We start from the raw sequence: 144,179 nt of genomic DNA, 5'->3' as shown, positions 1-144,179 counted from the left end.
GCCACCAATTGTCTCCCCATGCCGTGGCCTCCTTACCTACCAGCAAGACTTCGGTCTTGCCAGCATTTAGCTGAAGGTAGTTAGCTGTCATCCAGTTGGTTACTGCTGTTAGGCCCTGTTTGAAGTTCTGCGCGTTTAGTCCGGACTCGTCACTCGAGATCACCATTAACAACAGTGAATTAAGGTACCACCTACCATCCAAGTTCTTATCCTTGGACTCTCTTATCTCCTGCCTCCCATTGCAATTCCTCCATTTTCCCATCTTGCGGTTTTGATCTCCCTAGTCCGATCTCTTCCCTCATTGAGGTCTTTTCAACCCTGCAAAGTTGTGTCTGTTTTCAGCGAGAGTACCAGAGAGTAGTATAGATCAAGTTTAGAGCAGTCCAGAATTTTTAACACCCCAAGTTCCTTGGTGCATTGTTGGTCTTTGTAGTCTTTGCTGAAAAAATCAAGACGTTGGCCCGATTGTTTTGTAAAGTCTTTCTCCATGCCTTTGGCACTTTCATAAAGTTTTTTCATCTCCAAGAGATCCCAAAGCTCTCCAACCACCTGACTTCTGGTGGGGCTATATGTTGACCCCCAGGGTGAGAATCATTTGTTTGATGATGAACCGAAGGTGGGAGATGAGGTGTTCCTTTTCCCCCATAAGGGATACATATTCTCTGCTGGATGTCCTAGGAGTATTGCCTTTGAAAATCTACCTAAGTCTTTCCCTGCCATGTTTTAGGTCTCACCTACTCAGCGCGCATGCCCTACATAGGAGGACACCTTTAGGAATTGATTTGCTTTTTCGGACAAAAACGTGCATGCTTTGCATTGCTTTCAATGGCAACGTGTGCACGTTTGGCGATTCCCTTGCAAGAACGAGCTTTGGCGACATCTGTTTGCAATTAACTTTCAAACAGATGGTGCCCCTGCTCGCTCCCGCAAGGGAAATGCTTTGTGAGTCTGTTTTTTTTTTTTGCTCGTTGTGCTTGTCTTTGACCATGATCTACATTAAACAGGGATGGCTAGGAAGAAGACAGTCTCATTTAAGCAAACAAACATTTTATTACAACAGAACAGATGAAACAAGTAAGTTGAACAGATTTCCTAAAGACCAATGGGCTAAGCTGCCAAGTTCATAAACCCACTTGAGATAATTAGTTTAACGTTACTTCGACAGTATTCCCTTTGCAAACTATCATTTTGGAATTGCAAGCAAGGCTCGTAGTCACACTACAGTGGTGGGCAGCGCCTGTTTCCATGTAACCAAAGCATGCACATATGTACCTTTTTCCAGGTCATCTGCTGATCTACTAAACCAGGCAAAATATACAAATTTTAGTCATCGGGTAGTTCACCTTCACACGTATTTACAGTATCATACATGATCACCAAACTGCTGCTAAGATGTTCACACCTGTTACTGCACAAGCCCCTCTGAGAAGGTGGCTCTTTGGTTTCTCTAGGTCCAGGACTGGCTGCGTTGGTATCGAACTGAGCCCAGGGGTCAGCCACACAAGAGCCATCCTCCTTGACCATGCGCTTGATCACCCAGAACGAAACAAAATATCCACTCACACGTGCAAGAACAGGCAGTAAAGCTGTTTACACTTAAAGTTCAATCATAAAATCAAAAAATAAATAAATGACCCAGGTTTATGCCAGCCACGTTCCTGGGGAGGGTAACACGGATTACTTTCATTCATTACAGCTTCCCCCAAGGGCGCTATATAAAACCTTCCAACAGACTACAAATATATTTGCTCGCAAGAAGCTCCTCACAGCCCAGGGATAAAGCACTAGGAAACACCCCTGATAATTAACGCCTTACCTCCTACCTTTCCAAACAAATGAAACAAGCATTGGCATAGCCGATAGGTCGCACCTTTGGGACCTTGTAAGTAAAAGAAAAACTGAAATTTAAGACTTCACGTTTACATTTACTGCATCCTAAATACGAAGCAAATGTAAACATGGAGTCTTATACTTACTTACAAGGTCCCAAAAGCGAGACCTATTGGCTATGCCAATGCTTGTTTGTATTATCATTAGGACAGAGTTAATAAATGATTGTATCTTGGGGCATAACCATACAGTATGCATTGAGCCATCTTCCCCCTCACTCCCACCAAACAATGTGAATTCCCCCTTCACCTCAATCGAGCCAGTTGTACTGTGGTATAGCACTACCTATACAGTATTTTATGCATATTTTCCTCCCCCCTCCGTGTGTGAGGAAAAATTATTCACAGAAAGCATGATATCTTCCCACTGGTTTGCATCAAGAGTGATTTGCTGCTCTTTATCCCAAGCACGCTGTAAAGCAAACATTTCATCCTTATGTCTGAGGCCGAGCAAGTTGCAATTTCTCGAGGTACAATGGCTATCTCCAGGGCTTTAAGTGGGCTGGGTCCCTCTGTGTCTGAGACCCATTAGTGTCCCTATTGGGCAGTATATTCATGTTTTTAACAAGACTGGCAAATAGCGATATCTGAAAAACATGTAAAACACGTTAAGGTAAATCATATCAGTGATTTATTTCCTGTTTATATTTCACATTTCACTTAATCTTGCACCAAAATACTGGTCGGGTGGAACATTATAGAGATTTATGGAATCACAGAAATTTAGTTTACATGCCCTTAAATACATAGGCTACTCCCATTTTAGAGAGACCCACACCCACTCCCGTTTTGCATTCCTTTTAATGTCCTGGCTATCTCCACTGCATGTTAAAGATTGTTTTCAAATGGCACGAGGGCTATAGTGGCTCTATATTTGACCTCAGGATTAAGGACCCAGTGACGTAACTGCAGGTATCAAAAACTCTCGGTTTCTGGAAGCACATATTCCATTATTAATTGCTCTAATGATTTGCTGGTACGGTCCTCAAACACATGCCTACGCATCTTGTATCGCCCTCCTTTCTATGTAAAGAGCATTTAGAACTCTACCTAGGCCAGGTGTGAAGTCTATGTTTTCCCACATTGTAGTGAGCAGCGGGGGAAAAGGCATGAGCCCCTTACATGTCGCGAATCAGTCCCAGATCTCTAGCGTAGCCCTTCTCATGGGGGACTTATACAATGTGTTAGCTCTTTGCGCCTCACACCTCCATGGTTTCTACTAGAGAGGGCCTGCTACCATAGTATGAGCTATCATACACCACCCTTTCTCAGTCTTGCATCTGGCCCAGTGAATTAGAAAGAGTAGATGTGTCACTGCATGGTAGTAGGTCAGGAATTTCCAGAACTCCACTCGAGGGTTTGAGGGAGTATTGGTGTTGGGCTGTTCATCCTGCCTTGCCTTGCCAAATATACGAGTAAGTAGAAAGATTGAAGGTCTGTCATTAGTCTCAAAGATTGAAGTATACAGGATTTGGGGAAGAATGGTCATTTTATATGCTGCTATTCTGCCCAGGAGAAACAGTGTTTTTTGTTTCCAGCTGTTAAGTTCAGTTTTCACTGTTCTCCTGAGCAGTTAGTGGTTGATGTCTTTAATTTTGGCTAGGGTGGGAGCTAGGCCTAGTCCTAGATATTCCATATGGTTTGCTGCCCATCATATTGGAATTAGCTGCTGTAGCTGCAGCACAATGGCTCTAGGGGTAGACATGTTAAGGATATCTGATTTAGTGATATTGGTCTTAAAAATAGATACGCTCTGATAGGCCTTCAATACAGCCATAAGGTTGAGCAGGGAAACCTGTGAACTCACCAGCGAGCATCAGCTACCTTGGAACTCTGCCTGTGAGCGCCAACGACTTGCCGGACCCGCTGCGCGGGTCCCGCTGCGCGGATAGACTCCTCGTGGGGCTTTGAGGGGGAGCCCTTTTCTTATCTGCATTTTCTGGACACCGGCGGGGCTGCGAGCTGCCTAGCAGGGACTCCAGTGACCAGGAGTCCCTGCGTGCAACACCTGTGGCCGCTCTCCCCGCCGGCAACGCCCCCTGTCAAGCGGAAATTTAAGACCAGTGTTTCCCTTGGTCTGCGGGAACCTGTGAACTCACCAGCGAGCATCAGCTACCTTGGAACTCTGCCTGTGAGCGCCAACGACTTGCCGGACCCGCTGCGCGGGTCCCGCTGCGTGGATAGACTCCTCGTGGGGCTTTGTGGGGGAGCCCTTTTCTTATCTGCATTTTCTGGACACCGGCGGGGCTGCGAGCTGCCTAGCAGGGACTCCAGTGACCAGGAGTCCCTGCGTGCAACACCTGTGGCCGCTCTCCCCGCCGGCAACGCCCCCTGTCAAGCGGAAATTTAAGACCAGTGTTTCCCTTGGTCTGCGGGAACCTGTGAACTCACCAGCGAGCATCAGCTACCTTGGAACTCTGCCTGTGAGCGCCAACGACTTGCCGGACCCGCTGCGCGGGTCCCGCTGCGTGGATAGACTCCTCGTGGGGCTTTGAGGGGGAGCCCTTTTCTTATCTGCATTTTCTGGACACCGGCGGGGCTGCGAGCTGCCTAGCAGGGACTCCAGTGACCAGGAGTCCCTGCGTGCAACACCTGTGGCCGCTCTCCCCGCCGGCAACGCCCCCTGCCATCCTCTATTATAGTGGGCGGAGTACCCGCTGCGCGGGAGCGACCGGGGCGAAGACCGGGCAAAGAGCGGGCCGTTTGAGGCCGTTCGAGTACGGCAGAGTCCGGCCTAGACCCACCCCCCATGGTCGAGTGGAAGGCCACAAGGTAGGCGGCGGCTTCCGCACTAACATCTTCTGTTCCTAGGTGTTGTCAACACAGCCTGCCTTTTTGTATAAATCTTGTCGACTGTACCTCCTGCAATGACGTTACGGTCAGGCAAAGAACGATCTGTGCAGATCTACACCTCCAAGGGAGTTGTTTCCGGTCCCCTTGACGCCTTTATAACACGGGCTACTGGAATCCTGGAGAAGGAAATTGCAATGGTAGAGAAGAGACTTTCAATAGATCTCATCAGTGGTAAGCGGTCATCATTGGGGGCCTTGGCTAATTCGACCTCCCCTGTGCCCACTGCCCCACATGCTGCCTTTAACTGCGTCCATACTACTTCTACAGACGCAATCGTCCATTTAGAATACATAGGGGCGAGCCCATTAGCAGATATTTTGAAGGTAGAAAGACACAGCATAGAAGCATCCCAATGCAGCCAGGGGGATGACGACGATGATGAGAATGATTTATTGACTAGTGGGGGGCCTGATTCAAGTCAGCTTTCGGGACATCTCCCCATTAACCACTCTAGTAATTCTAATTCCGCTGAAAACCCCAACCATCTTGTACCCAACCCTGGTCCCAACACTAAAAAGAGAAAGTTGGACTCTAGACTGTCGGGGGAGAGAGATTTAAAAATTCCCAAAGTCAATGAAGCTCAAGATGATGCAAGACAGGAGTCTGAGCTCCTCCGTGATCCTCTAATCCCCTCTGTATTTACCAACATGCTATGCCCTTCCCTTTCGGCCTTGGGCTCCTCAAGTACTTGCCCCATGTGCCTTAATAGTGACGAAGTTTTGTTAGCTAAAATGGAGGCCATGTTTAAAACCTTACTTCTGCCTGTCCTGGAGCGGACAAGGCTCATGACCTCAAAAATAGATAGCATGGAGGCTTTGATTAATTCAAACCATGCAATGCTACAAACATTACTTGGCACAAACCACACGGGTCCTAGCAAAACTCCAACAACGAATAAGGCCCCTGGTAACAATAATATGGCAAGGGGTAAACCATCTTCTAATAAAGCACCAGGGCCGAACATTACCACGCTTAAAGGGGGAGAAAAATCGAACACATCTAATACAACATCTTCTAAACCAGGCACTAGCACCCACTCCCAGACACCTAAGCTGCACTCAAAAATTCTGGCCAAACAAAATACTGGTGGGTGTCAATCTATGGGACCTCCCCCACAACCTCCCTCAAATCTTGCCCCCCCTACCACGCAAAGAGACCAGCGTACTGCCTCCACTAACTACAGGGAGGGAGGACGCAAAAGGCCAACTACCCCTCGTGTTGATCTACCACCTGAATCAGCTCAACACACGATTGTCCTGACTGGTGTAGCACCGCTAAAACCAGGTACCAGGGAGTCTTATGGGGACCTTCGTAACAAGGTCATCTTTTGGCTAAATAAAAATCGCCCGTTACCCCCCTCCACTCCCACGGAGATATTATTCGTGAGGAGAGTAGAATGGGTGGGACACGGGGCCAAAGACTTGGAGGGAGATTGTATCCTAATCTCGTTCAAAGATATGTGGGTGGTAGATGCCATCAGACGAGAACCGAGGTTTGCAAGACAGGGGGATGTACAAACTTTAGCCTTATCGTATTTTTACCCACATAGGCAAATACCCCCCCAATCTTACCCCCCATTTCGCCAGGTCCCAGCAGCAAGACACCCCTTGGCATTGACCCCCCTCGACTGCCAGCGTCCCTTTCTCTTTAATCATTTTGGTCCCCTCTCTGGCCTTGAGGCTATCGATTGACTCAATAGTGAGCCTTCCCCTGTTAAATCAGTAGCCCAAGAGTCCATTGAGTATAGTATGGTGAGTCCATATCAACCCAGTAATCTAGTAGATGAGGTTGGAGGTCCTGCTCCTCTGCTACCTAAATTACTTCCCAACATAGTTGTTCAAGAGATCCCGATCAAGGATAATCCCATAGTTCCAATAGACCATGTTAGGCATATAGAGGTTAAAGATGATAAAGGGCGTTCAAAGGGAGTCCCACAGCCCGTACCTTTGCAACCCCCCTCCATGGTCAACACGAATGATAATTTGAAAACTTTAAAAATTTTGTCCTGGAATATAGCGGGTATTAAGGCCCGCCTTGTCTCTACTGATTGGTCAAACTTTGTGGACAACTATGACATTATTCTGCTGCAGGAAACCTGGGCAACCGAGCCTGTCTACAAGTTGGGTTTTATTAATTTTTTCAAACCTGCAATTAAAGGGGCCAAGGGGCGGGCCTCAGGTGGTCTGACGATCTGGGTGAAACAGTCTCTGGGGTTCCATCCAACCGAACTCCCTGCTGAACATCCGGACCTCCTCCAAATCAAATTAAGCAAAGGGAATCAGCAAAATATGAACATTCTTAATATTTATGCTAGAGGCCTGCCCGGTGGTCGAAGTCCGCCCTTGTTGAACTTAATCGACCATATCACTTCGGAAATGGACAGCGGTAACGTTACTATTCTTGCTGGTGACCTTAATTGCACCATAGAACCATTGTTTGACGTGGAAGACACCTGGAGCATGGCTGAGGACATTGTTTGGGGCATCCCCGACTTAAAAGTGGCAAAGAGGGCAAAAGCAACAGAGGCGGCAGTGTCTTGGATGGCATTCTGCCTACAAAAGGGCTTTCGTGCATGTAATGGCCGCACTATTTCGGACATCAAAGCAAATTGCTCTTTTGATAATGGGCAGAGACAGAGCTGCATTGATTATATTCTGTTGAACATGGAGCATTGGCAGTTACTAATTGACATGGCAGTTCTACAGCGCCCGGAAAGCGACCACAACCCGCTGTCATTGTCTTTAGAGATTCCAGGCCTAAAGAGACAAGAGGAGCCCACCGCCACCTGCACTGGGGATGCCCTACTCACTAACGATAGGAGGAGATTGAAATGGTCCCGGGTTATAGAGGATAAGCGTCTATGGGACAATATTAATACTGTGGCAAAAAATGCGCTTAATGAAATGTCGCAAATTGACTTGTTGGGGGCTGATTCAAGTTTGGGTAAAAATGTGATGGGATTACATATTAAATGTTTTGATCAGTTGAAATCTTTGCTCTCCCTCCCGTGCCGAAATGCTCCTACTAAAATAAATCCCTTGCCCCAGAAATGGTACAATAGGAAATGTAGGGAGGCACATACAGTTCTCATCTCGGCCATTAAAATACGGGATATGGCCGCAGTGAAGACCGCAAGGCTCAATTACAGAAAAACTCTTAGAGAAGCCAAACGGGAGTGGGAAGATAAGTTCTGGTCAGACCTCCTGGAGGCATCTTCCTCTAACAATCAAAAAAGGTTTTGGGACTTAGTTAAATGGGGGAAAAACTCGGACTCTTCTACTCCGGGAAACAATGTGCCCCTTGAGGATTGGGTATCATTTTACTCTGCCCAATTCAGAGCCGATGACCCCGAAGCCATGAATTCCCTTGGCAATACACTTTTGAAGACCCCTCAAGGGGAAAAACTAACATTTACAATTGCTGAGGCTGAGCTGGCCCTGGCCTTGACTCTCAAAGGGAAAGCACCTGGCATGGATCTGATCCCGGCGGACTTATTTAAATCGAATCCCGCCTTGTGGCTCCCGTACATAACTATGATAGCCAACACCCTAGCCTATGGAGCCACAGTCCCGAAATCATGGAAGGGAGCGGAAATAGTCCCGATCTATAAAAAGGGTGATAAGTCCATCCCAGGAAATTACCGCCCTATCAGTTTGATCGATTCGATCCAAAAGATAATAGCACGTATGGTCTTGGGACGGGTCCAGGGATGGATCGAAACTGAGGGTATTCTATCTCCCATGCAGGCGGGCTTCAGATCGGGAATGAGCACCATTGATCAGGTGTTTAGACTCTGCCTGATCTATTGGAAGGTGGTCTGGCTCGGCGGCGGTACCATCTTTGCTGCATTCATTGATCTGAAGTCCGCCTTCGATCTGGTGCCAAGGGACAAATTGTGGGGTGTGTTAAAAAACTTGGGGTGCCCATTAGAACTGCTAGACCTCATTGTTAGACTCCACGAGGACAACTATGAGAGGGTAAGGTGGGGTGGCCAGGGACAGGTAACGGAGACATTCCCCGTAACTCGAGGAGTCCGCCAGGGCTGTGTCCTGGCCCCAACACTCTTCCTCCTTTTTATCGATCAAGTTGTCAAATTTTTCATGGACACCCCCACTGATGCCCCAATGTTGGCGGGGATGAGATTTCCACTTCTCATCTTCGCGGATGACACTTTAATCCTCTCAAAAACACGTAGTGGACTCCAACGGGCCCTGGACCGCTTTGAGGAGTACTGTGCCATCAACAACTTGGTGGTAAATGTGGGGAAAACGAAGTTCATGGTTTTTACTAAAAATCATCCAGTTCGGAGTTCCGTGAGGTTGAATGGGGTGAACCTCAAGCAGGTCGATACCATGACCTACTTAGGGGTTACCCTTGATAGCCGTTTGAGATGGAAGGATCAGGTTAACATTCAACATCTTAAACTGGCAAGGTTGACTGGTTGCCTCATTAAAGAACAAAAGGAATCAACCACAAAGCGGGTCCTACCGGCACTTAAGATCTATGATGTTAAAATCTCCACTGCCATTTTATATGACGCGGATCTTTGGGGCCATATGGACTTGCTAAATTTGTTTAAAACTCAATGTAGATTCCTCCGCAACTTGGCAGGGCTACCTCAGTCGACCCCTTTGATCCCCCTTTGCCTAGACCTTGGTTCCCCTCCGATCAACGAGATGGCTAGGTTTAGGCTGGTGGCCCTATGGAGACGTATTTGGACGTCCCCAGATCTATCGCTATTCGCAAGTGAACTGGCCGAAGTTAGGTCCATTACTGGCTCGGGGAAAATCCCATGGCTTTTTGCTGTTCGAACTATCCTTACTGATATGGGCCTAGAACATCTTTGGTTATCCCCCCAATCCAATGCCTTTCCCTCTAAAGATGAGTTTAACAGCCTGATTCATGAACGGGCCGTTTTGCGAGGTTCAAATAGCGAATCATAAGGAATCGCTATTTGAGACTCGCAAAACGGTATTCATGTAGGAATCGCAATATTAATTGCGATTCCCACTGTTTCCTTATTTGCGATTAGCTAATTGCTAATCGCAAATAAGGAATAACTCCCCATGCATTCCTATGGGCCAAAAGGCCCATAGGAATGCATGGGGAGTCATTCCTCATTTGCGATTAGCAATTAGCTAATCGCAAATGAGATTGCAAGTACAAGGGTGCCAGGGGTGTCCAAAGGACACCCTGTAGCACCCCTGCAATGGAAATTAACACAGGTGTTGCACACACACATGTCCAAAGGACATGTGTGTGTGTAACGTGCAACTCAGAAAAATGCATTTAAATGCATTTTTCTGAGTTTTCGCAATTTACCACGAGGTTTGACCTCGCGGTAAATTGCGGCCCGAAATTGCGATTTCGCAATTGTAAAATGGATGATGAATTACATTTAAGGAATCTCAAATAGAGATTCCTTAAATGTAAATCCTCGCAAATATGCGAATTAGCAAATAGCGATTTTTGCATTTGGGATGTTGAATCCCAAATGCAAACATCGCACTCGCAAAGGGCCAGATTCTCAGAATCTGGCCCTTTGCGAGCCGATTTAGGCTTCTTGAATTAGGCTGTAAATCCCTGTATTGGGCCACTACTCGCCTAAAAAGAGTCCTACTTTCTAATAACAACAGCCTCACAGGCAGGTTCCTAACATTTAAACTGGACCTATCGCGAGAGCCCTACTGGGATATAATAACCAGACCGTTAGATAAAAAACTGTACCATCAGTTTAGAGTGGGTACTTTGCCTTTGAACCCATTCTCAAACAAATGGTCCACAGGGTCATCGCCCCACTGTACATGTTGTCCAGGTCATATTGAATCTGAAGGACATTTTCTTTTCGCTTGCCCTAGATATGCTGCACCTCGGAAAAAATGGCTAAAACCGCTTTTTCAAAAATTACCATTCAAAACATCTATGGAAGCAATTTGGGTGCTTAGGACCAATACCTCCGAACTTTTTGTCGTAAGCCTGGCAAAATATCTGGGTTGGGCTTGGCTCCTAAGGTTGAAAAATAAGAAATAAAACATGCTATGGTTCCCAGGCTAACTAAATATGGCTCGCAATCTGTAAAAACCTGTTTGATTATGTATCAGTTTAACGAGATGTGATTATAATTAGCTTTTTCCATCTGCACTACTTGTAAACTGGTCAAGAAAGGGCCCATTGATAATGAACACGAACAGTAACGTTTCCTTCTAATATATTTTATTGTTTCATAAATTATTCAGGTTTTCCATTACTTGATATTTAATTCTCTTTTACCAACTTGTTTTAAATGCCTTTTTGCGTGTTTGTTTGTTTTTATGTTCCTATTTTCTGTACAGTTTTTCTTTTCTGTTTTTGCTTAAATTTATTGATTTAGTCAAATTTTTTCTGTATTTTAATGTGTCTTTTATGATTTGTTAAAAATCGAAATAAAGACTTGAAACCTGAACCTGAGCAGGGAGTGTACTGAGTCTCTCATTGATACAAACATGTCATCCGCAAACATAGTGCGCTTTATGCCCTGGGTTCCAAATGTAATCCTTTTAATTAGTGGTTTGTTCTTATCCGTTGAAGAAGGTCTCCAGGGTCAGAGCAAACAGGAAGGCGACAGAATGCACCCCTGCCTAGTGCCTCTGGAGATGTTCACCTCCTGGGATAACATTCAACTTAGTTTAATGCAGTCCCTTACTGCTAATGCCTTTTTTGTATCAGGCCGTGCCTGACATTCCTGGATAAAGCCCGATTAGTCAGGTGTGTGAGGTTGCCTATCAGCAACTGTAGTCTCAGATTCGGTATTCTGGTGAAGATTTTAGCGCTGAAGTTAAGAAAGCGAATTGGTCGGTAAGAGCTGCAACTGCAGGGTTCTTTGCCTTGCTTTACTATTGGGTACATTGTACATTCGGTCATCGATGTGGTCCCCCCTCCCTGCTGTATCATTTCTTGATTCAACTTATATAGAAGTTCGAGAAGAGAGGCAGGAAAGCATTTATAAAAAGTGGTTGTGAAACCATCAGGGCCTGGAGCCCACACTGGCTGGAGTTTTGATATGGCCCATAGTATCTCCTCATTGGCTATTGCTTTTTTAGAGTTTCCCCTAACTTTTATACGAAGTATGGGAAGGTCTGCTCAATCGAGACAGTTTGCCCTTGCTTTGAGGTTTGTGAGAATTTTTGCTCATAGTTTGGAATAAAACTTTCCTAAAGCATTCTGCTTTTTCTGATTCCTGAGTTTTGCAGCTAACCATCGAGGCCTTTGACTGCTGTTGTGTTTTTGCTGTGCCAAGCACTCAAGAGATTTCCTAATAGTTGTTCTAACTTATTACGCTAGTAGTACTTATTATCTAGTATAGCTAAAACTAATGCAGCTCTGTTAATCTTTAGAGATTTAGGGCCCGATGTAGGTAAACGCGATTTTCCGATTTCAAAATACCGAGGCGGGCCGAATCGGTATTCTGAAATCGGAAAACGAGATGTAGGGGGAAAAAAGCGAATGAATACCGAATCGGTCGGCATCGGTAATGAGAATCGGTACGTTCCGATTCGGCACGGTCCGAATCGGAAATTACCGAATCGGTTACCACCGAATCGGATAGTCCCGAATCGGCGAATACCGATTCGGTAAAAGCCGAATTGGTAAAATCCGATTCGGCAATCATAGATTCGGAAGCCATGAAAACACACCCATGGCGAAAAAGCCCATAGGAATGCATTGAAGGAACCGAATCGGCTTTTACCGATTCGGATAATACCGATTCGGATTTTACCGATTCGGCTATTACCGAATCGGTAAAATCCGATTCTGCAAAAGCCGATTCAGCCAATGAGGTGGCTCCCCCTCCCCCACCCAAACAGGGAGTGGCAACCCTGGCAGGTGCAGCTAATTAAGAAGTTTCTGGAGAGCCAGCCTGAGCTCAACACTCACAGTTAGCAGCAGTGGGAGTAGGAGGTTGCCAACTGAACTGGAGAACATGGCAGAGCAGTCAGGAAGCCAGAAGTCCTCCCAGAAGAGGAAGCCGAAGTTCACCACCACCGAACTTCAGGTGCTGGTCGAGGAGGTGGTGAGGGTGCACCGCCAGCTGTTTGGCAAGCTGTCCCTCAATGTGCCAGACAGCACAAAGAGGAGGATCTGGGCCGACATCGCCCAGAAGGTGAATGCTGCGGGTGTCACCCCCAGGTCCATAGAAGAACTGAAAAAGAGATTCTATGACATCCGCAGCCTCACGAAGAGGAAGCTGGCTGACATACAGAGGCAGGCCGGACTCACTGGAGGAGGCAACAACCCGGCGCCACCCCTCACCGAGCTGGAGGAGCTGGTCTCCAGCACCATTGAGAGGGAGAGTGTCAGTGGAATCGGGACCCTGGACAGCTCTGCGAGAGCTACAGCTACAGGTAAGAAGCATGCGCATCATGACACACCCTACCAGACACCTCCCCATTAGACACAATGCATAGGCAAACCCCAGCACAGTACTGTCACCAACATACAAGAGACAAGCATCATGGTACATGTAGTCAGCAGAAGTTAGCTAAATATGGCAGTGCAGAATCACAAGACAGGAAACAGTGTGACACAGTGTAAGGAGATGCAAGGACATGTGGAATGCTACAATTGTACTGACTGTAATACATCGGCACTCAGTTTACAAATGCTTCTTTGTACCTAGGGGCCCCATCAGGCGGAACAACAGTGACAGCAGAGGGAGCAGCACCGTCCAACACTGCAGTCGCAGGGCCGAGCACCAGCCAGGCTGGCCAGGAGGAGGAGGAGGAAGGAGACACCACAGGGCTAGGTATGGAGGGAGTCCTGGTCATTGACTACGATGCACTGCACTCCCCAGTAATGGCCAGCACACCCCCCTTGCAGTTCTCCCCAGAGAACTCCCCTACAAGGGACACCATCCCGCCTACACCAGCTCCTGCCACAACCGTGGCCTTGCCACCTGTTCAACCTGTCCTGGGAGCAGGGGCTCAGGGACCGGCCAGCTTCACACCCCCACCAGTGGCACCCCAGCCCACTCAGCAGGCCGGAAGCAGCAGTGCCCGGCGCCGTACCATCACCACCACTGCTGCACCAGCACGGGAGGGCAGTGTATTCCTGGGCCTGGAGGGACAGATGGTTAAAATTCAGAGGCAACAAGCAAGATCCACCATGGCCTGCCAACGCCAGCTCCTGCAGCACAACATGCAGATGGGAGAGTTGGTCAAGGGATTCCAGGCCGTCGTGGAATCCAACAAGGAGGTGGCAGCAGGGTTAGGCAGGCTAACCACTGCCATCACCCACTCATCAAGCAGACAGGAGGAGCATGAGCTGGTGCGCAGGCGGAATGCCCGGGTTTTGAACCGCGCCATGGGCCGCCTTGCAGCGGCGACGGCACAACTGTGCCATCGCAGCGCCAACCAGGAATCTGTCCTTAGTCAGCATACGGCTGAGCTTACTAGGGGGATGGCCCGGATCACCACTGCCATGGAGGCCATGATAATTTCAAACACCGCCTCCAATCCGGCCCTGGACCTGGGTGATGCTGGGGACAGCAGCAGCCGCAGCAGCCCGGCCAGCGCTGCGTCTGAGCCACGGAGGAGCACCAGGCGCTCCGCTGATGCTGCTGGGCATTCAGAGGGGGCTGAGGGACACCCCAGTGGGTCTGGCAAGCGGGCAAAGAAATAGCCTGGCAAGGGCGGGTGAGGCAACCAGTACCTTGGACTTTATTTCATTTACCATACTCCATTTTTTGTTGCACATCAGTGCTGTAACTGTGCTGCAACACTATTAAAATTTGTTTTTTCCAAGCAACATTTAGCTGTCTTTGCATCTGTACTCAGTCAGAAATAGTTCTCAGTGATCTCCTCACGTCTGTATCTGCCATCACTTGGCGTACACACCCCAGCTGGCTGTGTCAGTGGCACAGCTTCGTCGTCGTCATGGTCCTCGTAGTCAGACAACTCCACCTCAGTGCCCTTCTTCACCGCAAGGTTGTGTAACATAGCACATACAGCTATGATCTTGCAGCAGGTGATGGGGGTATACTGCCTTGCACCTCCACTCTTGTGCAGGCATCTGAATCTACTTTTCCAGATGCCAAAGGTCCGTTCGACAACATTCCTTGTGCGTATGTGGGCCCGGTTATACCTCCTTTGGCTGGGTGTGGAGGGGTTGAGGTAGGGGGTGAGTATGAATGAGCGGAGGGCATATGCACTGTCGCCTGGAAGAGAAAGGGGTCACATTAGACACATGCATACATGTATTCCACCTACCTACTATGTGTTATGGGGGTCTGATGATGTGTCTCACCTAGGAGGTATCCTTCTCCAAATTCGCCAGCCATCAGCCGTGCATATATGCCGCTCTGTTGGAAAATATAGGAGTCATGGGTACTCCCTGGAAATTTTGCTACCAGGTCTGTGATGGTGCACTTTGCATTGCAGATCACCTGCACGTTGATGGTGTGTGTAGACTTGCGATTGCGGTATATGTATTCGGTGTCCGCTGGTGGGCAAATCGGAATGTGCGTGCCATCTATGCAACCGATGATTTGGGGAAATTGTGCCATCTGGTAGAAGTCAGCTTTGGTTTGTAGCAGTTCTGCGTGGGTTGCAGGGAAAGAGATGTATTGGTCCATCCTGTGTATCATGGCGTCAAGGAATGTGTGGAAGAACCTTGACAGGCTGCTCTGGCTCACCCCTCCTGCTGCTGCTACACCACTTTGATAGCTGCCAGACGCTAGCAGGTGTAGGCTGCATAGCACCTGGATGTGCGCAGGGATGGCGTGTGCCCTTGGGGTGTGGTGGTCCAAGAATGGCTTGAGATCCCTGATGAGCTCAAGTATGGTGTCAGAGTCCAGCCTGTATCTCTGTAGTATCTCTGCCTCTGTGAGCATGAACAGGGTTATCCTCTGTCTGTAGACCTGTTCATTTCTTAGCCATTCCCTCTGTTCTTCCTGCTGTAGCCGTAGCCACCTCGCAATGACATAGAAAGCTGCCATCCTGCAAGTTGCAATGCATTTTGGGACTGTTTATATGGGTTGGAGTTGGTTACCACCTGATTGCAATCCATGGTAAATACCGAGTGAATTCTACCGATTTTGAGCCGATTTCGGTGTTTCGGTGCCTCCCTACATCTCCCCAACTGTCGGAATCGGGGAATTTACCGATCGGCGATTCCTACGAATCGGCATGTTTTCCGATTCGGCTCATGTCCGAATCGGTCTTTCTACCGAATCGGTACATGGACCGAATCGGCGATTTTCCGAATCGGTGTCACTAACGAATCGGTACATGGACCGAATCGGTGATTTTCCGAATCGGTGTCACTAACGAATCGGTACATGGACCGAATCGGTGATTTTCCGAATCGGTGTCAATAACGAATCGGTACATGGACCGAATCGGTGATTTTCCGAATCGGTGTCAATAACGAATCGGTACATGGTCCGAATCGGTGATTTTCCGATTCGGTGTCACTAACGATTCGGTCAATGGACCGAATCGGTCTTTGCATCCGAATCGGTGTTTTTCCGATTCGTTGCATATCCGATTTTCGGTATGTACGTATCGGATTCTTTCCCATTCGGTACTCATTCCGAATCGGTTTTCACTCCGATTCTTTATGTTTTTCGTTCCCTACATCTCGATGGCTGTTTACCGATCGGTAAGGGCAAAAAATCGGTATTTTCGGCCGTTACCGATCGGTAACGCCCTACCTACATCGGGCCCTTAATCTGTCCCCATGTCATGAGGATTTTACACCATATCTTTGAGTAAAGCCATATGAATGCTCTTTAGTCAGATCGCTTCTACAATTAACTTGCTCCTACGGACCGACCACCTTCAGAGAATCCTACACGAAAGTTGCAGAGATGCCGCCTCTATCATTATGCTTAATGTATTCTGCAATGCTCTTTTTAATATTCCTGGCTGTACCGAATCCTTAAGGAGGGCATCCTGAAGGTGTCCTGTATTCGACAACCCTTGGTGGCCTAACATATGGGCTGGTTAGTTTGCAAGTGTCTTGTGAGAGTATTAGAGGACCACACCGCGCAGATTAATTTGCATTAATATCCATTATGATATTAAATTTGTCATCCAGAATGATTGGGGTTGAGGACCAGGCTGTGAGGGTACAAATCGTTTCATTTAGAAAGAGCTATCGCCCTTGGTTGGGACAGTAAGCGGACACCAATGTCAGTGGGTCACTCTTCAAGGTCCCTTAAAGGGCTATACATCTCCCAACTTTTTCTTTGAGGGTACCTGCCACCACCAGTGGGCATCTATTATATATTAATATCATGAGACCTACTGTCTTTTTCCCACCTGAGGAAAAGTATTGCATTGGGTAGTCTTTACCAAAGTCAAGCTTGATTTCATGAGTGTCTCCTGTCATAATTTGATATCTGCTTGGAGTATGTTGAGTTTGTGCAGAATGTAGCCTCTATTAAGAGGGTTATTGAGCCCTCTGACATGGTGCATAATATTAAGTGAGTTTAAGAGGAGCAAAGTTGGGAATTTTGATAGATTGGTCTGAGTATCAGTGTTTGTGGCAGAGTGTATGTCAGAAGTTAGGCAATGGTAATCCTCCCTTTAAGAACCACAATTTAACAAACCTAGACAGACAAAATACAACAGAAATTGAAAAACTACAAAACCCCAAAAGGAAGGGGCAACAGAAAAATCTGAGTTGTCAGTTGTCCTCCTGGCCAGTAGAAGGTAGAGGAGAGTCACTTAGTAACTATATCTGGGTTAAGACCTCTGTAGATGTGGAAAGTCATCAATACCCAGAAAAGCGGGAGCCCTTTGTTCTTCTTAAGGCTCATCAAAGGCCCCAGATCAGATGGCATTGTGCAATATGGGGGTTAGAGATTGTTTCTGTATCGATCTATGGCCCACAGACATTCCCTTCCGATGTTAAGCTTGGGGCCGAGGGAGTGGGGTGGCTGACGGACCTCTAATATTTTGGACCTGATCGAGTGCAGCTTTATGCGCTGACAGTATTTTTTCTGGTTTAGGGGTTTGTCATCGGGTATTTATGCGCACTGTTTTGAGTCAGGGCCTTTTGTGCATGACAAGTCTGAAAGAGAGTTTGGGATTTTTGGGGGAAATGTTGTGGCCTGCTCCAGGATTTTGCAAGCTTTTTTTAATGATTTGATGGCCCTTTGCTTGCCTTGCCAGTCAAAGTGTAGTTTGAGAGGGTGTCCCCATCTGTATTGAAGATTATGCTCTTTGAGGAATCCTGTAACTGGACCAAATGCTCGCCTATTGGCAAAAGTGATAGCTGACACATTTTGAAAGAATTTGAGATCACATTGATGGATCAAAGGGGACCCTTTAGTTCCGCTGCCTCAAGGATCGCCTCTTTATATTTGTAGTGGTGGAAACATACTAGCATAATTGGGGGGAACTTGGCATCCCTAGAGGGCAGGTCTGCCCTTTGAGCCTGGTCAATGCAGAGTGGGTTGGAGCTATGTTCCTCTAGAATCAATTCAGCCAAATCGTGGACATATCTTTTGATGTTACCTTCCTTCCCAAAGGGGACTCAAAGATTCGACATACATGAATGGTTTTCTAAATCCTCCTGCTTTCTCTGAAGCATTATTACTTGATCTTTTAGTTAATATAAGATGAGACTAATATTATTCAAGTTAGAGGGACTTTCATCTTGCATTGACGTCACTTTATGTCCTGATTAATAAGGTCCCTCTGCGCTTCTGATACGCTCTGTTTGAAATCGGTGCAAGATGTTCGGATCTCCTTCTTGAGGTCTGCAAAAATCTGAGTCCTAAAACATTTTATAAGTTTCTCAATGTCATCAGCAGAGCATGCAGGACTGTCAACCCACTCGTCAGTACTATGCTTGGCCATTTTCATGGTTGTATTTTCACGTTCGGTTCTTGGGGCTTGGAGCATGTCATTGATCATACTTTCTCACCTGGGCCTAGCAGCTGCTATGTCTGTGGGTATCTCACAGAGTGGTGTATATATGGCAGGAGACTTTAATAGCATTTTTAGTATAGTACGTCCAAAGTATGGTGGTTTCCCTCAACTTTATTTAATGATTCAGGAACTCCTGTTCACCAGAATCAGTCCTTTGACATCCCGTCAGCTGAGGAGAGGGCACAGCCAAATTTACCATGGAATGCTGCTTCCCCATCTCTGTTATCTAGCAGGAATGTCCATTATCATGAAGAGCTCACCATAGACTCTTTGAGGGAACCATCAGATGATGCTATGGCAGGTGGTCGTTAATCGAAGTTCAGTCATAGGGGAGGCTCACCAGGACTGAGCTATTGTCAAGCTGATCCATTGCCTTGTACTTTTATGCTTGACAAAGAGGACCACAGTATATCCAGAAGATGGTAATTGCCCAGCACTGTTTCAGGAGCAAGGTGTGCTGTAGGTTGCGTCTGAAGAGCAGATCAGCCTCATGTATGCACCTGTGCTGGGTTGAACAGCGTTGCAAGACTCAGGGTTGCTGTTAGGCACTACGCTTGTTGCAGTGGTTCTCTTTAGTATGGGGTTGATCCACCCTACTGCTCCGAAATCAGGTTGGCCCCTGCATCGGCTCCATGGGACATGCTCCAGCCACCACAACAAGGTTCCCAGTGCCCTACCTACCCAGATTTCTTTCCGAGAGGCTCTGATGTCCCGAAGACTTCTCGAGAAGGGAATGATCTACATGAAACCCCTGGAGGGCCAGGAGGGCCCCACAGTGTGTTTTGTCAATCTTTTCAGCGATCAGACGGGATCTGTTTTAGTCCTTGGGCTCCCCGCATGCTTCCATATCAGCATGGTTCTTTTGCATTTTACCTCCAGGTCTCCACGCTCTGGCTTATCATGGAGCAAGGCATGTTTGTGCTCAGAATGCCACCAGGGTCACACAATCAGGACTAGCCCATTCCCCAGGTTGGGTATGAGTTAGCCCCAGCCTCGCTGTCAGGCAGCACCGCCTTCTCGACAGACCTCTGTTGTGCTACTTGGGACCTTTTCAGCTGTGTCCCCCGTCATGGGGAGGCCAATTGTCTCTGTGTTCTGCAGCACTAAGGACGGCAGATTGGCTGTATGCTAAGGACCCTTTCTGGGCTCCTGCTAGTCACCAGACTTTGCCACCAATGTCACTAGGCCATAAGAGAGTGGGCCAGAGCAATCTTGACCAATGTGCACCAAGACCTGCAGAGGGCTATAAATATGCGAAGACACTCTTGGGCTTCCCATCTTCCTCTGGACACCACATGGGGGACTTCTCAGGTTCATGCACTCCAAGGGTCCCGACTGTGGTGCCGGGGTACTTGGGCTGCTACCAGGACATAAGCTACCAAATCAATTGACTGGCACCATCTTGGGTCTGGCCACGTCATCAGCATTTGTAAGTGTAAAAGAATCCTTAAAGATAGCTGAAGTCACAAGAAAAATAAGGCAATGTTAGCAGAAAAAAATAGCTAGTTCAGTCACGCCCCTGCTGATGTCCATTGATGCCATCAGTGATCACAAAACCACAGGTATCCCTTCTTTGAACTGAAATCAAAGGCTATATAGGAATGATACCAGTATAAGACTTTAGAAGGCAAGAGAGTAAATCAATCCTGGAGTAGATAAGAAAAAAGGTATCACGCATTGGAGTTTTGTAAACGCAATGCATCTTGTACGTTATAGATGGGCATTAAATGGGCAATTGAGGTTCGAGCCTACACCATACTGATGGTAGATCGTCATGTGGAAGAGTTAGGGTGGGTCAGATAAGTCAATATTTTAAATAAACCTCTGAGCACAGCCAGACAAGAAATACATTAAATCAAAATGGATCCTCAGGACATATTAATGAGGCAGGCAATTTGCAGCCCCCATTAGGAATCGCAAACAATGTCTGAGACAATGTTGTAAATTCCAATTTGTGAGTCACAAAACGTCAGACATCTGGCCCAACATGTTTTGAAGAGAAATGTTAAGTTAACATGATTGTGGGCATTACCCTTACCGTTGGGAGTTAATACTAATGTGAAAGTTGTTTTTCTGCATTATTCGTTTCTCTGCAGGTGCAGACCAAACGCATTTGTTAGCTAGTGAAAAACATGCTGTGTTTCGTTGATACGGAGGCGAGGAAGAACTGGCAAGATCAAATGATTTTAATGAAGAACAAAGGGAGTGTTACTAGTTGGGACTATCAGGTGAAGGGAGGAACCAAGGACACTTTAGAAACAGAGACTGGAATATGGGAGTAGTGTTCAAGGGGCCAAGTTATTTTCTGGGAACTCGAAAACATATTATGATGTGTATGGGGTCATGTTTTCTCGAATGTTCTTTGTGCATTTTAAATAGTGAGTCCACCTTGGGTTTAACCAGATTCCCTTTAGACTTGGAGAGGTACAGACCTCTCTTGTTATTTCTGATTATGTGGCTTTATGGAATATATGACTTTTACCTTTTGAACTTCTGCAAAGGTTCTGGTGCTGACACCTTTCTTGCTACCTTGATTTAATATGGTTTCCCTTATCCTTAGGTCATTGTAGGGTTTAGTAGATGATGCAAATCTTTTTCATGTATGGGGAGAAAGATCAAAACCATTTGATGATTCATCAAATCCTTTTTCTTACTTTTTGTATCACTGCCACTGAGATCCTTCTATGTTCTATGCTGCTGAGGACCAGTATTGTGAGACACTTTAGTCTGCCTTTGGTTATTTTATACTGTTATACTTTGTTTTTGAGATTGATTTATATTAATCTGGATTTGAGTTTGTAATACGCCTTTTAAACATCAATTTATCGACTCAGACTTTTATTGCTTGGCCCTAATGGTAACAATGTACCTTAAGATTTAAATTGTTGTTAACCCCTCTTCCTTTCAGGCTACTACAGAGGTCTATTGACCAAAGTTGAATTGAAAGAAACTGCCCGGAGCGGTCACAGAAGCTAGCAGAGGATGGTTAGTACCTCAAGTAGAGGGGTTAGAAAACTGTTTCTTGATGATTATTCTAAAGCCACTTGCAGTCCCTAGTGCCCATGTTTCGACTTGGTAGAATCAGTGTCGATGATGTTCCAGTGGTTCGAGAGTGAGTTGTAACAGTGGAGCAGTGAGTGTCAATAGGGTTGTATGTAAACTGCTTATGCTTAGGTTGCTGTGCTTGTGGCAACTGTGTGGTGTCTCACTGAGATTACGTGGTGATAATGTTTTCAATGAAAAACATTTTTAATTTTATTTATTACGTTTTCAGACAGAGAACACTGACCATCGACATAAGTATCAAGAGAATAAAAAAGAAAAAGATAGAGCAAACAAAAAGAAAATACAGGGACAATAATAATGTCATAATAAGAGTACCAGCACATGCAGCATCAGTGACCAAAGTACAATATATTCAGTAGAGAACATATCCACACACACAGAAAAAGGATAGAGTGGCATCAGTTGCATTTGGAATAACAGGAGGAGATGGAAGGGGAGTCAAAGGGCCCATCTATGCATATACGTAGTACATAATGTCAATATTGCATCCTAACAATAGGAATGTCTATAGAACCCTGAATAGGTGCATGGGGATATACAAGTATGTATATATGTAATCCATTGGGTGCAATCAGGCAATATCCCCAGGGTGAAGCAATAAATAGGCCCATAATGGCTGCCATATATTTTTGGATCATGAAGCATTTGGTTGTAATGTAGTATACATGTCACTAGTAGTGCCCCAATATATTAAGTCCCGAACCTGGGCCCTCACCATTGGAACAGTGGATCCCCTCCAATGTGGAGAGATCTGTCTCAGCGATAAGCAAAGCAATAGCAAAGAATCATCTTACTCCGACCGGTAAAGGCTTGACATAGACTAACAGCCCCAGCAGCGGGGTCGGGTGTAATATAGATTCAATCATCAGGGATAGATGGCGAAAAACCTCCCCCCAGAATGCCAGTATGGGTGCGTAACTCCACACCAGGTGAGGGAAATCGGCATGCCCCATTGTGCACCTATAGCAACTATGTGATTTGGTGAGTTCCATCTTCACTTATAGGTGTGGTGTGATGTAAGCTCTATGTAGATATTTAAAATGTAACAATTTAACCCGATGATTGCTAGAGATGTATCATGTTTGCTCGCAGTAATAAAGCCACGTTTGGTCTGGTAGGTGGCAGCCCAAGTCCCTCTCCCAAGCTGCACGGGCCCCCACCCTAACTATTTGGCAAAGTGATAACAATAAATGTTAAAGTCGTGAAACCAGACGAGCCCCAGTGGTCAATGTGATAACTAATGTAAGTGGGGTCAATTCTGTCTGTTCTGTCAGGAAAAAAGGGAGTGTGGCACATATAGAATTGTACAATCTATGCAGAATAACCCCGTCCATGTAGGACACATCATGTGCCGCTGTTAAATCCGCAACAGTGCTCAGTTGAGTATTGTGAAAAAGGTCACCCAAGATATGTGGTATATGCGGTTCACTTGATGGGTGTTTCTGTGGTCGAAATCAGCCAGGGATTATCCTGCAATGGTATGTGCGGGGAATAGAGGAGGTTAGCATTCAAATATCATCATAACTTAACTCAAGCCCAATATGTGGTTTGTAATGTTTGTATCTCAGACGGCGTCCTGGGCAGACGTCGAGGTATAATAGAGGAAAGTGAACATGGCAGGCCTGTAATCACTCCGGCTTCAAATATTGTAGTGTAGCGGCAGGGTGGTACCAATGGTGCGCATAATGTACTTGCACAACCAGGTAATATAAAAAAAAATCAGGTACGCCAAATCCCGAGCGTTGGTATGGTATGATCAAAGTTTGCCAGCTGATTCGCGGCTGTCTGCCAGCCCAAACCAATCTAATAAGCATACCACGAAGCATATCAAAGTATTTGTTCGTAAGGACCATGGAGATGTTAAGGAACAAGTAGAGAAATCTGGTCAGCGCCATCATTTTAATAATGGCAAGTCTACCAGCAATCGAAGGAGGAAGTTTGATCCAACGGTGAATTTGTGTCGCCAGTCTATTGACTGCGGGTCCGTAGTTTAGACGGATTACCTCTGGAGCACTATGTTGCAAAAAGATGCCCAGGTATTAGAGGGGAACAATGCATCAGCAGAGCAGGAATTCTAAGGTAAAAGGTACAGTGGCATCAGTCAGTGGGAAAATCTATGATTTATTCCAGTTTATGGCAAGTCCCGAGAAAATTCCAAGCACACGATTTTTCAAAGTAAGAGAGGGAGGTTGGTTTTAGGGTACCGAACAAATAACATCACATCATCCGCATAAAACAAAGCCAGCAGTGGTCCACAATGAAATCTTAGCCCACACTGTAAATGTGGCTCCAGCAGATGCTGCACACTGGGGTCCATGGCCATGATAAATAGGAGGGGCGATAGACGACACCCTTGTCTGGTGCAGCGTGATAGTGCAAATTGATCGGTTAGATCGTCATTTTCTCTGAGCCAGGCCAATAGGCACGCGTACAGGAGTAAGATAAGATAAGAGAAGCCTCGAGAGACTCCAAATTTCTGTAATGTGGCGTATAGAAAGGACCATTCCAGTGATTCAAACACTTTTCCTGCGTCTAACAATATTGCTTTGGCGGAAAGTTTAGGATTGATTTGATTAAGAACCGCAAACACTGCGCAGTAATTTACCGAATGTAGATCAATTTGGGACAAAACCAGCTTGGAATGGGCAAATTATCTTATCTACTATTAGGGAAAGGCGAGTGGCAAGTACCTTTGCTAAAATGTTATAGTCTTGCTTCAACAAGGATAGGGGCCTATAGGAGGCACAGCGGTGAGGAGGCTTGTCGTATTTAAGCAAAAGTATAATTACCTGCTCTGGCATTGTAGGGGAGGGATCCTTCCTCTAAAGATTATACATATACTTCCAGCAAACTAGGAACCTATAGGGTCTTGCAGGTTTTATAGAACACACCAGTCAATCCATCTGTGCCTGGGGCACCTGCACCATCTACGTCATTAATGGCCTGGGAGATTTCATCAGTAGTGATAGGTGAGGCTAGGAATTGACGCTGCCCGTCATCAAGACAAACCATAACTACCTTGGTTATTTTATTTATTTATTTAAGTTTTTATATAGCACACTGCTACTCAAGGGCATCTAGGCGGTTTGGTAATCACTAAGGGGGATATTCTCAGGAACCTGCGATAATCATCACCAAAATAGGTCAACGTAATTTTTCATATCGCTGTCTATCATGGGAAAATAATGCCATGTTAACGTCGTATTCATGACACGGCGGTAACATGTGATAGTTTCCTGATAACACGTCAAATGTCCGCTATAAAATTTCCGTGACGGCAATAAAAATCCAAAGCCGAACGTAACAAAAGTGGCGATGGGCCCAACCGCGTTAAAAAAATCAGCGATAAGCTGCACCAGACCTGCAATTCACACACATCAGGTGGGAAAAATCACTATAAAAGCAGAAAAAAACCACAGACGCAACCAAAACAACTGTGAAGCACAATGGAGTTAGCCAGAGCAAGTACAGAGGACTACCAGAACCCCACAGGACTTCGGGGTCAGGGAAGGGCAAGGAAAAGAAGAAGAGGAAGACGCGGTGCAGTCCGCAGGAAAACAGGATCCCGATAACGGAGGTGATAGAACACCATCAACTACTGCTCATCACCTCCACTGTGTCATTGGCAACAAAAAATTTAATATGGCAGTCCATCATGGACAAGGTGAATGCAGTCGGAGTGCTGAGGAGGACAATGGAAGAGGTCAAGAGGCGCTGGAATGATAAGCGCAAAAACAAGCAGAAACTCTGCAACAACCAAAAGGCAGCAATGCAGACTGGAGGTAAGAGTCCAGCGCCACAGGAGGAGCTGGATGAGATGGAGGAAATGGTGTCCACAGTCATCAATGTGGAGACGTTGGCAGTAATTGGGGGACCGGACACTGCTTAACATGACCTGACACAACAGCAACAGGGTGAGTAACGACCAGGGACTGGGGGGCACGGGGAGAGAAAGACACAATGGCACACATGCACAATTAAGAATAGCACAGTGCACACCCACATTGACTCTGGATCATGTGCCTGATCCCCTCGGCACACTGCAGCACACCTAGAAACAGCAAGTAGGCCCCCGTTGACTATGAGCCCAGAGGGGGCCCTTCCCACACATCACCAATCTCACAACCAACCCCTGCACATGTGCCAAACCCAGCAAAGCGGCGTGTCTGTGAGCCACATTGACAATGCAAGTGACACGGCATGACGAATAGCATGGCTGCAGTCAATATATCATGACATGTTACACACCACAACACTGAGGTGGCTGTGTGGGGGCCACGTCCGTAAAGGAGCAGATCACACTCTGGCACATCCACATGCACAAACAACCCCTGACGTCAACAACACATCTGCGGACAAACCATGCCCCATTCTCCCAACTCCCACCAGGAGCCCAATTTACCCAAGTATGCAATATCTCAGCACTGTATAAGCACAGAAGTCAAAGGCACACCGGCTGAAAGGGGTAAGGGGAAGCAAAATAAGAGCTGCAGGGGCGACTCTCCCAAAATGAGGCACACACACATAACATTCAGAGCACATCAACATTGACAACAATGTGGTAGCGAAACTGCAACATTTTCAAAACAAAACAGAGGACACAACTGGTGTATAGAAACTGGACAATCACTTTTGGAATAACAGGGAAATGTGAGATGATAATATAAAAGTACAACACACACGTTATTAAAATTTCCACTGTCCCGAATCAAATAGGCAGCTCCTCCCAAACAGTCACAAAGTACATTGTCATGCAGTCTGTATGTAAACTTGTACAATGCATCAACATACATGTGAACACAATTTTAAACTGCATCATCCCTTCACACTGCAGAGGGAAAATCAACACCTCCTGCAGAGCAGACCGAACATCTCTTCACTGATGGCGAAGAGGACCTACATATCTTCGACCCCGACGCCCTCCAACAGCTCATGGACACCCTCAGCACCCCACCTCCAGGTGTAGGGCAGCCCAGCTGCATCAAAGAGACCCCATCCCCTGCACAGACCACACAGCAGGAAGCACCCACCGCCATGGCTGTCTCCCAGGACGCCCCCCGAAAATAACACATAGCCTTCCAACGCCGTGTGTTGGGGTGCCAGGAGAGGATAGCTGATCAGGTGCGGGTGGAGTTCGACCTCATGGCAGCCAAACTAGATGCCATATGTGGGTGCCTAATTCCCATCAGGGACCACTCACAGTGTCTAACGACACCCTCAGTCTGCTCCATGCTCTCCAACAATCCATTGCTGACATTGCTGCAGTCCTAACTCTGCGACAAGAACAACTGTCTAGTCAGAGTGGTTCCAGCGATGTCATCCAGGAGTTGAGACACAGAGGAGGATCATGGAGAACATGGAGGGGATGCAGGTGGAAAGAATGGCTGCCATGGCTGCACACTAGCGAGTGGTAGCTGGGCTCTTCCATGTCATGCAGACCCTCATCATGGCATTGCTGCCACAAGGCCTGGCGTGGATGAATGCTGCTGCTACTACTCCATCCACATCTCCTCCCCTTGAAGTGTCAGTGACACAAAGTGCTGCAGACAATCCACCTCCGGCCACTGAAGTGTCACTACCATACAGTGATGCAGACAAAACACCGCCACCCACATATTAGGCACATGAAACATCAGAGGATGAAGATGGGGATGATTCTGCCTTAATGGTAAGAAGGAAGCAGTAGCATTCATCTCCACCAATGTTTCAGCTTGGTTCTGACCTCTGCATCATCACCTTCCACTGTCCCCCGAATCACTCTGCAACACTCACCTTGGACCTCGACATGGACTGCCATATTCTGTTTGGTTACCAAGGACACAGCAATCAGACTGCGGAGTGAACTCTTGCTCTACCAATGAACTTGTCAATCACTAAAGGACTCTGGCTGGCCCTCCATGAGGCAACAATGTAAAGTGGCGTTTGCATGGCCCTCTACTGCTCCAGCTTCAACACTCCACCGAATGTGAATAAAACATTCTAATTCACACAGATGTGTCATGTCTATGACCAATCAAATATGAAAGTATGGATGAATGTAGGGGCAGTGATCCCCACTCACGTCCATGTTGCTTATGTTGTGGGACTTGAGTCACAGGGTGCAACTCTCTGCATCATGGTGGTTCATATTTGAGCACAAGTGATGCCCTGTTGTCTTTTCTTGGTCACAAATGACAGCCTTTATGTCATGAATTTGGACACATGTGATACGTTGCTGAGTGGGATTAGTTACTATTTTTGACACGCTGAAATGGCATTTTGAAAACGTGACACCCTAAACAGCCTCTCTGTACAGAGGTGACACACTCACCATCTAATTGCCATTTGTGAGATTGTTAGCACTAAATGTTGCACTTACACTTGTCAGAGTGATGTGCTTATGCAGAGGAGTGACACTGGGAATGTGTGTTGGAATGAATTTATTTGCAAAGGCTGTGCCTGTGGTCATTTTGTCCTGTCCCATGATTGCTGAGGACAATCACAATGTGACGTGCTCATGTGAAGAAATTGTTAATGATTGTGTTCCTTCGGGCTATTCCTGCTGCTGCTGCACTGGGGTGTGGTCCACCTGCCTTATCTTCATCATCGTCCGGTGCATCTAGCACTTGGATCCATGGGGCATTGGTGCCTACACATATGTTGTGCAACACACAACATGCAATGATCATCTTGCACACTATTTCCGGGCTGTACAGGAGTCTTCCACCTGTGATGACCAGGCACCTGAAACATGACTTTAACACGCCAAATGAGCGCTCTAAAATGCCCCATGTGCATTTGTGGGCCGCATTGTACTGCCTCTGGGCCGGGGTGTTCGGGGCTCGGAGGGGTGTCATCATCCACGGGCAGAGTGCATCTCCTTGATCACCTGTGACAGGGGAGAGAGATATGCATTCTGTGTTGGCAGGCTTATTAGTTTAGTGGTGTGTGATGTGTGCAACTTTGGGATTCATGTTTGACATGTATTGCTTGTGGCAAATGAGCGGCATCCATGTGTATTTTGTTGCCTCAGAGCTGCTCCTCACTCCCTCCGAGCCTATTTACTTGTGTGCGCTGCGGGGTTGCATCACTTGCCCTCCTAAGACACACCATTGTCATGACTGCGCATGTCCACAAGTCTGACAACGACACTGTGATATTGGCCGTTGAAGGTGGTCAGCCACGTGTGTGTAGGCCTATGGTCAGGATATGGTGGACACAGAGACACACGCTGTATTTACTTTGTTGGCCATCCCAGACGTGAACCACGCCCAGAGCCCAGGGCTATTTATTCCCACTCCTATGCTGAACTGGCGTACACTGGAACAGCCCACTCCGCTTATGCTTACGGGGGGGGGGCGACATAGGTACATGTCCAAGGTCTTCCCCACTGCCTGATGTAACATGGTTGCGTCCACTGTCCACAACACTACAACGACCAGCAGTATATGTCCACATGGACATGTCTGTGCTCTGCCTACTGAAGTCTGTCCAGCACATCACCGCCACACTTGGCATTGTGTACATTCTTATTCATGGGTCACTTGCCTCCTTAGCACAGACTTTGTTCCCATCTCTCCCCTTGATAGGGTTGGCTGTGAGACTCCTCCGACTCTGGCAGTTGTTGGTTGGAAGGTACCAGAGGCCAACAGGTGCAGCACAGCCAGCAGCTTTGTCTGCGGAGGGATGCTGGTTCTCCGCAGTGTTGGTACTGGCAGCCTGTGGGCAATATGGGTCCGAATGTGGAGGATGGTTGTCTTTTTGAGCCTGTAGTGAGCAATGACATCCTCTAGCCTTAAGTCTGTGAAACTGGTGCGTTTTCGGAAGGTCTGCTGTCTTGTTCTGCGCTGCCTCTGTGGTAGTCCGGGGGGGTCTGGGGCTGGTGGTGGTGGGTGTTGTGGCCCTCTTGGGTCTCCGAGCTGCATGATCAGTAGCTCTATGACATGTGTTGGTCTTCAGATGTGGTTCAGGACTGGGCTCCCTTTTATACTGCAGGTTGTCGTCCTGCTTAACACCAATAGAAGGCAGGTGTTAAATACCTGCTGCTAACGTGCATTATCGCCTGTTTTTGGATTGCATCGCCGATCTGGTTGATAGTTGAAAATATTGCGAAGTGGTGTTTTTGCATGGGAACGCCTACTCTGCATATCATTAGCGTTAGTTGTCGCTCTCATGCGTGGAGATGTTTTTTGCAGCAGCCATAGCTGGAAAACTGGAGATTTCAGCAGTTTCACCAGCTTGGGAATTGGGCGATAAATCTATTGCCACTTTTGCCGCGCTAATGTGCCAATATATCAGTGATAAGTCCTTGAGAATATGCCCCTAAGTGCACTATCCATATGGGGGATTTTAGGTGTGGAACTAATCCTATTTAACACCTTCAATGCAACAGCAATTCATCCCGAATGCTGCACTCCCTTGAATCCCATTGTTCATGACGAGCTGAGCTCGTCATGAGCACATGAGCAGTGTACTGCATGACGAGCTGAGCTCGTCATGAGCATGGAAGGGGTTAAGCAATTATATGCAATGTCCAGCAGTATGTAAAGGAAGGATGCGGTAAGTTTACAAAAGCATGGCACTTTCGAGTCCTTGCTGATCTGGTAAACAAGTTAAAGTTCACAGTGTTGACTTTAATGAAGGGGACTGTCCCGTGGATGAATCAAACTTGGGCCTGAATCTGGATATTGACTCCTTGTCTACTAACAAAATTAAGGAACCTTTATGTCAGGTAACTCTGGGTTCCAAAATAACTCTTAACATGATGTACAACTCAGGTGCATATATTACTATCATATCTGATACTTTATTTTACCAACAGTGGGGGTCTAATGTTATCCTGAACACACCGGACATACATCCAAAAGTTTATTGTGATCAGGATTCGATATGTTTGGGTTCTTCATAGACACTGTCTTTTGTCAGGTTAATGTCAACTACAATGTACATTGCAGTCACGGGTAGAAATATAGTTGGCCGGCAGGACCTTGGAAAACCTGGTCTTATGTTTAAGCCTGGTGTTGATCCATAAGTCAGGGTAGCAAATGTATCTTTTCTCACTACTTATGATTTTTATTCCACTGAAGATATTGTTAAAAGATTTCCTGAATTTATTTCTGGTAAGATCGGGCTTATTCAGAAATATGTGCACATAATTAAGTTGAAGAGGCATGCAATATCTGTTACACAAAAGCCACACCTGCCCCCTCAAGTGTTAGTGCTGAATTGAAAAATCTGTTAGAGAAGTTAGTTGGAGAATTAATTATCAAACCCACTGACTCCTCTGAATGAGTAAGTCCCATTGTGATTGTGTGCAAGAAGTATGGTGAGATTCGCTTGTGCACTGATCTTCGCGGTCTCAACAGGAACATTATGGTTGATTGCAATCCTCTGTCCAAGGTTAAAGACTTAATTGCCAACATTGGAGACTCTAAATTTTCACACTTTTGGAGTTCAAATCAGCTTACCACCAGATCCAATTAGATGAAAGATCCCAAGAGGTAACCACCTTCGTAACTCCTTTTGGACCATTTTAATTTTGCAGACTCCCTTTTGGATTGCCTTCAGCGGTTGGTATTTTTCAGCGCCTCATGGAGAACATATTGGAGGGTGTGAGTGGGGTACAAGAGTTTCAAGATGATGTGCTGATTTTTGCAAAATCGTTACCTGAACATAATCACAATCTTGAAACAGTTTTCACTAAATTTAAAGATTTTGGTATCACTTTTCTCACAGATAAATGCAAATCTGTAGCAGAAAACATTGACTACCTAGGACACTCTATCACTCCCAATAGTGTTTCTCCAATATTTTCATTGATTAAAGCTATTGAAGATGCACATCCACCCAGTGATGGAGAAAAACCTTGCTACTTTTTTGTGCTAAGTGAATTATATTCAAGGTTTGTGCAAGGTTATGCTTTAATAGTGCAGCCCTTGTGGAATTTACTCAAGAAAGGAGTGAAGTATATCAGGGCTGATGATGTTCAAGAAAATTTTCAGAAAGTGAAGAAGCTCATTATTTCAGCCTAAGCTTTAACTCCATTTGTAGCAGACAGAGAGAGCATCATAACTGTTTATGCCAGTCATGTTGGATTTGGGGCTGTGTTTTCGCAGTTGCATCAAGACAAAGAAAACACCATTGCCTTTGCCTCTCGCACTCCCAGTAGTGCGGAAGCCAATTACAACACCATTAAGTGAAAGCCATTGACATGCTGTTGGGCAGTAGAAAGGTTCAAGACATTCATTTGGGGTTCTCATTTTAATCTATTCACAGACCACAAACCATTGCTCCACCTGTTGAGTGGCAATGGTTCAGGGAAAGCATCATCACGATTGGCCAGATTGTTATCAAAGCTGCAAGAATTTAATATTACAGTGAAATACATACATGGTGGGAAAAATGTAAGAAAGGACTGTCTCTCCAGATTACTCTTCATAGGTAAAGAATCCAACACACTTCAAAATAATAAGAATGTGATTGCTTTTGTGGAGGACATGCTGCGGATCAAAGGGATCATCATACACAAACACTGGCTAGAAGCATCCAAATAGGATGCAACATTGCAGTCTGTTTTTCTAATTCATGAAAGAAGGTTCGCCCAAGGAAAGGAAGGCTGAGGCCTCTGTGAGCCCTTTTGTACAGATTTCAGAGGACTTATCAATTGTTGAAGGGGCTCTAGTATATAATGATGTGCATGTGTGCCTTCTGTGATTATCAGAGACATTATTAAGGAGACACACAAGGGTCTTTTAGGGGTCAGTAACACATGCAAATTATAAACACATTTTTCTGGCGGCATGCACTTGAAGCTCAAGTTTCTAAGTTTATTGATAATTGCACCACCTGCTTGTCATCTGATAACCACTGGAAGGTACATGAGTTGCCTGCTCATATGGACCCTCTACCGGAGGAAGCTTGGCAAAAAGTGGTACTTGATTTTTCTAGTCTATTTGAGTTATTGCGTATGAACAAAAGATACATGATGGTTTTAATTGATTATATTGTTCCCAACAGTGATGCTACAATCACATTTTTAAAAATATTTTTTGATGTAGAAGGAGCACCCAAAGAAAATGCTACAGACAACGACACCCGATTCACTTCAGCACATATGATTGACTTAATTGAACGTTTTCACATTACTCATCTCAGAATTGCTCTTTTCTCACCTTCTGCCAATGGTTTGGTTGAACGCATGAATAAGGTCTTAAAAGAGGGTGTGCAAACATCCTAGACAATGGGTCTTGAGGTTGAAATGTTTCTCAGGGAGAAAGTTTGGTGGTCATATCTAGTAACTCTACACAGTAGAACAGGTATGTCCCCATATATGATGTTACGCAAAAGATTTCCAAGGGCTTCACTTTGGCCTGACTGGGTGAGAAAGGTAAGCCAAAACAGCACACCTGAATTGCAGACTATTGCATTTAGAGTTTAAGCGATGCAAAGTCAGGTTAAAGAACGTTTTGACACAACGCACCATGTCAAACAATTAACATTGAAAGCAGGGGATTGTGTTTTGATCAGAAATTGCACTAAGGTCAAAAAGGTTTTACCAAATTTTCAAAACCAGCTTGTGTTGAAAGAGTGTCTAAAGGCTCAATACTTATAAAGGACAAAGCTGGTGGAGTAAGGGAGATCTGGGCAAGGTCACCCAGGTACAGGCAGCAAAGTCCATGCTGTGCAAAGCTATGATGGCAACAATTCCTCTCATGAAAGCACTTGGGAGGAAACAACTCAAGAGCATTTAACTGACAGTCAAGTGCCATTTCACATTGATAATGCAAATGATTTGTTACTTACACAAAGGCAACCTGGTACAGACATTGTTCCTGAACAATCTAATGATTGCATTATGTCCCATAACACCAGAACTGTCTGAAATGCTACTGTGCCTTCTACATTTAAGGATTACTATATGCCTAACACAAAAAATAATAGATGTAGAGTTGTAAATATTGTGTTGTTAAGTTTATTTTAAATAGTTACGTTTTTTAGTTTTTTTTATAAATTATGTTGCTTTATTTTTTAAAAAAAGAGAAGACATTGTACCATAAGACATTGCAGTGATGTATGAAGTGTGAGGTATCTTTAAGAACTTGTTATGAGCAAGCGAGCAAGCTCCTGCTTTGCGTAGCAAGCTCACTATTCAAATGTTAATGCATTCCCATTGCGATGTTTCCTTTTAAGACACTGCTTTATGGCCCACGCAGCTGTCCCACATTGATTGCTCAGTCTTTGTTGGGTGTCTGATGTATGAGGACAGGCTGCATGTGGGCTCCTTATTTATGACCTTGTACTTAATGAAATAAATACTGTATTTCTCTTCGGTTGTCTCCTGAAGTCTCTATGTAATAGGACTGTACAACAATAGTCAAGAAAACAATGTAAAACAAGAAATGCTCCTTTGGTCAATCATTTTTACTTGAAATATCATTCTGAAGATGAAATCAGGTGGACTGCATTAAACCACATAAAAAATTGTTTGGGAAAAACTGAGCCCCTGTTACTCAAACAAGAATCCCACATGATTATGCAATTGAGAACATCAGAAATGGGGCTGTCATCAATGATGTAATTGACCATGATATGAGTGATGTAATATTTGAGGTCATAAACAGTGCATTGCGGGGTGTGAGTTATATTTAGCACGGGTAACTATAACTGCTGAATTTCTCTGGTTTTGTACGAGTGAAATGTCGGCGTAGCTAGAGCTTGTGGCACCCGGGGATTGCCGCCCCTGGGGAGTGGGAGCTGGGGAAAAAAAGACGGCGAGCACTTGAAAGAGGTCCAAGAGACACGTAGTATCGCCGCTAATGGTTACCTTGATCATGCAAGTTACATGCACATACATGACACGGTTCAAGGCTACACAGTTGAATACAACAGTGACTGCCAGTACAAAAGAGAACACACAGACTGCATGATCTATCTGGGGACTCAGAAAAACCACATGTGCATCCATCAGAGAGCTGCGTGAATAATTAACTGGTAATCCCCTCAGCACAATGCAAACATGCACATACATGACACTGTTCAGGGATCCATCATCGGCAGCTGACATTAAATGGCCATTCATCATGGTCCCCCCCCATTAAAGCAGTGCACTTTGTGATCTGCATGGTACATGTTCTTTGCAGCAGGCACATTAACCCTCTGTGTTACCTTTCCAGGAGTCAACACTTCCACTAGACAAAACTCTGATCTCTCTCTAGGAAGAACATTATTCACCGAAGTTATCATGACATTTTTATTGTTTCTGAAAAATGCTGGAGGCCAGGAAGGAGGCAGCAAGTTTTTTTTAAACCATAATATACTTGCAAACACTACGCACCCACCCGAAATAGGTACCCAGTGCGGTCACACCGGTCGCACCACCCTAACCTGCTCAAGGTTCATGTGACCTCAGTGACAGAGTCACAGTGACTGGATCACTGTTGCTCTAGGGTGTGCTGCTTCGTAGACTGGAGATGAACTTCACTATGGATTGTGGTGGACAGGCCTTCAAGGTTAACCCACAATTGACACCACTACGCTACACCTGTTTGTGCTAAGACATCAAGCCTTCTAAGGTCTAGTGGGGCCTTCTAAGGTCTAGCATGGGAATATGCTGCCTCAGTAGAGTGGTCTGGTGGACTGGTCATGAAGGCTGACCTCGGTTCCTCAGTTCCAAATTCGACAGCTCTGGCCATAGTGCCACATCCTCTCCCCCACCGAACACCATACTGTGCCAGTGTGAGAAACTTGCACTGCCTTCAGCTACAACCTAATTGTGCCCGCTTTAAACACTTGGATGTGGCTCAATTCAAATTATGCACCTGATAAGAGTAATGTGCTGCTTAAAAAAAAAAGTAAAAGCAAACACTCATAGGGAATACAAGATTAAGTAAAGCATGTGAAATGTAAGCAGAAACAACATTGTTACCTTAATGATCTCTCACTCACTATTCAGAAATCAGCGAGTGGTTTTACCTGAAAAGTTAAGGACATGACTACAGGGCCCTGAAGGGAACTGTTCCAATGTCCATTGCTTATATCCTTACAAAACATAAGCAGTATGGTTTAACACCATCAGGGCAGCAGCAATTCCCCCTTTGTGCTGCTTCTGATTTCTTCCCATTGTTCATGACGAGCTGAGCTCGTCATGAGCACACGACCAGTGTACTGCATGACGAGCTGAGCTCGTCATGAGCATCGAAGGGGTTAAAAAGACCACATCAATAAACACAGAGCCATGGTACAAATTTTGTTTTCCAATCCACCCGTCAACCAGGTATTGCAGTACCTCCAGGAATGGTACACTTCCCCACCTGGGGACAACAATGCTGTTCAAAGAAAGACAAGAAAAAAAAAGTAGCGCTTCACTGGCAAACTCTGTAAAGTGAGGCTGATGTATTTGGATGTGAATAAAACCAACCTGGCCACTTTGCATCCACTCTGTCTTGCTTTATTTAGTTATGTATTTATTTTTTCAATCTCTCTCAATCCCGCTGCACTTTGGAATAGAAAAAATTCAGAAAAAGGGCATTTTCCGCAAGAGTGTTTTTCTTTTTTGAATCCATTTCACAGGGAAGCAACTAAATGAAAGAAGGAAAGTTAGGTTGTGAACCGTTTTTTCAAGTCACGGTTTTCAGTAAGTGAGGAGCAAGACAGAAAGAGAGGGAGTAATAGGAAGAGAGGGGAGGCGAACATCCACGAAAGTAAGCCGAGCCTTATCTGAAATGCCTTTGTCCGCCCCCAAAATAGTGCCGCCACTACCCCCTAGCTACGCCACTGATACTAACTATTACGTCGCTATAACCTTGTTTTTTTCAGTGCATTTCTGCGGGTTTTAAATGCAAATTCCGAACTATAATGTCACTGTAACGTTTGGTTTTTAAGTGAATTTCAGACAACACCAACATTCAAAACTTATAACTGCAAAATAGATTATAACCAACGCACTAAACACATTACTATCTAAATGACTCTATATCAGCATGTATAACTTCCTTAATATCTCTCTAGCACAGTGTTTGACTCAGTGGAATCAGTGACTGCAAGTCTCACTGAATCAGTAAGTCTCTAATTCACTGTATAAGTATTTGCGTGAATCTATGAAATGGTGCATCAGTCTATCAATGGTTCTGTAACGTAGTGTGACTGTCTCAGTGCATCTATGAGTGAGTGCATCAGTGTCTCAATGGGTCTGCGATTGTATATAACTGTCTGCCTAGATCTCCGAGTGGATATATGCGTGTCTAAGTGAGTATGTGAGTGGGTCTGGGAGTGAGCGCATGAGTCTCTCAGTGGGTCAATGACTGGGAGCATGAGTGTCTGAGTGGTTCTGTGAGTGGATGCATAGGTCTGTGAATCTGTGCGTGTGTCTCTGAGAGTATGAGTGACTGGGTGCATAAGTCTCTGAGTGGGTGTGTGAGTGGGTGTGTGAGTGACTGTATGGGTGTGTAAGTGTCTGAGTGGGTCTGTGAGTGGGTGTACGAGTGTCTGCATGGATCTATGAGTGGGTGGATGAGTGTCCAAATGGGTCTGTGAGTGAGAGCATACGTCTATGAGTGGTTGAGTCAATGGGTGCATGCATGAGTGTCTGAGTGGGTCTCTGACTGGAACAGCAAGTATCTGGGTGGGTCTGTGAGTGGATGTGAGAGTAATTTAGGTTTAAAGTATTTTATTCGGCATAACATGTTGGGACAAACACACATCTTCAAAAGGCAATACGACAGGGGGGAAATAACCCCCAAATCTCAGGTGCACCATCAGCAAAGATCATCATGACGGGTTATGCCCCCACAGAAATACATGATATGTGCTGTCACAGCATGGAATGACTTTCCCCGCGCAACCCTTCCCCAACCCCCAACAACCCAACTCCCTCCTCCCAACCCCCCTTCCCCTCCATCCCCACCACCCGTCCAGTGCACAGTCCCCAACCAAAAAGAGAAATACATCAAGGCCACGTCCCTCCGGGAGAAGAAGTCCAGTAACAGATCACTGGGCAGGCTCTATCGGGCTTGGAAGCCGCAGAAGGCGGAGGTACCTAGGGCAGGTGAGTTCCCTAAATTCCGTAAGCAATAGGGAATGAAACGGTTGCCAGAGCTCCCTGAATTGTTCCACATCTCTCGCCACTGTAAGGGACATTCTCTCCATACCCAACACATGCCACAGCCTATGGAGCCAACCTGTGATGGAGGGTATCGTAGCAGTGTGCCAGTGTATTAAAATGTTTTGGACTGCAGAGCCTAGAGCTATCGCTATCTGTCTGGCCCTACGGGATCTAAGGGGGTACATCAGTCCGTTCGGAAGCCCCAACAAGGTATAAGCAGGGAAGTGTGCGTCAATATCATCCAACACTTCCTTCCAGTAAGGCTCCAGAATGTGCGTGAGTGTCCCCCGGTGCCCGCACCCCCGCCAACACGTGTCCTCCTTGCTATGATCAAATTTGTGGACTCGTTCAGGTGTGTAGTACCAGTAAGTGGAGATCTTGGTCAAAGTATCAGTGAGCCCCATGTGATATGCTGAGTGCCTCGCCCTATATGATATGTGTTCCCATTCTTTAGGGCTAAGTGTCCTCCCCAGTTCCCTTTCCCAGCGCTCCCTCCCGGGATGATAACTGTGTGTCGCAGGGGGTTGCAGCAGCTTGTAGAGGTCTGTAATCAGTTTGGCATCCGATGTGCGCGATAAGAGCCACTTCTCGTAAGGAAGAAAAAGCCTGTCGGCCGACTCCCTCACTTGCGGCTGGAGAGCCCAGTGGCGAGCCTGCATATAGCGGTGTCGGTCGCTCTCTGGGAGTGAAAACTCCTGACGGAGTTGGGTGAAGGGGATAACCCCCTCAGGGCCATTTAAATGGCACAGGGCTCGACACCCCGCCTGCCTCCAATACGTGAACGCCCCTTTCTCTAGTCCCGGGGTAAAGTCTGGATTGTCCACCAGCGGTGTGAGCGGTGACGGGAACGTGATGAGACCGTGTGGGAGGTTAGTAGCGTCCCACACCCGCAGGGGGACTCTCGTCACAAAGGAGGCGTAGAGGTTTTTGGGCCTATGTGGACGACGCAGGAAAGGAATCTCCTGCAAAGGTCTCCCCGCTACCGCCTGATCTTGGAAGAGCCAATGTTTATCGGACTCCCACCTACTCCATTCCACGAGATAACGGAGCTGCGTAGCCTGGAAGTATTTGCGGAAATCGGGTATCCCCAGACCGCCCGCTTCAGGAGCCAGCAGCGAGAGGGCTCTGCGCATTCTAGGCTTCTTACCCTGCCAGACAAAGCGTGAAACATCCGCTTGTAGTTGCGGTATCCACCCGACCGGCGGTTGGAGCGGCAAGGCCCGAAAAAGATAAAGTACTTGGGGCAAGACCGTCATTTTGACAGCAGCTATCCTGCCTAGCCAAGAGTGAGTTCCGCGATTCCATCGCCCCAGCTCCTCCCTAATCTTTGCACCTAAGGCTTGATAGTTAGCCGACACCATGGCTGACAAAGTGGGAGCAATCTGAATCCCCAGGTAAGGTACTGCACCCGAAGACCAAAGCATGGGAAACCTGTGTTGCAAATAGGCTCTAGTAGCCGGTTTGAGAGAAACGTCTAAAGCCACTGACTTCCCCATGTTCATTTTAAACCCCGCTACCGCGCCGAAGGAGTCCAATTCCTCTATACACGCCGGGAGGGCCGTCCGGGGTCCGTCAATGGACAGAATGACATCGTCTGCATAGAGGCTGAAAGCGCGCGTGAAACCCCCCATCCGAATTCCGGTCACTGCAGGATTATCACGCACCCGTTGAGCGAACGGCTCCATATAAAGAGCAAAGAGTAAGGGCGAGAGCGGGCAGCCCTGCCGGGTGCCACGTTCAATGTCAAAGGTCGCAGATGTAAATCCATTAACCCGGACCGCTGCTGATGGTTGTTTGTAGCAGTTAAGAATCATAGAGCGGAACTTGTCCCCTATCCCCGCCTTCACTAGAACCCGCTCCAGATAAGGCCAGTGGACTCGGTCAAAGGCCTTCTCGGCATCTACCGCCAGCATCATGCGTTCTCCCGGAATCCGGGAAGCCTTCTCCAGAAGGTGGACAATCCGTTTCGTATTGTCCACTGTCTGTCTCCCTGGGACAAAACCTGCTTGGTCAGGGTCGACGAGACCGGGCAAGTGAAGAGCTAGGCGCGCGGCTAAAATCCCTGTATACAACTTCAAATCAATATTTAAAAAAGAGATCGGTCGATAAGACCCACAGTGCTTCGGGTCCTTACCAGGCTTAGGGATAACCGTAACAGAGGCCCGGAGAAGATCAGGTGTGATAGCTCCGGGATCAGCAAAGGAATTGAAGAGATGCGTAAGCACGGGGGCTAAAGATGTGCAGAAAGTTTTATAATAGAGGGCCGTGAATCCATCAGACCCAGGCGCCTTGCCATGTTTAAGTCTGGCAATAGCAGAGACCACTTCCTCTATCCGGATGTCTCTATCCAAATATTCCGCCTGCAAAGGATCCAGTGACGGCAACGTAACCGAATCCAAGTAAGCAGCCATAGCCATCTCGTCCGGTGGCTCTCCCATGTAGAGGTCTTTATAAAAGTCGCGGAAAACGGCCGCGATCCGAGCGTCCTCCGTCTCTACGTTCCCTGCCTGGTCGGAAATTTCCTTAACCAGTTGATGCTGACGCGTCACCCGGAGCCTGTGGGCCAGTAGTTTACCACAACGGTCCTCTCCGGTATAAAAAGTGTGACGCAGCCGGAGCGCCGCATACTCCGCCCGGTCAAGATCCAGTGCTGCCAGGAGCTTCCTCGCTTCCTTGAGCTGCCTCCAGATCCTGGAAGCCCCAGTCCTACGATGTATCTGCTCAAGTTCTCTAACCCGACCCGTAAGTTCATCTCTCTTGGCTTGCCGTTCTTTGTTGTCTGCCGAGGAAATCGCCAAAAATTCCCCTCGAATCACCGCCTTTAGCGCCGCCCATTGCGTAGCCCGGCTAGTGTCAGCGTTGTCATTATGGGATTGATATTCCCGGATCGCCTCCTCAATGCGGAGCACCACCTCCTTCCTATGTAACAGCGTGTCACGTAGACGCCACGTTCTGGGCCGAGAAACGGCCGGCGGCAAACACAATGTGGCCTCAACTGGGGCATGGTCCGAAAGGGAAATCACACCTATCTCTGACCCCGAGGTCAGCGCCCGCACCGGGGAGGTAACCAAAAGGTGGTCCAACCTCGCATATGTCTTGTGCGCATGGGAGTAGTACGAATAGTCCCTGCCTGCGGGGTGCATGTGTCGCCACAGATCCAAAAGGTCAACCTCCTCCAACTGAGCCCTACGGTCAGCGGAGAACTCCCCGACCTGCGGGGAGCGTTGCGCTGATCTATCCAGCGCAGAGTTAAAGACCATATTGAAATCACCACCGAGTATAATATGTTGGTCCTGGGAAGACGTAATGTCCTCGATCGCGGTCTGCAGGAAACGATCCTGCCTTTCATTAGGACTATACTGGGACCCAATTGTGAACAGAAGGCCCCCTATTTTAAACCGGTATGCGAGTAGCCTGCCCTTCTGTTCGGCGAATTTGTGGAGGACCTCTCCCCTAAAGTGTCGGGCCACCAGTATCGCCACCCCAGCCGTTTTAGTAGTACAAGAGGAAAAGAATTGTGACGGGAACTTATGAGAACGGAGTCTGTGCGTGTCTTGTGACAGTAGGTGCGTCTCCTGGAGAAGACAAATGTCCGCCTGGGTATTCTCCAGAAGTGAGAGCACAGCCCTCCTCTTGACCGGATTATTCAGTCCCCGGACATTCAGGGTCACAACCTTGCAAGTGTCAGGAGGCATGCGAAAGGGTGTAGCAGAAAGCAATGGGGCCCCCTAGCAACAGGGCAACCTGGGCACAAATGCTGCCGTGTGGTAGAAGTGACACAATAATGAGCAAAGCACTATCATGAGTGGGACAAAGAAGACCAATCAAAGCCAGAGGCCTAACCAAAGTCCAGAAAGCTATAGACCAAGACATGTATTGGATAGCTCACCCTTTCCCTTCCCAATTCTCCAGCAAATTAACAAGAAGGTCAAAGCTGTAATTGCAGCAGTCAATTCTGTACAAACCAAAAAGCACATACATTGCCTGAATAACAAGGAACCCCATTGTGCACTGGACGACCCTCCCCCTTCCCCACCAACACCCGGATCCCCCCCCTTGTCTGTCCCATCCCCTTCCCAATCCCCCACGAACTGCTCCCCCCCCTCCCACTGCCCAACTGACCCCAGTCCCCACCCGCAACTGGGACCGTCACAACAACCCCGACCCCACCCCCCCGTTCCCCCAACAACCCACCAGAAACCATTGTCCAAGTCCGGTCCGAAGCGGACAAGCCTGTGGAAAGTCAGAGAAGTGGACGTCCAGCCACTACGCACATCCCCGCCCCCCGCCCCCCCAAACCCCCAAACCTGCATTACAGTCATGGCGATGTCGATCTCCCCCCGGAGTTCATTCAGGCTGTCAATGCGACTTCATTTGTCGCCGTGACGGTAGCTACATCTCGCGTTGCATCGTCCAGGTCCGCAGCTGCAGCAGGCGAACCCGGTCTCATTGAGGAGGCCGAGGACCGCCGGCCGGGAATCATCTGCCAGCCATCCCTGGTGATCCGGCGCTGGCGAGGTGTGAATGTTCCGTCGTCCGTAGCAGTAATACCCAACACCCCACATGTATCCTGAAGGGAACGCAGCTGATGTAGAGTCCCATTCCACCGGAAAATAAGGCGGAAAGGATGCCCCCAGGAGTATTGAGTGCCATGCTCCCGAAGAAAATCAGTCGCAATTTTAAAGGCCTTGCGTTTCTGCAGGGTGGATGCTGCGAGATCCTGGTAGAGTGCCACCCGGTGACCCCTAAAGTCCAAGGACGATCTCTTCCGTGCCTCGCGAAGTATCCGTTCCTTCAGGGGATAATCTGGCAGGAAGGCCAAAATGTCAGGGGGGGTGCCGAGGCCCGGCGCTGTAGGCCCACTCTGTGCGCCCTAGCTATCCGAATGGGGAAGTCGGCCGATTCACCCAGCACCTCTCTGAATAAGTCCCGTAGGTACGCAGCCACGTCCTCCCCCTCTTCTCGGGAAGGAACTCCCCGGACTCGGATGTTGTTCCTTCGGGAACGGTTTTCAACGTCCTCGGTATGCGACTGAAGATCAAGATTCTGGTCCCGTAGCCGTATAACCTCTTGCTGTAGCTGTGTGATCTCTTCGTCCCTGGCATGGCCAGCGCTTTCCACTGTTGCCACTCTCTCTCCTAGGCCATCCACCTCCCGTCGTATCTCCCGGACCTCGCCCGCCACCTCCTGCTTGAGTGTTTGGAAGTCGTCCCGTAATGTGCCGGAGAGGGACTCAAGGAAAGATCTCGTGACCGGGGGCTCCCCTCCACTCGCTCCCTGGGAGCCACCCGGGAGACTCGAAGACGGCTGTCCCCTATCCTGTCTCGTGGCGTTCCTGCCTAACATGTTCGGCAGGGTGCGATCCCCCTTCTTGGACCCTTTGTTGTTCGCCATTGAGTCTGCTAGGGCACCTTCTGGAATGTTCGGTGGGGCCTTGTCCAAGCCACAGGTCAACACTCAATCCAGGCCAACAACCCAGGGGCCGGTCCGTACTGCCCGCAGGCCTCCTCCGATGAGCAATGGAGCGACCCGCGTTCCATCCAACCCGGGGACTGGCGTCCCACCCGAGTCTCCAGGCCCGACTGGCCTAATCCTGTTCCCTCGACCACCACGGCCGGCACCCCAGGCGCGATTCCCGGCTCTGTTGCTCCCCAGATGGCCCCCCTCGAACCGGTCCGGTATATCCTTCTCAGGCACGTCAGCAGGGGGGACCGCGCCAACTTACAGCGTCTATGCAGGTCATATCACCCTAAACGCCTCCCTTCCAGCCCCTCAAAGGCGATGAGTCGGCGTCTGGTGAGGGCTGACCCCGGGGGGACGCAGGCAGCCGAGCCCCGCCACAGCCAGCCGCTAAAACGTCTACCACTGCACCTCCGGAGCTCCCGGAAAGGCAAACCGCAGTCTCGGCGCCACGTGCGGGGTCTTCCTGGGCGGCAACACCAAGTCACTCGACCCCCTTCACGGCACATGCGAATCCGGGGACGCAACCAGGGGGTCCTGCCGATGGGCTGTTGAGGAAGCTCCACTCCTCGCGACCTCCAGTGCCTCCGCGGTCCGGGGCATAGGCCAAAGCCACGGCCTCGCGCAGTGTCCGGACCTGCAGCCCCCTCATCCGACGCCCCGCTTCCGGGCGCCAAGCTGCGCAGTTCCTCGGGGTTCGCCACTGGGTGGGTTGCTGTGACGATGGTTGGGGTCAGGTGGGAAGAAACAGCGGCTCCTCTGCAGATACCAAGGTAGACGGCCGCCAAACCCAAGCTCCGGCTCCACTCCCGCTCCGGGCCTAAGGCCCTCCTCGTTCCCGGCTGGGACTCCGGGGCCGTTCAACCTCCGATCCCGGCGGTTTCCGCCCTCACTGCTGTCACACCGATGTCCGGCGCCAATATCTCGCTAAGTACAGCGTCCCGGGGGGGAGATCAGCGCTAGATTAGTAGGTTGAGGGCCCGGGGCCGGCGGAGCTCACAGCGAGTGCGACCACTCAGCCCGCCATCTTGGCCACGCCCTGTGTGAGTAATTTAATGGGTGAGTGAGTGGGTGCATGTATATCTGAGTCTGTGAGTGGGTGTGTGAGTGTCTGAGTGAGTGACTGGGTGCATAAGTCTCTAAGAGGGTCTGTGACTGGGGTGTGTGAGTGACTATATGGGTATGTGAGTGGGTGTATGAGTGTCAGAGTGGATCTATGAGTGGGTGTACAAGTGTCTCACTAGGTCTGTCAGTGGGTGTGTGAGTGTCTCACTGGGCCTGGGAGTACATACGAAAGTGCATGTGTGGGTCTCTAAGTGTGTGCATGAGTCTCTGAATGGGTCTGTACAGGTGTGTGTGACTCTAGGAGTGAGCCTCTAAGTGGGTGCATGAGTTTCTGAGTGTGTCTATGAGTGCCCTAGTAGGTCTGGTAGTGGCTGTAAAAGTCTCTAAGTGGGTATAACACTGTGCTTATAAGTCTATGAGTGGGCCTCAAAGGTTACTGAGATGTTATAGTTAGGCTCAAATTTCACTTGTACAAAATCAGTGAAATTCAGCAGTTATAGTTAGGTGAGCTCCCCTGCAATGCTCTGCTTATAACTTTGCACATTACATCACTCATGACATGGTCAGTGACATTAATGAAGACATCTCAAATGGCATCCCGATAGCCTTTAGTTTTTACAGTGAATTTCTAAACTTTTTTAAAAGCTTATTCCTAACTACAATGTCCATATAACCATTGTATTTTTCAGTGAATTTCTGAGGATTTTTAAGAAGTAGTCTCATTTGCCGAGTGGTGGAGAAAGGGGGCTGGGCTTTTGGCCAGCTCTCAGGAATCCTGCTGTGCAAGACTTACAGGAGGTACCAGGACGGCTTCTTGGCCCCCAAGGTTCCTCTGGAGTAAAGTGGACTTCATCCCCCAACCAGTATGTACTAGCAGGTGTCTTTGCAGAGTGGTGGTGAATGGGGGCGTGGTCTCCGAAGACCTCGAAGCAATCCCGCTGGGTGGCAGTAACAGGAAGGGTAGTTAGCCTCCAAGGACATGTTAGCCGGCGCACTTTCTTTTTTTTAATTATAAAGGAAGGTGGACATGTGGCCCTATCCACCGGGCCCAACATTTCTTTTTTTATTTTTATTCTTTGTTTTAATTTAAAGGAAGAGGGACAACTTGTCCTCCCTTCCCTGGTAACCCCACCTCCCGGGGCCTGCCTATTGTTTGGTAATATAAAGATGTTATAAAACAAGGGAGGGGGATCGCGTGGCCCCTCTTCCCTGGGCTGATATTGGCCTCGGGGACCCAGTAGCCCAGGGCTTGCACTATGATATATATATATATATATATATATATATATATATATATATATATATATATATATATATATATATATATATATATATATATATATATATATATATATATACGCTCCGTGGGGTGACCAAAAGTAAGCAGCACACTGCACACAACCGCTTCTCCCCGTAACAGCGTCTTTATTGGTATGAGCAACCCTCTTTGCAGTCCATTACAGCAGGAAACCGCAGCCAGACGTGTTTCGTATTCCACTTCCTCAGAGGCTGTTGCGGTGCAAAGAAACATGGCCGTGTCCACATCTCCCTAATTATGCATTATACGCTGAGTATCAGCTGCTCTGTATAAGAGTTGCATTTAGGGTTTCTGGGTGATGTAGTCAGTTTTTAATCCACAGATGGATGCTCCTTAAATTAACTTTGCATATTCAAAGGCTCAGGATGAGCCCCCTGGAAAGAAGATTGCTCTCAATCCTAGGATGCATGCTCCACATAGGTGAGCTCCGTGTATCGGTGCTCTGTGGCCCTCCATAGATCCGAGGTGGTGCCAGCTCGGCGACTGGACCGCCGCCTTGAATGTACACTAAACAATTGCAAATTTGGATACTAACAGGCTATAGAGCGCTCCACAATGATTATCAGTGTATATTTACTAGAAATGTCAAAAGTGGTGCCTCTAGAGGGAGGGTGTGTATCCAACACCCACAACTTCTGTTGATACAGAAGCAAACTTGTATACCACCCCCTGAGCACACAGATATTAATACTATATTTTATCCTCCTCTCTTATCTCCCAAACAAGTCTATGGCAAGCGTCACTGTATATATATCAGAATAAGCAAAGTGCACTCCTTCTGCAGTTATGGTCTCTTTTCTGTATAGATGGTACATCAGCCAACACGTGTTTCGTCGTGCATTAATACATCACATTGACTTCTTCAGGGCTGCAACCAAATGAACATTGCCCAAAATTACAATAAATACTCTATATGGCATATAAGGAAGAGAAAATATAGTACCCTTCACCCCCAATATTGTGCTCATTCCATTAAGTGTGTAGGCACATCCTGTGAGAAAAAAGAAAATTAATACCTCTATTAGGATTCCAAAGTTGCACTCCAAATTGTGTGAGTACCTTACAGCCCAGTACAGGTAAACGTGGAGTTAGTAGGGTATATTCAACTCAAAATTCCTCAATTTATCCAAGATAATAACTTCCACGTATTGCTACCAGAACTTCAATCTAAATAACAAAATGAGTGCACACAAAGTCACCAAACTCAACTGATACACACTAAATCACGCAATATCACATTAACCTTCCAGGTTCCTCCCAGGTGTCATGACCACTTAAGATTCATTCCCCACCTCATGGTTTTATAAGTTTCGCTGTTATGTCTCATGTTACATATACTTGTCAATAACTCTTAAATGTACAATTCTATATTCAAAGTATTATCATGAATACCCTTGCTATTACCAGACCGCAATAGTATGTATACACTCCACCAATGACTGTCATGTATTCGGTTCAATAGCACTCATCCTTTATATCAAATCACATAGGCTCTATGATCTTCTTCACTCAAAATCCGATGCCTCTTAGGTCCTTCCTACAGAGACAGAAAATTGTATATTTCCCTATACCCTAGACAGAAAATTGTATATTTCCCTATACCCTAAATTTGCCTATAGTACACATTACACACAATACACTTCACCTGCTTGCTCACCTCATCTCAATGTTCCTTATGGGTTTGTTCTTCTTTTATAGCGATTAGTCAGAAATTTTTATAATTCTAAGGAAATACACAGCATTAAAATTAACATCATATTCCTCTTATAATTACTATTTACTTAGGGTGATGTGTGCTAAAACTCACCCACGAAATATATCTTCAATTTTGGCTTGAGGACTATATTCTCCCCGTAACTCTGTAATGACAGAGGAGTAAAATCACCACCTTTCCAACTTATTGTGTACCTCATAATATCTCCATCGGTTTTCTGTCTTACCCGATCCGTAGTAGTGTATCGTTTTGTCCTCCGCTGAACTTGCCTTGTCCTAATAGAGCGATGCGTGCCACAACTCGCCCACAACGTTTTTGATCAACTTAAACGGGAGGACTATATTCTCCCCGTATCACTGAAATGACAGAGAAGTAGAATCACCACCTTGTCTACTTATCATTCATCACATAGTATCCCTGTCGACTTCCTGTCTTACCCGATGCGTGATAACGTACCGTCTCGTCCTCCGCCAAATTTGTCTTCCCCTAATAAATAGTACAAGGGGGACACTTTAAAGTCAAGGTTTGTATTAGGGGTTTATTAATTTAAGTTTAGGAACAAAGTTGCATCCGTGCATAACATACCTATTAACCAGCAGCAACTATCCTCACTGATCCACGGCGTTCTGCGTCAGCGCCATCTTGAAATGTCTTTTTATCTCATTTTAAAATGGGCGCCATCTTGTAGTGTGTTTCTACCTCCGTAATTATCTTAGATTGTATTAACACTATGTGCCTTATAGTCAGCCATATACTCCCATTATATCCGAAGAATCACTACAGTAACCTCAATACGATAATATTTCACTCTCCCAATAATTCGTTCGCATTTCAACATACTTTCGCTGTCATGAGATATATCCGTAACTTCTCCCCAACATATTCTCAATAGTGGTATTCTTGTCTCTAAAGCGGGATATCCACATCATCGATCGCCATGATCAAACGTGTCTATTATTATAATCCTAAACGTCACATATCTCGTGGAGTTGGTTCACGTTATCCAGGTTACCCGCACCTCCCTTAAAATTGCACCTCATTCTTATTCTCCCTATCTAATGGCATACCTACCAGCAGTAAAGCTACAGGTATCCCTAATTTCAGCAATATTTCTCTTTCAAATTGTTAGTGAGTAAGAGTGGGGTTTAAGGTAGGAAAGTAAGGTGTGCCGTGTATGCCACTGTGTCCATGGTATTATACAGTTCTTCAAATCCTCATGAGATTCTCCATTAATTTCATCGCAACAACGTCATACAATTAAATATGCATATTAACAAATCATTCCTTTAATTAAAAATCGCAGAATTGCATGTCATATTCCATTCTATCTCCTCAACTGTCTATCCTTAATTTTTAGTACACAAAATTATCCCCTCCAAGTTATAGATATCTCTTCAAAAAGGAAGTATTGTATCTCTTCTTATCACTCACTATTCAGGTTTGTGCATATTTACTGCAGAGCTCCTACTGTCCTGGGTTCTTACCCTATACTAATTGTATAGGTACACATTATTCACAAATATATACATCGCACTTCACAGGTACATCACTCACATGTAGCTTAGGTTTATCGTAATACTGGACACTCAATTTGGCTCATCATTAGTGATGTTCAACATAACATTAAACACTCACATAATATTCATATTCTGAAATCACTCTCGGCCCAGATAATATTGATATTCATTATCGATATTAAGACCCCTCTCCACCGCCTTCAGCTTCATGATCCAGATCACTTCTCTACGTCTAAGTCTCAATAGTCTGTTGCCCCCCTGGGGTCTTGTGTTACGTGATCAATCCCATGGTAACTGAATTGGTGTTGATGTTTATTGTCATAGTTCTGTACACTGTGGGCAGCAATGGGATACCTGGTGTCTCCATTCTTCCATGCACGGAAATGCTCCATCATCCTGTCTCTCAACCTTCTGATAGTGCTCCCCACATACATTTGTCCACATGTACAAGATATCACATATACTACAAAAGTAGACTCACAGTTAATAAAAGTATCAATCTGAAATATTTCTAAGCCATTATAGCTGAAGTTCAGTACCTTTCTCCTTGCCCATCTACACGAGTTGCATCGTCCACATTTGTGGAAGCCTTTAGTTGCAGATGTCAACCATATTTTCTTAGCCTTAACTGGGTAGCTCGGGCTAAGGTCATTGGCCAAAGTTTTACCTTTTCTAAATGTAATTGAGGGTCTCTCATTGATAAAGGGCAACAGATCCCTATCTGCTTTTAATAAGTGCCAATGTCTGTTAATAATAGAGTATAACCGCTTGGATTGGGTGTTATATTGTGTCACCAACCGTACTTTTTGTTCTCCGTGGGGGTGACCAAAAGTAGGCAGCACACTGCACACAACCGCTTCTCCCCGTAAAAGCGTCTTTATTGTATGAGCAACCCTCTTTGCAGTCCATTACAGCAGGAAACCGCAGCCTGACGCGTTTCGTATTCCACTTCCTCAGAGGCTGTTGCGGTTCAAAGAAACATGGGCGTGTCCACATCTCCCTAATTATGCATTATATGCTGTGTATCAGCTGCTCTGTATAAGAGTTGCGTTTAGGGTTTCTGGGAGATGTAGTCCGTTTTTAATCCACAGATGGATGCTCCTTAAATTAATTTTGCATATTCAAAGGCTCGGGATGAGCCCCCTGGAAAGAAGATTGCTCTCAATCCTAGGATGCATGCTCCACGTAGGTGAGCTCCGTGTATCGGTGCTCCGTGGCCCTCCATAGATCCGAGGTGGTGCCAGCTCGGCGACTGGACCGCCGCCTTGAATGTACGCTCCGTGGGGTGACCAAAAGTAAGCAGCACACTGCACACAACCGCTTCTCCCCGTAAAAGCGTCTTTATTGGTATGAGCAACCCTCTTTGCAGTCCATTACAGCAGGAATCCGCAGCCTGACGCGTTTCGTATTCCACTTCCTCAGAGGCTGTTGCGGTTCAAAAAAATATGGGCGTGTCCACATCTCCCTAATTATGCATTATACGCTGTGTATCAGCTGCTCTGTATAAGAGTTGCGTTTAGGGTTTCTGGGAGATGTAGTCCGTTTTTAATCCACAGATGGATTCTCCTTAAATTAACTTTGCATATTCAAAGGCTCGGGACGAGCCCCCTGGAAAGAAGATTGCTCTCAATCCTAGGATGCATGCTCCACGTAGGTGAGCTCTGTGTATCGGTGCTCCGTGGCCCTCCATAGATCCGAGGTGGTGCCAGCTCAGCGACTGGACCGCCACCTTGAATGTACGCTCCGTGGGGTGACCAAAAGTAAGCAGCACACTGCACACAACCGCTTCTCCCCGTAAAAGTGTCTTTTTTGGTATGAGCACCCCTCTTTGCAGTCCATTACAGCAGGAAACCGCAGCCTGACGCGTTTCGTATTCCACTTCCTCAGAGGCTGTTGCGGTTCAAAGAAACATGGGCGTGTCCACAACTCCCTAGTTATGCATTATATGCTGTGTATCAGCTGCTCTGTATAAGAGTTGCGTTTAGGGTTTCTGGGAGATGTAGTCCGTTTTTAATCCACAGATCGATGCTCCTTAAATTAACTTTGCATATTCAAAGGCTCGGGATGAGCCCCCTGGAAAGAAAATTGCTCTCAATCCTAGGATGCATGCTCCACGTAGGTGAGCTCCATGTATCGGTGCTCCGTGGCCCTCTATAAATCCGAGGTGGTGCCAGCTCAGCGACTGGACCACCGTCTTGAATGTACGCTCCGTGGGGTGACCAAAAGTAAGCAGCATACTGCACACAACCGCTTCTCCCCGTAATAGCAGCTTTTATTGGTATGATCAACCCTCTTTGCAGTACATTACAGCAGGAAACCGCAGCCTGACGCGTTTCGTATTCCACTTCCTCAGATGCTGTTGCGGTTCAAAGAAACATGGGCGTGTCCACATCTCCCTAGTTATGCATTATACGCCGTGTATCAGCTGCTCTGTATAAGAGTTGCGTTTAGGGTTTAGGGTTAGGGCTGGGGAGTCAGGGTATCCTTGACATGCCCATCTATGTGTTCTTTTTCAAACATTTTCAAGACTTTGGACCAAGACCAAAAATCCTGTAAAGGCCACTGCAACATTTATTCTTATGTTGTGGCTAGATAATCAGAGCGCCCACTCTGGTAAAGCCCACTCTTCCAACCAGAAGGCTTACATTTTAAAATTTCAGCCCAACGGTCCAGATATCTAAACATATTGAACATTACCTTCCCAAAACCTACTCAACAGATATATACCAAATCACAAAAAGCACTCTTAGGTGTAATTCTGCTCAGACGTTTGGGTTGAAGCGCTGTTCAAAAATTCATAAATTGCATGGGAAAATTGTGTTTTGGGATCATCCATCTTTCTTGGCCCTCACTTGATGGATCACCCTAAAGTTATATTGGAAGAATCTGAGGTCAATGAACTTTAAAAATAAAAGTTTCCTGATGATTCGGCAAATGGTACCAAAGTTAATATTGAAACAAAAAAAGCATTTCCATGGTCTAGGAATGGGAGATAGCTCTTCTTGGCCCTCACTTGATGGATCACCCTAAAGTTATCTTGGAAGAATCTGAGGTCGATGAACTTTAAAAATAAAAGTTTCCTGATGATTCGGCAAATGGCACCAAAGTTAATATTGAAACAAAAAAAGCATTTCCATGGTCTAGGACTGGGAGATAGCTCTGTCCCGGGAGCCTGATGCATCACTTCAAAAATGTAGTAAGATCATTGATATCTGACCTTCCCCTCTCTCAAAAATCCTAACGAAGCTTACAATGCTGTGATAGAGTTAGACAAATTCTTAAAAACTTGGACTTTGGTTGCCCTTGAATTTTCACTAGTTAACTCAAAACAGGATACATACTCCCCCCCTTGAGACATTAACATGTTTGTTGTCTGAACATCTAGGGAAGCTATGTTGCATCAGCAGTGAAGGACACTTGCTCAAAAGAGGACTTTGTGCATTACCGTTTCCCTCAAGGCTTGAGCCAGCCCAAGAAACTGCAGTAGCCCTGCTGTTGCAACTGGTCTGGGAAGGACAGGACACTTTACTATTCAGTGCAAAGAGGGCAGGCTGCTAACCAGAAGGACAAACTTCAAGGTCCAATGTACTAATGCCTTCATGGGGTTCATAATAACGAAGTGAGTTACCCAGGAGACACAAGGTTCTTACAACCTAACTTAACAAAACAAATATGAAGATAACCTAATTGCACAGGTACTGAGGGCTTACATTCTAGGACTGCAAGTATGGCATTGCCTGTGACCCACTCTATACCATAGTTGACTTTCTTTAAGCCATCAGTTTTGCCTGCATGACAGCTCCATGGCAGTCACCCCCTCAGGGGACCATTACAACACACTCTCCAACCATTTCTCAGAGAAAATCAGAGCCATCCATAACAACTTTGCTCCCAATGGATCCTGCATCCCTCAACACCCTTGACTCAACTACCAGCACCACGCCAAGCCTCCAGCTATTGTGCTGGGCAGAAATCTCTTACACAGACACAGCTACTAAAATGTTATCTATCAAATCTGGAGCTCCCTCTGATCCCTGCCCTGCTTCATAAAAGTACGGCATTGCCTGTGACACACTCTATACCATAGTTGACTCTCTTTAAGCCATCAGTATTGCCTGCAGGACAGCTCCGAGGCAGTCACCCCCTCAGGGGACCATTACAGCAAACTATCCATCCATTTCTCAGAGAAAATCAGGGCCATTCATAACAACTTTGCTCCCAATGGATCCTGCATCCCTCAACCCCCTTGACTCAACTACCAGCACCACACCAAGCCTCGAGCTATTGTGCTGGGCAGAAATCTCTTCCACAGACACAGCACTAACATGTTGTCTATCACATCTGGAGCTCCATCTGATCCCTGCTTCCTAAAAGTATGGCATTGCCTGTGACACACTCTATACCATAGTTGACTCTCTTTATGCCATCAGTATTGCCTGCAGGACAGCTCCGTGGCAGTCACCCCCTCAGGGGACCATTACAACAAACTCTCTATCCATTTCTCAGAGAAAATCAGGGCCATCCATAACAGCTTTGCTCCCAACTGGATCCTGCATCCCTCAACACCCTTGACTCAACTACCAGCACCACGCCAAGCCTCTAGCTATTGTGCTGGGCAGAAATCTCTTCCACAGACACAGCCACTAACATGTTGTCTATCAAATCTGGAACTCCCTCTGAACCCTGCCCTGCTTCGTAAAAGGACTGGATCCCATCTGGCCTGCACTAAACTCACTACTCTACCTCCTGCTCCCAATCACCACCTTCCTGAATACCTAGACAAATGCCACCATTCTACCCTTAATAAAGAAAACTTGAGCCGACTCAACAACCACAGCTAACTACAGGCCCACCTTTCTTTTACCATACCCCGACAAAGTCCTGAAAAGCTGGTCAATACTCACCTCGATCACTACCTTGAGAACAAACTACTCTTCCACCGCTCTCAGTCGGGATTCAAAGCAAACCTCAACACAGATGGCCCTGATTGCAGCTGTGAATGGCATTCGCTGTATCACTAACAAGGGAGACACGACAGCCTCATCCTTCTAGAACTCTTGGCAGCCTCCGACACCATGTCCAAAGTTCAGAAAGGCTGGAATCTGGGACCAATCCTACAATGGATCCACACCTTCATCACTAGACGCTCCACTCTCAAATGGTCTACCTCAACAGCTTCAAGTAGGATGCCACCAAACTGATCTGTAGAGTTACACAGGGCTCCACCTTGAGCCCATCCCTCTTTAATGCCTACATGACTCTTCTTGCTTACATCGTATGGTCACACAGCCTGGTCCCATCTCAAGTGCAGAAGACACACAACTCATATTCTCTCTCTCAGAAGATGCACTGACCACAAAATCAAACTTCATACCATGCATGCCCAACATAGCAGTCTAGATGAAAAGAAGGTGCTTCAAGCCAAATGGCGACAAAACTGAACTAGTGCTGTTTTTCAAGCATATATCTCTATGGACCCCAGCCATGTTGCTCAAAAACTTAGCAGCAGTGCCTCTCCCAACCAAAGCCATCCATGTCAACATGGTACCAGCAATATGCTTCCACACTCTCAAGACACTCAGGAAAATCTTCAAATGGCTCTCACTGGACATCTACGGTACAGTCACACAAGCACTCATCTCCAGCAGACTAATCTACAGTAATGTTGTCTATGTTGGCATCACTTTACAAAAGTTGCCAGACCCACATTCATCCGCCACCAAAGGGCATACATCTCCAAACAACTCAGACACGTCCACTGGTTCCCCATCCACCTCTCATCTACAAAGCATACCTCAACAATTGCATCAACTTACACAGCTTTAACAGGCATCTCAGATTGGCTGGATGACTCCTAGCCCATATCCCCTGCATCACGCTCATGAAAATGATAAGCAGTTCCTTCTCCCCCATCGCCCCCCCCAGCACCACGCCAAGCCTCCAGCTATTGTGCTGGGCAGAAATCTCTTACACAGACACAGCTACTAAAATGTTATCTATCAAATCTGGAGCTCCCTCTGATCCCTGCCCTGCTTCGTAAAAGTATGGCATTGCCTGTGACACACTCTATACCATAGTTGACTCTCTTTAAGCCATCAGTATTGCCTGCAGGACAGCTCCGTGGCAGTCACCCCCTCAGGGGACCATTACAACAAACTATCCATCCATTTCTCAGAGAAAATCAGGGCCATCCATAACAACTTTGCTCCCAATGGATCCTGCATCCCTCAACCCCCTTGACTCAACTACCAGCACCACGCCAAGCCTCGAGCTATTGTGCTGGGCAGAAATCTCTTCCACAGACACAGCCACTAACATGTTGTCTATCACATCTGGACCTCCATCTGATCCCTGCCCTGCTTCGTAAAAGTATGGCATTGGCTGTGACACACTCTATACCATAGTTGACTCTCTTTATGCCATCAGTATTGCCTGCAGGACAGCTCCGTGGCAGTCACCCCCTCAGGGGACCATTACAACAAACTCTCTATCCATTTCTCAGAGAAAATCAGTGCCATCCATAACAGCTTTGCTCCCAACTGGATCCTGAATCCCTCAACACCCTTGACTCAACTACCAGCACCACGCCAAGCCTCTAGCTATTGTGCTGGGCAGAAATCTCTTCCACAGACACAGCCACTAACATGTTGTCTATTAAATCTGGAACTCCCTCTGAACCCTGCCCTGCTTCGTAAAAGGACTGGATCCCATTTGCCCTGCACTAAACTCACTACTCTACCTCCTGCTCCCAATCACCACCTTCCTGAATACCTAGACAAATGCCACCATTCTACCCTTCCTCAAGAAAACTTGAGCCGACTCAACAACCACAGCTACCTACAGGCCCACCTTTATTTTACCATACCCCGACAAAGTCCTGAAAAGCTGGTCAATACTCACCTCGATCACTACCTTGAGAACAAACTACTCTTCCACCGCTCTCAGTCGGGATTCAAAGCAAACCTCAACACAGATGGCCCTGATTGCAGCCGTGAATGGCATTCGCTGTATCACTAACAAGGGAGACAGGACAGCCTCATCCTTCTAGAACACTTGGCAGCCTCCGACACCATGTCCAAAGTTCAGAAAGGCTGGAATCTGGGACCAATCCTACAATGGATCCACACCTTCATCACTAGACGCTCCACTCTCAAATGGTCTACCTCAACAGCTTCAAGTAAGATGCCACCAAACTGATCTGTAGAGTTACACAGGGCTCCACCTTGAGCCCATCCCTCTTTAATGCCTACATGACTCTTCTTGCTTACATCGTATGGTCACACAGCCTGGCCCCATCTCAAGTGCAGAAGACACACAACTCATATTCTCTCTCTCAGAAGATGCACTGACCACAAAATCAAACTTCATACCATGCATGCCCAACACAGCAGTCTAGATGAAAAGAAGGTGCTTCAAGCCAAATGGCGACAAAACTGAACTAGTGCTGTTTGGCAAGCATATATCTCTATGGACCCCAGCCATGTAGCTCAAAAACTTAGCAGCAGTGTCTCTCCCAACCAAAGCCAGCCATGTCAACATGGTACCAGCAATATGCTTCCACACTCTCAAGACACTCAGGAAAATCTTCAAATGGCTCTCACTGGACAGCTACGGGACAGTCACACAAGCACTCATCTCCAGCAGACTAATCTACAGTAATGTTGTCTATGTTGGCATCACTTTACAAAAGTTGCCAGACCCACATTCATCCGCCACCAAAGAGCATACATCTCCAAACAACTCAGACACGTCCACTGGTTCCCCATCCACCTCTCATCTACAAAGCATACCTCAACAATTGCATCAACTCACACAGCTGTAACAGGCATCTCAGATTGGCTGGATGACTCCTGGCCCATATCCCCTGCATCATGCTCATGAAAATGATAAGCAGATGTTTCTCCCACATCGGCCCCCCAGACCTGTAATGAACTCCCACTCCATGAAAAGAACTGAGAACCTGGCTCCTCTCAGACACCGCAGCTCTGTCCTAGGATCCCTAGATACTCTCTTGAGCGATTAGCATGCCTTACAAATCCCAATAACATAATATAACATAAAATAACAGTATCCTATTTAAAGCCTGTAATGCCTAAGAGTTTTATCTCTTCACCTTACATCTAATTGGCCGAAACTGCTCTTTCTGGATTCTGAATCATGTTACCACATTAGGTATACTTAGAATTGGGGGTCTCTGGTTGGCACAGGTAGGTACTTGTGACAAGCAGGGACCCTCTCTGGTCAGGGCAAGGGAATTACTCTCTCAAAATAACCCCTGATCACCCTCTAGGCGGCGTGACGTGAGCAGTCAAGGCTTATTTCTGAGGCGATGTAAGTTAAGTAGTTGTGACCACATACAGTAATCCAGTGACAACACTATGAATGGACACCATACAGGTTTTATATAAAAAATAAGTATACTTTATATAGAGTTATCACAAGACCAATAAACAACAATAAGAATCCACAGTACTATTAAGTTTCAAGCGTTCAGGTTAAAAAGGCTTAATTCAAGGTTCTGTGTGAGTCGGTTGCCCTGTCCGGTTACAGCATTGCTGAAAAGAACACAGAGTCTAACAAATCAAGCGGACCGCGGCGGTCCTGGCCCACTCAAATGTCAACAGACTCAGTCACAGTACCTTTTCCTTGAGGCGGCCAGCACGGATGTGCGAGCTGGTTCCGGGGTTCGTCGCGGGGCAGAAAAAGAAAGCGTTGCAGGTCATGGTGTCCTTCCATTCGCGGTGCAGGCTACAGCTCGTTGACAGCGTTGAGACGGAGTCGGTGAGCTCAGAGCTTGCGTTGTTCGATGCGGACGTTGCTCGTTGCGGTGCTTCTAGCTTTACGGTGCGGCGACAGAGTTGGAGTTCGGGAGCTGTCGTCGGTCAGTCCGGATAGCGGTGCGAGTCGGGCAGTGCGTCGTGAAGCGTGCGAGGCGGTGCCCAACTCCGGTGCGATCACAGGACTCAAAGTCAGCAGCAGTGACCGCGTCAGTCAGACCAGTTCGATTCGGTGTAGCTACGCGTTGCACGTCGCGGTGTCCTTCCAGTCGCGGTGCAGGCTACGCCTCGTTGACGGCGCCAGGGCGGAGTTGGTGATCGCAGAGCTTGCGTTGTTCGAGGCGGACGTTGCTTGGTGTGGTGCCTGCAAGACACTGGGCCGGTCGTAAGAGTCGGTCACAGCTCCCTACCTCTATAGCCACTTGTTTCCAGCAGCAATTCAAAAAGGCTGATGAAGTCCACTGGTCCTGGGACTTCGCTCAGGGGGCAAGCTCTCTTCCAAGCCCTTGGAGATCTTTACACAAGTTGAAAGAAAAGTCCACAAAGTTCTTTCTCCTCCCTTTGGCAGCAAGGCAACCGCTGCAGGCCAATTCCACAAGCAGCACTTCAGCTTGGGAATAGTCTCTCCTCAGTTTCTTCAGGTTCCTTCTCCTCAGCAGAGGTTTCGTCTTGTAAGTCCAGAAGGGATCTAATTTCTTGGACTCAGTGTCCCAATACTTATACCCTAAAATCCTTTGTTCTCTGAGGGGAGAGGGGACTGTGCCCAGTCCGAACCAGTTCTGAAGCACTCTGTTTACCAGACTTCTCCTTTCCTTTCACAGTGCAGGGCAGGCACATCAGACGCCCCACAGGAGGTGGAGCCTGCATTGTGGAAGGCAAGTACAGTCCAGGAGCACTTTGTTGACAGTCTTCCTGCTCTTATTTCAGTGTGCAGGGCAGAGACATCAGACACACCACAGGGGGGTGGAGCCAGCATTGTAGAGGGAAGGCCCAGCCCTATTCAGGTCCCAGGTGCAACTCCTCCCTCCCATCGAGATGCAGATCTCCCTATTCACCACCGTGCTGCCCCAGCCTGTCTCCTGGAATTCCCCAGCCCTGTCACACACAAACCCAGACAAGGAATACACAACCTCGCAGAGGCAGACTCAATTGGTTAGGCAAGCAGATACCTACTTTCTAAAAGTGGTATTTGCAAACACAGAATATTAACATAAACTTTACTAAAAGATGTATTTTATTATTCTGAGTCCAGGCATACTAAGCTCGAATCTCTACCATGTTCTCTGAGTCTGCTAGGATTATAAAGTGTAATAATTCTAACAGCACATTCTGGCCTATGGAGAACAGGTAGCCTTGCAATAGTGAAACATGAAAATGGCTGTAATTCACTATTAGGACATGCCACACACATCAGGGCTTGTCCTACCTTATACTTACAATGCACCTTGCCCTTTGGCCTACCATAGGGGCGACTAATATGAAGAAAAGGGAAGGTTTAGGGACTGGCAAGTGGGTGCACTTGCCCAGTCAGCATGACAGTACCAGACTGCATGCAGGCTCTGCAATGGCAGATCTTAGACACATTTTATAAGGCCGCTTTTGTGGGTGGCACAACCAGTGCTGCAAGCCCACTAGCAGCATTTGGATTTACATGCCATGGGCACACACAGAGCACTGTTCTTAGGTCTGACAGTGAACCAAACATCCAATCATGGAACCACTAATCAATACATCAATTTACAGTAGGGAGCACTCACACTGTCACAGCAGTGGCACTGGACAGCAGTGGCACAGTGCCCAGAGCAAAAACACATGAGGCAACAGCAAAAATGGAAGGGAGACCCACGCCAATGATGCCAGGTTTAACAGGAATCCTCACACTTCTAGAGATATTCTGATCTGAAAACATAAACCTAAATCCTACTTCCAAAGCTCCAACTGGTGTACCAATGGGTGCATGAATCCCATGGATTTCCGTGCCAACTGAAAATCTTGTCCCAAAAACCCAGCTTGGAAATAATGGACTGTAGAGTTTGGTACCCCATGGGGATATACTTTTGAGCACTAGCCAAAGTTCAGCACTAATAGTTTCCATATAGACCAATTACTTCCAAGATCAATTGAAAGAGTTATTGGCCTTATTTCCTTTTCAAACTGCAAACTATGCACTGTGCCCTGGTCCCTGACAATGGAACCCCTGTGCCCTCTGTCAATAGGATTTGGTGCTTATGGACAAGCAGTCCAATTTCACCTAATGTATTCCTTTTAAATTTGTGAGATACCCAGTTCATGTTGGGTGATTTTGTTGGAATAGCTTAATATTGAGGGCATTTTTGTAATGCATGCCAGATGATTTTGTGCATTACGTAGCTTACGTCTAATGAGATGTTTAGGTCATGTTTTTGAGCCCTGTAATGCTATCTCAGACTTCCATTCTTCTGAGGGTACTAAATTGAGTACTGTTATGGTAACACTTGTTAACAGCGCTTAGAACCAGCAAACATTGAGGCCTACAGTACTATATAAAATGAGTTATTGTTATTAGTATCTTTACCATGCAGCCTCAAACTAAGTTACTTTTTACCACATATTCTTTAGAAATTAGGGCAAGCAGCAGATTTAGCATAGCAGATGTGATACATTTTAACATATGGCATGGCACATTTGCCTAATTACCTGTGATTAGTAAATATCTTGAGGCAGTAATCAAGCTGAGTCTACATCATGTTATGTCAATTTGTAGAGAGCAGCTAATCACCTGTGAGAGTATCCAGATGCTGAGCAGGGCAGGCTTGAGGGGGAGGAGAAGGAGACATGCCTATTTCATCTGGAAGAGTCATTTCCTGAGGGTCCTTCAGAAGTCCTGAGGGAGGGGGAGGTTCTGAGGTGTTTCTGGAGGTCATTCCAGGTCTTAGCTGCAAGTATGAGAAGGAGCGTTCTCCGCTTCTGGTGTTCTTGACGTGAGGAAGCTGTGCTCTTGCCTGGGATGCAGATTGAAGATATCTGTGGGTTGGTAGAAGTTGAGGCAGTGTTTGAGGTAAACTGGACTGGTGTGGAGAGCTTTGTAGGCATGGCTGTATGGCTTGAATTTCAATTTTTCCTGGACTGGTAGCCAATGGAGATTGTTGAGGTTTGGAGAGATGTGGTTATTTCGCAGGATGTTCAGGATGAGTCTGGTGGAGGCGTTCTCAGTGGTTTGGAGATGGCGTAGGACATGGGCTGGGATTCCTAAGTAGAGGGTGTTTCTGTAATCAAGTCTACTTGTCTTGATAAGAGCCTGGGTGACCATTTGTCTGGTGTTCAGTGGGATCCACTTGAGAATCTTGCGCAGCATTCGTATGATGAGGAAGCATTATGAGGAAACAGCAATGACCTGTCTGCTTATGGAGAGGTTGGTGGTGTCTACGATGATCCCAAGGTCTTGACACTGTCTGCAGGCATGGGTGAGGGGCCGAATTTAGAGGACCACCAAGAAGTGGCCCAGTGGGAGTCATTGTTGCCAAAGATTAGGACTTCGGTTAAGGTGGTTTCGATCTGGAATCAGGTGTTTTTCATCCAAGCAGCGATGTTTCTCATGCAATTGGTGAACTTTGCTTTGGTGGTGCTGGTGGAGTTGGTAAGGCAAAGGATGAGCTGTCTGTCATCGGCATAGGATACTATGTTGAGGCCGTCGGGATCTGACGATGTCTGTGAGAGGTATCATGTAGACGTTGAAGACTGTTGGACTGAGCGATGATCCTTGACTCCGCAGATGAGTTTCTTGGGTTCTAAGGCATAGGGGGGAATCTAACTTGTTCAGTTCTTTCCATAAGATAATGGTTCATCCATGGTTGTACATGAAGTGGGGACATGGGTCTGAGGGGGCTCCTGAGTGGAATGTATTCATCAGGGTGATGGTTTATTTGGTCGAGAGGGGCTTCCAGTTGTTTAGCTACTGTTTGGCGATGAAGTAGGTGTCCAGATAGTCAGGGGAGTTGTATCGGAATGCTGTGGGTTGAATGTGTTGTAGATCTTGGCAACCTTCTGTTCGAAGAAGTGTGGGAGGTTGTTGCACAGTCCTTGGGAAGGTAAGATGTCATTGTGGACAGCTGCGACATTGGAGAACTCCTTGTCGATGGTGAAGAGTTCTTTGAAGTCATTGGATATGGCTTTGAGTCAGGGCCTTTATCTTTGCGCCTTGTAGTTGTTAGTGGTAGAGGTTGAGGGTGGCTTTGTATGTGGTTCCTGCTGTGGGGTTTTTGTCGAGTTTACATTTTCTCTTGAGTTGATTGCACTGGCGCTGGGACTCCTAGAGGTCATTTGTGTATCAGCTGGGTTGTTTCTTATTTTTGTAGGTCTTGATTGTGGTGGGAGCGGTGCAGTGTGGATGACACAGTCGGCGAGCCATTCATTGAAGCACTTGGTGTCGATATTAAGGTTCCAAGTGTGATTTGGTGGGCGCTCCTGTAGGGTCTTCGTTCAATTTTCTTCAGATATTTTACCAGTGTCTAGATGATGCTTTGGGCTTTTCTGGTGGGGTGGATATGTTGAAATTTATGATGTAGCGATCAAACCATGTAAGCGAGGGTGTGTCTGTGGTGGTGATCCTGTTGTTGGAGGAGAAAATTGGGTTGGGGGAGTGGCCTGCTGTGTGGGTTGGTCCTTGGACGAGATGGGTGAGTCCGAGGTTCCTGAGGCTGTTGAAGAGGGCCTTCGAGTTAGGGTCTGTGGTGTCTTCCAGGTAGAAACTGACGTCTCTGAGCAGGATGTAGTTGGTTGATCTGATGGAGAGGAGAGCAACGAAGTCTGCAATGTGGTTGCAGAATACTGCTCGGGGGATGGTAGGCTAGGGTTCCCTTAAGGGTGGCGTTGTAGTCCATTCGTATTTTGATGTGGAGGCGTTCCATGAAGCTTGTGTCCGACTTCATGGAGGTGGAGGTGTTGCAGTCACTCGTGTTTTTGTAGATGATCACGAGTCCTCCACCTGTTTTGTGGGTTCAGTCCTGGTGTTTGATTTTTTAGACGGGTGGGATGGCTGTGATGATGTCAAGGTTGGAGGCTGGGTTTTAGCCATGTTTCGGTTAGGAATATATGGTCGGGTGTATTGCTATTGAGGAGGTCCCAGATTTCAGTGGAGTGTCTCCAGAGGGATGGAATGTTGAGGAACATGTCGAAAAGTTGATGGTGGTGGTGGGGGCATGCATCGGTTGTCTGGAGATGGTGGTGTCAGCGTCTGAGGTATCACAGGTGAAATCACAGTGGGTGTAGGAGAAAGGTGCCGTGGTGCTGGGGAATGTGCGGCAGCAGTGTGTTTGTTGTGGTGTGTCGTTGAGGTCACGGTGGATGGTGGAAGAGTAGGGGTGGCTTTCGTTGGCTGTGATGACGGCTGTGGTTATGCTGTTGCATTGGATGGTCCTGGAGCCAAGGTTCCTGGTGCTGGGCATTGTCAAGGCATGGATGGGCGCAGATGGATTTGCTTTTGGCACACCAACAGCATGCCCACTGCTCACGCCTGCTACGGTGGCGAGCTGGGGCCTACATTAAGTAGGTCCTGGCATGCACAGGTCTTCTCTTGGTGGGAAGAATAGTGAGTGGGAAAAACCTGGGGGCTCATTTATGAGGCTGTGCGTCACTTTTACGCCGCCGGTGCGTCACTTTTTGTGACGCACCAGTGGCGTAAAAAATGCGCCTTGTTGCGCCATATTTACAAAGTGACGCATCTAGGTAGATGCGTCACTTTGTAAACCCCTGCGCCACATTATACCTGCGCCATGTATAATGTATGCAAGGGGGGCGTATTGACGCAAGGAAGGGTCGTAGAAGTGACGCAGTGAAATCTATGAGATTTCGCTGCGTCACTTTTAGGACGCTGTTGCGTCAAAATCATGCACCTGCCTCACAGCAGGCGTAAGACTGACGCATGCCCTTTCACATGGGGCTTGCCCCATGTGAAAGGATGCATTGCTGGAGTTGCATCACTTTTGTGACACACTCCAGCAATGCGTCACTTTTGCGCTTACAGATACGTCAGAAATACTGACGTATCTGTAACTCCTTGCGACATGATGCGTCATACATTAAATATGACGCATCAGTAATGTTGCAAGGAGTGCGAACTGAGAAGTGACGCATTGCTGCTTTCACGCAGCAATGCGTCATTTCTCATAAATGAGGCCCCTGGGCGGGAAAACTAAGGCAGCGGCATTGTCACTTGATCAAAAGGCGCCAAATAGATCAGACTGGAACAAGCAGGAACCGGAGGCCACTGGCAAGTGACAAGCTAGGTGCCTAGCTGCTTATGGGTCTTGCCAGCTCACTTCAATTGTACAGTAATGACTAAAACATTTACGATCACGTGCGCGGAAGCATTTTTTGGGGTGTTTTAAAATGGAGTTTTCCCTGGGTTCGGTGCCTCCCCAGTCAGCACAGACGATAGTGCGGAGACACCGACGGGAAGGTATTTAACATTAGAAACAGCCTTTGTAATGAAAGTGCGGCGTGACTTATGTTGTGTCGATGAGTGAACTCGATTTCATTGGTAAATATGGGCGGCATTTCTCTGTAGTATACTTGGATGCCAGAGATTAAGTCGTTATTTGAGCGTATACGAAGGCATCATTGTACGCGATTTACGCTTTATGCCGACCACCGCGCTTGTTTGATGAGCTCTTCATCATATTGAAGCTACCCCTATAATTGTTAAAGATCAGATTGAGTGGCTGCTTGTCCTGTTTGAATGCGGTACGGGGTACTAACGTCAGTGTTCTGAGTACTCTATTGAGTTTGCTGCCCCGCTTCTCTCCCCATGCCTGGTCTAACGCGGTTATTGAAATAGAGACGTGCATTTACACATCGGCAGTCTCAGTCTCTCCAATTACCTCGTATGCATTTGCAGTGTTATCGACATGTTTAAATACAAGCGTGGCGATGATACTGTTTTTACCAATTGTGCGATAGTCAGAGAGCGGTTTTTGACTGTTTCTGTCAATTATAGGATAGATGATTCAGAAAAGGGGGTGGTGATGAACAGAGTGTCTGAATTAAGCAGACCACTCTTACCCAGTCCAAAGATCAGGGCTTGATCCATCACCGTTATTTATCTCACTGCACCATCCCAGTTCAGAACCTGGCTATATGCAAATCAGTCTGTCCCTGGCCCAGTGCATCATGGGAACAGGGCAGACTAAACTGCCAAGCCAATTCTTCACCAGAAAGGAAACAAGCTACCGGGGACCGGTTTCTGGCATTTCAGCCTCGTCGGCCCGGCTTGCTTGAATCCTGATGGTGCAGTGAGAAAGGGACTCATGTCTGAGTATACCCTGCCACACCTATAGTGGCCAAAAACGATTCAGAAAAGGGGGTGGTGATGAACAGAGTGTCTGAATTAAGCAGACCACTCTTACCCAGTCCAAAGATCAGGGCTTGATCCATCACCGTTATTTATCTCACTGCACCATCCCAGTTCAGAACCTGGCTATATGCAAATCAGTCTGTCCCTGGCCCAGTGCATCATGGGAACAGGGCAGACTAAACTGCCAAGCCAATTCTTCACCAGAAAGGAAACAAGCTACCGGGGACCGGTTTCTGGCATTTCAGCCTCGTCGGCCCGGCTTGCTTGAATCCTGATGGTGCAGTGAGAAAGGGACTCATGTCTGAGTATACCCTGCCACACCTATAGTGGCCAAAAACGATTCAGAAAAGGGGGTGGTGATGAACAGAGTGTCTGAATTAAGCAGACCACTCTTACCCAGTCCAAAGATCAGGGCTTGATCCATCACCGTTATTTATCTCACTGCACCATCCCAGTTCAGAACCTGGCTATATGCAAATCAGTCTGTCCCTGGCCCAGTGCATCATGGGAACAGGGCAGACTAAACTGCCAAGCCAATTCTTCACCAGAAAGGAAACAAGCTACCGGGGACCGGTTTCTGGCATTTCAGCCTCGTCGGCCCGGCTTGCTTGAATCCTGATGGTGCAGTGAGAAAGGGACTCATGTCTGAGTATACCCTGCCACACCTATAGTGGCCAAAAACGATTCAGAAAAGGGGGTGGTGATGAACAGAGTGTCTGAATTAAGCAGACCACTCTTACCCAGTCCAAAGATCAGGGCTTGATCCATCACCGTTATTTATCTCACTGCACCATCCCAGTTCAGAACCTGGCTATATGCAAATCAGTCTGTCCCTGGCTGGCCCAGTGCATCATGGGAACAGGGCAGACTAAACTGCCAAGCCAATTCTTCACCAGAAAGGAAACAAGCTACCGGGGACCGGTTTCTGGCATTTCAGCCTCGTCGGCCCGGCTTGCTTGAATCCTGATGGTGCAGTGAGAAAGGGACTCATGTCTGAGTATACCCTGCCACACCTATAGTGGCCAAAAACGATTCAGAAAAGGGGGTGGTGATGAACAGAGTGTCTGAATTAAGCAGACCACTCTTACCCAGTCCAAAGATCAGGGCTTGATCCATCACCGTTATTTATCTCACTGCACCATCCCAGTTCAGAACCTGGCTATATGCAAATCAGTCTGTCCCTGGCCCAGTGCATCATGGGAACAGGGCAGACTAAACTGCCAAGCCAATTCTTCACCAGAAAGGAAACAAGCTACCGGGGACCGGTTTCTGGCATTTCAGCCTCGTCGGCCCGGCTTGCTTGAATCCTGATGGTGCAGTGAGAAAGGGACTCATGTCTGAGTATACCCTGCCACACCTATAGTGGCCAAAAACGATTCAGAAAAGGGGGTGGTGATGAACAGAGTGTCTGAATTAAGCAGACCACTCTTACCCAGTCCAAAGATCAGGGCTTGATCCATCACCGTTATTTATCTCACTGCACCATCCCAGTTCAGAACCTGGCTATATGCAAATCAGTCTGTCCCTGGCCCAGTGCATCATGGGAACAGGGCAGACTAAACTGCCAAGCCAATTCTTCACCAGAAAGGAAACAAGCTACCGGGGACCGGTTTCTGGCATTTCAGCCTCGTAGGCCCGGCTTGCTTGAATCCTGATGGTGCAGTGAGAAAGGGACTCATGTCTGAGTATACCCTGCCACACCTATAGTGGCCAAAAACGATTCAGAAAAGGGGGTGGTGATGAACAGAGTGTCTGAATTAAGCAGACCACTCTTACCCAGTCCAAAGATCAGGGCTTGATCCATCACCGTTATTTATCTCACTGCACCATCCCAGTTCAGAACCTGGCTATATGCAAATCAGTCTGTCCCTGGCCCAGTGCATCATGGGAACAGGGCAGACTAAACTGCCAAGCCAATTCTTCACCAGAAAGGAAACAAGCTACCGGGGACCGGTTTCTGGCATTTCAGCCTCGTCGGCCCGGCTTGCTTGAATCCTGATGGTGCAGTGAGAAAGGGACTCATGTCTGAGTATACCCTGCCACACCTATAGTGGCCAAAAACGATTCAGAAAAGGGGGTGGTGATGAACAGAGTGTCTGAATTAAGCAGACCACTCTTACCCAGTCCAAAGATCAGGGCTTGATCCATCACCGTTATTTATCTCACTGCACCATCCCAGTTCAGAACCTGGCTATATGCAAATCAGTCTGTCCCTGGCCCAGTGCATCATGGGAACAGGGCAGACTAAACTGCCAAGCCAATTCTTCACCAGAAAGGAAACAAGCTACCGGGGACCGGTTTCTGGCATTTCAGCCTCGTCGGCCCGGCTTGCTTGAATCCTGATGGTGCAGTGAGAAAGGGACTCATGTCTGAGTATACCCTGCCACACCTATAGTGGCCAAAAACGATTCAGAAAAGGGGGTGGTGATGAACAGAGTGTCTGAATTAAGCAGACCACTCTTACCCAGTCCAAAGATCAGGGCTTGATCCATCACCGTTATTTATCTCACTGCACCATCCCAGTTCAGAACCTGGCTATATGCAAATCAGTCTGTCCCTGGCCCAGTGCATCATGGGAACAGGGCAGACTAAACTGCCAAGCCAATTCTTCACCAGAAAGGAAACAAGCTACCGGGGACCGGTTTCTGGCATTTCAGCCTCGTCGGCCCGGCTTGCTTGAATCCTGATGGTGCAGTGAGAAAGGGACTCATGTCTGAGTATACCCTGCCACACCTATAGTGGCCAAAAACGATTCAGAAAAGGGGGTGGTGATGAACAGAGTGTCTGAATTAAGCAGACCACTCTTACCCAGTCCAAAGATCAGGGCTTGATCCATCACCGTTATTTATCTCACTGCACCATCCCAGTTCAGAACCTGGCTATATGCAAATCAGTCTGTCCCTGGCCCAGTGCATCATGGGAACAGGGCAGACTAAACTGCCAAGCCAATTCTTCACCAGAAAGGAAACAAGCTACCGGGGACCGGTTTCTGGCATTTCAGCCTCGTCGGCCCGGCTTGCTTGAATCCTGATGGTGCAGTGAGAAAGGGACTCATGTCTGAGTATACCCTGCCACACCTATAGTGGCCAAAAACGATTCAGAAAAGGGGGTGGTGATGAACAGAGTGTCTGAATTAAGCAGACCACTCTTACCCAGTCCAAAGATCAGGGCTTGATCCATCACCGTTATTTATCTCACTGCACCATCCCAGTTCAGAACCTGGCTATATGCAAATCAGTCTGTCCCTGGCCCAGTGCATCATGGGAACAGGGCAGACTAAACTGCCAAGCCAATTCTTCACCAGAAAGGAAACAAGCTACCGGGGACCGGTTTCTGGCATTTCAGCCTTGTCGGCCCGGCTTGCTTGAATCCTGATGGTGCAGTGAGAAAGGGACTCATGTCTGAGTATACCCTGCCACACCTATAGTGGCCAAAAACGATTCAGAAAAGGGGGTGGTGCAGTGAGCTAAAAAACGGTGTGGGATCTAGCCCTGATCTCTTGACTGGGTGAGAGTATTCTGTTTAATTCAGAGACTCTGTCCCTCACCACCCCTTGTTGTAAATATTTTTGTCCACCCTAAGCGTGGAAGGGTATGCTCAGATGTGAGTCCCTTGCTCATTGCACCATCAGGATTCAAGCAAGCCGGGCCGAAGAGGCTGAAATGCCAGAAACCGGTCCCCGGTACCTTGTTTCCTTCCCAGTGTAAGAATTGGCTTTTGTAGTTTGGTTTGCCCTGTTCCCATCATGCACTGGGACAGGAACAGACTAATTTGCATACAGCCAGGTTCTGAAACTGGGATGGTGCAGTGAGCTAAAAAACGGTGTGGGATCTAGCCCTGATCTCTTGACTGGGTGAGAGTATTCTGTTTAATTCAGAGACTCTGTCCCTCACCACCCCTTGTTGTAAATATTTTTGTCCACCCTAAGCGTGGAAGGGTATGCTCAGATGTGAGTCCCTTGCTCATTGCACCATCAGGATTCAAGCAAGCCGGGCCGAAGAGGCTGAAATGCCAGAAACCGGTCCCCGGTAGCTTGTTTCCTTCCCAGTGTAAGAATTGGCTTTTGTAGTTTGGTTTGCCCTGTTCCCATCATGCACTGGGACAGGAACAGACTAATTTGCATACAGCCAGGTTCTGAAACTGGGATGGTGCAGTGAGCTAAAAAACGGTGTGGGATCTAGCCCTGATCTCTTGACTGGGTGAGAGTATTCTGTTTAATTCAGAGACTCTGTCCCTCACCACCCCTTGTTGTAAATATTTTTGTCCACCCCAAGCGTGGAAGGGTATGCTCAGATGTGAGTCCCTTGCTCATTGCACCATCAGGATTCAAGCAAGCCGGGCCGAAGAGGCTGAAATGCCAGAAACCGGTCCCCGGTAGCTTGTTTCCTTCCCAGTGTAAGAATTGGCTTTTGTAGTTTGGTTTGCCCTGTTCCCATCATGCACTGGGACAGGAACAGACTAATTTGCATACAGCCAGGTTCTGAAACTGGGATGGTGCAGTGAGCTAAAAAACGGTGTGGGATCTAGCCCTGATCTCTTGACTGGGTGAGAGTATTCTGTTTAATTCAGAGACTCTGTCCCTCACCACCCCTTGTTGTAAATATTTTTGTCCACCCTAAGCGTGGAAGGGTATGCTCAGATGTGAGTCCCTTGCTCATTGCACCATCAGGATTCAAGCAAGCCGGGCCGAAGAGGCTGAAATGCCAGAAACCGGTCCCCGGTAGCTTGTTTCCTTCCCAGTGTAAGAATTGGCTTTTGTAGTTTGGTTTGCCCTGTTCCCATCATGCACTGGGACAGGAACAGACTAATTTGCATACAGCCAGGTTCTGAAACTGGGATGGTGCAGTGAGCTAAAAAACGGTGTGGGATCTAGCCCTGATCTCTTGACTGGGTGAGAGTATTCTGTTTAATTCAGAGACTCTGTCCCTCACCACCCCTTGTTGTAAATATTTTTGTCCACCCTAAGCGTGGAAGGGTATGCTCAGATGTGAGTCCCTTGCTCATTGCACCATCAGGATTCAAGCAAGCCGGGCCGAAGAGGCTGAAATGCCAGAAACCGGTCCCCGGTAGCTTGTTTCCTTCCCAGTGTAAGAATTGGCTTTTGTAGTTTGGTTTGCCCTGTTCCCATCATGCACTGGGACAGGAACAGACTAATTTGCATACAGCCAGGTTCTGAAACTGGGATGGTGCAGTGAGCTAAAAAACGGTGTGGGATCTAGCCCTGATCTCTTGACTGGGTGAGAGTATTCTGTTTAATTCAGAGACTCTGTCCCTCACCACCCCTTGTTGTAAATATTTTTGTCCACCCTAAGCGTGGAAGGGTATGCTCAGATGTGAGTCCCTTGCTCATTGCACCATCAGGATTCAAGCAAGCCGGGCCGAAGAGGCTGAAATGCCAGAAACCGGTCCCCGGTAGCTTGTTTCCTTCCCAGTGTAAGAATTGGCTTTTGTAGTTTGGTTTGCCCTGTTCCCATCATGCACTGGGACAGGAACAGACTAATTTGCATACAGCCAGGTTCTGAAACTGGGATGGTGCAGTGAGCTAAAAAACGGTGTGGGATCTAGCCCTGATCTCTTGACTGGGTGAGAGTATTCTGTTTAATTCAGAGACTCTGTCCCTCACCACCCCTTGTTGTAAATATTTTTGTCCACCCTAAGCGTGGAAGGGTATGCTCAGATGTGAGTCCCTTGCTCATTGCACCATCAGGATTCAAGCAAGCCGGGCCGAAGAGGCTGAAATGCCAGAAACCGGTCCCCGGTAGCTTGTTTCCTTCCCAGTGTAAGAATTGGCTTTTGTAGTTTGGTTTGCCCTGTTCCCATCATGCACTGGGACAGGAACAGACTAATTTGCATACAGCCAGGTTCTGAAACTGGGATGGTGCAGTGAGCTAAAAAACGGTGTGGGATCTAGCCCTGATCTCTTGACTGGGTGAGAGTATTCTGTTTAATTCAGAGACTCTGTCCCTCACCACCCCTTGTTGTAAATATTTTTGTCCACCCTAAGCGTGGAAGGGTATGCTCAGATGTGAGTCCCTTGCTCATTGCACCATCAGGATTCAAGCAAGCCGGGCCGAAGAGGCTGAAATGCCAGAAACCGGTCCCCGGTAGCTTGTTTCCTTCCCAGTGTAAGAATTGGCTTTTGTAGTTTGGTTTGCCCTGTTCCCATCATGCACTGGGACAGGAACAGACTAATTTGCATACAGCCAGGTTCTGAAACTGGGATGGTGCAGTGAGCTAAAAAACGGTGTGGGATCTAGCCCTGATCTCTTGACTGGGTGAGAGTATTCTGTTTAATTCAGAGACTCTGTCCCTCACCACCCCTTGTTGTAAATATTTTTGTCCACCCTAAGCGTGGAAGGGTATGCTCAGATGTGAGTCCCTTGCTCATTGCACCATCAGGATTCAAGCAAGCCGGGCCGAAGAGGCTGAAATGCCAGAAACCGGTCCCCGGTAGCTTGTTTCCTTCCCAGTGTAAGAATTGGCTTTTGTAGTTTGGTTTGCCCTGTTCCCATCATGCACTGGGACAGGAACAGACTAATTTGCATACAGCCAGGTTCTGAAACTGGGATGGTGCAGTGAGCTAAAAAACGGTGTGGGATCTAGCCCTGATCTCTTGACTGGGTGAGAGTATTCTGTTTAATTCAGAGACTCTGTCCCTCACCACCCCTTGTTGTAAATATTTTTGTCCACCCTAAGCGTGGAAGGGTATGCTCAGATGTGAGTCCCTTGCTCATTGCACCATCAGGATTCAAGCAAGCCGGGCCGAAGAGGCTGAAATGCCAGAAACCGGTCCCCGGTAGCTTGTTTCCTTCCCAGTGTAAGAATTGGCTTTTGTAGTTTGGTTTGCCCTGTTCCCATCATGCACTGGGACAGGAACAGACTAATTTGCATACAGCCAGGTTCTGAAACTGGGATGGTGCAGTGAGCTAAAAAACGGTGTGGGATCTAGCCCTGATCTCTTGACTGGGTGAGAGTATTCTGTTTAATTCAGAGACTCTGTCCCTCACCACCCCTTGTTGTAAATATTTTTGTCCACCCTAAGCGTGGAAGGGTATGCTCAGATGTGAGTCCCTTGCTCATTGCACCATCAGGATTCAAGCAAGCCGGGCCGAAGAGGCTGAAATGCCAGAAACCGGTCCCCGGTAGCTTGTTTCCTTCCCAGTGTAAGAATTGGCTTTTGTAGTTTGGTTTGCCCTGTTCCCATCATGCACTGGGACAGGAACAGACTAATTTGCATACAGCCAGGTTCTGAAACTGGGATGGTGCAGTGAGCTAAAAAACGGTGTGGGATCTAGCCCTGATCTCTTGACTGGGTGAGAGTATTCTGTTTAATTCAGAGACTCTGTCCCTCACCACCCCTTGTTGTAAATATTTTTGTCCACCCTAAGCGTGGAAGGGTATGCTCAGATGTGAGTCCCTTGCTCATTGCACCATCAGGATTCAAGCAAGCCGGGCCGAAGAGGCTGAAATGCCAGAAACCGGTCCCCGGTAGCTTGTTTCCTTCCCAGTGTAAGAATTGGCTTTTGTAGTTTGGTTTGCCCTGTTCCCATCATGCACTGGGACAGGAACAGACTAATTTGCATACAGCCAGGTTCTGAAACTGGGATGGTGCAGTGAGCTAAAAAACGGTGTGGGATCTAGCCCTGATCTCTTGACTGGGTGAGAGTATTCTGTTTAATTCAGAGACTCTGTCCCTCACCACCCCTTGTTGTAATTATAGGATAGAGACATGATGTTAGAACCGGTTTGAAGGGAACAGATTGACTATGCATACTATCTAATAATCAAAAATCATGAGCACTAATTTGGTGACATAACAACTGGGAATGACAAACATCTACTGTCACTCAGGGGGTCACATCCTTAGCGCAAGGGTCTTTTTGGACTGTGAGATCAACGTATTGTCTTTCTGTGTTTAATTCTGAAATTACAGCGGTGCTCCTATCAACCTGAGCTGCAGCCAGGTGGGGTGAAGCGCCATCACCACTACAAATGGGTGAGTGGCATCTAAAATTAATGCTTACCATGCACCTTATGTTTGAAGTACAGTGATGTTCACATTAATACACTGTCTGTATGGTCATTTATTATATGTGACATAATGTTGTCATTTGTTTCATTTACATGTCTTTTCCTGTGGATGTCGCACCAACAACACAATACGGTAATAGTATGTGGTTGATCACGAAACCTGTAATCACAGGTGATTGTTTTTAGCTCACTTCATAAGCAGTAGTTTACAACAGGTCCTGAAGAAAGCATTGGAACTATTCCATCCATATGCTGAAACATGTCGACCGATATTGCTGACAGACATTTTGTTAAATCTGTATTTTCACCATTATTTTAATATTTGGGCTTTTGAGAGATAACATTAAAATTCATAATCTACTCATCTGATCCAATTTTATCTATACACTCACACTTATTGTATTGTTTTGATTCACTTCTCACACTGCTTATTCAGTAACCACAAAACTTGACATTCCATTTGGATATACCCCCTTATTGTTTATTGACATATTTATTTAACATCATACATAGTCCTAGAAATACATCATTAGGCTATGTGGTTTTGTCTTGTCTCCTGGGCAAGGAGAACCCAAATGATGTCAAAAAGGGCGGTATCACATGGCTACTGATGGGAACAATTGCCCATTGTTTGAGTTTTTCACCATATGGTATATTGTTCTAGGCACTTTTGCTTGTATTCTGTTGGGGCTTGTGTCCAGAGGCGAGTATTTTATGTGACTTCTAGATACTGTTGTTGTTGAAATGTTAAAACATTTACTTAACAGTATGATACACACAGGTATTGGACTCTTTGTAATCATATTTCAAATTCGGGCATGCTAGGACCCTTTGGTTTTCTGTGGTGAGCTTTATTTTAACTGCCCTACTTTTGTGTGAATAAATACACATTCTGATCTTTACAAAAGACATATCTTTAACTTTGCAATCCTGTGTGCTATTCAGTATCCAAGTGCTAAATCCTTTACCAACACCTGGAATAAGCCTTGATCACCCTTGGACAGACCACACACTAACTTACAACCGGAGACATAAAGACAGAGCTTCTAACTAAAAAGCCAGTAGCTGGCATGAAAATTAGATTTGAGAGATGCCAAATGTTAACTTTGTATTGTAGTGTATATGGTGAGGGAGATTCACTTGCTTACTTTGCTCATGAGCAGTCATTTGCCTCTGCCTCAATAATTATTTTTGAAGTGTTGATTGCCTGGGAGGCTAAGTTATTTCTCACTTGCTATCACAAGCTTCTTTCTCCCCAGTGAACTTATACAGAGATATTTGGCAGCTGAACATAGGTGTCAGTTCACATGCTGGCCCTGATTATGAGTCAAGCGAAGCAGAATTACAGTATGTAATTCCACTCCACCTGAGCACGACTGGCCCAATATTCCCACACAACTACAGCCTTGTCCCACAATGCTCCCTTGCCAAAACTATTATTCCCTTTGCCTCTCCTTCCCTCCCAGCTATCCCTTGCTTGACCCTCATGCTGCATGGAAGCCACAGCTTCCATTTATCACCAGGGTCAGACAGAATGTAGACTTGGGCACAACAAAGTGGCCCCATTGGTAAGTTAAATATAAAAATAATTGCATATGTTAGCAAATTGACACCGTTTTTAACTTGTAAAACACGCTGTATAGGTGTTTCACAAGGTATTGAAGACTGCGCGGATTTGAGATGGCTGCAGTCAATGTTTGTGGTTATATCATGGAAATAAACAGTAAAAATCGACCAAACAGACCATAAAACAGATCCACAAACAGTCAAAAGAATGGTACACACACTCACCTGTCAGACCAGCCCTTCAGGCACTGCCTGGTTGCCCTATAGGCAGGGACGGCTGTCAACAACAGCAAGCGTCGGAACAGACAAATGGGTGAAAAAGGTGCAGTGCCGACTCGCGTAAAATTACAACTTGGCATGCATGCAAAAAACACTAAATAAATTGCCGTCATACTTTACATTATAATTTTAAAATTAAAATGGTTTAACTTTAAAACGTTAATTTAGTGCATGTTGGCGATTTAGTTTACATTGAAGAAAGTCAAATGAAAAATATGCATTTACCTTGCTGCACGTCCTCCAGTCCTGGTGTTCTCTTTCAGTCGTCCAGCCCCAGCCATCGCCCCAACCAGTTCATACGCTGTTCTCATTTTGTTAATCAGCATGAGAGAAGCTCTTGGATTGGTTGGAATGGGCTATCTCAGCACTCCCAAAAGCACTGGAGGTCTGTGCTTGCTCTCCACCTAGTTGTCTTAGACAGCTCAGGTAAGAGAGGTTTGAGTGCGCATGCCTGGCCGCCGTCAGAAGACAGCCGTCCAAAGTGACATGCGCACTTTAAAGTTAAATGCTCACCACTCCTCCCTGCTGCTGCCGCTCAACAGACACATTCTATGCCACTGTCGTAGGCTGACTGGTGCCTTAAACAGTTGGCAAGCTGGAATGTTAGAATTAACCCTGGGCGGAGTTTGCATAGCAGCGCTAAGCTGAATTCCACGAAGTAGTAAAAAAACTCAGCGAGCTAATCAGAGTCCCACGAGCGTGCACAGTTGCTTGCTTCAATCATTGGTGATACTTTTTTGAAGTTCGGGAAAACGTTTTGTGTGTTTGGGAACGCGTATTGCATGCTTGGGGGAAATATCGCACAAATTTCACCATGCGGTCGTCCTTGGGCGCGGCCATCTTGTTTTTCATGTTTGCTATGGTTCTGGGCCTGTTTTGCTATCCTCCCGACAACTTTTCAATTCTTTGTTTCTAAAACATTTTTTCTGATCTTTTTTATTTATTATCTATACCTCTCTATTCCTGAGCGTATATTTTGCGTTTTTTCAACCTTTTTTGTGTTTTGTAGAGCGTTTTTCTTGCTTTTAATTTTTATTACTTCCTTTCTTTACTTCCTACATTTTATTTTCCACCCACCGTCCCCCCAGAACCATGGCTAAGAACTTGAAAACGACTAGTAAGCAGGTGTAGCAAGGAGCGGGAGACACCTTGCGTAAGGCGTCCCCTGGAAGGGTTGCAGGCCTGGGCCTCATTTTCTGAGGTGGTAGTGGCTGCACTTGTTTTGTTTGTGCAGCGCCACCTCCCCTTAACCCTGGAAGCAGGCAGCAGGCCTGGGTCCGGGTCCGGGCTCCAGGAGCATCACCGGTGGTAGGAGAGGGTGCACCGGGCAGTGTTTTGCTGCTCTGGGGTCCGGCACACCCATAACCAACTGACGCACCGGTGGTCCAAAATCCGGGAACGAGAGCAGGACCTGCTGGACCTGCTAGGTGTTGAAGTACTGGGGCTTGGTGAGTAGCTAATTATATTACTATTGTGTTCTGTTCTGTGTTATTACAAATATAATTTTTTCCCAAATATCAAAAATGCTGCTGCTGCTTACAAGCAGGTAAGTTACGTTTAAAAATCTTATATTATGTGATTGTTATTTTTCTAGACAGGTACTCGGCGCTACTAATTGTACTTGTTTGCAACTTTGCGCTCGCTTGAGCTGGTTATGTAAGAGCGGTTAGAGAATTTAAGTTAGGTAATGCAGACTAGAAAGACTCCAGTCCTTTCCTTTGTCCTGTCACGCTGTCCTGTCACTAAGATAGTGGTAGTAGCTAGTTAGTTGGTCACTTAGTATTATTTGGTAACTTAGCAGCCTGCATGGCACGTCCTCTCACCTGACTTTTGTCCTAGTAGAACCTTTTGTAGTTCGTATAGTGAGTGAATAGCAACCAACCAATTTGGTGCATGCAATATGCATGCGTCCATCTATGCATTTAAGAAGACTGAATGCAGACTTAGTGAACTGGCTTGTCAAAGTGGGTTGAGATTGAGAGATGATTGTGAATGAGATGGGAACTTAAAAGCAAATATCATTTTTTTGCAATTCATTCCGAAGTCTTTGGAATAAGCGGGCTAGGTAGGTTTAGAATTCAGGAATCAGAATGGAACTGTGGAACAATAAAGATAGGACGGTCCGCGACCGCTATACTAGTCTACTACTAGTCGATTTGGTTTAGGACAGGCCAATGATACTGCACTTGCCATTTCCTGTCTAAATATCTTTTTGGAGCGATTATTTAATATTTATTTATTTAACACCAATCATTTTTGTCTCTTTAGTGATGTCTTACATGATCAATACCAAGGGGCAAGAACAAGAAGAAGACTGGGTCTGCTGAGGCGGGTGCAGGAGCCTGAGGAGCCTCCCAGGGGCAGGAAGCGGCCTCAGACACAGATGGCTTTGCTGACCCAGTAAGTCTAGACCTAGTACCTTGTTATTGGCAGCAGTTGATGGTGAACATTAAACAACTAATTACTGTGCACCATGGCTGGAAGGAAGTATGAGGAGGAGGACAGCAAAACTATTTTCCAACGAAGAGAGACCTCATGTCCGATTGTCCGCCCAGTTGGCTACTCTTTTTCTTCTTTTCAAAAAATCAGATGCACTAATAGCTCTAGCCACTAAGTCCAGTACTTGGGTTGTCCTCTTTTTTTATTTGTTTATTGAGTTACTGTTTACCATACACCGACATATTACACACAACTGTATTTTTTATACAAACTCAATATGTTTTGTTCAAAGCATCAGCATCAAGAACATTCATAACCATACAACGTGGTAACAATACCACAGTACATAATATGTATGTTCACTTATAAAGCTAGTCCCATTACATCATCTCGGCTGATGTGTTTATGGTCGCTATAATGACCTAATTAATACATACAACTGTATGACATCTTTATTTCAACACATCAGGGTGTTCTGTAAGATAAACATTAACAGGGCTCCAGATGTCTTTTGGTCTTGAAGCTACAGGCAAGTCCTTGGCGCATATGTGTAATTGCTCTTGTAATATGCAATGTCTTTAAACCATGAGACAACTGTAGAGGCTGCCATCCAACCCCAGCATTTGGACACCCCCCCTTTTGCCAGCAGCAGAGAGACAGCCGCCAACCTATGATTACTTGCCTTTAGTGCTGTACAGACACCCAGCAAACAAACCTGTGGTGTGCAATCCACCCGTTCCATTAACATCTTTGTAAGGTGTTGTGTGACACTGCCCCAGTATCGTGATTCATGTGTGCACATTCCCAGGCTAGATACCAAAAGTCAGTGTCCTCCACACCACATATCACACAATGCAAGTCCTCCTGCAACCAATAGCCATGCAATCATACAGGTGTATAGTACATTTGAAGTTCAACCTTGAAATTAATAATCCGAAGATTACAATTCGCTGTTGGTGCCCAGCATGCTGTCTAGTCCTCCCATGATAATGGGTCCTCCAATTGCGCAGCCCATTTTTCAAACGTTTAGTCGTTCACTGTTTGGGCAGGGGTTCTCCTGGTTTGACTCCGAGTACCTGCATGGGGTCCCTCCGATGTGTCCCAATGTACTTGTGGTTGGGCGTTTCTTTTTTTGCCTCGCGGACGTCTTTGGCCAAACCCTAAAAAAGACTGGTTTCCATAGTTGGATTGGTAACCAGGGAATGGACCCATATGTGGCTGAAAAGGGTATTGTGGCTGAACTGGTGGGCCCCAATTAGAGGGTGGCCACCAAGGTTGAAATTGGCCAGTGGGTTGACCTCTATAGTTTTGAAAACGTTGTGATCGACCCCTCCCTCTCATGATGGATGGTGGATTGTTGGTGGTGTCTGATCCTGAGCTGGAGCCTGAGTAGTTTGAGCCACATCTTTTGCCGCTATTCCTAAAGTCAGGTGGTTTGTAAAAGTCGCTCGTGTAGGGATATACCACGTCGTGTTTAAATTTAGCCAGGTCTTTTTTAAATTTTTCGATCTTGGCTTGTAGGATCGGGCCTCTGAATTCGTTATTGGTTTTATTGGATTCATCTTGCTGTTTTTTAAAAATAGTTGGTGTAACGGTGGTTTTAATAGCTGCTTCTAGTATCTGTATCTCAACCAGGATTTGGTCAGCCACCCGTTTGGCAGTACTGATTATCAAAATAAGCCAATCACGGGTGCACCGCCACGCGATTAGCGACCAGTCTTTCAAGAATGTTTTGTCTGTAAGAAACAGACGTGGTGCATTCGTCACTATTAGTCCGGGAGGGGCACAGGTAGCCCGCATGTATTCAGCCATAATCAAGCCATGTACCATTGTTCGTGAGTGTGATTTCTTTAGAATCATCACTTTTGTCCAGTCGTCTGTTGAGACAACATTAGGTGCTGGTACTGTGTCTAGTATGCTAGGCATGTTGTCTAGAATAGATTGATATAGTGCGTCATCATAATCTATACCACTAATTTCTGCCATGACAGTGAAGGAAGAAGAAGGAAAGGGAATTCCAACCGCTGGGGGGTAGGACCTAGAAAGTCCTTCAGAAAAGAGATTGGAAAAGAAAGTTAGTGTCAACAGATAGTACCTAACTAACAACTACCTACTCAAGTGTAGTGTTGAAAAAAACAATGATCATGGGACACACCATTCCTATTTGGATGGCCAAATGAGAATATATGATCTACATCTGACGTTGATGGACATCCTACTTTTCTCTGTATGGGTCTGGTCTATATTTGAAGTGAATCCCTTTGCATAGGTCATTTTTTGTGAATACCCCGTAAACCCTATTGTTACACAGCATTGGCAAATATCCACTGACTCTTTGAGCAGTCCTTTTGTCAGTTTGTCCTCTGGAGCATATTTGGCCCAGCTTTAGACCCCCAGTGTGTGTTTTTTGTTTCTTGCATTGACTGGTTGGGGGACTCCACCCTGGGCAGGTCTTTAAACATTTTCCCTCTGACCCTTCTTCCCCGCTGTGTTTACTACCTTACTAAGGTGTTGTGAACAGTTGAAGAAGACACAATTTACTCAACATTAGCATTCATCAATTGCCACCATACGCTGTTTCGTGCTTTTACTAGGTTTTGAAAAAAAAGAAACAGTGTCCTAAAGAACAAATGGGATCAAATGACAACATGATCATATGTGACATCGACAGTATGGTGGCAATTGATGAATTGACCAATGATCAGGAAGACCTGAACCTGAGTGTTGAAACCAATAGAATTTTGGATGCACTAGAAATACAACATGACAAGGAGGCTGGTACTTCCTTTAAACCCAAGTCCACGTTTACCCCCAAAATGAACCATGACAATATTGACACTTTTCAAGACCAAATTGGTAAAGAACTGCTAGAACTCCGCAGTTTAAATTGGTCGAAAAACATGAAAAGATTAAAATTTAACATGACAGCAACACAGAAAAAAGCAATGAAAGAACTAGCCGAAGATGAAAATATTCTCATAAGACCCGCAGACAAAGGCGGAAATATTGTGATCATGCCAAGAGAAATGTATATACAAGAGGCAGAAAGACAGCTATATGATGGCAAAACTTACAGGACTTCCAACCGTCTTGAATACAACCAAAGTATTAAAGAACTATGGGACAAACTGAGGGAATAGAGAGATAAAGGGTGGTTAGAGTGGGAGGAATTCTGTTTTCTCAAAAAAGATCATCCTATTCTCCCTATCTTGTACCTTCTCCAAAAGTACATAAGTGTAAAGCGAACCCCCCCGGCAGACCTATCATTTCATCCAGAGGTTGTGTATTGGAAAACTTATCACGTTACGTTGACCACTTTTTGCGAGATTTTGTCATTGGACTTCCAACGTATGTGAGAGATACAAAGGATTTCCTGGACAAAATAAACCAAGTCAACATTGACAAAGATTGCCTATTGACAGGGTATGGAAGCCTGCGCCAGATTCCTAAAGGGCAGAGACATCAAATATCTAGGTCATACTACTATGATTTTAGATATGATCAAACATTGCTTGGAGAATAATTTCTTTTCATTTAATAATGACATCTATGTGCAATGCCATGGTATGGCGATGGGTACTTCTTTTGCACCGAGTTTTGCAAATCTGTTCATGGGGGCGTGGGAGGCTGAAATCAGAGACAACGATAACTTCAAAGAGGACTTTAAAAAAGTCCAAGTGTGGCTACGATACATCGACAATATTTTCGTTATTTGGAAAGGGGAAAGAGATCAGGCACTCAACTTCACAGAGAGATTGAACATAAATGATAGAAATATCATTCTTACATGCAACATCAGTGACAAAGAAGTTGAATATCTGGACACCAGGGTGCAAATCAAACAGAAAATGATTCACACAGTACTATTCAGAAAAAACACAGCAGGGAACACCCTTCTTCATGTCTAAAGCAGCCATCCAGACCAACTAAAATGGAGTATCCCTTTTGGAGAACTTCTTAGGGCTAAAAGAAATTGCAGCAACAATGATGACTACCTGAAAGAAGAAAAAACTATGACACAGAGAATACTCGAAAGAGGTTATCCCCTGTGGGGCATTAAGAGAGCAAGTACTAAAGCAGCGCAGATTAAACGTGACAAGTTGCTTACAATTAGAGAGGGAGTGGACAATGACAATAAAGAATCTGAAACTACTAGAGTCATTCTTACGTATAATGGGAACTCTAACCAAGTTAAGAAAAGTTTGGTAAAAAATTGGAGTATACTCAAGAACGATCCCTTCACGACCCAGCATCACGTACAAAAGAGGACGGACTCTTAAAGACCTCCTGGTACGGAATGACATAGGGATGAGCACAGTTCCAAGAGGTATTAGCTTACAAGGCTTCTACCCATGTGGCCACTGTAAAGCGTGTGCAAACAGTCACATGGTAAAAGAATATTGGAATACGAGTACCAAAACCATGCAACAGATTAATCAATTCTTGACCTGTACCACAGTTTTTGTGATATATGTGTTGATCTGCCCATGTGATCTCAAATACATCGGCAGCACAATACATATGGCTAAAAAACGCATTCTTGAGCACACACGTGCTATTAGTAACCTGGACAGACAATATCCTGTAGCTCGCCACTTTGAGACTCACCATTTTTCAGACCCTAAAAAACTTTCATTTTACATAATTGAACAGGTGAATCTGAGTCATAGGGATAGGAAATCGTTTGCTCAAATTAAGACAAAAAGAATCCAGATACATTATTGGAGTTTGTACCCGCTATCCTACAGGGCACAACATTGATGAAGAATATAATGTGCATTTACAACAAGAATAGTAACTGTATGTAATGGTATTTCTCAGAACTGTAAGATTTCTTCTTTTTCTAACCCCTATCTCATTGCATTCTTCTTTTCTCTTCTTTTCCACAGATGTAAAGGAAGGGATGTTGTTTCTGGCTCTCGACACCAGCACCCTAATCCTTGCACTGTGGTTATCTTCTACCGTCTGAAACAAAAGTATTTGTATTTTAATTTATCAGTTGTGCACTAGTTATATGTTTATTTAGATTAAATTGTCACAATGATATATATAACAAAATATTAACTGTATGACCTACTATCCAAGTTTTGTTAAACCCAACAAAAAGGCGACAGACCTACTATCCAAGTTCTATAGAACCCAACAACAAGGCGATAGAGATAGACATATAAATTACATAACTGACTAACCAGAAATTGACCTACGAGTTGTGTAATTATTTATCACTTGCAACCACTTACAGCCCAACTGTCCCTATACCCTATATACCTATTCCACTAACCAGGAAATGGTTTGTCAACCGGACCGAAGTGAACTACTGTTCACGGACCTGGATATTAAAGTTGTATTTTCAACAGTTACCATGGCAACGTGTCCGAGTAAAACACAACCCCACTATGATAAAGTTGTGTCTCGATCATTTCTACTCTACCACTGGGAGGAATGAAAGTCTTTGCTTGTTGGGGCACAGAACAAGTACTACTTGTTAGATCTGAGATTAAAAAAATTACCAGTGGGTCGGTGGTTATCTGAAGCGTAACTACAGTTACCATGACCACGCCGAAGACGTTGAGAACGTAACCCGACCTACTGACGAGATGACGTTTCTCGCCACAGCACTGGGTCGATCTCTAACATACTCACAAAGAGAATAACTACAAGGGGCACAGTAATTTTGATAACTTCACTCACAAACTAAGGTAAAGACAATACCTATAGCGATGCGAAGGTACTATGTAAAAATAATGAATTCAACGTTAAAGGTAAAAAATTGTTGATTCTCGCATATTTATATTTATTTTTGTACCAATGAGACAGCTATATGTATAGTACTAAGAGCATCTTAAACAATATTTCGACTTAATTCAACATCGTAACACTAACGTTCATGACTAGTGCAAGATGGCAGATCAGCAAAGTGCCGAGTCCCCTTTCTATGTTGAATGGTTAGAGACTTAAAACATGTGTATGCACTGTGACAATTTGTGTGAACAGGCGCTCTGTGGAACGCGAAATGCGTCATATATATATATATATATATATACTTAGAGCAGAAGAAGATCCTCGCCCTGCCTTGAGTTAGTGTTGATTTCACCACATCCACCAAAGCAAGTATATGATCAATTATTGGTGTAAATTTAATTGAGTCACACCGCAATATAAATCATACAGCCCGGGAAAGAGGGTTAGAGTTTAATGACTCATTGGGAAGGGGGATTTGAGGGAAAGGTTTGACAAAGACAAATACTACACATGGACAACACGTTCATCTTGGCAGCTGACCATCATAAATCTGTTGAGGGAGAAAAAGCAAATGCATGCATGATGAGAAGTAGTACTAGACTAGTACATGGCAGTATGTTAATTATGCAATTGCCTTTCTGCCCCAGGAGACACCCAAATTACATACATATATTATGTTCTGTTGTACCTGGCTTCCTTTGAAAGCTAGCAAATAAAGGTAAACTATCTGTAGGAGTAAAATATAAGCATACAAACAACACACACAGCCGTAATGATTGAAGAGAAAAAAATAAATGAATCAAATGAAGAAGATACTGTTACTGTATTATATTTTTGCCAAATTTGGAGTTGCATCTCCACATTCCTCTTTGTCCTTCCTTGGAGTGTCCGTCAATTTTGGGTGCCTGGTCTATGCGGTTTGGTAAGGTAAATATGAGTTGTTTTTCCCATTATGGCGCAGGGTAAAGGGCCTATCGATGGAAAACCAAAAAAGGATTCTGAAAAATCAAGGAGAAAATGTAAACTGCATAATTAAGGAGGAGCGCAACAAGAAGACTTTCAAAGGCGGCATGGCTGCATCATGTCTGTTCCCGGCAGTTAGCTACCTCCAACAACAGGAACAGCCTGCCACCCAACCTCCACCTAGGTCCAAATTAGAGCTAGGCAGCAGGCGTACTGAGCACACACACACACAGCAACATACCATTTTCCAAATTAAGTAAAAAAAATCAATGCACCACTGTCAGTTACACCACCACCACTACACAGACATGAAGGTCTGGTCATATTTGTTCCATCAATCATTTTTGATCTTCTTGACTCTGGCTGCGCGTATGGAATGGTGTCCAACTCTGTACCAACAGTGTCCCGACTCCCGAGTGAGTCCTCCAGACTCCAGACTCGTCCCGACTCATAAATGCAATGGAACGGCCTGCAGTAGTACAATTTTGTTATCGAACAACAAGACGGGAAAGATTGACCTGAGTCACGTTTTTGTGTGTAGATTCAGAATAGTAGACATCATTCACAACAAACAACAATTACTCAGCGTGCAATGCATGCCATCATTTACCTATTCTTCCGGGGCAGTCCCTCTAGACTCAGAAAGGATATATATAATCAGGGCCCAGGTTTAGAGCCAGGTACACATTTCAAATTTGTTGTATTATCCATCCAATGTCTGGCATAAGGGAAATGGCTTTAGGGAGAGTCAGGAGTGGACTATTAGTTACTTCTTCACTGACTGCAGTTGGAACTCCAATTCGGCAATAAAAGAGTAAGACGATCGGGATGGACATGTGAACCAGAAAGACAGCAACACACAAATAATGAAGTAAATGATATTCCTCAGCTATATGTTTTTTTATGCTTCAGAAAGGAAGAAAATAACTTTAGTTGACTCGAAAGCCTAGTTGTCAGGGAAGTAGAGCTTGTCCTCAAACTCTGGTGGTTCGCCCAGAAGTAGGTCTCTGAACACACTACATCAATGACCTGAGTCGCCGTCATCGTCTTCCTGCTGTGCTACTTCGGGTATGGTGTAATCCGGTGGTATAAAGTGCTGATTCATTTTGATCATGGTTAACCTCTCTACGTTTTGAGACTAGAGACTGGTCCTTCTCAATGTCAGAATGGCACCAGCAGCACTGAAAACACTATCAGAAGAGACACTTGCGGAAGGGCAAGCCAGATAGTTTATCGTCAGCCTACTGAGCACTGGCCATTGACGCCTTTTCCCATACCAATACAGCACTTGGGTTTTGATCAAAGAAGACCTCTGTTGGGTCATCCAGATAGGCCTGGACCATCCGCTCGATGCTCATGGATGCTCCGCTATGCTCAGCCTCTTTTGGCTTTACCTCAGCACAGGACTTAAGCATTTGCTGTAGAAACCATTCCTGTGCCGATTTTGGGGCTGATGTTCCTGTTCTTGTTGTTGTTGTTGATATTGTTCTTGGTGTTGTTGGTGGTTTTGGCTGCTGTTAAACATTAGCACTGCCCTCAGGCTCTGAAGTTGAACTTGAAGCCGGCTGCCCTGCAGCACTTGTTGTGCCCTGGAGGAGTGGGCCTCTAATTCCTGACCATGTTTTCTCTAGCTGACTTGCTTCCACAGCTATCCAAGTTTTGTAGTTGGCAACATCCTCGTCTGAAAAAGGAATGAACGTTTGCAGTAATGTTTTGTACCCTGGATCCAGAATTGTGGCACCAATGTAATGGTTGGATGACACAATGCCTCTTTGCACCCTTGTATTTTCAGATAAGCGAAGGGTTACGCTCTCCACCAACTCATATGCTTCTCTCTTTTCCTCCACACCTGCATACATTGCAGACAACCCTTCAGCTGTTTCCGTAGTATGTGCAACAATGGGTAAGCTTGGCCCATAGTACAGTACTCCTTGCTGACTTCACCTGTGAAAACCTCGAAAAGAATAGCAACTCTGTCAGGCATTTAACTAGGCCCCGTTGGTCCATCTCAATGATCATGTCACTCTCAGTAGGATCCCCTCTTTGCATGGCATATTCATTGATTGGTCTGTACTGCTCAAACAGACGCTCAAGCATGTAATAAGTTGAGTTCCAACGTGTTGGCACCTCCTGTATGAGTGCTTTAACTTGCATTCTATTATCAAGTTTAATGATCCTCAGCTACTTCCTGGCTTATAAAGAATGGCTGAAATGATTGCAGATTCTTCTGCAGGTGGTTAGTAAGTTGCTGACTTGGTCTTTCCTTTTTTTTTTATATAGTCCTCATACACCATGTTAGGCATTCTTGACCGGAATCCTCCACTCTTCTCATCTGGCTTGCACGTTCCCACCCTTACGTAGAGCCAATAACGATCAGTAGAAGAGGTTCCAACAAGCCTAATCCCTTTCCTAATGTAAATGTAAATGTACATGAATTTATATAGCGCAAATCACCACTGGTTTCTAAGCGCTTGCTTAGGGAACCCGTCCTGGTATTCCCCTGTGAGATAACCCTGGCAGGGTATTCGCAAGGAGAAAGCCAGGCATCCCGCCGCGAGGGGCCGTTGTGGAGATTAAGCAAGCTATTGTCCAGAGTCGCAGAGTGTGAACCCGTGAATCGAGTAGGCACCGGAGCGAGAATTGTCGAGTCCATGGACATTTTTTTAGGACTCAAGACCCCGCCGAGCCGGGAATTGAACCCTGGTCCCGGGCTGACCTCTGCTTCCAGGTCTGCCTCCTCTAACCAGAGAGCCACACTTCTCCAATCCTGTTCACCCACAATATATGGGTTACTTAGGAAAGAAAAGGACCGACAGGGCCCAGGCAAAATCATAGGACCATCTTTACTTATTACTTGTTGCGCCATGCCACTAGGGCCAACCATATCTTATCTAGGCTCGTATGATCTCAAGCGATATCGTACTCACTAGTAAAAATAATGTGTGACAGGCATTCAGCAGATGTTGGAGGATTAACAGATTTCCAGGCCCTACAAATCTCTCTCCTCGCTAAGACTACCACATAAAAAATAAATTTAGATGACTTGAGGCAAGATGGCGTCCGCGATGGACGCATGAGTGAGCTGCTCCTGCCGGACCTTGTGGGGACATGGAGCTGTTCGAATGAGGAGCAGACAAGACAGCTGATTAAAAGCTATTTTTGCTGCGGGAAGTCTTACCGGGAGAGTAACGAGGCCGCTGCTTGCATCTTTCGCTTTGAATGCCGTGGTTGCAGTTGTCATATTTAAAGTAAAGGAGTTAGGTCCTTAAAGCGTGGGGATGGCTGGACCTTATTATGTACTATGAACAAGAGAAAATGCCAACCCACTTTGTTTGGTTTGCTATGAATTATAAGCTACACATCAATATTATTTTTGATATGTTAGGTATATTTATTTTTACCTTTTCTTTAAATCCTTTTTTTGAAAAAAATCATTGGTTTATGTCAGAAAGACAACACAACACATATATCACATATATAAATAAATCAACTTATATAAAACATTTACCAAAAAACATTATTACATATATATACTATTGCCCGTAGGTCACAAGTGATTCCGAGCCATAGGGGGACGCCCAGATACAGTATATGGAGCTAACCTGGATGATCCGGGAGCTTTGAATGAAATAAACTTGGAACTGGCTACCTGGCGGCAACCAGTGGTGGTATGTGGAGACTTTAATATAAACTTGTTGAATAGAGCACTACAGGATGGGTTTGACAAGTATAAGGGGCGAAAACCAAAAGTATTTAAGGCATTGTATAATCTAGTTAGTGATCAAGGACTAGTGGATGTGTGGGGAAGTTTGAGGGGACAGGATAGTGGGTTTACATTTTATTCCTACCCCCACAAGAAGCTGGTTAGACTGGATTATTTCTTTGCGCCAGTATCATTACTGGTCGGCGCTACAATAAGTGTCTACCCCAGGATCACATCGGATCATGCACCTATTGTATTCGAATTACAAGGATGCCCTAATAGACCTAAATATCTAAATTTTACGTATGATCGAAAGTTGGGGCTAAATAATGAGTTTAAGATTCACATGGATAGGTGGATTCAGTTTTTTTTCAGAATAATAAAGGGACGACCGCAGTTGGGGTAATTTCGGATACCTTTAAGGCAGGCTTCCGTGGTGAATGCATGAGTTTTTCGTTTTGGCAGCAAAAGAAATTTAAGCAAGAGCTGGCTACGTTATATGGACGTTTAATTCAGTCTGAAACCTCATTAACGAATGGAGTAGCTAGAGGACTGACTGACCTAGTTCATTTAGAGAATGAGGTGGCAAAAGATAGGGCTAACGTCTTGGGGTTTTGGTGTGCTGAGAATGCAAGAAAGTACTTAACATCGAGAATGGAAAAACATGAGTATGGTGAAACAATTGGGAAAAGGTTGGCTGTCCAACTACGGATGAAGGAGTCTGCTAGAAATATTCAGGCATTGAGAGACGCTAGTGGGGTACTGCACTCCGATCCCCAGCAGATTCTGAAGATCTTCCAGCAGTTTTATTCTGAATTATATGCACAGCAAACTGGGTTAGATGCTGGATCAGATTGGTTAGAAATGCTTGATGAGGGTTTAAAGGTATTAGATCCCACATTAGCAAAGGAATTGGAATCTCCAATATTGGGGCTGGAATTGGAAACAGCAGTAAAGAGTCTTACGTTCGGCAAGGCTGCAGGTCCTGATAGAATACCTGGTGAGGTTTACGGACAGTTCTATAATATTATTAAAGACGAGCTGTTAGGTGTTATGCAGATGGCTCAGTTGGGCTTTTCTCCCAAATCATGGTCAGACGCCACAATAGGGGTGTTTTGCAAGGAGGGTAAGCAGTCGGATTTAGTGGGATATTATCGTCCTATATCTTTACTAAATGCCGATAGAGTTTAATGACTCATTGGAAAGGGGGATTTGAGGAAAAGGTTTGACAAAGACAAATACTACACATAGACAACACGTTCATCTTGGCAGCTGACCATCATAAATCTGTTGAGGGAGAAAAAGCAAATGCATGCATGATAAGAAGTAGTACTAGACTAGTACATGGCAGTATGTTAATTATGCAATTGCCTTTCTGCCCCAGGAGACACCCAAATTACATACATATATTATGTTCTGTTGTACCTGGCTTCCTTTGAAAGCTAGCAAATGAAGGTAAACTATCTGTAGGAGTAAAATATAAGCATACAAACAACACACACAGCCATAATGATTGAAGAGAAAAAAATAAATGAATCAAATGAAGAAGATACTGTTACTGTATTATATTTTTGCCAAATTTGGAATTGCATCTCCACATTCCTCTTTGTCCTTCCTTGGAGTGTCCGTCAATTTTGGGTGCCTGGTGTATGCGGTTTGGTAAGGTAAATATGAGTTGTTTTTCCCATTATGGCGCAGGGTAAAGGGCCTATCGATGGAAAACCAAAAAGGATTCTGAAAAATCAAGGAGAAAATGTAAACTGCATAATTAAGGAGGAGCGCAACAAGAAGACTTTCAAAGGCGGCATGGCTGAATCATGTCTGTTCCCTGCAGTTGGCTACCTCCAGCAACAGGAACAGCCTGCCACCCAACCTCCACCTAGGTCCAAATTAGAGCTAGGCAGCAGGCGTACTGAGCACACACACACACAGTAACATAGCATTTTCCAAATTAAGTAAAAAAAATCAATGCACCACTGTCAGTTACACCACCACCACTACACAGACATGAAGGTCTGGTCATATTTGTTCCATCAATCATATTTGATCTTCTTGACTCTGGCTGCGCGTATGGAATGGTGTCCAACTCTGTACCAACAGTGTCCCGACTCCCGAGTGAGTCCTCCAGACTCCAGAATCGTCCCGACTCATAAATGCAATGGAACGGCCTGCAGTAGTACAATTTTGTTATTGAACAACAAGACGGGAAAGATTGACCTGAGTCACGTTTTTGTGTGTAGATTCAGAATAGTAGACATCATTCACAACAAACAACAATCACTCAGCGTGCAATGCATGCCATCATTTACCTATTCTTCCGGGGCAGTCCCTCTAGACTCAGAAAGGATATATATAATCAGGGCCCAGGTTTAGAGCCAGGTACACATTTCACATTTGTTGTATTATTCATCCAATGTCTGGCATAAGGGAAATGGCTTTAGGGAGAGTCAGGAGTGGACTATTAGTTACTTCTTCACTGACTGCAGTTGCAACTCCAATTCGGCAATAAAAGAGTAAGACGATCGGGATGGACATGTGAACCAGAAAGACAGCAACACACAAATAATGAAGTAAATGATATTCCTCAGCTATATGTTTTTTTATGCTTCAGAAAGGAAGAAAATAACTTTAGTTGACTCGAAAGCCTAGTTGTCAGGGAAGTAGAGCTTGTCCTCAAACTCTGGTGGTTCGCCCAGAAGTAGGTCTCTGAACACACTACATCAATGACCTGAGTCGCCGTCATCGTCTTCCTGCTGTGCTTCTTCGGGTATGGTGTAATCCGGTGGTATAAAGTGCTGATTCATTTTGATCATGGTTAACCTCTCTACGTTTTGAGACTAGAGACTGGTCCTTCTCAATGTCAGAATGGCACCAGCAGCACTGAAAACACTCTCAGAAGAGACACTTGCAGAAGGGCAAGCCAGATAGTTTAACGCCAACCTACTGAGCACTGGCCATTGACGCCTTTTCCCATACCAATACAGCACTTGGGTTTTGATCAAAGAAGACCTCTGTTGGGTCATCCAGATAGGCCTGGACCATCCGCTCAATGCTCATGGATGCTCCGCTATGCTCAGCCTCTTTTGGCTTTACCTCAGCACAGGACTTAAGCATTTGCTGTAGAAACCATTCCTGTGCCGATTTTGGGGCTGATGTTCCTGTTCTTGTTGTTGTTGTTGATATTGTTCTTGGTGTTGTTGGTGGTTTTGGCTGCTGTGAAACATTAGCACTGCCCTCAGGCTCTGAAGTTGAACTTGAAGCCGGCTGCCCTGCAGCACTTGTTGTGCCCTGGAGGAGTGGGCCTCTAATTCCTGACCATTTTTTTTCTAGCTGACTTGCTTCCACAGCTATCCAAGTTTTGTAGTTGGCAACATCCTCGTCTGAAAAAGGAATGAAAGTTTGCAGTAATGTTTTGTATCCTGGATCCAGAATTGTGGCACCAATGTAATGGTTGGATGACACAATGCCTCTTTGCACCCTTGTATTTTCAGATAAGCGAAGGGTTATGCTCTCCACCAACTCATATGCTTCTCTCTTTTCTTCCACACCTGCATACATTGCAGACAACCCTTCAGCTGTTTCCGTAGTATGTGCAACAATGGGTAAGCTTGGCCCATAGTACAGTACTCCTTGCTGACTTCACCTGTGAAAACCTTGAAAGGAATAGCATCTCTGTCAGGCATTTAACTAGGCCCCGTTGGTCCATCTCAATGATCATGCCACTCTCAGTAGAATCCCCTCTTTGCATGGCATATTCATTGATTGGTCTGTACTGCTCAAACAGACGCTCAAGCATGTAATAAGTTGAGTTCCAACGTGTTGGCACCTCCTGTATGAGTGCTTTAACTTGCATTCTATTATCAAGTTTAATGATCCTCAGCTACTTCCTGGCTTATAAAGAATGGCTGAAATGATTGCAGATTCTTCTGCAGGTGGTTAGTAAGTTGCTGACTTGGTCTTTCCTTTTTTTTTATATAGTCCTCATACACCATGTTAGGCATTCTTGACCGGAATCCTCCACTCTTCTCATCTGGCTTGCACGTTTCCACCCTTACGTTGAGCCAATAACTTTCAGTAGAAGAGGTTCCAACAAGCCTAATCTGTTTCCTAATGTAAATGTAAATGTACATGAATTTATATAGCGCAAATCACCACTGGTTTCTAAGCGCTTGCTTAGGGAACCCGTCCTGGTATACCCCTGTGAGATAACCCTGGCAGGGTATCCGCAAGGAGAAAGCCAGGCATCCCGCCGCGAGGGGCCGTTGTGGAGATTAAGCAAGCTATTGTCCAGAGTCGCAGAGTGTGAACCCGTGAATCGAGTAGGCACCGGAGCGAGAATTGTCGAGTCCATGGACATTTTTTTAGGACTCAAGACCCCGCCGAGCCGGGAATTGAACCCTGGTCCCGGGCTGACCTCTGCTTCCAGGTCTGCCTCCTCTAACCAGAGAGCCACACTTCTCCAATCCTGTTCACCCACAATATATGGGTTACTTAGGAAAGAAAAGGACCGACAGGGCCCAGGCAAAATTATAGGACCATCTTTACTTATTACTTGTTGCGCCATGCCACTAGGGCCAACCATATCTTATCTAGGCTCGTATGATCACAAGCGATATCGTACTCACTAGTAAAAATAATGTGTGACAGGCATTCAGCAGATGTTGGAGGATTAACAGATTTCCAGGCCCTACAAATCTCTCTCCTTGCTAAGACTACCACATAAAAAATAAATTTAGATGACTTGAGGCAAGATGGCGTCCGCGATGGACGCATGAGTGAGCTGCTCCTGCCGGACCTTGTGGGGACATGGAGCTGTTCGAATGAGGAGCAGACAAGACAGCTGATTAAAAGCTATTTTTGCTGCGGGAAGTCTTACCGGGAGAGTAACGAGGCCGCTGCTTGCATCTTTCGCTTTGAATGCCGTGGTTGCAATTGTCATATTTAAAGTATAGGAGTTAGGTCCTTAAAGCGTGGGGATGGCTGGACCTTATTATGTACTATGAACAAGAGAAAATGCCAACCCACTTTGTTTGGTTTGCTATGAATTATAAGCAACACATCAATATTATTTTTGATATGTTAGGCATATTTATTTTTACCTTTTCTTTAAATCCTTTTTTGGAAAAAAATCATTGGTTTATGTCAGAAAGACAACACAACACATATATCACATATATAAATAAATCAACTTATACAAAACATTTACCAAAAAACATTATTACATATATATACTATTGCCCGTAGGTCACAAGTGATTCTGAGCCATAGGGGGACGCCCAGATACAGTATATGGAGCTAACCTGGATGATCCGGGAGCTTTGAATGAAATAAACTTGGAACTGGCTACCTGGCCGCAACCAGTGGTGGTATGTGGAGACTTTAATATAAACTTGTTGAATAGAGCACTACAGGATGGGTTTGACAAGTATAAGGGGCGAAAACCAAAAGTATTCAAGGCATTGTATAATCTAGTTAGTGATCAAGGACTAGTGGATGTGTGGGGAAGTTTGAGGGGACAGGATAGTGGGTTTACATTGTATTCCTACCCCCACAAGAAGCTGGTTAGACTGGATTATTTCTTTGCGCCAGTATCATTACTGGTCGGCGCTACAATAAGTGTCTACCCCAGGATCACATCGGATCATGCACCTATTGTATTCGAATTACAAGGATGCCCTAATAGACCTAAATATCTAAATTTTACGTATGATCGAAAGTTGGGGCTAAATAATGAGTTTAAGGTTCACATGGATAGGTGGATTCAGTTTTTTTTCAGAATAATAAAGGGACGGCCGCAGTTGGGGTAATTTCGGATACCTTTAAGGCAGGCTTCTGTGGTGAATGCATGAGTTTTTCGTTTTGGCAGCAAAAGAAATTTAAGCAAGAGCTGGCTACGTTATATGGACGTTTAATTCAGTCTGAAACCTCATTAACGAATGGAGTAGCTAGAGGACTGACTGACCTAGTTCATTTAGAGAATGAGGTGGCAAAAGATAGGGCTAACGTCTTGGGGTTTTGGTGTGCTGAGAATGCAAGAAAGTACTTAACATCGAGAATGGAAAAACATGAGTATGGTGAAACAATTGGGAAAAGGTTGGCTGTCCAACTACGGATGAAGGAGTCTGCTAGAAATATTCAGGCATTGAGAGACGGTAGTGGGGTACTGCACTCCGATCCCCAGCAGATTCTGAAGATCTTCCAGCAGTTTTATTCTGAATTATATGCACAGCAAACTGGTTAGATGCTGGATCAGATTGGTTAGAAATGCTTGATGAGGGTTTAAAGGTATTAGATCCCACATTAGCAAAGGTATTGGAATCTCCAATATTGGGGCTGGAATTGGAAACAGCAGTAAAGAGTCTTACGTTCGGCAAGGCTGCAGGTCCTGATAGAATACCTGGTGAGGTTTACAGACAGTTCTATAATATTATTAAAGACGAGCTGTTAGGTGTTATGCAGATGGCTTAGTTGGGCTTTTCTCCCAAATCATGGTCAGACGCCACAATAGGGGTGTTTTGCAAGGAGGGTAAGCAGTCGGATTTAGTGGGATCTTATCGTCCTATATCTTTACTAAATGCCGATAACAAAATTTATTCTAAGATCTTGGCTAATCGACTATCTGTAGTCATGGCGTCTTTAGTTTCACAACAACAGCATAGTTTCATACCGAAAAGAGGAACTGTAGATCATGCGAATAAGGTAAATAAGCTTTTTTGATATTGCGGCAGCGAAGAAAAATGAGTTAGCGCCTATCTTACTCGACGCTGAGAAAGCATTTGATCGTGTACATTGGGTCTATATGTGGAGACTCATGTATAAAATGGGGTTTGGACAGAAATTTATTGTTGCCTTACAGTCTCTTTATTTAACCCCTACGGCTAAGATCTCTGCTATGGGATACTCTCGGACTCCTTAAATATTACTCGGGTAACTCGCCAAGGTTGTCCGTGTTCTCCTCTTTTGTTTGCCTTTTATATTAACCCTTTTATTGAACAATTGATTTGAAGCGTACTGATTCCACCCTATCGAGTATTGGGCTATACTTTTACTGTCTTCGCATACTCGTATGACATTGCTGTGGCAACAGCAAATCCAGTTACCGCTATTGAAGAGATTGAGCAATTGGCGAAGGAGTTTGGCAGAGCAACGGGTTACAAGCTTAACGAATCAAAGAAGCAGATTCTGTGCTCTGACACTTTAGTTTGGCAGGACGAGAGGGTAGTTAAAGAGGTTATGTATTTAGGGATTCAGTTAAAGGCGAATATGACCGAATTAGTGGATGGAAACTGGAGCGCATTGATGGCTAAAATCAAGAACTCCTTAGACAGGTGGGAGCGATTACATCTTACCATCATTGGTCGATCAAATATCATAAAAATGAATGTATTACCAAAGGCTCTTTACTTGTTTAGGTCAATACCTTTACAAATATCAAAAAATAGGATACAGACCTTACAGTCGATGTGTGGCAAATTTATTTGGAGTCCAGGCAGACCTAGACGTGCAATGAAATATATGACCTTCCCCCTACTTAGGGGGGGGATGGCGGTACCTGATTTTTTCTTATATTATGTAACTTGCTTCTTATTGAAGATGAGGGTACTGATTACGGGTGAAACAGTGGTGGATACGGCTACTGCCACTTCTATTTTTGAAATGCTGTTAGGCCCAGTTGCAAAACAATGCTTATTTATTGAGCCAGATGGTAGTTACTATAAACGGACACGTTTCAAGGTATTGGTCAGCGCAGTTAAGGTCTGGAAATGGTTTGCTAAAGCAACGGCAATTGGGAAAATTTATTATTACACTCCATTTAAAGCCTCTAAGCATCTTCCAGGGATATTTTCTGACGACATGGCAATCAAGAGGCAGAGGAAGGGGGTGAGATGGTTGGGGGATCTACATATGGACGATGGGATTTGTAAGTCATTTATTGAGTTAAAGGAACAATTTTCTTTCACTAGAACTTATTTTTTAAAATTTCTACAAATATGGGACTACTTATCTCAAGGTAAGATGGCATTGCAAAAAAATAAAGCAGTTGAAGGAGTTAGAAGACAGATTAAAATAGGAATGTTATATCAAATATTGCTTATGGCGAGAACTGATTACCTCGACAATGTAAGGCTGAAGTGGGTTACTGCACTAGATGACCCAGATATAGTTGTAGAAGACTTGCTTTTGTTGTCTAACGAGGCATTAATGTCTGCAAACTTAAAAGCCCAATTTTTTAAGACGCTGTTTGATTTATACTATACTCCCTTTCGAATGGCAAAATGGGGGGGGTATGAGGGTAAATGTTTTCGTTGTAGGGCTGATGATGCAGATAGCATACACATACATATTTTTTTTAGTTGTGTTAAACTTCAATGCTTTATAGCAGAAATCGGAAAGTTTTTGTCACTGGTTACTAAAATGCCTGTAGATATCACACCCGCCATGATGCTATTGGGGAAAATACCCATGGACAGGTCAATGGACCCACTATATCAATATTGGCATTTTATTTTCTTCTCTATGACTGTTGCACGGTTATGTATAGCCAATGAGTGGCTTCAGGAAAAAACACCTGATTTTCATCAATGCGAGCCAAAATGTATAGTCTATTCAATCTGGAGTGGGGTCTCTTTTCTATTAGGGGTATTAGAAAGAAAAAATTGGGCATAAAAATGTGGGGCTCTTTTCGCGATTATTATGAGGATTGATAGTAGATGAATGATGAACTGTATAGGAAATCGATGGAATACTGAAAGCTAAGGGGCCAGGTAATGTGGGCAGGATGAATTGTTTTGTCTTGATTAATTGGTTCTCTTGTAATGATTTTGTTTACGCTTGCAAATGAATGCTGGTCCTTATTTTTGCATTTGTATTTGTGCATGTTTTTTACTGTGAACATATAAATAATAAAAATAAATAAAAAATAAATAAATACATTTAGATGCTGGGTCTTTCAAGCAGTAAAAAAAAAAGCAGTAGTCAGTCGCCAGGCCAAATAAAATCGTTCTAGAATTAACCTCCACCTGTTGTATTAGAACCTCCTCAAGAAACTGTTTCACCTCTAACCAATAGCTAATAATCTTTGGACAATTAACAAACATGTGAAGATCATCAGCGGCCAAGTACTTACATCTGGGGCAATGATATTCTGTCCCAATCGCCTTAACTAGTTCCCCGGGGGTCCAGTAAACCCTATAGGTCGTATAAAGATGGTTTCTCTTAAGGGCGGCAGGTTTCACTATTGCCCGCAACATGGTAAAGGAATCCCTCCATATGTCACCTAAATTGGACATATCGGGCCGAAGAAATTGCCCCAAAGTTTCTGAATTTCAGATGTCGCCACTCCCTCGTCTTCTAGTAGGGCCCAGTACCAGAAAGAGATTTCCTGCCTCCAACCTCCCCTTCTGGAAATGGAGTTCAAGCTAACTCTTACATCCTCCATGTCCCAACGCTGAGTTGACCACCATCCCGACAGCTGATAATATTTGAATCTAGTAAGTGTGCCGCCTGTCAAGTCTGAAAAAGATTCCCAACTCAACAACTGTGAATCAACCTGAAGATCTCCCCAGAGCTGAACCCCCGCTGATTTTAGTGGCTGTGACAGATGATCTTTAAGACAAACAGGGGTTCCCGGGGAGTCCCAGAGAGGGGCCTGGTATGCATAGTACAGAATTTTAAGATTCCTTCTTATAAAAAAAACAATTTTTAAAAGCGGACCCCAGGACCTTGAGCCTAACCTTTTTAAAGAACTTAAGGGCAGATTTACAATAACTAGCGCATCCCCAGGGATGCGCCAGTTATTATGCGCCGCAGCTCCGCCACCCATGGTGCGCCGCATTTACAATGCAGCACACCATGGGGCAAAAATGGCACAGATGCGTGACGCATCTGTGCCATAAAGGCGGCGCATTGCTGGGGTTGCGTCGCAAGCGTGACGTAGCTCCAGCAATGCTCTGGGGGGCCCTATTCTTCCAATGCTGCATCAAGCCTTACGCCTGCTTCAAGCAGGCGCAGGGTTTTGACGCAGCATTGGCCTAATAGTGACTGGATGAAATCTTGTAGATTTCACTCAGCCACTTTTAGGAGGTGTTCCTGCGCAGGTACGCCCCCCCCTGCGCCGGAACGCCTCCTTATGGCGGAGGGCTTTACAACATGACGCATCTCCCAGATGCGTCACGTTGTTAATACCCCGCACCATGGCGCATCTTTTGCGCCGCCGCTGCGCCACAAAAGTGACGCAACGGTGTCACAAAAGAAGCACAAGGGGCTTGTAAATCTGCCCCTAAGGATCCCCAAACTTAAAAAGAAAAAATTCCTGCCCTGAAGGAACATCAGAAAGTAATGCCTGAAACAGGAGGCCCATTGAGGACTGATCGGTCTTATTAGCCAATATTCTAAAGTTCTTGAAGTGAAACACATGACAATACCTAAGAAGGTCAGGTAAGGCCAGACCCCCCCCTATTTAAGTTTCTCCTCAGCTTCTTTCAAGCAATTCGTGGAGATTTAGAATTCCAAATAAAGGAGCCAATTTTCCCCTACAGTTTTGAAATGTCTGGAGCGCAAAAAGATAATGGAAGGGAGTTAAATAAAAAAGTTATCTTGGGCAATTAATTATTTTTATAAGATTAACCCTCCAAAATATATTCAGAGGCAGCCCTGACCATCGTTGAAGCAAGCTACAGACATCTTTGGAAACCCTCCTCCAGTTGATCTTAGGGATATCATCTATTTTCTGGGCTAATTGAATACCAAGATATCTCACACGAGACTTGGCCCCCTGTGTAGGGGAAGGTTGACTCCACTCCATAATCTCGGTCTTGTCCCTATTTATCCTGTAACCTGATATTTCCCCGAATACTTCGGCCTGCTCTATTAGTCTGGGGATAGCCTCTGCGGGGTTAGTTGTGTACATGAGCAGATCATCTGCATATAAAGCAAATTTTAGCGCTAAATCCGCAATTTTAAAAGGTCTAATCAAAAAGTCTGCCCTCAGCCGAGCTACAAAAGAGTCTATGTATAAATCGAACAAAAGAGGTGACAGTGGGCACCCCTGCCTAGTCCCCCTAGAAATAGAAACCCAGTCTGAAAGGGCCCCATTGACTAAAATTTTTGCACAGGGAGCCAAGTAAAGAGTTCTGACAGCAGCGACAAAGTTGCTTGGAAATCCAAAACTAAACAGAGACTCCGAAAGGTATAGCCAGCACACCTGGTCAAAAGCCTTGGCGGCATCAATGGCAACTAAAGTCAAGGGAAGTTGTTTATCCAGTGCGACATCGATGGCGCCAATGGCCTGAAAAGTTAGTTCAATCAGCTGTCGACCCGGAATAAAACCCCTTTGATCTTGATGTATTAAGGTTTTGATGATTTTTGCAGTCCTGGTGACTGACACCCCTGCAAAGATTTTATAGTCGGTGTTTAAAAGAGAAATGGGTCTATAGGACTCAATTTTTAAAGGGGCTTTATTGACCTTTCAAAATTAGGGCTACAGTGGCTTCGGACCAAGATCTTGGAGTAGGCTCCCCAGACATGTATATTTTATTGAAAAGATTTCTTAAGATGGGCACTACTATATCGGCTAGGGCCAAATATACCTCAAAGGGAAGGCCGTCCGGACCATCTGCTTTAATATGGGCCATTTTCCTCAGCTGAGATTCTATTTCACGATCTGTTATGCTAGAGTCTAAAAAAACCTTGTCCGCTTGCGACAGCAGGGGGAGATCTGCCTGTTCTAACCATTCTTTTGTATCCTGAAGTCTAAAATTAAGTTCTTCCTCATACAAGCCCTGGAAAAAAGCTCTAGCTTCCCCTCGAATCTCATCATCATCACGTAAAGTAGCCCCGTGCTTCTTTGATAAAGACAATTTATCTGGTTCCTAACCCTATCTGCCCTAGCCTTCCACGCCAAAAGAGAGTCACACTTTTCTCCATATGAGAAGGTTTGTAATTTACTAGCCTCCCATCTGGCTTTCAAAATCTAGTCCAGGTTGGCCTGAAATTCTGCCCGGAGGCCCTCAAGCTCAGTTTATAGACGAGGCACTAAATTCTGAGCGGCCACTGAGGCCTGCTGTAGTTCCTGCTCTTTCTCTTTAATTTTACAGAGCCGATCTTCCTCTGACTCTCTCATGGATTTATTTTGTCTGATCATTAGCGAGCTCAACACACCTCTTAAAAAAGCCTTAAAGACCTCCCAGACTATCTGCTCATTTGTGGTGCCCAGATTATGTCTAAAATACTCTTTTGCTTGTGCGACAACTTCTACCTTAACCCCCTCCATTAACAATAGGGATCTATCCAGAATCCACCTCCTCTTATATTCATTCTGCTTTAAGTTGACCACCAAGACCACTGCCGAATGATCGGAGAAAATGGCAGGGATGTAGAAGACTGAGTCAACATCCGAAAAAATGGCCTGAACTAACAAAAAAAAAATCAATTCTCGAATGTTGTCCATATTTTTTACTATAAAAAGAAAAATCCCTTTTTGAACCGTTTTTGACTCTCCAGACATCTACAAAATTGAATTCCTTAATAATGGATTTCAGCTCAACAAATGACCTACGTGGGACAGTGTACTTAGCTTTGGAAGTACAGTCTAAGAATTCATCAAATACCAAATTAAAGTCCCCCCAGAATAATAGGGGCGGACATGGCCAACAAATTTGCCTTTAACTTTATCATGGTCCCTGGGTTATCTTGGTTTGGCCCATAATATACTGCACACACTAGGGGAAGACCACGTATAGGTAATGTAGCCACTAGCCATCTCCCAGACCGATCAGTATCATATTTTCTACCCTCATACCTATATTATTTCTGATAATATTTGCTACACCCCTAGTGCTACCATTCTGTTCAGAATAAAGATCTTCTTGGACCCATCTAAGCTTCCCGAACCCAAGCCGACACTTGTGTGCCTCTAAGTGTGTTTCTACTAAGAAACAAATATGGGCATTGCAATTATCAAGAAATTCACTCGCTCTCAACAGCTTCCTCCTGTCCCGCAAAACATTAACGTTCCAGCTTATAAACTTTATTTTATTAGCGCTGGCCATATATTAAAACTCTCAAACGAGAAAGCTCCATGCCAAGCTAGCACATTACTTTCTTTTACTTTGGTTATATCAGTACTATTTTTTGTTTTTCTCCCCCCCCTTCCCTCCCCTCTAACCCCCCTGAGGAACCCCCCATACTTCCTTTCGGCGATCATTGTCGCCAGTACAGGACTCCTCCTATACCTGCACAAAACAAACTCCCAAAAGAATGCAAAAACAAAAACAAAACCCAGAATTACACGAGCTGAGACGAAAGTGACCCTAAACGCTTGAAACAATAAAGTCAAAGTTTTCCCCTCCTTTCTTTTATATACTCAAAGGGTATTATATCCCTTTTTTTCTCCTCCCTTTTTTTGTCAGGGGGAAAATAAACAAACAACACCATCCAAATATATATTTTTTTTTTTAGTGAGAGCCTGATGCAGCATTCTCCTTCATTGCAATCAGGAAAGTATCTACATCTTGGGGAGAACTGAAATTATGGAGCTTGTTTCTCCACATCCTCTTCAGGAGCGCCGGGAACTTCATTTGAACATTTGCTCCTAGGCTCTTAAGCTCAGACATTCATAAGCCCAACTCCCATTGCCTTTGGGCAGTTATTTTACCTATGTCTGAATGAATTTGAATTTCAACAGACTTTAGCTGGAGTGTTGTGTCGGTTAATGCTCTTCCCAGGATCAGCTCCTTACCTGTATCCGTATGAAAGATGACCAGGATCTTCCTAGGAGCTTTCCTGTCCGGATAAAGCCTGAAGGGATCCCTATGGGCCCTCTGAATTTCCTTCTCAAGGTCTATATCTGGTCTGTCCTTCAACAGTCCTTCTCTGAGGATTTTGCAAATGAAAGTTTTAACATCACCACATTCGTCCCTTTCACGAATTTTCAGGAATCTTAAGTTATTCCTCCTGGCTTGCATTTCCAAACTCGCAATGTCAGATTGAAGTGATTTATTCTGCTGCATCAGCTAATGAATATCTTTGGTGTTCCCCTGAACTGCACCCGTGAGTGCCTCTATCTCTAGTTCTAATGCCCCAGTACGCTTACAAACGTCATCTAGCTTGGACTCCAGAGTTTCACATTTCTCATGTATTGCCTTCTGGTTGGCCTCAGAGGTCCCAAATTTAGAAAATATGTCCACTCTAAGGGACTGAAACAATGCTTCCAACTGAGGTCTTTTCTTTTTAGAAAGCCTTGAACAATGATGTTCAATCGGCCATGGCCTTAACCATCTTACTGCCATTGTCTGTGGCAACACAACAAATGTTAAGCCCTCTTGGTCACAGCCATGCAAAGACTTTGCTGTCAAAGTCTTCGAAAATGTTTGAAGCAGTATAAGATTTGTCAATGGCGAACATGGCTACACTTAAATGCTTCTGAGCTGCATTAAAAATCTCAGCAATGTCAACAACACCTGCTGCAGATATCTTTTCTCTAACCCCCATAAAAGAAATCCAGTGTGCGGTGATGCACATATAATGAGTGGCTTGGCAACTGGTCAACATGTCTGTTGTCAGGTGGATAGTGTGAACAGCACTCTGCTGCAAAGCTTGTCCAAGTAATTCCAGCACATTGTGATGTAGTGCTGGAACAGCAACTCTGGCAAAATAGGACCTGCTGGGAACGTTCCATTTCAGGCATATGGCTGTCACTAATTCAAGAAAACACACCGCTTCCACTAAAGAAAAAGGGAGGACAGCGCTAATATTTTAGCCAGCTTCGCATTGTACAAATGTAACGTTGGGTGGTTGCGTTCGTACTGCCCCTGACCTAAACATGCTGGGTGTCGCCGATGCCACTAACCTGTGGTTAAACTCAAGGCTCAATCCACGGGAGCGACGAGAACTCTCCCACACTCCCTTGAACAGTCCAAGGGTGAGAACACAGACTATACTCACACCCTTACAATGTCCCTGGGAGATGAGGGGATTAGAAGTCAGCGTGGAAAGTCTTCTTATCCCCCACCCGGTTTCCCTCAAGGTGAAGAGGATGGGCTAACCTACAGGAAGACACACGATAAACATATATATAAAAGGGGTCCGGCCTCCCTCCCAGTAGTGTACAAACAAGATTAAATCAGTGCAAGCTCTACAGAAAAGACACCTTTATCTTACCAACTGGACATCTCTAGATGTCTTCGATGGATCCAATCTGTAGTCAAAATTGTAGGTAAATACGTCTTTACCTATACCAGTAACAAGTCACTCCTGCAAAGTTACAAACAAATTTGGGAAAGGGGAGAGTAGACACAATATCGGATAAATGATAACTATCAAGGATCTCTTGCAGTAGTTTTATGTCATGACAGAAAACATGCTTATTGGAGCAGATCGTAAAAAAATTAAATAGGCTGAAACTAGCCTTAACGTTAACAGGTCATCTAAAAAACACAAGGCACTCAGGTCACGGTGCAAGTGAGGAGATATCAAGCTCTACAGCGGGTAAAAAGGAAACGCTGGAACTGGATTAGAGTCAGGAGCTGTGGCAGTGAGGCTAGGGAAAATAACAGAAGCAGTCTCCTCAACCGAGGAAAACAAGGGAGTCAGTATGGAATAAACGCGACCGCGGGTAAACTCTATCTTACCTGCGGCTGCGAAATGTCAGAAAGAGAAATTGTGGGCAAATACAGCGGCAGCCTCCGAGGGGGTAGGTCAAGGAGCCGAGGTCATGGGGGCAGCCACAGCGGGGAGCGGGCAAACAGCCGTGACCGCAGCGGGAAGTAAAGGACGTTGCCGCATGAGGAAAATCACCTCACCCTCAGCTGGAGGGAAGGTCCCGGTAGTGAGAGGAAATCAGGAAAGTCCTATTTCAAGGAACACAGTATACTGGAAACAAGGACGCTGAGAGTCTTCGCTAGTGAGCAAGCTGGAAGCTGGAACACAGGAAGGTTCGTGGTTACAGGACGAGATACAAAGCCAAGCAACAGCACTTTGGTCTCTCGTGAATTTAAGGCAAGGGAGTGCTAGCAAACTCCACCTCTGACAGCATGGTAAGGGATTATCAAAAAAGTGTGATTCTCCCTATAGAGCAAGCACTGATGTTTTATCAATATCCCAAGGGATCGTGCAAGAGGCTTGACGCCTAACACTGAGAATTGTAGCCTGGATTTTTTTCTTTTCTGGTGCCACTGATGCAGGCGACTCCTTGACGCCAGATGTTAGGCTAAATGCACATTTATTCATTGCAGTACTCTCTTGCTTTGGAACCCTTGATGTCTCAGTCTGACTCTTGTGCCATTGCGATGTTGCGTATGATGATGTGAGCAATACCACTGCATGGCTGGGGACAGGCCTGCTTTGTGTAACAGAGAAAATGTCTCCCTCTTGTTCACCTTCCACCATGATTGATTCTTCTTCTTCATCCCCTCCACCAACAACACAAGCTAAGGTGCGCCTCCCACTATATCAAGTAGAGATGGATTGTTTGGCCTCCGGTACCATAGGTTGTACCAAGCTTACCCCAACTGACACCTTGTCCACAAATGGAGCACATAGCAATGTTCACCTCCTTCTTGTTAACAGAAAAAAAGTCCCAACCAGGGGAGGTCAATTTTTTGGCACTGCTGGTGCCACTTGCTATGTCGAATGAACTGTTAGGTGGGTGAGATGTTTGACTTTCTGCAGTACCTACTTCTACTGAGGTGGTTGTGGTGGAAGTAGGTCGTTGATTGCGAAATATGGAAGCTGGAGGTGGCGTTGGTGGTATCATCTGTGTTGGTGGTATCCGTACCACATCCCTCACAGCAATTTGGGATGGGGTAATGTCAGTCTCCACTGGGGTGGGACTAATGACCATGATGACTGACTCGTCATCATCCTCCTCTTCTACATCTACCTCCATAACTCTATGGCTTTCTGGAACCTTCCTTTTCCTTAGCCTCGTCTTGTGGCGTGTCTCACTCTCAGACTGAGGTGGCTGCCAAGTGGCATCTAGATCATCAGAAGGGGGGTTTTCAGAAGAGGTTGATGGACTAACCCTCCTTTTCCTTGCTGGTGATCTGGAAGACAATGAATCTTCTGAAAGAGTGGCTTGTTCTTCCTCTACCTTTGCAGTAAGCTCGATCTCCTGAACTGCCCCTACTTCGGGAGGAACAACTACTATTGGGGGTTGTTGCGGCTGCTGTTGCCCACTTATCTGAGTTTCCTGCATTGATTATGTACTACTTTCCAATACCGATAAATCAGTTTCAACATTACTGCTCATCGACGTTGAAATCATGATTAGACTGGCTGCCTCTGCGACAGACATGGGCTGGGGCCTAGGTTGGTGGTGTGGGTCCACTCCCAGATTGCTCCCCGGACACCGCTGCTGCAGGCGCAATTTTTGGTTTCCCAAAAAAGGGGCAACATACCGGTCTTGGTAAGTGGCAGTGCCTTCTTCTCACCGACCACTTTCTTGGTACTGGACCTGGTACCTTTCTTTGGGGTCATCTTGAAGATGTCAGCAGCACGCAGTGGCACAAGTTGAAGAGATGTCTGTGGTCACACATCACGTCACGTCGTGCGCAGCAGGACTTCTGTCTGGCAGTACAATGGGTGATGTTGTCTCGTCCTCTTTTGTGTAACAAAAAGCAAAGAAGCAAGAAGAACATCAGTGAAACGTGGCATTCATTGTTGTGGTTCAATTACTACTAGTAGAAACAAACAAATATAATACATAACTTAGTGTGTGGTCACACGTATTAGTGTTATTAATAATATTACATTTATTACCTCAGTTGTTAAAAAAACATAACAATACAGTGTAGCCATTTGTGAGACTTTGATAACAACAAGGGCTTTCATGGTTGGTGTACTGTAGTGTACTGTGCAGTCATGAAGGAAAGCAAAGTAGAAGAACAAAAACAAAAATACAAATGTAACGGACCCGGTTTGGCATTGAGCATCACGTGGGATGCAGCATTAAGGGAGCTGCAGCTGACAATGGATGGAAGCAATAACAAGCCAAGAGGAACACTTAAAAAGGAAAGACATGCAGGCCCATGGCAAAAGCACACCAACTACCACCACAAAATGGCCACCACCCACAACAACAGCAAGCAGGAGGTATGGAAAACAATGAACTCAAGCAGGCCTATAGGGCCACAGACTTCACAAAATGGCCCCATGTCACATGGGGAGGCTTAGTCAAGGCAAATACTGGCCCACGCACTATTACAAACAAACTCACACTCTGGTCAAAGGAGGCATGCTAAACAACACAGCTTTATTGCAACAATGCCAAAAACGAAAATCCACAGGACTATAAAAGGTTTGCGAGGTACAACCACACACATCCAACAAAGGCATTTATTGAACACACATGAATAAAAGTGAAATAGCAAAAAAAACTAATTTTGCATTTCAATCCAATGCCATACATGCCGTAAATGATGTTTAAATTCAACAGATACCACAGAAACAGTTGTTTCAAGCACCAATGAGTAGCTCTAGGCCTACTAGCTGAAAGGCCTATTGGCAGACTACTAGGCTAGTGAATTAAATAAATATTGCAAATTGATTTCAAAAGTTGGAGAAAATGTAATGAACTGTGTAACATGTTTCCTTAATAAAAGAAGAAAAATTACTTACAAAGAAAGAACTAGGCCCCTACTGAAACTACAGGCCACCCACCACAATAAATAAAAAAAAAGATGAAATGTACAAAAAAATGTAGGTGCAATGCCCCAATCAGACAAACAACACCAATTTTCAAACTTACTTCTGAAATCTCAATTTCAAAAGTCCTCAAATCCAATGATATATATGATGCAGCACACACAAAGAGTGATACTTCCAGTTCGAAATTCAAATGAAAAGTGAATAGGAGATGGACAAAGCACTGGGAGGAGCCTGCTGAACAGGAAATTGGAGACTCTGGGGCACTTCCTTCCACTTAAACAAAAGTAGAAAAAGAAAAAGGACTCCTGGCACAAAAAAGTACAGCCAAATGTCAATCTGAGGAGTTTTTTGTAATCCAAATGGTCATTTTGAGAAGGTTTGATGCTGCTCAGGAGAGAAACTTCACCAGATTGCAAATTCTGTATGTTCGGGATCGCATTCTGCAAAAAAAAACTTCTGCCGGAAGTCCAGTGGCGTGCCCAAATGACACAAACCCTGGTGGACACTGTGCGGCCAGCTACCAAATCTTGTGGCTCTCGCGAAGGGTTGGGAAATCTCGTCAGTGATCACAGGCTCCCGGTAAGTTGCTCCTGCACATGCGAAAAGGCATTTTGGGCGCGCAAACACAAAACAACTCAGCTCTGTTGTGGAGTGCTGAGTTTTTTGGCAGCTCAGTTTTTTACGCAGAGTTGCCAAAAATCTGCAAACTTCGTGAGTGGAGAGGAGTGTTACGCCCAGGGTAAGTTAGAAATTGGGTTTCTGGTTGGCAGAGGTATGCACCCTGTCCGGCAAGGAACCATAAGCCTAGTCAAGGTAAGTCCGTAACACACTCTAAATTAACCTGTGCTCACCCTCTGGTAGCTTGGCACAGAGCAATCAGGCTTACAGTAATACACTGAAAACACATCAAAAGGACTCCACACCAGTTTAGAACAATAACCAATATGTTTATGAGTAAAACAAGACCAAAATAATAATAATCCAATAAGTATAAATTAAGATATGATTTTTTAAATCATAAACTGTTTTGTACTGCTTAGAAACATATAGCACCAACCGGGGCTATCTGGTCGCACTTGGCAGGGGCATATGCAAAAGTTCAAGCTGACCATGATGGACAGCAGGTCAGATACAGGAACCCACCTTGGCCTGCTGAACAGTGCCTTGGATGCGCCAATGTCAAGGGTGATGCATGGAGCAAAGAAGGCAACGCTGTATATACCGCAGATGTAGGCGATGCATCGGTTCTGAGCTGCGCAAAGTCGAAGATGCGTTGAGAGTCAAGATGTGAGGTACACCACGGTGATGTGTTGTTACGGGGATGCATGCAGCACAAAGCAATGCATTGGTGCTGAGCTGCGAAAAGTCAGAGATGCGTCAGAAACCAGGGATGATGCATTGTGCCGTCGGCAAGTGGATGTCCCTGGTTCATGCAGCAGCAGTGATGTGTCATTGTTGAAGAAAATGTACCCGTTCTGATCAGCACAACGTCATCAATGCATGAATTTTCTGGGTTGCAGTACTGAAAACTCACTTCAAAGGGCCCAGGACTGGATTGGCATCACTTGGCAGAGCAGGACTCACAGCAGGCAGAGCCCAGGTGCTGGTTGCATGTTGCAGGGTGAAGTATTAGATATTCCTGAGAATTCAAAAACAGGCAGCAATTCAACAAGCCCTTGGAGATACTTTGGTTCTGGGATGTAGAGATGCAGGTCCAGTCCTTCTCACTCCCAGGCAAGTGGCAGCAGGCCAACATAGCAAAGCAGTTCAACGAAGTGGCAGTCCCTCCTGGAAGTACAGCAGTCCTTCTTCCTGGTTGAATATCCTCAGTTCCAGAAGTGTTCTGATTTGGTGGCGTCAGAGGTCCAATAATTTTACCCAGTTTGGCCTTTGAAGTAGAGAGACTTCAAAGAAATACCTCTGAAGTGCACAAGACCCTGCATTTCCTGCCCAGGCTCGAATTCTCACTAAAGGGGGGTATGTAACCCTTTGTGTTGGGACAGAACACAGCCCTTTCAGGTATGTCACCTCCTGCTCAGCATGCAGATGGCCACTCAATCACACCTACCCTTCCTTTGTGTGTGGCTCTCTAGAGGGAAAGCAGGAAGCCAGCTGTCACCCACCGCAGACGTGTATTCCAGAGACAGGCAGAAGGCACCAAATGGTTGCAGTGAGAAAATGCCAACTTTCTCTTCCTCGAGTTCTCTCTGATTCTCTTTCTCTTTCTCTTTCACATTTAGGATTTTCTCAGTTCTCGTGCACAGCATCTGTTAACATGCCCATCCCAAAGGTTTTTCAATAACTGTAAGGCTGTCGCTCTGGCCCAGGCACCGGCCCCACTCTGGCCGGAAGGGTCAGCCTGCCCCGGGGTCTGCGGGGTGTCGCCCACTGCTGCCCCCTGCCGGCGGGGGCCCTCGGGGGCAGCTTTAGTCTGGGGCTTAGCATTGGCCTGCTGCCCCTGGGTCTGAGGGGCAGCGCCCAAGGCTGCCCCCTGCGAGCTGGGGCCCTCGGGGGCAGCTTTAGTCTGAAGCTTGGCATTGGCCTGCTGCCCCTGGGTCTGCGTGGTGGCACCCACTCCTGCCCCCTGTGAGCGAGGGCTCTCGGCGGCAGATTTAGTCTGGGGCTTAGCATTGGCCTGCTGCCCCTGGGCCTGAGGGGCAGCGCCCACTGCTGCCCCCTGCGAGCTGGGGCCCTCAGGGGCAGCTTTAGCTTGAAGCTTGGCCTTGGCCTGCTGCCCCTGGGTCCAAGGGGCGGCGCCCACTGCTGCCCCCTGCGAGCGGGTGCCCTCGGGGCAGCTTTAGTCTGGGCCTCGGCATTGGCCTGCTGCCCCTGGGTCTGAGGGGCAGCGCCCACTGCTGTCCCCTGCGAGCGGGGACTCTCGGGGGCAGCTTTAGTCTGAAGCTTGGCATTTGCCTGCTGCCCCTGGGTCTGCGGGGTGGTGCCCACTGCTGCCCCCTGTGAGCGGGGGCTCTCGGGCGCAGCTTTAGTCTGGGGCTTAGCATTGGCCTGCTTCCCCTGGGTCTGAGTGGCAGCGCCCACTGCTGCCCCCTGCGAGCTGGGGCCCTCAGGGGCAGCTTTAGTCTAAAGCTTGGCATTGGCCTGCTGCCCCTGGGTCTGCGGGGTGGCACCCACTGCTGCCCCCTGTGAGCGGGGGCTCTTGGGGGCAGCTTTAGTCTGGGGCTTAGCATTGGCCTGCTGCCCCTGGGTCTGAGGGGCAGCACCCACTGCTGCCCCCTGCGAGCTGGTGCCCTCAGGGGCAGCTTTAGTCTGAAGCTTGGCATTGGCCTGCTGCCCCTGTGTCCAAGGGCCGCGCGCCCACTGCTGCCCCCTGCGAGCGGGTGCCCTCGGGGCAGCTTTAGCCTGGGGCTTGGCATTGGCCTGCTTCCGCGGGGTCCGAGCTCTAGTCTGGGGCTTGGTTAAGGCCCACAAATGGAAAGCGCCTATTGTTGCCCCCAGCAGGGAGCTCTGCGAGGGGCCTGCCCCGGGACTGCCACATGCATCAAGGAGTCAGGGCTCTTCCTCCTCAAAGTAACCTCTAGAGTCCGGTGAAGACAAAGAGGACACGCATCTTGCGTACTCAGGCTCGGGCTCATACTGATATTTTGCTGCCATTGTGTCCTCCGCACCGCCCTCTTCACCCAGATGTTGGTTTCTGGGCCCTTTCCATCTTCTCTCTTCACAAAAGAATTATTCTTAGTTCCTCCCCTTGATGTCTGGGTCTCTGCAGCGCCTGGAAATAAACCAAGCACCGGTGCCTGCCAAAAATGAATGTGTAGGGTGTGTAATTTAAGTGGCGCTCACGTACAGTGCTCCAATACCTTTGGGACGACTTTGCGCTGTATAAAACTGCAACAACAACAAACAAGCGCGCGCGCCAAAAGTGGGGGGGGTTGAGGGGAGTGTGACCGACAGCACACAAAGCGTTTCCCTTGCGGGAGCGAGCCAGGGGCACCATGTGTTTGTAAGTTAAATACAAACATATGGTGCCAAACGTGCACACGTTGCCATTGAAGGTAATGGAACGCGTGCACATTTTTGGGACGAAAACCAAAGCGATTGCTAAAGGTCTTTTTAGGTGAGACCTAAAAAGGGCCCCAATGCAATCGGTCTCATATTTGCGAGAATTTGATCTACTGTTATTGTAAATGACAATGCTTTTTAATTATGCAGGTCAGATACAGGAACCCACCTTGGCCTGCTGAACAGTGCCTTGGATGCGCCAACGTCAAGGGTGATGCATGGAGCAAAGAAGGCAACGCTGTATATACCGCAGATGTAGGCGATGCATCGGTTCTGAGCTGCGCAAAGTCGAAGATGCGTTGAGAGTCAAGATGTGAGGTACACCACGGTGATGTGTTGATACGGGGATGCATGCAGCACAAAGCAATGCATTGGTGCTGAGCTGCGAAAAGTCAGAGATGCGTCAGAAACCAGGGATGATGCATTGTGCCGTCGGCAAGTGGATGTCCCTGGTTCATGCAGCAGCAGTGATGTGTCATTGTTGAAGAAAATGTACCCATTCTGATCAGCACAACGTCATCAATGCATGAATTTTCTGGGTTGCAGTACTGAAAACTCACTTCAAAGGGCCCAGGACTGGATTGGCATCACTTGGCAGAGCAGGACTCACAGCAGGCAGAGCCCAGATGCTGGTTGCATGTTGCAGGGTGAAGTATTAGATATTCCTGAGAATTCAAAAACAGGCAGCAATTCAACAAGCCCTTGGAGATACTTTGGTTCAGGGATGTAGAGATGCAGGTCCAGTCCTTCTCACTCCCAGGCAAGAGGCAGCAGGCCAACATAGCAAAGCAGTTCAACGAAGTGGCACTCCCTCCTGGAAGTACAGCAGTCCTTCTTCCTGGTTGAATATCCTCAGTTCCAGAAGTGTTCTGATTTGGTGGTGTCAGAGGTCCAATAATTTTACCCAGTTTGGCCTTTGAAGTAGAGAGACTTCAAAGAAATACCTCTGAAGTGCACAAGACCCTGCATTTCCTGCCCAGGCTCGAATTCTCACTAAAGGGGGGTATGTAACCCTTTGTGTTGGGACAGAACACAGCCCTTTCAGGTATGTCACCTCCTGCTCAGCATGCAGATGGCCACTCAATCACACCTACCCTTCCTTTGTGTGTGGCTCTCTAGAGGGAAAGCAGGAAGCCAGCTGTCACCCACCGCAGACGTGTATTCCAGAGACAGGCAGAAGGCACCAAATGGTTGCAGTGAGAAAATGCCAACTTTCTCTTCCTCGAGTTTTCTCTGATTCTCTTTCTCTTTCTCTTTCACATTTAGGATTTTCTCAGTTCTCGTGCACGGCATCTGTTAACATGCCCATCACAAAGGTTTTTCAATAACTGTAAGGCTGTCGCTCTGGCCCAGGCACCGGCCCCACTCTGGCCGGAAGGGTCGGCCTGCCCCGGGGTCTGCAGGGTGTTGCCCACTGCTGCCCCCTGCCGGCGGGGGCCCTCGGGGGCAGCTTTAGTCTGGGGCTTAGCATTGGCCTGCTGCCCCTGGGTCTGAGGGGCAGCGCCCAAGGCTGCCCCCTGCGAGCTGGGGCCCTCGGGGGCAGCTTTAGTCTGAAGCTTGGCATTTGCCTGCTGCCCCTGGGTCTGCGTGGGGGCACCCACTCCTGCCCCCTGTGAGCGGGGGCTCTCGGCGGCAGCTTTAGTCTGGGGCTTAGCATTGGCCTGCTGCCCCTGGGTCTGAGGGGCAGCGCCCACTGCTGCCCCCTGCGAGCTGGGGCCCTCAGGGTAGCTTTAGCTTGAAGCTTGGCATTGGCCTGCTGCCCCTGGGTCCAAGGGGTGGCGCCCACTGCTGCCCCCTGCGAGCGGGTGTCCTCGGGGCAGCTTTAGTCTGGGCCTCGGCATTGGCCTGCTGCCCCTGGGTCTGAGGGGCAGCGCCCACTGCTGCCCCCTGCGAGCGGGGGCTCTCGGGGGCAGCTTTAGTCTGAAGCTTGGCATTTGCCTGCTGTCCCTGGGTCTGCGGGGTGGTGCCCGCTGCTGCCCCCTGTGAGCGTGGGCTCTCGGGCGCAGCTTTAGTCTGGGGCTTAGCATTGGCCTGCTGCCCCTGGGTCTGAGTGGCAGCGCCCACTGCTGCCCCCTGCGAGCTGGGGCCCTCAGGGGCAGCTTTAGTCTAAAGCTTGGCATTGGCCTGCTGCCCCAGGGTCTGCGGGGTGGCACCCACTGCTGCCCCCTGCGAGCTGGTGCCCTCAGGGGCAGCTTTAGTCTGAAGCTTGGCATTGGCCTGCTGCCCCTGTGTCCAAGGGGCGGCGCCCACTGCTGCCCCCTGCGAGCGGGTGCCCTCGGGGGCAGCTTTAGTCTGGGGCTTGGCATTGGCCTGCTTCCCCGGGGTCCGAGCTCTAATCTGGGGCTTGGTAAAGGCCCACAAATGGAAAGCGCCTATTGTTGCCCCCAGCAGGGAGCTCTGCGAGGGGCCTGCCCCGGGACTGCCACAAGCATCAAGGAGTCAGGGCTCTTCCTCCTCAAAGTAACCTCTAGACTCCGGCGAAGACAAAGAGGACACGCATCTTGCGTACTCAGGCTCGGGCTCATACTGATATTTTGCTGCCATTGTGTCCTCCGCACCGCCCTCTTCACCCAGATGTTGGTTTCTGGGCCCTTTCCATCTTCTCTCTTCACACAAGAATTATTCTTAGTTCCTCCCCTTGATGTCTGGGTCTCGGCAGCGCCTGGAAATAAACCAAGCACCGGAGCCTGCCAAAAATGAATGTGTCAGTGTGTAATTTAAGTGGCGCTCACGTACAGTGCTCCAATACCTTTGGGACGACTTTGCGCTGTATAAAACTGCAACAACAACAAACAAGCGCGCGCACCAAAAGTGGGGGGGGGGGTTGAGGGGAGTGTGACCGACAGCACACAAAGCGTTTCCCTTGCGGGAGCGAGCCTGGGGCACCATGTGTTTGTAAGTTAAATACAAACATATGGTGTCAAGCTCGCTCCCGCAAGGGAATCGCCAAACGTGCACACGTTGCCATTGAAGGTAATGGAACGCGTGCACATTTTTGGGACAAAAACCAAAGCGATTGCTAAAGGTCTTTTTAGGTGAGACCTTAAAAGGGCCCCAATGCAATCGGTCTCACATTTGCGAGAATTTGATCTACTGTTATTGTAAATGACAATGCTTTTTAATTTTGCATTTTGAAAACCTGTTATGTTATGTTAAGTGTTATGTTAAGAGGGATTTGTAAAGCGCGCTAACACCCTGGGTTTCTTGGCGCTGTAAGAAGAGGTGAAAGCTGAGGTCGGTGGAAGCAGAGTTTAGCTGGGTGGAGGAAAGAGGAAGGTTTTGAGCAGTTTCCTGAAATGGAGGAGGGAGCTACTGGATTTGATAGTCAGGGGGAGAGGATTCCAAAATTTGGGGGCCAGAAGGGCAAACCGACGGCCACCGAATTTGTTGGTTTTAGTTTTGGGGACAGCAAGCAGGTTGAGGTGGGCTGAGCGAAGATTGCGAGTTGGACGGTGTGGGTCGATGAGTGATGTCAGGAAGGCGGGGCTGGTACAGTGGAGGGATTTGAATGTGAGGCCGCCCAGCTTGAAGGCCGCCCTTTGTTCCATAGGTAGCCAGTGCAGTTTATATAGCAGGGGTTTGGCCGACTGCCATTTGGGAGTTTTATAGATGAGATGGGCTGCTTGATTCTGCACGACCTGGAGGCGATGCAGTAGTGATTTTGGGAGTCCGTAATACAGGGAATTTGAGAAGTCCAGGCGGGATAGTACCAGGGAGATGATGACCTGGACCAGAGCCGCTGGTGGTAGTAGATGGCTGACTTTGCGAATTTTACGAAGCTGGAACGTACATGATGAGATCATGGTGCCCACTTGAGATCTGAGGGAGAGTTCGGCATCAATGGTCACACCAAGACTTTTTACTGATTTCGCAGGGATCGGGGGGGCCTAGTTTGTTAGGCCAGAACTGCGGGCCCCAGTGGGAGGGCCTAGAGCCGGGGAGAAGGAGTTCAGTTTTCCCAGGATTTAATTTTAATTGATTGCAGTTCATCCACTCCTGGATGTGTATCATGGCGGAATGGAAATTGTCCACAGCCTCCGAGGAGTTGAGTGGAAAGATGATCTGCAGATCGTCGGCGTAGTTGTACACTGTGATGTCCCAGTTTTGAAGTAAGTGGATCAGGGGTCGAAGGTAGAGGTTGAATAATAGGGGTGACAGGGAGGAACCCTGAGGGACTCCGCAGGTCATGGGGGTTTTGGGCACTGTATAGGGGCCCAAGCGGACGGCTTGTGTTCTGTCGGTCAGAAAGGACTGAGTCCATTTGAGGGCAGGACCCTGGATGCCAGCCTGCTCGACACGGTGAAGGAGGATGTTGTGGTCAACCGTGTCGAACGCGGCCGACAGATCCAGGAGTACGAGGGCCTGGGGGGTCCCTATATCAGCGTTCCTCCTCAGCGTATCCAGGACTGCTAGGATGACGGTCTCGGTGGAATGGGCTGGCCTGAAACCGGCCTGGTTGGGCTCCAGGTGGCAGGAGGTCTCGGTGAAGTTGGAGAGACACCGGGTGACGTGGGCCTCCATTAGCTTGGAAAAATATGGCAAGAGCGATATGGGACGGTAGTTAGAGAGTTCCGCCGGGTCCGCACCAGGTTTCTTCAGGAGAGGCACTAAGATGGCCTCTTTGAAGGTGCTGGGGACAATACCGGTGCTGAGGGAGCCTTTCAGCAGAGGTAAAATGCAGTCGGGTAATTTGAAACAGACGTTCCGTAGGACCGAGGGAGGGCAACAGTCATTCTGAGAGCCTGATTTTACCCGGGTCGCGAGTTCAGTTAGTGAGTTGGGGTTAAGGGTGGGGAAGTGGGTGAAGAACGATGAGTTGTTCGAAGGAGTGTCTAGGGGAAATATCTGAGGGGGGGATGGAGTCCTTGATTTTATTGATTTTCTCGATAAAGAAAAGATTGAGAGCATCGCAGGTCTCTTGGGTAGGGGTCTGACCTGGGAGAGTTCTGTTGTCTGAGGTGAGTTCGTTCATGATTTTGAAGACCTCCTTTGATTTATTGTCTCGGGACGAAATTCTGTTGGAAAAATGTTCTGATTTGGCTGAGGAGATTGCATTTTTGTATTCTCTGCGAGCTATAGTGTATTGTAGTCTGTCTGGCTAGGAGTAATTGCGTCTCCACGTCCGTTCCAGCTGGCGCACTTTCAGTTTGTGTTTCTTCAGGTCGTCAGAGAACCATCTGTGGGAGTTGTGGTGTCTGGTGCGGGGGAATTTGGTGAGGGGGGCGAATTGGTCGCTGGCCGACTTTAGCCAGGTGCCAATATCGCTTTCCATCGTGTCGATATTGGTTAGCGGATTGGTGGCTGGCCGGGTGTCTGCTAAGGTCGCAAGGAAACCTAGGGAGTCGTGGGAGCTCTATTTGCGTGAGAGGCCGCCAGCCATCAGAGGGGCGGAGGTCCTACCAATGACAGTGTGGGTGGTTTCGACGAGGTGGTGTTCTGACCAGACGCAGGGGGAGACAGATGGCTGGGAGAGTGTTAAGTTTTGGATCCAGATCTGGTCCAGTATGTGGCCCTAGATGTGGGTGGGCAAGGGGATTTGTTGGATCATGTTAAGGCTATTGAGGGCTTCAAAGAGTTCAATGGCGTGGGTCCCGGCGTTGGCGTCATTGAACCAGTAATTAAGGTCGCCAAAGAGAGCTAATCTGTAATGCGATGTAAGTAGGTCGGACAGCTATTCGATCAAGGTGGCAGCGAAAGATGGCATAGAATGTGGGGGCCGATATAGGAGAAGGAGTGTTAGGGCTCCAGCATCAGTTTTTAGGCTGATGATTAGGTTGTCTACTTCCGGGATGGTGAGGGAAGATGTGGAGATGAAGTTGAGGTGTTTTGATATGATGGCTGCCACCCCACCCCCTGGGCGATTTCCAGTGTGGTCGGCATGGAGGATGTAGTAGTCTGGGAGGAGGGCCGCCAGAATGTCAGGGAGAGAATCTATAGTCAGCCAGCAGAAGTACGTCTGGCTTCTCATTAGACAGGAGGATTTAGATGTCGGCTTGGTGTTTTACCAGGGAACGGGTGTTCAGATACAGCACCCGGATGGAAGTGTCACTCCTGACCGGTTTAGCGGGGGGAATGCTCTGACTAGGGGGGTGTAGGTCTGAGCGTGCAAGGCCAGCTGTGGTGATACGTCTGATGGTGGCGGGAGAGGGTAAAAGGTAAGGGAGTTGCAGTTCTCTGAGGGAGTCGGCCGAGTATGAGATGGGATAACTGGCCTGACTGGCCCCTGGGCCCGGCCTGGCGCGGACGGGCGCAGTAGGGCTTGCCTTTGGCGCGCCTTCGGCGCGCAGGCGGCGCGCCCGCTGCGCGCGTCCGCTACGCGTCCGGGGGAGGCACATTGTTTTCTAGTGTAGGGAAGGGGCGTGGCCTGTGGAATTCGAGAAGAATGGCGGCAAGAGATGTCAGCCCCGCGGCAGCGTTTACATCGGCTGCGCAGGGGTTTCTGATGCTAATGAGGGCCGGTAAGTGCTCAGGGCAAAGTGCACACAGAATAAAAACAGTCAGTTTCCTGCAAGTGGTGCGTAAAAATGCACTTCATACTTATAGTTGTTACTTACAAGAAGCAAGGCTGGCACTAACTGAGCCTTTTTTACTGCCAGCCCTGCTTCTCGTAAGCAAGGACTACAAGTACAAAGTGTATGTTTACGCACCGCTTTCAGGTTTACAAAACACGAAATAAAAGGCATTCCTCATCTAGCAAGCCTCACCCTTTTGGATTCTGTAAACGGAACTCGGCTCTCTGCCTGAAGCTGCCGCTGGGTTCCCCGCTGTCACCGCAACGACTGGCCGGACCCGCTTCGCGGGTCCCGCTGCGCGGTTGACAGCCTTGTTAACATCTGTCCAGCGAGCGAAGGTTTGGGCGTTTCCTTGTCCGGCAGGGCTGCGAGCTTCCAGCGGGGGACTCCAAGGACCAGGAGCCCCCGCGCGCCCGTCACCACCTGGGCTGCTCTCCCTGCCGGCTCCGCCCCCACTCCCGTCTTAACGGGCGACTGAACATTGGCCCAGTGGATTCCTCATCTAGCAAGCCTCACCCTTTTGGATTCTGTAAACGGAACTCGGCTCTCTGCCTGAAGCTGCCGCTGGGTTCCCCGCTGTCACCGCAACGACTGGCCGGACCCGCTTCGCGGGTCCCGCTGCGCGGTTGACAGCCTTGTTAACATCTGTCCAGCGAGCGAAGGTTTGGGCGTTTCCTTGTCCGGCAGGGCTGCGAGCTTCCAGCGGGGGACTCCAAGGACCAGGAGCCCCCGCGCGCCCGTCACCACCTGGGCTGCTCTCCCTGCCGGCTCCGCCCCCACTCCCGTCTTAACGGGCGACTGAACATTGGCCCAGTGGATTCCTCATCTAGCAAGCCTCACCCTTTTGGATTCTGTAAACGGAACTCGGCTCTCTGCCTGAAGCTGCCGCTGGGTTCCCCGCTGTCACCGCAACGACTGGCCGGACCCGCTTCGCGGGTCCCGCTGCGCGGTTGACAGCCTTGTTAACATCTGTCCAGCGAGCGAAGGTTTGGGCGTTTCCTTGTCCGGCAGGGCTGCGAGCTTCCAGCGGGGGACTCCAAGGACCAGGAGCCCCCGCGCGCCCGTCACCACCTGGGCTGCTCTCCCTGCCGGCTCCGCCCCCACTCCCGTCTTAACGGGCGACTGAACATTGGCCCAGTGGATTCCTCATCTAGCAAGCCTCACCCTTTTGGATTCTGTAAACGGAACTCGGCTCTCTGCCTGAAGCTGCCGCTGGGTTCCCCGCTGTCACCGCAACGACTGGCCGGACCCGCTTCGCGGGTCCCGCTGCGCGGTTGACAGCCTTGTTAACATCTGTCCAGCGAGCGAAGGTTTGGGCGTTTCCTTGTCCGGCAGGGCTGCGAGCTTCCAGCGGGGGACTCCAAGGACCAGGAGCCCCCGCGCGCCCGTCACCACCTGGGCTGCTCTCCCTGCCGGCTCCGCCCCCACTCCCGTCTTAACGGGCGACTGAACATTGGCCCAGTGGATTCCTCATCTAGCAAGCCTCACCCTTTTGGATTCTGTAAACGGAACTCGGCTCTCTGCCTGAAGCTGCCGCTGGGTTCCCCGCTGTCACCGCAACGACTGGCCGGACCCGCTTCGCGGGTCCCGCTGCGCGGTTGACAGCCTTGTTAACATCTGTCCAGCGAGCGAAGGTTTGGGCGTTTCCTTGTCCGGCAGGGCTGCGAGCTTCCAGCGGGGGACTCCAAGGACCAGGAGCCCCCGCGCGCCCGTCACCACCTGGGCTGCTCTCCCTGCCGGCTCCGCCCCCACTCCCGTCTTAACGGGCGACTGAACATTGGCCCAGTGGATTCCTCATCTAGCAAGCCTCACCCTTTTGGATTCTGTAAACGGAACTCGGCTCTCTGCCTGAAGCTGCCGCTGGGTTCCCCGCTGTCACCGCAACGACTGGCCGGACCCGCTTCGCGGGTCCCGCTGCGCGGTTGACAGCCTTGTTAACATCTGTCCAGCGAGCGAAGGTTTGGGCGTTTCCTTGTCCGGCAGGGCTGCGAGCTTCCAGCGGGGGACTTCAAGGACCAGGAGCCCCCGCGCGCCCGTCACCACCTGGGCTGCTCTCCCTGCCGGCTCCGCCCCCACTCCCGTCTTAACGGGCGACTGAACATTGGCCCAGTGGATTCCTCATCTAGCAAGCCTCACCCTTTTGGATTCTGTAAACGGAACTCGGCTCTCTGCCTGAAGCTGCCGCTGGGTTCCCCGCTGTCACCGCAACGACTGGCCGGACCCGCTTCGCGGGTCCCGCTGCGCGGTTGACAGCCTTGTTAACATCTGTCCAGCGAGCGAAGGTTTGGGCGTTTCCTTGTCCGGCAGGGCTGCGAGCTTCCAGCGGGGGACTCCAAGGACCAGGAGCCCCCGCGCGCCCGTCACCACCTGGGCTGCTCTCCCTGCCGGCTCCGCCCCCACTCCTCACTCTCCCAACTACATAAACAACGTGACCTTCCCGCTGCGCGGGAGCGCGCGGGAGGGCGCCGGGAGAAGCCCGGGACAAGGGCGGGACCGTCTGTGGCCGTCCGGGGCCGGAGGAGGCTGGGCCGGGCCAACCCCCTAACATCTTATATCCTACGTTACGGCATAGACAAGGTATTATTATTGACTCATAGACACAATTGTAAGAACTTTTGATATTCTGTGCCATTGTACACTGTTGCTCAATCCCCAACTTATAGCATCCCTCCATTCCCCTCCTTGTCGCCAGACGGGGGTCAGTGGGTCCTTCGCAAGCACCCATTGAATCGCCCAGGCGCTAGGTCGAGTAAGGGGGGTAAACGAGGTTGGGTTGGGTCCAGTTCACTTGAATATTTGTCCTATATTCTCGCGAACGCGTATTCTGAGGCTCAGATACCTGCCCTTACAAAATGGCCCTTAGATCTGGAAAGCAGCGTCTAGTGCACATTCAAACTTCGAAGGGGGTAGTCTCAGGCCCCTTAGATGCCTTTATTACTAGAGCAACCGGTATACTGGAAAAAGAAATTGAACTGGTTGAACATAGATTGTCTCTGGACCTAGTTACTGGTAAACGCTCTTCAATAGGTGATTTGGCTCGTGTCAAAAGCCCCCTAACTAATGCAGCATTTAATTGCATTTCAACATCAGACACCGACATAATTATCCATGAAGAAGGGATTGAAGCCCCTACATCTAGGCTACACGAAAACATGGACGTGACCTCCAAAAGTAATGTGACCAGCATAGAAGAAAATAGCCAATCTTCTGCGCTTGAAACCTCCCAAATAAATGCCACTACTTTACCTTGTACTCCTGCCCCACCAATAGAAACCATCAAACAGGCACCACGGAAAAGAAAACATGTATCCAGCCCCGAGGGAGGAAAGACACAGAAACAACCTAAAATAGATTCCGAGAATAGCCCCTCCCACTCCCAGTCCATTCAAATACCACAGATAGTGTACTGTCCATCATTGGCCCACTCAGGATCCTCTAACCCTTGTCCAACCTGCTTTAGCAGTGATGACATCCTGCTGGCAAAAATGGAAACAATAGTTAAAAATTTATTGCTTCCGGTGGTAGAAAATATAAGGATATTGTCCGCTAAAATAGATGTTCTAGAAGCGGCAACCAATATTAACATGGACCTCTTACAAAATATATCTGGCACTAAGCCAAGAGGCCAAGTCTCTAAAGGGGGTCCTACCCAAAGCACCGGGACAACCACAATAAAACCCGCAGTGATGTCATCCACTAATACTAACAAGAAATCTCTAACAGGGCCAAAAACAACTCCCATATCTAGAGCCACCAATAAAGACACATCGAAGGTTAAACCAGCAGTGGTGGCCAACAATGCTCACGGGGCAAAATATAAAGCTAGTACCGCTCCAAAGCAACCAATAAACAACACAGCATGCGCCCCTGTGTCAAATAGGGATAATAAAACACCAAACCTAGATAAGAACAAGAGGTTAGATAATAGAAACTTACATAAATCCCAGAGAGTCAACCTACCCCCAGAAGCGGCTCAGTACACTATTGTGTTAACAGGAGTGGCTCCACTCAAAGAGGGCACTAGAGAATCCCAGGTGGATTTGAGGAACAAGGTTACGTTCTGGTTGAATAAACATCGCCCACTCCCCCCGTCGTCCCCCACCGAAATCTTATATGTAAGGAGAGTAGATTGGGTTGGAAAAGAAGAAAAAGATCTAGAAGGGGATTGCATCTTAATTTCTTTTAGAGATCCGTGGGTAGTGGATAGAATCCAACGGAAAGCTAGATTTGCCCGTTTGGGAGATGTCCAGACATTACATCTTGGCTACTTTTATCCCTATATAAGTCAAAGAAGCCGAACGGGATATAACCCATGGAAAGTCAAAGGGGGAAGACCCATAGAGCCTGTAATATATCATCCCCCATATTACCCCCCCCTCTATAACCATTTTGAGGCACTGTCTGACCTAGAATGGGTTGACTGACTATGTGCACCTAACCAGTCACCCAAACTAGCACTGGTGAAAGACGAGGGAGTCCATACCTCATCTATTCCCACCCCAGAACTGGTAGATGAGTGCCACTCAACTCACGAAACTAGCGGGCCAGTAAAGGGTTTTTTTTGGGGTTAAAGGCACTACCCCGAATGTAGAAGAAGTAGGACTAACAAATACCCATCTATCGAGCCCACAATCCCCGTTCTCTGCTGGCAACAACCCTACAGAGATAGACCTGATATGTTCACATTTGGTGTCCTGGAATATCGCTGGAGTCAAAACACGGCTGGTATCTGACGACTGGTCGGAGTTTATAAGTAGCTATGAGGTAGTGATACTACAGGAAACATGGGCTACAGCCCCGTTTTACATGGCTGGCTATATTAACTTTTTTAAACCAGCAGTAAAAGGTGTAAAGGGGCGGGCGTCTGGGGGTTTAACCACATGGGTTAAACAGGCCTGGGGGTTTACAGCTTCTGAAATGTATGTGGACAACCCTGATATACTGGTTGTAAGGCTGAGCAAAACAGGGGGGCAGGACATGCTCATCATTAACATATATTCCAGGGGTCTCCCAGGTGGCAGATGCCCTAATTTGATCGGCGAACTAGATACGCTGTTAACGGGCTGGGATAAAGCCTCCTTCATTATGTTAGCTGGCGATATTAATTGCACGATTGAGCCTTTGTATCAGCCAGAGGATAATTGGGGGTACGAAGAAGATGTTACGTGGAAAATTCCTGAACTTTCAAACAAGACCATAGTCAAAGCAACGGAGGCGGCCTTGAACTGGACTTCCTTCTGCCTCACTTGGGGTTTAAGGGCTGTGAACGGTCGCACAAAATCAGATTTTGGAGCAAACCCTACCTTTGATAATGGTGTAAGAAAGAGTCGCATAGATTACATCTTTATAAAAATGGAACATTGGAATGTTATCAATGACATGGAAATCATAACACGACCTGAGAGTGACCATAACCCCCTGTCCTTGAAATTCTTAACGTGTGATCAGATAAAAGCAATGGAACCCGATCCTAGGGGGCAAGGGGTGATAACGGTATCAAATGACCGGAGGAGAGTGAAGTGGTCACTAATTTCAAACGATGTAATGATTCAGACCAACATTGAAAAGGTAGTGACATGTGCTCTAATTAACATGAAGTCTATTGCTGTTGAAAAGGGCCAGGAAGCTTTACAAAAACTGATGGGTATTCATGATAACTGTTTTTCTGAACTTAAATCTATCCTATCAAAACCATGTAACCATAACACCGGACACTTGAACCCCCCAAGAAGTAAGTGGTATAATAGAGCATGTAGAGATGCACACACCAACCTCATAGAAAAAGTTAAAAATAGAGATATCTGTGCTGTTAAAGAGGCTAGGAAAACGTATAAAAAAGTTCAATGGGAGGCAAAAAAGGAATGGGAAGACGAGTTTTGGGCAGACCTTCTGGAAGCTAGTAAATCAAACGACCATGTCAAATTTTGGGACATCGACAAAAGTGGTAAAGATGGCGAGTTTCGTACCCCATCTAACCATGTTTGCCCGGAAGACTGGATCAAACATTACTCTACCCAATTCTGTACAGTGGCCCATGATTCCCCGTCCAGATTGTCTATGCTGCCGGTTATAACACCAGGCAATCTGACCCTGTCCTTCACCGAAGCTGAAACAGAATATGCATTGGGGCTAACAAAGAGGGGGAAGGCACCTGGGTTGGACCAAATCCCGGCTGACCTCTTCAAAGCGAATACGGGTCTGTGGGTACCCTACCTAACTTACATAGCTAACAGCATTGCACGAGGTGCCCATATCCCCAAGACCTGGAAAGGGGCGGAGATTCTCCCCATACACAAAAAGGGCGATAGGACAAACCCAGGGAACTATCGCCCGATCAGCCTTATTGATTGTTTTCAAAAGGTTTTTTCACGTATGATTTTGGTGAGGGTCCATGGTTGGATGGATATGGAAGGTATACTATCCCCATTACAGGCAGGTTTCAGACCCGGCACGAGTACTATAGACCAGGTCTTGAGGTTTTGTATGATTTTTTGGAAATTCGTTATACTTGGTGGCGGGACCATCTTTGCTGCATTTATAGATTTAAAATCAGCATTTGATTTGGTGCCGAGAGGAAAACTGTGGCAGGTTTTAAGAGATCTAGGAATGCCAGGGGAACTAGTGGACATCATCATCAGACTACATGAAAACAATTTCGCTAGGGTCAGATGGGGGGCACAAGGCCAATTTACGGACTCTTTTCCAGTCTCTCGAGGAGTCCGTCAGGGGTGCGTTCTCGCACCCACCCTATTCCTATTATTTATAGACCAGGTAGTGAAATTTTTTGGGTCCATTAACACTGATGCTCCGTCTCTGGCGGGGACAAAATTCCCACTGCTGATCTTTGCGGACGATACCCTCCTCTTATCTAAAACGAGGGGGGGTCTGCAGAAGGCATTGAATCACTTCGAGGAATACTGTAATCGCAATGACCTTCAGATAAATGTGGGGAAAACAAAATTTATGGTTTTTTCCAGAAAAAAATCTATACGTAGTAGTGTACAACTTAATGGGGTAAACCTAGAACAGGTTGACACGATGACGTATCTGGGGGTCACTCTGGATTGCCGATTGTCCTGGAAACCACAAATTGAGACTCAGCATCTAAAACTGTCCCAACTCACCGGTTGCCTTTTGCGGGAGCAAAAGAAATCGATCACTAAAAGGGTTGCCCCGGCTTTACAAATTTACGATGTCAAAATTAACGCTGCGACATTGTACGGGGCAGAGTTATGGGGTTTTATGGACCTTTCAAGTCTGTACAAAATACAGTGCAGATTCCTTCGCAGTTTGGTGGGACTCCCCCAATCAACACCACTGATCCCTCTTTGTCATGACATGGGTTGCCGTCCAATAACAGATATGGCACGTTACAGAGTAGTGTCTACCTGGAGGCGTCTGTGGACCACGGAGGAGTTGTCACTTTTTGCAAAGGAGGTATCCGAGGTAAAGGATATAGGTGGCTCAGAGAGAATCCCATGGCTACAGATGGTGAAAAAGACCCTGGTTGACATGGGCCTTAGCCACCTGTGGTTCTCGCCAGACTTTAGTAATTTTCCCACTAAAAAGGAATTTAAGAGTCTATTCTGGGCTTCCATCCGCCATTCCCTGGTCCAGGCATCCGGTTCAGAAAATCTGACAGGGCGATTCTTAAAATTTAAACTGGATCCAGTTCGGGAGTCATATTGGGATCTTATTTCAAAGCCCCTGGGTAAAAAACTGTATCACCAATTTCGGGTGGGCACTTTACCCCTAAATTCCTTCACAGCAACATGGAATAACAAAACTAGTAATCTTTGTAGCCGTTGCTCTGGGTGTAAGGAATCAGAGGGACACTTTTTGTTTGCTTGCCCGCGATATAGTGAACCCCGTTCAAAGTGGTTAAAACCCATTTTTAAACGTATAAACTGCAATAAATCTTTAGATGCAATATGGGTTTTAAAAACAAACACAACTGATTTCATTGTGATATGCTTGGCTAAATACCTGGGTTGGGCTTGGGTAATCAGATCAAGATGGAATCTTACCGCTATTTGACAGAGTGTAAGCTGTATAGTGCCCACCACTAAAACCTGTTATACCTATTTTAGAGCTTTTTAACTGTTATGAAATGATACTATATTTGGAATATTTAATGTCTTGACTATTGTCGTTGATGGTTTAATAACTTTTTAAACTTTAGACCCAAGTTTGATGTACATTGTTGTTTTTATATATATGTATGTTTTGCAAAGTTGTCTTTTATGATTTTATCTATCGAAATAAAGACATTAAAACCTGAACCTGAACCTGAAAAGGCATTGTCATTTACAATGCAAATAGCTCAAACTCCTGAAAATTCGAGACCTATTGCATTGCAAATGCTGTTTAGCTAGCCTTCAGCAATCTATGGAAGTATGTGTTCTTGTTGTTGCCCCTGCTTGTTTCACTGTCCCCTCTCCTACCCTCCTTTGTTTTTAAACCCCTGCTTCCAAACATCTTTGTAGGTCCCTTAGCTTTTGGCTTTGTAATGTGCTATTTTGTGAATCTTACGGGGGAGCACCCGCCGTGCAATGCTGAGAAGCCCTGCACACATGTGGGGTCCCCCAGCACTAGTGGCATTGTGGTAGACAACATCCAGCTCCCAGGTCAAAAGAAACAAGCATTTACAATGCAATGGTTTTGCCTTTGTTAAAGTTAGAGCTATTAGCATTGCTCTTGACATTATTTTTATTTATGTTTTTTTAACATAAATAAATGGCATTGTCATTTACAATAGCAGGGCACAGGGAAGGGGGGGCGAGGAGAGACTAAGGAGAGCTGCGGGCTCAGGGAAGGGGGGGCGAGGAGAGACGAAGGAGAGCTGCGGGCTCAGGGAAGGGGGGCGAGTAGAGACGAAGGAGAGCTGCGGGCTGTTGTTGTAATGCTTGCATGGATGAGTTGGTGGATGCATGGATGGGTGCATGCATGGATGGTGTATGGATGGGTGTATGGATAGATGCATGGATGGGTGGATGGATAGATGCATATATACAGCCAATCCCTCAACAATTTATGCAATCCACCAACCCATCCAACCAACAACCCATCCATGCATCCACCCATACATCCATGCATCATGCATACATCCATCCATCATGCATCCATCCACCCACTGCGTCCCACTCCGACCCCTCTAAATATAACTCATTTTTTCTGTATATAGAGATGACTGTATTCACTAGTATATGCAGTAGACCTTTCTACTCTAACATTCCTATGTGACTCTTGCAGTACATCTATTCATATCCCTTCCATATGTATATAGAAATATAACGAGAATCAACAGTCTCTTCTTTGTGTGACTACATCTAGTACATTTCAATTGTTTTCCTGTTTGTATCTTTTACTTAACGCATGTAAATCAAAGTCCTTAGGTTTGGCAACTGGTTCTTATGTAAAGCGCTCTGACACCTTCGGGTAAAGTTCGCGCTACATAAAATCACATTAAATAAAACTTTACCCCACAAATCCAACCATCCATTTGTGCCTAGGCTCACATTTGTGCCTAGGCTTACATTTTACGGCCTCGAAGCACACAGAGAAGGGACAGTTTACTAAGTCGAGGCTTGTAGGGTGCATGGCAGGGGACAGTTTTAGGCACCAAGGGAGGGTAGGGAGCAGAGTCAGAGTACTTCACGGAGGTAGGGGGCAGTTTTTTATGGTTCAGGGCAGGGGGCTGCAGTACTTTTTGGAGCATGGCCTTATTTTAAAGGGCTCAGTTCAGGTGGAGGAACGGCACAAAACACCAGGCAGACAGAGGGCAGAAGGACACAAAAACGAGGGGAAACAATTATAACTGAGGGCAGATTGGCACAAAAAACTAGGCAGACAGAGGGAAGAAGGACACAAAAACGAGTGGAAACAATTATAACTGAGGGCAGATTGGCACAAAAAACTAGGCAGACAGAGGAAAGAAGGACACAAAAACTAGGGGGGATGATTCTAACGGAGGGCAGAACGGCACAAATCACGAGGCAGACAGAGGGCAGAAGGACACAAAAACGAGGGGGGGATGATTGTAACAGAGGGCAGAACGCACAAAACACGAAAAAGTGCAAGCGATACCTTTACAATAGCACTTCACCAAATACCACTTAGTCGTCACACAAATCCACATAAGGGGGAAAAAAACTCATTGCAATACCTGAAGTAAAGCACCTGTTGATGGTCATAGATTGATTATAAAAATTATATATTCCAGGTGCTCAAAAACGCTGGTGCCCATCACCCGCAACCACAAATTAAAACCTTTTGCCAGAAAAATCTCTTGCCGAGTCTCCATCGATAATACTGAACATGTAATGCCTTTAGCAGCAGTGCTTGCACCACCTTGTAGTACTGTCATAAACATGCCAAGTCACTCATTCGCTCTAAAAAAAAAAAAGGGCGCAGATGAGAATGCGTCAGAGGAATACCAATAAATACAGTATTCAAATGCAGATGGCGGGTGCATATAGAATGGTATCAAATCAACAAAAATGCAAAACACCTTGAAATACCTTAAGCCAAGCACGTGACAGCGATAGACCCCAGCAGAGCGAGAACACAGCAAGTAACACCTGTCTACACATGCATCCATGCAGGGACACCCCTGGGCCTTTGTTTTGCCACCAGCATATCTTGCGGAAGCATGGAAACATGCAGCCATGCACTGGCAGCGTTAAATCGCTCTTCAAAAGGTGCCCTTTTTTTCTTTTTAAAGTTTAATATAGCACTAGCTTGACCCGTGGGTATCAGAGCGCTTTACATACACACAAGAGGTAAGGAAGCAAAACAGATTAAAAATACGTCATGAAAAATAGGTAAACAGTGCAGGGGAGGGAGAGAAAACCAATATCGCGCTTGCCTTCACTCAGCCACGATTAATATTAGATATATATTTTATACAATCCTGTTTGCGCAAATTACTTTTGATGCATGTTTAAGGTTAACAAGGTCTATAGAAAGGCCTGCTAGCAGTTAAATATAAACCCTGAATTACCTGCAGCAGAACAAATTACTCAACTTTCCGGTTCAGAGAAATCTTAATCCAAGCACAACGTCTCCGGTAAAGTGAAACCAGAGGGAACACTGCTGGCACAAATTCTATAACTGGTCATAACTCATGTTGATTGTGCGACCTCGTTAAGGGGTAGTAGGACCCATGCACTACAGACATTAATGAAGCGCAATGGCAAGATAATTGCTAAAGTACATACCCAGGCCGTTCCCATATCCAGCCATAAGAAGAAGAGCATGTGAAAACATGAAGAGATCGGTGCCATAGGTAGGGATGAAGCGGAAACACAGACAGCGGGAGGGGAGGGGGGGGAGGGGGCGAACGGACAGCGAAAGGGGATGCCGCGGACAATGCGGGGAACAGCTGTGGACCGGGACAGGGCTCAGCAGGGCGCCTGAGGTGAGTCCGGCTCGTGGCAGCGTTTAAGACGTGCGGCGCTGGAGCGGGGCCTCCGAGGGGCTCTGCGGGCTGTCAGGGGTCATACCCCAGGGCCACACCAACTATGCACCCTTTGTGAATAATCCATAACTACTGGACAAACAGGTTCTAAGCCATTTAGGGCCCGATGTAGGTAAAACGCTTTTTCCGATTTGAAAATACCGGTATTTTGAAATCGGAAAACGAGATGTAGGGAAAAAAAATCGGAAAAATACCGATTCGGTCGTAATCGGTATTGTGATTCGATACGTACCGAATCGGCATCCACCGATTCGAATTTACCGAATCGGCAACCACCGAATCGGAATTTACCGATTCGGCTACAACCGAATCGGCAAATACCGAATCGGTGATCGCAATACACCCCCATGGCCAAAAGTCCCATAGGAACGCATTGTAAATACCGAATCGGGAATTTCCGATTCGGTAAAATCCGATTCGGTAAAATCCGATTCGGTAAAAACCGAATCGGATTTTACCGATTCGGCAAGCTAGTCAAACTGAAACCAGAGACAACAGCCAATGAGGTGGATCCACCCTCCCCCACCCTAGCAGGGAGTGGCTACCCAGGCAGGTGCAGCTCATTAAGAACTTTCTGGAGAGCCAGCCTGAGCTGAGCATTCACAGTGAGCAGCAGTGGAAGCAGGATCCAGAGCACTGTGGAAGATGGCTAGCAGCAGTGAGAGCCAGAAGGCTGGGCAGAAGAGGAAACCCAAATTCAGCACCATGGAGCTGCAAGTGTTGGTGGAGGAGGTGGTGAGGGTACACAGGCAGCTGTTTGGGAGGCTGTCCCTCACTGTACCTGAGAGCACAAAGAGGAGGCTGTGGAGCGATATTGGGGAAAAAGTAAACTCTGTTGGTGTTACCCCCAGGAGCCTTGACGACCTCAAAAAGAGGTTCTATGATATCCGCAGCCTAACAAAGCGGAAACTGGCAGAGCTGCAGAGGCAAGCTGGACTTACTGGTGGAGGCAGGAACCCGGCGCCACCCCTCACTGAGCTGGAGGAACTGGTGGCGACTACCATCGAGAGGGAGAGTGTGGTTGGAGTTGGGAACCTGGATAGCTCAGCCAGAGCTACAGCAAAAGGTAAGAAGCATGACACACCCTACCAGACACCTCCCCTTTAGACAAAATGCACAGCCCAACCCCAGCCCAGTACTGCTACCAACAGACATGAGAAATGCATCATGTTAAATGTAGTCAGTAGAAATAGGCAAAAATGCCAGTGCAGAAGCATAATTAAAAGAACTGTGGAACTGAATTAAAGTATTTGAAATGATATGTGCAATGCTTTAATTGTAGTGACTGTAATACATCAGCACTCAATTCACAAATGCTTCTTCATACCTAGGGGCACCATCAGGCGGAGGAGCAGGAGCAACTGAGGCACCAGCACCAGCACCAGCAACATCTTCCAGTGCGGTGGCAGGGCCGAGCACTAGTCAAGCAGCCGTGGAGGAGGAGGAGGAGGAGGAGGAGGATGAGAACACCATTGCCCAGGGAAATGAGGAAGACCTAGGACTTTCCTTCACATTTCTTCACTCCCCCCGAATATCTGGCACACCCCCATTGCTGTTCTTCCCAGAGAACTCACCAACAACGGGCCACCCTGCACCTGCCACATCTCCTGCCAGGAGTATTGTTGTGGCTCCATTGAACCCCATCGAGGGAGCAGCGGGTCAGGCCCCAGCTACCAACACAGTAACACCAGTGGCACCCCAGCCCACACAGCAGGGCAGCAGCAATCCCCGGAGGCGTACAACTTCCAGCACTGCACTTCCAGCACGGGAGGGCAGCGTCTTTCAAGGGCTGGAGGGCAGCATGGTGAAGATACAGCGCATGCAGGCGAAATCCATCATGGCCTGCCAGCGCCAGCTGCGGCAGCATAACCTGCAAATGGGAGAGATGGCGGAGGGGTTTAAGACTTTCGTAGAAAGCAATAAGGAAATTGCTACAGGTCTTGGCCGTGTGACCACAGCCATCACGCAGCTATGTACCAAACTGGACGAGCACGAGCACTCTCGCCGCCGGGATGCCCGCATGCACAGTAGATCAATAAGCCGCCTTGCTGCTGCTACCGCACAACTATGCCAACGTGGGGCAAATATGGAGGCCAGCCTGACCCAGAACACCGCAGAGGTCACCAGGGGCATGGCCCGCATAACGACCGCCATGGAGGCACTTATTATTTCAAACACTGTGGGCAATCCAGCCCTGGACCTGGGCGAGGCTGGGGACAGCAGCAGCCGCAGCAGCCCGGCCAGCGCAGTGTCGGAGCCGCGCCGGAGCACCAGGCGCTCTGCTGAAGCTGCTGGACATGCGGAAGGGGGAGAAGCACACCCCAGTGGGGCTGCTAAGCGCAGCAAAAAATAGGCTTGCCAGGGCGGGTGAGGCAACCCGGACCATTGACATTGAACTACTTTTCGTTAACATTTTCTTTTGTTGCACATCAGTGCAGTAACGGTGTTGCAACATTATTAAAAATTTCCTTTCCTCACAACCATTTACCTGTCTGTGCATCTGTACTCACTCAGAAATAGTTTTCTGTAATCTCCTCACGTCTGTATCTGCCATCACTTGGCGTAGACACCCCAGCAGGTTGTGTTTGTGGCACAGCAACGTCGTCGTCATGGTCCTCGTAGTCTGACAACTCCACCTCAGTGCCCTTCTTCACCGCAAGGTTGTGCAACATTGCACAGACAGCTATGATATTGCAGCAGGTGATGGGGGTATACTGCCTTGCACCTCCACTCTTGTGCAGGCATCTGAATCTGCTTTTCCAGATGCCAAAGGTCCGTTCAACTACATTCCTTGTGCTTTTGTGGGCCCGGTTATACCTCCTTTGTCTGGGTGTAGAGGGGTTGAGGTAGGGGGTGAGTATGAATGAGCGGAGGGCATATGCACTGTCGCCTAGAAGGAAAAGGGGTAACATTACTCACATGCATACATGTATTTCACTTAGCTACTTTGTGTTATGGGGGTCTGATGATGTGTCTCACCTAGGAGGTATCCTTCACCAAATTCGCCAGCCATCAGCCGTGCATAGATGCCGCTCTGTTGAAAAATTTAGGAGTCGTGGGTACTCCCTAGGAATTTTGCAACCAGGTCTGTGATGGTGCACTTCGCATTGCAGATCACCTGAACATTGATGGTGTGCGTAGACTTCCCATTGCGGTATATGTATTCTGTGTCAGCAGGGGGGCAAATCGGAATGTGCGTGCCATCTATGCAGCCAAGGATTTGGGGAAATTGTGCCATCTGGTAGAAGTCAGCTTTTGTTTGTACCAGTTCCGCGTGGGTTGCAGGGAAAGAGATGTATTGGTCCATCCTGTGTATCATGGCGTCAAGGAAGTTGTGGAAAAACCTTGACAGGCTGCTCTGGGTCACCCCTCCTACCGCTGCTACTCCACTTTGATAGCTGCCAGATGCAAGCAGGTGTAGGCTGCATAGCACCTGGACGTGCGCTGGGATGGCGTGTGCCCTTGGGGTGGGGTGGTCCAACAGTGGTTTGAGGTCCCTGATGAGCTCCAGAATGGTGTCTGAGTCCAGCCTGTACCTCTGTAGGATCTCTGCCTCTGTGAGCATGAACAGGGTGATCCTCTGTCTGTAGACCTGTTCCTCTCTTTGCCATTCCCTCTCTCCTTCCTGCTGTAGCTGTAGCCGCCTTGCAATGACATAAAAAGCAGCCATCCTGCAAGTTGCAATGCATTTTGGGTCTATTTTTATAGGTTGAAGTTGGTTACCACCTGATTGTAATCCATGGTAAATACCGAATTTGAAATACCGATTTTGAGCCAAAATCGGTATTTCTGTGCTTCCCTACATCTCTCTATCTGTCCGAATTGGAGATTTTCCGAATCGGTAACTCTACCGAATCGGTAGGTTATCCGATTCGGCATTTTTCCGATTCGCTGTCTCTACCGATTCGATACATGGACCGAATCGGTATTTTTTCCGATTCGGTGTCACTACCGATTCGGTACATGGACCGAATCATTTTTTTTCCGATTCGGTGTCACTACCGATTCGGTACATGTACCGAATCGGTATTTTTTCCGATTCGGTATGTTACCGAATCGTTATCTTTCCGATTCGGGGTATTTCCGAATCGGATTATTTCCGATTCGGTAGTCATTCCGATTCGGTATATATACCGATTTGGACGATTTTCTTTGCCCTACATCTCGATGGCTGTATACCGATCGGTAAGGGCCGAAAATCGGTATTTTCGGCCGTTACCGATCGGTAACGGCCTACCTACATCGGGCCCTAAGTCTCAAGCAGTATAAAAAGTACAGTTTTTAAAAGTTGCTTTTCTACTAAACCATTGTGGATAAATACCTGTTTTTCAACGCCAAGGCCGGTACACTTGTACGGGCGGGCGCAGTGCAAGCTCTCAGCCAGCGGGGAGGCGGCGAGCGGTGCGGTCCGGCAAGAGGGGGGTGAAGCGGGTAGAAGCGGCCCAGGGACACAGTGCAAACATGGCTTGAGGTCGGAGCGGGTCACACGGGCGGGCGGCAGCAATCACGGCTTCACGTTGCTCAGAAAGGAGAGTGGGGGTGGGGGCATCGAGTCTGGGGCGGCAATGGAAGGGTCCAAAACCACCTTCCCCATTAACAGTATTACGGAGAGCGGGAGGGGGGGGGCGGAGGCGGGAACGGGCACCGGGAGAGGCTGCCGGGCCACAGGATTGCCAGCAGCCGCCGCTGCCCCCAGAACAGAACCACATCGCTGCTGGCGGCTGAGATCCCCGGGGCTCCTGTACTCCCGAGCCTCCTGCACGCACGGGTCCTCCCACAGGACACGGCAGAGTGAGCTCCGCTCTGAGGGGAGCCGACCCTCTCTGCCCCTCCGAGAGGTCCAAAGGGGAGAACTATCCGACCGCCTCCAAGACGAACGGACAAGTACAACCACGCCCAGGGAAGAAAACGCGGGAACGCCCCCGAAACTGGTCCGGCCTTGACGGACAGATCCGGCTTCCAATGGCTAGCCTCCATTTATTGAGCTAGCCAATGGGAGCTGGGGGACGTTCCTATATCCCATATAGTAATCATTAGGATTTCGCCTGCGCGAACTGCTTGCGCAGTAATGCCAGGCAAAACCTAAACAACAAATGTACCAGGGCCTGAAAAACTCAGATAGAAGGCCTGTATTTTTTATTTGGTTTTGATGTCTTATATGTATTCCGATTCACCTTGTATAAACACTCTTATCTTATTTTATTGATCTATATGTGCACCAACAATTCTTCCAGTTCTTTTCATGCTGATTTTGTTAGGCCCATGAATCAGTCTGCTGTTGTGGAAGGCTGGCACCCCACTGACCCACACCATAATGCGTGCATCAAGAGTTGGAGGCAGGGAAGGTACAAGCGGGCCCAATGTGTATTCCATTAAAATGTAATTTACTGTATTGTGCAAACATCACAAGAGCCCACAGCTCACGTGCAGCCTCGCTTGATAAAATTCCAGCTTTAAATGCAGAAATGACAATAATATAAAAACAGTATAACCTTATGTGCAAAACCACTGCATGGCTGTTTTGAAGTCATACTACGGATATTTCAATAGGTAGATGTGATCAAACATTTGGTGGTAATAATTTGGCTTAATAAACTGACAATAGGCCAGACTACCTAAGCCACGTTTTGTCATGTACCATCTTGTTTTTTTAGGAACATATTATATTACAGACGCAACCCAGCCTGCCCAAGCTTTAATTCTTGTACACGATTTTGGAACTAATGCAGACATTATTTGTATCTGTGCCTTCTTATTACCGGGCCAGTGTGTCCCACAAAGGCGGGGGCTGGGCAGGGGAGGCATGTGCGCTCCCCTCACACAAGTATACAGTGCAAACTTTGGAAACCTATAGACGAAGGGCTAGATGCGGGCAAAATAAATGTGTTTGCTACGGTTACAGTAATTACCCAGGGAACGTGCATCAACTGCATAAGGAAAAGCTGGCACCCCATTCATTGTGTTTCATGTAAAACTCCCCCACACATATGCTAAAGGGAAGCCTATGGCTTTTTTTTGAGAGACAGCCCGTTTGCAACTTTGTTTTGTTTAAGAAAGCATTACCTAAACAAAAAATCTCTACTTTCTGTTAGGCACACGGATGCATCCTGCCTCTGAAAACAGTTACCTTTAGGAAAGTGGGCTTTAATCGATGTTTTTTGTTTGGCCGGGGTCATTGAGATCTCAAAAACCTCGATAACTCCCCTGTGCTAAAAAAAAATAAAATAAGGAAAGAAAGAAGCATTTTCTCATAAAGAATCACTTACTTTTATTGAGAGAAGAGGCTGCTAGCAGCCATTTCCATCGCATGACTGGTCCCCCTCTTTCTCTCGTCTCCCCTCTCTCGTTGACTGCTCCTCCCCCTTTTGCATTTTGCTGCACTGCCTGGCTCCAAAGAGCAAGCCTGCAAGAACAGAAGAAGGATATTTGGCTCAGCCCTGTCCCCGAGGGCACCACCAGGAGTGGAGCCTGCGGCTTAACTGACACAACACAGGAAACCTCACCGGGCCGGACAAGGAAAGGATTGACAGATTGATAGCTCTTTCTCGATTCTATGGATGGTGATGCATGGCTGTTCTTAGTTGGTGGAGCCATTTGTCTGGTTAATTCTAATAATGAATGAGACTCCTCCATGCTAACTAGTTACCTGACCCCCTAGCAATTTTTACCTCTTCTTGAATGTATTCATTGTTGTCTGGATATTAAATATTGTCATTTTCTTCCATGGACAATCCAAACTTACCTGTTATTAGCTAGAGATGTAGTTACATCCCACCAGTATCCTTTGGCAGGTGACACCTTCTTCCCGCGCCCGAGGGTTGGATTTTTGCACCTGTCCCCGATTGCTGCCTTTCATGAAATGGTCTATGCCTTCTTTTAACCCCTTACTCCTCGCTAAAACGCGTGGGAAGTTCAGGGAAGTAAACAATGCATTTACAAATGCACACCTGAAATATGTAGTTTAATTTGATGATGTTGTTTGGCAGTAAGCAGCAAGGCCGTCTCCCTACTATACTAACAGACACAGAAGTACCACTGAATTGCACTTCATGTTTGTTTTTTGTGTATCAGCACAAAGGTTTCTGCTTAGGGTCTTTAATTATAAAAGTTATGCGCATGGCGGCCCGTAAAGCGAGCGCCAAGGCCATAAAAAAACATAAAAATCGTCGCTGTGCTTTAAGTAAGCACCACCCATCCGCACAAAAGTAAAACAAAATACATGAAAATGGGCATCGTACTTAAAGTAAGGGCGGCGCCCGTCCACATAAAAGTGTTTAAAAATGCATGAAAACAGGCGCTGGGCTTAACCCGTTAAGCGCGCCGCAAATTCCGCCCCAGTGCGGACGTTCGATTGCGCTAACGGGATCCGGACGTCCAACGGTCGTGCGCAGCACTAGCGAGGTAGTGCACGCGACGACCGTTGGACGATCGCAGCACTGAACGGGTTAAAGTAAGCATGGCGCCAGTCTACATAAAAGGGTTTACAAAAAAAACATGAAAGCACAAAATTCTATCAAAGAAATAGCCCCTAAGCAAAAAACATAAAGACCTACAGCATAAATAAACTGCTGTTGGCCGGTGCTCCTGGCTTACAAACGGAAGTGATGTATCAGGAGCACCGGCTAATTAGGAACCAGGAAACAAGAGCACTACAGTGTTGAACAAATGGCAAGCACCAGCTGTAATTATACTCCATGGAGTGATTACAGCAGGTCTTGAAGACAGCGCATGCGCGCTGATGCTCGAGCTAAAAAGGGCTCCAAACAACGACTTCCACAATGGCTGCTTGGTGTGCAATCGTGAGAAAAATGTGGATACTTGCTGGACAGCAGGGAACAAGAAGGAATGAGGAAAGGATTTTCAGGATAAGAATTACACTGTTTGAGCAGACGGACAATGTGATTTTTGACAAATATAGACTCAGCTGTCAGGTGATACTGGAACTCATTATTGAACTAGACCATGAGATAAAAAGGGGCGGCTCAGAAGCCAGGCCACACCAACACATGTCCAGATATTGTGTTTACTGCACCTCCTTGTCTCTGGTAGCTTCCAGGGTGTCATCGTTGCAGCTGTTAGGATGTCTGAAAGTGCCTTAATTATGGACTTTCATAGATTTCTTGATACAATGGTTTCTGAAATTAACTACCACATAGCCTTACCCAACACCCCACATGAATTGCAGAGCAACAAGTTACAACTCTATAGAATCGCGTAATACTTGCATCTGATAGGTTTTGTTGATGGGACACATGAACATATATGTCCACCATCTGTGAGTGGATACATATACTGACCTCGTCTTTCTCTGAATTGGTCTCATGATGTCCCTGGAGTTCTGTTTCATGCCCTTCATGTCTGGTATGTCTGGTGAAAAACAGCTCTGCTAATTAGTGTGTTACAATAAACATTCAGGTTTGTCTTTACTTTTATTCAATATTGATTTCCTATACAAAGGCAATTTTTTATCTGCCACCAATATTCGTGACACTGCAAGTATGCCTGATAATGCATCTCGAGGGATGTGCATGCTTAACTTACTCCAATCTCATAACATTGACATGAATATAAATGCCATGATGAAGTTTTGGATGTAGTGCAAAAGTGGAACTATGGTGGCTGTTCCGCTTGTATGTATGCACTGCCTGGCCTTATGTTAATACACAAACACGCATCCTGTCTGGCTTTTGGCGTAACTTGGCCCTCACATGAACATTTGGTTGGGGAGCTCACATACATCTAATTGCTGAGAGTGGTTCTGACATATCTATAGAACTGACTTCAGGCTCTGATGACGATGCATTTAACTCCTCAAAGTAGGGGGTATTGGTTGTTCCAACAGACGACTACCTGTGCCATCTACCTCACTCAATTGACTGGCTATGTTGTCTTTCATCCTAGACTAGAGATCCTACTGTCTTTTTCATATTGTTTGGTGGCGTGATGCGCCATTCCAACTATATTTATTTTTACTGGATGCCGGGTCCGATTTTCCTGATTCAGGCACTCTTCTGTCCCTCCACTATCCTTCTCAACCCAAATAACTGACTAACATATCCACCACTCAAATTACTATCATATTTCACTATACTAATTCACCACTAATCCTTTATGGGTTCCGGAGTAGTGTGCTACTCGCCGAAACAGCGCTTCAGCAACCCACAGGGGTAGCAAGCGCTTTATAAATGCAAAGATTTTTCCCTCTCCTATCCTTCCACCATCCTTCTCAATCCAAATAACTGACTAACCTATCAACCACTCAAATTACTTTCGTTTTTCTCTATACTAATTCACCACTAATCCTTTATGGGTTACAGAGTAGCGTGCTACTCACCGCAAAAAGCGCTACAATACAATCTGTGAAGTCTTTACAAAATTCCATAGAAGCCACCCTATTGAGTCCACCTAGTGTCTTGGATGCCTCAGGGTTCTCAACAGCATCCACAGGCCACTGACTCTTGGCTGGACCACTTGCATAGCCACCATCCCCTCAACTGCAGAAGCAATTTGTGGGACAGTATCCTCACTCTTTCAAGGCACAGAGGGAATTCATTCCTCCCTGCGCAGCTGCCACATCACATGTATCCATAATGCTCTTTTTTGCCCTCCCACAAGTACCCAGGTAGAGAGGGCAGTTCTCTCCCCTCCACCATTCCTGCATTGTGGCAGCAAGCTCAATATTAAAAAGTATGGTCATATTTTAAAGGCAATCTTTTTACACTGACATAGCTGACAAATGTCCCCCTGACGTGACAGTGAATTTCAGTCCAGGGTGGGCGGGGGTGTTTTTATCTAACAATGGAACACTAGCTGGGGCTTGTAGTTTCATATCTCCGTTTTCCCATCATGCTTAGCAGTGTACGCTGAAAAAAAGCTAGGCTGAAAGTCACCCTCGTGACAAGGAGGCATTATCAGCTCTGCATTCACTTAGCAAATCACTGTCTTAATTGTTACGGATTGTTTTTCCATCCGACAGAGGAAGGAAAGCCAGCTTAAAACTTCAGTTTTTCACAGGCATCACAAGCATGCCTGACTCAAGCAAAAACAGCAAACTCCTGACACAAAGCTCATAAAAGAGTCCTTAAAAGGTACCGATGAAAAAACAGAAAGTACTAAAACGAAGCACAGCAGATTTTCACGCTTGAGAGGTGCCATGAAGCAATTGGCTTAGCTGTGCCTTATTTACACATTTCTGCGTGAGTCATGGAGCCCGAGGTGATCAAAGCATTAAGCAAATCACTAGAGATAACATATCATGGGGAACGTTTGTATGTACACCACAGTTACAGTGGAGGATAGCCCTCCAATTTTATTACTCGCCAAGTAAAGGTGACATAATTTAGTAATAGTGGCCTGTGCAGCTTAAAAACACAGCTACTTCCGCTTGTCCCTTGATTCTGTTGTGTGAGAATAAATGCATGCATACCACGGGGCAGATATACGTTTCCTGGCGCATCCCTGCAAATCAGCAGGGATCCGCCAGGAAAGATGCGTGACGCAAGTTTACCCTTGCGCCACCACAGATGCGCCGCATTTACAATGCATTTACAATGCGGCGCATCATAGCGCATGGATAAACAGATGCGTGTGGCATCTGCAGGCATAAGGTTTGCGCAATACTGGAGTTGTGTCGCGGGCGCGACGCAATTCCAGCACTGTTCCATCCTGGCCTATCCACAACATGGTGCGTCACTCCTTACGCCTGCTTCAAGCAGGCGCAGGGTTTTGATGCAACATGGCCCTAAAAGTGACTCAGTGAAATCTTGTAGATTTCACTGCATCACTTTTATGTGGCGTTCCGGCCATGGAACACACACCCTGCGCTGGAACGCCCACATGAAACCTGATGCAGGTTTAATGTGGCGCAGGGTTTTGCAACATGACGCATCTCCCTAGATGCGCCACGTTGTAAATAAGGCGCAACATGGCGCATTGTTTACACCACCACTGCATCACAAAAGTGATGCTCGGCAGTATACAACTGTTGCAAGGGTCTTGTAAATCTGCCCCCACGTGTCGTAGCCTGCTGGCACTGGGCGGCCATTTATTTCTTTCATTTAAGTTCTTTATTGAGTGTTTTGTGTATTCTTATATTCACTTCAGAATGCTTGTCTGACACCTGCTGTGGCACACCTGGCTTTCCAGTATTCAGTACTCCTGTTCTCCCTCTCTCTCGTCCCAGTTCTTGCTTTATGTGGGTGTTAGTTAGTAAACAGCACTTCTTTTGCACATCAATACAGTAAAGCTGTCTCTAGGGTCTTTTCTGCTGGAGTATCTCCTGGTACCGACCCAGAAACTTTAACATTTTAGGAAGTGCTTGTTGGTTTAGTCTAATTTCTACCTCATTAAACAGACATCCAAGTGCCAAATACATATTTATTAAAATAAAACACTCCCCTTCCATCACAGGACAGTTCCAATCTTGGGGCAGAAGGTTCCATGAAAAGACACCGAAGTCAAACAGTGGTGTGTCACTACTTTAGCGTATCAGGGGTCAAGATAGAAGTTGAAGCAAACCCTGAAGTAAGTTTGTTGGCATGGTCGGGCATAGGGAAGAGAAAATCAAAGTGCTTGGATTCCCGTACTTCCTCATTCCTACTCCTTGCTGTCATATATGGACATGCCTCTCACAGGAAACATTTTTACTGAAAATAGGAGAAAGACTCCACAGTCACCACCCACACTTCTATCCCCAAGAGAGGTGCTCTGTTCATCATTCTCAAAAAGGCTGTGCAAACAAGGGGTTGGCCACCCATGGGATATAGTGCATACTGACTCTTTCCCCTCCTCTCCATTGTCAGCCATTATCGTCAAAACAGGCAACATCACCAGTAACCTCCATATCTGGCTGGCTTGATGTAGGCCTGCCAGTGGACAGGAGCCCACACCAAGGCTGCAATGATGAGTGGTCTAAGAAGGGGATTGAAAAGTATGGTGGAGATCATGGCTGAAGTCAAAGAGGGGCGAGAAAATAGATGTCCTGCAGACCAGCCAAGCAGGCATGGCAAGCCCATGGAAACAGCCCTTTATAAAGATCAGGAAATCTTGGCTGCGGGTGACAGGGTACATTATCTTGTGCAATTGTGGCCAGGTTTGGGTAGGATGGACGTCAGAATGGCTGAGGCTTTGTAGACAATGGTCACATGAACAGGTTAAGGGACAGGGACTGGAAGCTCACCGTCCCGGAGAGTTCTGACAACTCCTGAACACTGCGGAGTGCGTGATTGCAACAATGGTCTGATACCGGACGGACAGAAGTGAAGGTATCACAAGAAAGGGATTTTGTTTTCTAAGTGACCAGTTTCCTCCTAGGTTGTAAGAGGTTGCTCATTTAGAGGTGGCTCATTGTTAAGGTGGGTATTAAAAGCTCCAAGCGTGAATATGTGGGGAGGAGCATAGCTGGGGGAGGTGGGGAAGTCAGTGCACACCCACAGGAAATGAGGTTGAATATGCAGGCGGGATAATTGAAAATATTCAGCAAAATGCTCAGATGTAAATGGTAGCAGGTCAGACCTATTCAGGTTTGTCTCATGGAATGTGAACCATCTGTAAAATAAAATAAAATGAGGAATAGTGGTTAATATGTTTCGTAACAGGGATCAAACATAGAATTTCTACAAAAACACATTTAGTGTGCAAGAAAACTACAAAAGCACATTAGGGACCTTATTTATGAAGGCCTTGCAACACTTTTATGCCACAGTCCAGGCAGATGCGTAACTTTGTAAAGCCCTGCACTACATTATACCTGTGTCAGGTATAATGTATGCAGGGTGGGGGTTCCCCCCCCAAAAAGCCTAAAAATCAAAATCTTACGCCGGCCTCACAGCAGACGTAAGACTGACGCAGGCACATTTAATGGGACTTGCCCATGTGTAATGACCCATTACTGGAGTTGCTTCACTTTTGCGACATTCTCCAGCAATGCTTAATTACTGCGCCTACAGAAATACTGATGTATCTGTAACTCCTTGCGACATGGAGTGCCATACATTAAATACAGCACATCCATCATGTTGCACGGAGGGCGCAATGAAAACTGTCAAATCGCTGTTTTCGTCCAGCGATGCAACATAAATGAGGCCCACAGAAGGCATGAAAAGGCTCAAGAGGAGTGACAATCCTGTTTAAAAAACCCACACCAGTTCTAGTAGCGAATGCTTGGGCAGATCGGTAGGGCTCCATTGGACTGGGGAACAGATCACACTAATATCAGTTTACAATCCACACGGGCTACAGGCAGATGATACCATTCATAGACTGTTGGAATCGGACGGATTGCTCATTCTAGGGAGGGACATAAACACAGTAATGTCAACAGATAAAACAAGGTTAGCGAGCAATCCCAGCTCTAGGGGAACTATGTGCTTGCTTAATGCTATTATATCTCTGAATTGGACAGTTCGGGGGGCACTGCACTGAACACCAGTGTTACTACTACTTCAAGCCCCACAGCTCTTTTTCAGGATTGATTATTTCAGGAGTGACTCCATGCCGGAAAGTTAGATTCCCGACCCATGGAAAAAAAAAATCACTTGCCACTATGGTAGGGATTATTAGGGCGAGGGAGATACAAACTGGCTGGGCTACATACATCGGAGTTGAAGGACAACCCACTAATGGACAAAATGAGCAACGCCGCTGAAAACAAGCATTTGCAATGCAATAGGTCTCGCATTAGGAAAGTTTGATTTTAAAGCTAAACTCAGACAAAACGGAAGTCCTCATCTTAGGGTCATCCCCCTCTGCCTGGGACGACTCATGGTGGCCACCGGCCCTGGGAACCGCACCCATACCTACGGACCACGCACGTAACCTGGGCTTCATCCTGGACTCCACCCTCTCGATGACCAGACAAGTCAACGCCGTCTCATCATCATGCTTCAACATCCTACGCATGCTCAAAAAAATCTTCCGTTGGATCCCCACCGAAACAAGAAAGACGGTCACCCACGCACTGGTCACAAGCCGACTGGATTACGGAAACACCCTTTACTCATATTGGACATCCCTCGGCAAGCTCACATTTCCGGCCACCTGAAAGACCTCCATTGGCTCCCTGTCAACAAGAGAATAACGTTCTGTCTCCTCACCCACGCACACAAAGCCCTCTACGACCTAGGACCCGAATGCCTCAACACGCGACTATCCTTCTACACCCCCTCCCGCCAACTACGATCGTCCAATCAAGCCCTCGCCGGATTTCCGTGCATCCACAGATCCACCATGGGGGGAAGATCTTTCTCCTACTTAGCGGCCAAAACCTGGAATTCTCTCCCCACCCACCTCCGCCTTACACAGAACCACCTCTCCTTCAGAAAGCAACTAAAAACTTGGATATTCGATAAGTAAAGCACCTCCCTCCCTCAAGCGCCTTGAGACCCTCTGGGTGAGTAGTGCGCAATACAAATTTTGGAACTTGAACTTGAACTTGAACTACATGACACATTTGTTATTTGTGTTATTTTTGAAAATTGTGAAATTAATAGCTTTGTCATTTACAATGCTAATACTTTTATTTTTTGACAATGTGGCACCTATAGCATTTTTAATGCAACATGTTTTGTATTTACGTGACTTAGAAGTATTGATTTTACAAACAACAATGTTTTTTAAAAAAAATAATTAATACTTAAATAAAAGTTATTGTAATTTATAATGGCAATAGCTAACTATTGTGAAGATTATTTTCAGTGTATTTTATTGTGACTAAAATATAAGAACAGAAGGGAAATATCAAAAAAAATTGTGACATTTGTAATAAAGCTTGAAACATTGAGAGAACATATTTGAACCAGTTGTCGTTGAATGTTTGCACAGATTGATACTGTGGTGGCGCTGAGTGATGTTGTGGTGGCGACAAGTGATGCTGTGGCGTTCAGTGATGCTGTGGTAGCGCATAGTGATGTTGTGGTGCCCCTGAGTGATGCTGTGGTGCCCCTGAGTGATGCTGTGGTGCCCCTGAGTGATGCTGTTGTTGTGCGATTGATAGATAGAGTGAGGGCGATAGATAGCTAGAGGGAGGGGGAAAGATAGAGTGAGGGCGATAAATCTATAGAGTGAGGGCGATAGATCTATAGAGTGAGGGCGATAGATCTATAGAGTGAGGGCGATAGATAGAGTGAGGGAGATAGATAGAGTGAGGGAGATAGAGTGAGGGCGATAGATAGAGTGAGGGCAATAGATAGAGTGCAGGCGATAGATAGAGTGAGGGCGATAGATAGAGTGAGGGCAATAGATAGAGTGAGGGCGATAGATAGATAGATAGATAGATAGATAGATAGATAGATAGATAGATAGATAGATAGATAGATAGATAGATAGATAGATAGATAGATAGATAGATAGATAGATAGATAGATAGATAGATAGATAGATAGATAGATAGATAGATAGATAGATAGATAGATAGATAGATAGATAGATGAGAACAGGTTTTGTAGAAGAGAACAGGGTTTTGGAGAAGGGGCGGGTGGAAGAGAGCAGCAGATCAGGATGGGAGAACAGAACAGGGAGTTAAAGAAGGAGGCAGGTGGAAGAGAGCAGCAGATCAGCCCAGGAGAAGAGAAGAGAACAGGGAGTTCAAGAAGAAGGCGGTTGGAAGAGAACAGCAGATTAGCACAGGAGAAAAGAACAGAGTAAAAGAAGAAGGCGGGATGTTTGAGAGCAGCAGATCAGCTCAGGTGAAGAAAACATGGAGTTAAATAAGGAAGCGGGTGGAAGAGAGCAGCAGATCAGCACAGGAGAAGAGAACATGGAGTTAAAGAAGGAGGTGGGTGGAAGAGAATCCCAGATCAGCACAGGAGAAATGAACAGG

General features: G+C 46.7%; 1 non-coding gene across 1 annotated transcript; it reads right to left on the bottom strand.

Moving 5' to 3' along the window:
• Positions 1-1,349: 1,349 nt before the first annotated feature.
• On the bottom strand, positions 1,350-1,524 carry LOC147711118 (small Cajal body-specific RNA 16). The gene has a single exon (XR_015296176.1).
• Between the last annotated feature and the right edge of the window lie 142,655 nt (positions 1,525-144,179).

The sequence above is a fragment of the Lissotriton vulgaris genome, chromosome 5, assembly GCF_964263255.1.
Source record: "Lissotriton vulgaris chromosome 5, aLisVul1.2, whole genome shotgun sequence".
NCBI classification, from domain to species: Eukaryota; Metazoa; Chordata; class Amphibia; order Caudata; family Salamandridae; genus Lissotriton; species Lissotriton vulgaris.
This window is presented reverse-complemented; position numbering and strand designations above follow the sequence as displayed.